Source organism: Myxine glutinosa, chromosome 10, assembly GCF_964187855.1.
Source record: "Myxine glutinosa chromosome 10, kmMyxGlut1.1, whole genome shotgun sequence".
In the NCBI taxonomy this organism is placed as follows: domain Eukaryota; kingdom Metazoa; phylum Chordata; class Myxini; order Myxiniformes; family Myxinidae; genus Myxine; species Myxine glutinosa.
Genome location: NC_136270.1, coordinates 33,918,252 through 34,062,430, shown reverse-complemented (window position 1 = coordinate 34,062,430; position 144,179 = coordinate 33,918,252). Strand labels below are relative to the sequence as shown.

The following is a 144,179-nucleotide window of genomic DNA, read 5'->3' as shown; positions in this document are numbered from 1 at the left end:
CATATTCGCAACATTGCACCCTTCTCTACCCTCGGGGCGTCCCGACCCGATAAATTTTTACCTACTTTAGTGTGGCACGCAATGTAGTTCCCTCTACTATTAACTCTACCCTGAGTGCGACAGTTTTACAGATATTCACAAATGAGTAAATATGTCCCCCTGCGACGTTGCACCCTTCTCCTCACAGAAACACACCCACAGGATAACCGAATCCGGAAAGAATTCTCAAACTAAACATACAGCCGGTAGGGAGCATTATTTACAAGACTACGCTGCTATTTACACTACGATCCAGGACCTGTTTTTGGAGGGACACATGCAGATGTTATGCATAGAGAGAGAGCGCGCTTGCCAACATCGATACACCAACCCACGAGTGCTCTGTGGCCGACGGCCTTTAATAACGTGCAGAGCACCCTTTCCCAGCATCAAAAGCACCACCCCACCACACAGTCAGCACCATCCGGTGCAGTCACCATTGTTCATTGGTATAAAAATAAATTCGACAACCCCTAACCCTGCAGGTGTCTCTTGCTCTTCTTGTGGTGCACTTGGTGGTAACTAAAAGTGGTTCACCTGTATGGCATAGGTGCCACGTTGACCCATAGGTCCATCCCCGGGTGGTGCTTGGCCGCAAACGAACTGCGGTCCATTGTGGGTGGCCACAAACATTGCGGTCCATATGGTGTATCGATCCCGGCAGCAAACAGCGAAAGTGCAGGCCCACAACTGCGCAGCCAGCACCTCTCTCTCCTCTCTCTCTACCCCAAAGCCAGATCCTCGGAGGTGGGAGACAAAAGAAGCAGACAAGTGAGTAAGGTGGTAAGGGCGCAAAAGTGCACGCAATACAAGATGATGCACACTGGGGGCACATGGGAACCAGGTGAGACAGGTACGTTCCTATCGTACGCCCCCCCCCCCCCCCACCAGGTAACCTACATGGCCCCTCCCTTACCCCTTACTGTATCCACAAAACACAACACTACCCATAAACATCTACTTTACAAATCGACAAACATCCCTACTGTCTTCCCCGTTCCTCCCATAAACCAAATTCGTCTTCTCTCCCTCCTAACCAATCAAATTTGCCATTTTCAACTCTCATCAAAATTTGCCATTTTCAACTCAACATCAAAATTTGCCATTACCAATTCATCATCAGTCCCTCCTAGGGAGGGAGAGATGGAATCACCCCAATGTCTCATCCACGTCGTGATGCGTCTCACAAATCCACAGCAATTTCATTTCCTGCACAAAACAAAGAAAACACAGGTGTGGAGTCATCATCATCACCACAGGCAAGTGGCTGCGTATGGTGCGACAGGTTCATCAATCCTAACTATCTCCTAAATGACTTTAACAACTTTACACTACCCGGGGTCTTTCTCCGGCCAAACCATTGGCCCTCTTACGCTATGGGTTCTAAAAACCAATTCCCATTGGCCAAACTGTGGTGCTCTTCAATTTGGGGTCTCACTCCCCCGATTCATCTCCCGGTGCCCTCGTACAATTTCTGGGCTGCGACGTGTACCTCTCCCAGTGGGTCTACCCACCTGCACACCTCCACCACTGCAGTTGCCTCCGAGCTTACCTGCTCCTTACCCTAACCTAACTACCAGGGGAAGGCCCTCTGGCTCTCTCCCCACTCCGTGCCCTCTCTGGCACTGGGCTGCCCGATCCACACCCGGGATCCTCAGGCACCCACTCACAACTACCGGCTCCCAGAGCCCACCTGCGGCCTCACCTGGCCGACATCCTCACAGTGGTGGAGTGCCCAACCAACTACACACACTAACAGGCTACACGCCCAGCCATTTCCACAACACTAATGCACCCATCCACAATACCATTCTGCAACCGCACCACAAATGCCAATATCCAACCACAATTTACCTATACCCTCTACCTAACACTTACACTATCCGCCCCGGGTACTCGTGAAAGGGGTCCACTCTTCCCCCATCCACACCTTCGCACCATGCACACCACTCCGTACCACTTACTCCAACTCTCTCCACACACCTGTACTTGCACACCTGTGCTCTCACACCTGGTGCCACCTGCACCCTTCTCTCCCCAAGCGCATTCGCGCTGATCCACACACTCATTACTCACACACTGTTCCACACACCTGTCCAGTTGCACAGCTGTGCAATCACACCTGTTCAATTCTCACACACACGGCATCATCTCAGCTAACTACTCCCTTCTGAAACTTGCGCTTCCCAGTCGTCCCTTTAAACTATTGCGCTCCCTCGTCATTATAATCCACACTAATCTACCTGCGTCCCCACTACAGGTATCAGTCACTAACTAAACTTAACGTCACCTAATGTCATCTTCTAGGGCCCTATCAATATAACCTAACCCACCCGGGCTAGTTTTCACTGCCATATACCCCATAATCTAGTGCTCCTTTGCCGTCATGGGAAGGGTGGCAGGGATGCCATCCCACCACATCGGGGGTCTCTCACTACCAATTTTGCACATCAAATTTCAACAAATTAAAAATTTGCCAATCACTACCCATCATCTGCCAATCACTACTGCCAATCCCTTGCCAATCATCAAATTTTGTTTTTCTCTAATTTTGGGTCCAAAACACTAACCTCATCACCCAGTCGACTCACTAATACCTCTCGGTGCGCCAATCCCTGTCCAAAGCCCGGCTTCGTAAAGCCAAGCAATGGATGCTGGTTGTTTTGTGCCAGCGGCTGGATGCGTCCGGCATTCGGGGCAGGGACGGGGGCTTACCCGGGCCGAGATCCCACGCACCACCTCGGCGTGGAGCCATCCAATGTCCCGATCTCGACCTGCCGGCACGTCTCAACAAAACGTGGTCGCCATAACGACCCTTCCTATCGGGCTGCCCGCTCCGTCTAGTGGAGCACGGACGCGGCCGTTCAAAGCGAGGCCCGGCACGCACCGAGGGCCTGCTTCGGCTAAAAGTCGCTCTAACCTCTAACCCGTTTAATGTCGATGCTTCACCTGCATGCTTACACCCCGAAGCCCGTTCCTTGCTCACACATCCAGCCGTGCTCATGCTCCTCGTACCTTTCCTTACACACCCAGGCACACCCATTCCACTCACAACCTTGGTCACACACCTGACCACCGAACACTTTGGCACACATTCGTTGCTCGCACACCTCACCAATACACCTCTTCGCGCCCCCTCCTCGGTCACCTCCTCTGTGACAATCACAGGTGTGTCCTCATTCGCACACCCAACCACGTGCCTCACCACCAACTCCAGCGTGCATTCCCACTCACGCTCCACCATTCCCGGTGTGCATCCTTCCATCCCAGGTGTACATCCTCGCTCACCTGTCACAACTAACTCACGCTCCATGTCACTCTCACTACTCTCACCACCATTCTTGACAGCGCACTCACCCTTACTCTTGACAGCGCACTCTTTCCCCATGCACCTGTCCATCACACACCTTTCTCGCGCACACTCTCCCGTTACACCCTCTGTAACACTCACCACAGGTGGACACTCTTCCTTACTTCTGACAGCGCACTCTTTCCTCATGCACCTGTCCGTCACACACCTTTCTCGCGCACACTCTCCCGTTACACCCTCTGTAACACTCACCACAGGTGGACACTCTTCCTTACTTCTGACAGCGCACTCTTTCCTCATGCACCTGTCCGTCACACACCTTTCTCGCGCACACTCTCCCGTTACACCCTCTGTAACACTCACCACAGGTGGACACTCTTCCTTACTTCTGACAGCGCACTCTTTCCTCATGCACCTGTCCGTCACACACCTTTCTCGCGCACACTCTTGCGCACACTCTCCCGTCACACCCTCTGTAACACTCACCACCCCGCGCTTCCACGTGCTCCCTCGCACACGCGCTACGACCGACTCACTCTCGCCAGCACACTCACTCCTTGGCACGCACTTTTTCCTCACACACCCCAGAGTCGGACTTTCTCGCACACCTCCTCTTTCGCACACCAGACCTGTCGCACACTTCACCAACGGCCTCTCACGAACACCCGGGTCCATCTCGACCCCCAAGCTCCTTAAATCCCCTGGCGCATCATACGCACGACCATATTGGTCACCACTTACACCGGGTCCTCTTCCTCTTCGCTTCTCCTCCATCACCTGCGAATCCCTCATCCGGTTAATGAGCACACCACGATCCAAACACAGACTTTGGACCAATTCTTTTATCTCCTCTTTTATCTCTTTGTTATCCCCTCTCCGTCGCTTTTTAATTTCGCTCACCCCTTCTTCCACTTCTTCTAATTTTTGCTTCATCTCCTTCATCTCTTCGTGCGCCCCTTTAAGTTCTTCCTCTAACTCCACTTTATTTTTTTCTATGTGCTCCCGCACCTCCCGCTCTTTAACCTCCATTACCTCTACCACCTTGTCCATTTTCCTCGTCAGGTCCTCATGTACCGTCTGGCACTCTTTTTTAATTACCCCTACGTCCTTTTTCATCTCCTTCTGTGTCGATTTTAAACCCTCTATTACCGCTGTGTTCTTCTTTACCTGGTCCCCCAACTCCTTTTGTCCCACTGTCAGTTGTTCTACTCCCAGCGTCAACTCCTCTATACCACCTTGCAATTTTACAGTCCCCTTTCTCACCTCTTTCTCCATGCGCTCCTTACAGTGCCTCACCTCCTCGCGCACTCCTCCGACCTCCTCACTCACTCCTCTTCTGATCTCCTCTCCCATCACTTGCATCTCCTGCCCAGATGCCACCCTCATCTGCTCCATTTCCTCCCTGTGAGCATCCAGTTTGGTTTCTACCCCCATTCTGACCCCCTCTATCTGCTGCTCCATTTGTTTAACTTCCCTTTCCGCTTGGTCCCTCATGTCCCTCAATTTGCCTTCCATACTGTTTTCTAACCCCTCTAACCCTTTTTGCATCCCTTCCATTTGATTCTCTTGAGCGGCCATTCTGTTTTCTACCCCCGTTAACCCATGTTTCACTCCCTCTATCTGATTCTCTTGAGCGGCCATTCTGTTTTCTACCCCCGTTAACCCATTCTTTACTTCTTTTATCCCGTTGTCTAACTCCTCAAAATTATTGTCTAACTTCTCACTGGTACCCCTCGCTTCGTCCCTCATTACCCCCATTTGGTTTCCCATTACCCCCATTTGGCCCTCCAATCGCTCACCCTGAGCATCCATCCGGTTCCCCATTCTGTTTGCCATTTCTTCATTATTCTGGGCCATAAGGGCCTTCATTTGTATAAAAAAAAGGCCCCAATCCATCGGGGGCGCTGCCACGGTCGCTGGCGCGGTGATCAGCGAGGCGCCATTTTGCGCGCCCGCTTCTTCGTGCGTGACGGCGCTATTTTGCGAACCTGCCGCCCTCACTGCTTCGCTCTCCTCCTGTCCCTCATTTTGGTCCTGGATCGACCCTACCTCACTCTCCTTTACCGGACCCCAGCTGTCTTGATCCGCCATAGCGCGACTTTCAAAATTCGGTTTTTTTTTTTTTTTTTTCGTAAAACAAATTGAAATTTCGCCGTTATAATTTCGCGCGGGAAACGCGCTCCGAATCGATTTTCCCTCCCAAAATTTGGGCCTAACTAATTTAGTCCCGGGTTCGAATTCCACTCCTCGACACCAATTGTTACAGACACGACTTTGATGTTAAGGTGGGCCGAGCGGAATGGCCGTCGTGTCCGCACAAATTACCCGATTGTACTCGAACGTCGACGAAGCCGCGCTACGCTGGCTCAATAGGAAAGAGAAGACACCCGGCTGGGTTATAATGACACAATACGACACCAGGGGTTCAGTTCTCAAGACCTCCGGAGGAGGTTATATTAAGGCGGAAGGTTAGATTACAACTACAAGAGGTACATCATAGGAAGACAGGCACTTAGACACAACCTTATATTATTCCCGACAGACCACAGAGAAACAGGACAAAAACTGACTCACACGGGGATTGATGGCTAGGAAAGCGGGTATTCGATGGCCAGCACAAGGTGCACCTTGTGCTCAGGGACAGGATGGCGCGGCCCAAAAGATGCAGGAGGTCTCTCAGCGCTCGAGGTGGCGTCTTGTCGTCTCAAGCTGGGGGCGCATCTGACGTCACGTCCGGCAAGCGGCTGCGTATATCCGGCGGGGAGTCACACGCCCTCGGCTCGTTAGCTCCGCCCAGATGGAATCGGTCCGCCCTTCTTATTGGGTGCGGGGGGGGTTTACCAGGCTCCGCCCTTGACGAGGAGCTGACAGCCAGCCCCTTCGTGGTAACCCCGTGGGGCGCATGGATAATGGCGGCTAACCGAGCCGGAGGGAGGACGCACACTCCCCGCGCGCGCCGTTGTTGTAGTTGTTGTTGTAGCTGTAGTTGTTGTTGTTGTTGTTGTAGCTGTAGTTGTTGTTGTTGTTGCTGTAGTTGTTGTTGTTGTTGTTGTAGCTGTAGTTGTTGTTGTTGTAGCTGTAGTTGTTGTTGTTGTTGTTGTTTGGGGAAGAAGATGGGAGGAGGTATGGGAAGGTCCTAAACTCACTACTGGTGCCATATAATCACATTCTGGTGCAACGAAGAGTCATAATTAATGGAAACGAGGCCTTAACTGACATAGATTAAGAATAACTAGGAAGATGTCCGAAAGTTGTCTACGTGTGGTGCGGTGGACCTGGGCACGACATTTAATGGGGGAATAAGGGGAAGGTCGGCTCTACTGATTGTTATTTACATGCAATGGGACTAGGGAATGGGGGACTGGGGAAAGTTGGGGAGTATTGGAGAAAATAGGGGAATATTTACAAGCGGATATGGAGGCCAAATTCCATATTCGCAACAATATGTTGTCTTTCTCAATGACATGTGCATACCTCTGCTTCTGGACACTGATGCCAAGGTCTCTCCTGAATTTTGAAACATACAGACGATATTTTTCCGACATGACCCTGCAACGCTCCTCTACCACCCTCACTGGTTACAGACATGCCAAAATTGAAGTAATGGGCACATTACAGCTGTCGGAACGTCATGGTGCCCAGTCTCTTTCTGAGTTTACATTCTACATTACAAAAAACGGTGCTAATTTAATGGGCCTCGACCTGTTTACTTCTCTTGGGTTTGCCTTGACAGATTGCAGTGGCACGGCCAAATTGCAAGTGTCCTCCCCCTGGCGGCAACAATGGCCTGCATGCTTAGATGGTTTGGGCGTCCTCTCTGCATTTGTTCACCAACCCAAAGTAAATCCTGCGGTGGCTCCAGTTATTCAGCCACTACACCGCATTCTCCTTGCCTTGCAGGAACAGGTAGCGACTAAATTGAAAGTCCTCTTGGAGACTGGCATAATAGAGCCTATCAATGCACCCTTCTGGATTTGCAACCTCGCTATAACAATGAAAACGTCCAGGGGACTTAGAGTTTGTGTTGGCTTGTGTGCGGTGAACAAAGCAATTATTCCCGCCAAATATCCGCTCCCAACAGTTGAAGAGCTTACTACCTGTTTCTACAGTTCTACGGTCTTTAGTAAGTTGGACATATGCCAAGATTATCTCCAAGTTCCCCTTGCTTCAGACAGCAGGAACCTTATGGCTTTCGTGACTCATACCGGAGTTTTTCGTTTCACCTGTATGCCGTTTGGCTTATGCTCCGCACCCAGTTGTTTTCAAAAAATGTCATCCATCTTCGTGGGCATCCCGGGTGTGTCCTTGTACTTCGATGACATAGTGGTGCATGGTCCCAACACCTCAGTAAATGATGAATGCTTGGTCCAAGTGCTCCAGAAACTTGCTCAGCACAACTTAACACTGAATGGCGACAAATGTGTTTTTGCGGTACCCGAAAGAGTTTGTGGCATTTAAGCCGTCACCTCATGGGATTTCCCTCTCCAGTCCAATGTGGAAGCGATTCACCACATCCCTGAGCCTCAGTCTGTTTCTCAACTGGCCTCCTTCCTGGGTATGGCGGCCTACTATATCCGGTTCTTGCCACAGTACTCAGCCATCACTGCACCATTGCATCAGCTTCTTCGGAAGGAAGCCTCCTGGAATTGGACCACAGCCTGTCAAGCAGCCATACACAGGTTGAAAGCTCAGCTCACTACAGCCCCTCTTCTAGTTCATTTTGACATCAACAGTGCCACATTGGTCACCTGTGATGCTTCGGCCACGGCGTTGGGGGCTATTTTGTCCCAGGTGCAGGATGGCGTGGAGAAACGCATAGCTTTTGCATCCCGTGCCTCGAGTCCCATGGAGCAAAAATATTCAGTGGGAGAGAGAGAAAGAGGCATTAGCCTGCGTATGGGCATGCGAACGCTGGCATCTGTACCTGTATGGTCGGCCGTTTACTCTCAGAACGGATCACCAGGCACTCACGGCTTTGATCTCCACATCAGGCACGAAACACAAGCCACTCCGATTGTACAGGTGGTTGGACCGACTCCAGCAGTACAACTTCCAGCTTCAGTTCACCCCTGGACGTCACAAAACCATGGTGGACCACTTATCCAGATCAGTTATGGATGCTCACACCTGTTCTGAACCAGACGATACAGAGCAGGACCTAATACAACTGTTGCATGGAGCCCTACATGATGTGGTGTCCCTTCCGGTGTTCATTGGCCCACAGTTCATTTCAGCTGAGTTCACCACGTATCTTTGCAGCAATGGAATTAAACATATCCACACCGCCGTGTACCACCCACAGGACAATGGAGGGGTGGAAAGGTTCAACCAAACCCTCAAGAATGGAATTTGAGCGCACTTCGCTTAAGGTTGTACGTTTCAAGCAGCCCTACTCCAGACCCTCATGCATGACAGGGCAATTAAGCACACCACCACAGGTGCCTCACCAGCAACGTTAATGACAGGACGTGAGCTATTGCTGCCGATGCACAGGATTCGACCCACGGGGTCTTGCTTCCCCTCACCAGCTGCCAGCATTGCCGAACAACTGAGACAGCAGCACATGAAGCAACGCTTTGACACAGGTGCCTCACCAGCAACGTTAATGACAGGACATGAGCTGTTGCTGCCGATGCACAGGCTTCGACCCACGGGGTCTTGCTTCCCCTCACCAGCTGCCAGCATTGCCGAACAATTGAGACAGCAGCACATGAAGCAACGCTTTGACAGAGTGCACAGATCAAGACCACCTGCGATACAGGTTCATTTTTGTGTCAGAGTTAAATATCCTCATCGGAAAAACAAGATGCAGTCATTCTGGTCTTCCCCACTTCGTGTGAGCCAACAGCTTGGACCAGTGACTTTCCAGCTTGAGGATGGGGCTCGGTGGCATGTCAGCAGACTACGGAAAGTGGCAGCCCCTGTTACCCAGCCTTTGAATACATCTAGCCAGCTGGGAGTTGGTATGTGCCCCACCAATACAGGTGATACGGCTGATATAGCAGAAGGCCTTGAACCTGTGGGGGCACTGCAATGGCCTCAGAGAGCCCCCCTACACCCCAGATGTTTTCAGGATTTTGTGACCTCATTGCATACCTGAACTTGGTGGGAGAAGGGAGAAAAACCTGAACTTGGTGGGAGAGGGGAGAAAAACCTGAACGTGCTGGGAGAGGGGAGAAAATGTTGTGTTCATTCTTATGTGCTTGATTATTTCCGAGTTTGCTGTTGTTGTTGGTGAATTGCTGGATGTTTAGGGATTGCTGGGAAGGGATGATTATGTAAGCAGAAGGGGATTGTGCGAGAGATTAGAGGGACGCCATCTTGACAGTGTCAGAGGTATGCTGGTGGATCCGTGCCTCGAATAAACGGTCTTGTTCATAACGGTCAGTGCCATTGTTTAGCATTTATTGAGCAACACAACAGTTACAAGTATACATACATACACACATAACCATATATGTTTGCTCCATTATAATACGATACAGTACATAACAAGCTATTCCTCTGAACATTTCATTGGTTGTAGTATCGTTTGGAATCCGACTATGGTCGAGAGATTGGTGTCTGGGAGAACGTTATGCCATTTTTGCTGACATAACTAAACACCCCTCTTGATCGCATTCTGCAATTGCTGAGTGGTTGACATGGAGCGACTGGCCAAGCAAGCTGTTTGTTAATGGAAGACTTCCTAAAAGTGATGAAACATTTCCCTTTTTTGTCCCTCAATTTAATACACACACGGGGAAGGGGTGGGGAGATGACACTCTCCATTCATCTGTAACAAGAATGACCACACTATGGTCACAATCTGCGACAAAATCCGGTAACGGGGCTATTGGGAAACACGGATTTAAAGTATAGTCTAGTAGGAAGACTAGGTCCCCCTGCACCCCCCGGAGATATACTTCTAATCAGTGTTTCTAGATTGGAAAAAATGTGTAGAAAATGACTAGCTATGGCCCCAAGCTGAAAAAATGTCCCACATACCATTTTTATGCAAATTACTGCTGCAAATTTTATGCAAAATTATGCAAATTTTATGCAAAATTTTGATGAGGAGTAGAGTTGAGGGGTCTTTGAGGGCTTCATCGAGGTGCTCTCGGTTGCAAGACTGGGTCATTCTGAGAAGCACAGCAGGGTCAGAGATCATGATGTTCTCCTCCTCAGTGAATCTCTCCATCAACAGCCTCTCCATTGCCTCACACACTGTTTTGAGGCAAAAGAGGGACTTTGCGTAGGCCTTTCCACTGAGAACACCTTTGAGAGATCCACTTGTTACTAGTTGTGCCTCAAAGAGAATCTCTGCATATCCAGAACCACGCATCTTGTGTCCAGTGAGCATCCCGATGTAGTTCATGGATGTGTGGAAGGGTCCAATCGTTACTACATGACTAGCAAATTCATTTGGCCAGCGCCAGATGATGGGAAGGGCTTTCATGCAGACACCCAGATCAAATGTATTCAGGACCCATCTCTGACCCACCTCAGCAGTTGCTGCCTCGGAACGCTTCAGTAGCTCACGAACAACTGCGTTGTCTGTGATCGGTTGGTGGATAGGCGTGCAGTAGTCGACTGTTGATTTGCTGGGTGGGGGAGAACCAGTTGCAGAGGTGAAACCCCCTAGCCCAGGCACAGGCTGCAGGCCATTGCCATGCCATGCAGGCACCAGGCACAGACCGATCACAGACAACGCAGTTGTTCGTGAGCTACTGAAGCGTTCCGAGGCAGCAACTGCTGAGGTGGGTCAGAGATGGGTCCTGAATACATTTGATCTGGGTGTCTGCATGAAAGCCCTTCCCATCATCTGGCGCTGGCCAAATGAATTTGCTAGTCATGTAGTAACGATTGGACCCTTCCACACATCCATGAACTACATCGGGATGCTCACTGGACACAAGATGCGTGGTTCTGGATATGCAGAGATTCTCTTTGAGGCACAACTAGTAACAAGTGGATCTCTCAAAGGTGTTCTCAGTGGAAAGGCCTACGCAAAGTCCCTCTTTTGCCTCAAAACAGTGTGTGAGGCAATGGAGAGGCTGTTGATGGAGAGATTCACTGAGGAGGAGAACATCATGATCTCTGACCCTGCTGTGCTTCTCAGAATGACCCAGTCTTGCAACCGAGAGCACCTCGATGAAGCCCTCAAAGACCCCTCAACTCTACTCCTCATCAAAAATTTGCATAAAATTTGCATAATTTTGCATAAAATTTGCAGCAGTAATTTGCATAAAAATGGTATGTGGGACATTTTTTCAGCTTGGGGCCATAGCTAGTCATTTTCTACACATTTTTTCCAATCTAGAAACACTGATTAGAAGTATATCTCCGGGGGGTGCAGGGGGACCTAGTCAGTCCTACTAGACTAGTAGGGGAGAGGCAGGTTAGTTGATACAGTAGGTTAGTTGATGCAACCTGCCTCCGAGCCCTCAGAAATGAAACTTGTGTAAATGCTGCCCTCTGTTGTTAACTAGTTGCATTACATACAATTGATAAGTAGGTCAAGAAGTTACAGACAAAGAAAGGGTGTGATTCTCCAAAAAACCTGATTTGTGTCCTCCTGAGTAAAAACGCCAACAAAATGTAAGATCATTTATTGTGATAATACTACATAGATTTCACAGGAGTTCTCATTGTTTGATTATACCTTGTGAAAGTGGCTTTTAGCCTACGCTGCTTTGATTGCCAGGATAATACACATAAGCATGTGGGCAACATGTGTTGCAAAAAACCCATGGATGGGTTAGATGATACAGTCTGAGTAGGTTAGTTCATACGCGTATCAACTAACCCTACCGACCTGTATCAACTAACCCATTCATTTTATTTTTTTTACAAGACAATGCTGTAGCCATTTGTAACTGGGCTTCATCTTACTATAATTCACCAAATGTCCGTCCGTCTGTCTGTCCGTCCGTCTGTCTGTCTGTCCGTTCGAAGGTACCGCAAAAACTGCTGAGCCGATCGCAACAATATTTTGGGTGGGTAATCCTGGAATCTCCAGGAGTAAAATAGGCTATTTAGTTTTTCCAATTTCAGCTGTGGCCTCCAGCATTCTCATGTTTGCACTCCCGCATAACATTCGCGTTCGCATAACGTTCATTGTGACGATGTTTTCATTGTGACGATGTTGTTTTCCCAGGTGCCGCACAAACGGCTGCACTGATCGCTGCACGGCTGCACCGATCGGACTCGGTGACCTTGGACAAAGACCTTTTATAAGGACACGGGTTGAATCCCTGCTTGAGAGAATTCCAACCCCCTCCCCACCATCACGGCCGTCTCTCCAACTCACAATCCCACAAGATATGCGGAAAGGACGACCCAAATATAAACATCATTAAACATCATTCATATACAGACTTGGCATTTAATATGGAATATTTTTTTTGTGGGGATGCACTTACTTTTCAAGATGTCTTAGAACCAAAAGTTCATTGGAATTATGTTGAAATTATTCTAGATTTTGTTAATGTGACCTTTAAAAGAAACAAAAACCACATTTGATATTTCGAAACAAATAAATTGATCCTTGAAAATGATGTAAACTGATATCGAACTCAATTCATGGACAGTACTGTGTTAAACTTCTGCATGTTTTCCAGAAGTATCTCTTTATTTTGCACATTAGCCAAAATTTTTTTTAACAAAAACAAAAGTTAAATTACGACTGGGATTACGGACAGTAAAATTACAGTTCAGTACTTCGTGTAACCCCCACGAGCACTCAGGAGAGCACGTACACGTTGAGGCATGCTGTTCACGAGATTTGCCAAGGTTTGGACAGGAATCGCTTGCCATGCAGTGACAATAGCCTGCTGCAATTCACGCACAGAGGTCGGCTGCTGGTCCAAGTGGTCCATTTGACGTGTTAATTCTGCCCACAAGTTCTCTATCGGATTCATGTCCGGGGACATGGCAGGCCACTCCATATGCTCTACACCACGGTCAGCAAGAAAGTGTTGGATCATGCGAGCACGATGAGGCCGTGCATTGTCATCTTGGAAGACAAAGTTTCCTCGAAAGGCTGCACGAGCAAATGGAAGCAATGTTTCTTCCAGAATGGCCCTGTACTTGAACTGGTTCAGGTTTCCATTCAGAACAACCAGGTCAGTTTTGCCCCCTGCATGAAAAGCAGCCCAAACAGTCACCCCACCACCTCCAGCTTGGACTCTTGGCACTATACAATCTTTGTTGTAGGCTTCATGCACTTGTCTGTGCACTCGGACACAGCCATCTTGACGACAGACCAGAAATCTAGACTCGTCACTGAAGATCACGTGATTCCAGTGTCCTGGCTGCCATTGACGGTGCTCTCTGGCCCACTACAATCGGCGCTGGCGGTGTTGTCTGGTCAGGCGTGGCTTTCTCATGGGACGCCTGGCACGATAGCCTGCTTGAACCAGTCGTTGGTTGACTAGCCTTCTGGATACAGGCACATTTGTCAGTTGCTGCCACTCAGCCCTAAGCCGATTAGCTGACTTGGTATGGCCATTGCGGACTAACCGGTGCACCTGGCGATCATCCCTCCTTGTGGTTCTGCGGGGACGTACTGGCCTCGGTATTGGAGTAGGGACACCCCTCTGAGCATTTCGTTTCAGGATCTTTGACACCTGACCTTGAGTGATGCCATACTGCCGAGCAATAGCACGCTGTTTCATGCCGTAATTTCGTAAAGCCACCACTCCATGACAAACAGCATTGTCGAGTTGACGGACTCACCAGCAACGCTTCCAGAGGAAGTGGCAATAGCTTTTGGAGACGTGCAGCAGTTGTTTTCCACTAATACAGAACGCAACAACCCTTGCATACCCGACTGTGAAGCAAATCATCAAATGCACCTGTCCGTACATTTTGCCACGCCACCTGTGATATAATCCTGTTGTTTACTTCTTGCTGCGACAGACAATCAGTGACACGGTTCTTTTAACAAACAAATCACCAAAGTGTAAAAGAAACTCGCCAGATTGATATACTGAGTTGAGAAAGTAAACCCAAGTTAAGAAAAAAAAAAAATTCCATATTAAATGCCAAGTCTGTATAAACATCATTAAAAGTAAATAATGACCTCGGCAAAAGTTCAAACGACGTTTAATCTCATGCATGAGAGAATTCCACATAGCTATTTGGGCGGTGAATACGCTAACAGATCGCTGTCTCCATCGATCTTGCCAAGGCCGTAACACCTATCGGCTCAAAATCCTTTTAACTGTTGATTTGATAGTTTTTACAATGAAGGAAACACGGGTCGGGAGTACATACGACATAGCGATTGTGAATGTGACAGCTCTGAGGCGTCTTTCGCTTCGCATCGCAGTGACGGCGAGCACCAATATGGCGGCTGTAAGATTAAAATCTGGCTTCAAGCCCCCTCACCACCCAAAGCCTTCAACCAGACATATTAACACGCTCCTCCCCCTTCATTCCCATTCTTCAAAGCAAAGCGGTAAAAATTGTTGTCTCGCCATTCCCTATATATGACGAACAACGTTGTACCTGCCCTAAGGATGGGGCTTCAATTTGGAGGCTCGATTTATATAAACATCCGTTAAATATCACACGCAAATCATCAAAATCTAAACAGTATTTTTAGAATTTCAATTTTAAAAACCACATCACTGTTCATATCGGTAAATATTATTCCATCGTGTTTAAAATCGTGATATCAACTGTACGCTTTTCTTTAGGGAAAAACGGAATGATTTTGTACCTCTTCTTCTTTAGAACTTCAGGATGGACGACATTGCTGATAAAAGTTCCTTTTCTCTCTTTGAAGTTCTTGGCAAACATTTTTATATTGTCACTGCTGCCAACACGACGCCATGGCATTATTCATAACGTTCCTTCATTCATTCATTTGTGGCGGACACAAAAGCCCACTGGCGTGGTGACATCATTCCACGCACCAAGTGGGCGGTGGCCACGCCCGAGGGGTAGGCGTGGCCTCAGGATATACACCGGGCGACCAGCCCGGAAGAGTTCAGTGTTACAGTGTAGTCTTACAATAAAGACGTTCATATGTTACCGCTTGTCCGCTTCCTCCTTGCTCACAAGCAGCGCGCGTAACGCCGCGCTTTACTGGTGACCCTCGACGTTGGATCTGCCGTAGCGATCCTTCCGAACACGACGCCATTGCAATGGCCAACGACAAGTCAATGGCGATTAAACTTCCCGAATTTTGGGAGGCCCAGGCCGAGGTCTGGTTCGTTCAAGCCGAAGCCCAATTTCAGCTTCGGCGCCTCACCAACGACGACCTGCGCTACTGCCATGCCGTCGCCTCCCTCGGGCCCGGCACGGCCGCTCGAGTTGTGTCCGTCCTTCGCCACCCACCGGACGGCCACAAGTACGAGGCACTCAAGCGGCTACTCCTAGCCACGTTCAGCCTCACGGACGACGCACGGGCCGACCGCCTCCTGGATCTCCCCGAGCTCGGTGAGACGTGCCCGTCGGTCCGAATGGACCATATGCTGTCACTGTTGGGCGACGAAGCCCCCGGTTCGCTATTCCGGGCGCTTTTCCGTCGCCAACTTCCAGCGCAGGTTCGCCTCGCGTTGGCCGGGACCGGGCTAACGGAACCCCGAGCATTGGCGGCCGAGGCGGACAAGTACTTCGCCGCTTCGGACACGCGGGCGAGCGTTGGCGTGGCCGTCACGGCCTTCGACGCTGCTGTTCCACAGCATCATCTTCTACAGCACGCTGAGTTTCAGCAGCATGCTGATACGCACCTCGTGAACGCCGCCACGCCCCGCCCACCGCCGCGGCGAAAACCGCCACCGCGGGGAAACCCGTCGACTCCACCGGCCTGGCGGAGCCAGCCGCGCTCCTCCAGCTCCACCACCTGGTGCTGGTTCCACGCCAAGTTCGGCCACGAAGCTCGGCGGTGTCATCCGCCGTGCTCCTTCAACGGGTCGGGAAACGCCCGGGCCGGCGCTCAATTGTGGCGATGAGCGCCGGCCGTTCGAGCAGCCTGCTGTTCATAACGGACACCTTCTCCGGGCGCCGTTACCTGTGCGACACGGGAGCACAGGTGAGTGTCATTCCCGCCGGCACGTCAGACAAGCACGCCGCGGGTGGGGGCCCCGCGCTGCTTGCCGCGAACGGGACGCCCATCCGTACGTACGGAAAACGCTGCCTCTCTCTGCGGTTTGGAGGGCAGGTTTTCCGATGGACGTTCGTCACCGCCGACGTGCCCATGGCACTGCTTGGCGCGGACTTCCTGTGCGCTAATGGGCTCCTGGTCGACGTCAAGCGCAGACAGCTTGTCCAGGCCGAGACGTTCAGCTCGCTCGCATGTGCGTTGCCCAGCTCAACGAGCGGCTTGCCAAGCGGCTTGCCGAACGATTCGGTTCCGGCCACGTTGGTCTGTACGCTTCCGGCAGCGGACGCATTCACCCGCCTCCTCGCCGGCTTCCCGGCCCTCACGCGGCCCACCTTCTCGGCGGGGGCCGTCAAGCACGGGGTGGCCCATCACATCCCCACCGTCGGGCCACCGGTCTACGCCCGGGCACGCCGCCTCGAGCCGACGAAGCTGGCGGTGGCAAAAGCGGAGTTCGCTACCCTGGAGCGACTCGGCATCGTTCGGCGCTCAGAGAGCGCTTGGGCGTCGCCGCTGCACATCGTGCCGAAGCCCGGCGGGGGATGGCGACCGTGCGGGGACTATCGCCGTCTCAATGACGCCACGACTCCCGACCGCTACCCCATCCCCCACATTCAGGACTTTTCCGCCCGTTTGGCGGGCAGGTCCTTCTTCTCGAAGGTGGACCTCATACGCGGCTACCATCAGGTCCCCGTCAGGCCGGAGGACGTCCCGAAGACGGCGGTCATCACGCCATTCGGACTCTTCGAGTTCCTGCGCATGCCCTTCGGTCTGAAGAATGCGGCTCAGGCGTTCCAGCGACTGATGGACAGCGTCCTGCGCGACTTGGATTTTGTCTACGTCTACCTGGACGATATCCTCGTCGCCAGCGCGTCCCGCGAAGAGCACCTACGCCACCTCCGCACGCTCTTCGAACGCCTGGGCCAGCATGGCCTGATTGTGAACCCCGCAAAGTGCCGGATCGGCGCCGCCACAATCGATTTTCTGGGGCACCGTGTCACCAGGCACGGAGCCGTCCCCCTGCCGGCCAAGGTGGAGGCGGTGAAGGGGTTTCCGCGCCCCCGCACGATCAGAGGGCTGCAGGAGTTCCTGGGCATGGTGAACTTTTACCATCGGTTCCTGCCCCGTATCGCCCAGCTCCTGCGCCCCCTGCACGAAGCTCTCCGAGGTAAGCCGGGCAAAGGCGACGTTACCTGGACCGAGCAGATGGACACGGCGTTCACGGGCGCGAAGCTCGCCTTGGCTAACGCCACCATGCTCGCGCACCCGGCGCCCGATGCACCGATCGCCCTCACCACCGATGCCTCGGACTACGCGGTGGGCGCGGTGCACGAGCAATGGGTGCGTGGAGCTTGGCAACCGCTGGCGTTCTTTAGCCGGCAGCTTCGCCCGCCCGAACGCCGTTACAGTACCTTCGACCGTGAGTTGCTCGGACTTCACTTGGCGGTCAGGCACTTCCGCCATCTGCTCGAGGGCCGGGCGTTCACTGCCTTCGTCGACCACAAGCCGCTGATCTTCGCGATGGGCAAGGTCACCGAGCCGTGGTCGGCCCGGCAGCAGCGTCACCTCTCGGCCGTGTCCGAGTACACGACGGACATCCAGCACGTCGCGGGGAAGGACAACCCGGTGGCGGATTGCCTTTCCCGGGCCGTCGCCCACGCAGTCCACCTCGGCATCGACTATGCCCGGATGGCAGCGGACCAGGCCGCTGACCCCGACGTCCAGGCCTTGCGGACCGCCGTCACGGGCCTCCGCGTCACCGAGGTGCCGTTCGACGGCGCGGGCGCGGCCCTCTTGTGCGACGTCTCCCTCGGGCGTCCTCGCCCCATTGTGCCCGCGGGCTGGCAGCGCCAGGTGTTTGACGCCATCCACGGCCTGTCCCACCCGGGCGCGAGGGCCTCCCAAAGGCTGATCGCCGACAAGTTCGTCTGGCATGGCCTCCGGAAGGCCGTCCGCGGCTGGGCCAGGACATGCCTCGCGTGCCAGCGCGCCAAGGTGCACCGGCACACCCAGGCCCCGTTGGCCCCGTTCACGGTGCCGGAACGCCGGTTTGACCACGTCCACGTGGACCTGGTGGGACCTCTGCCCCCCTCGCGGGGTTTCACCCACGTCCTCACCATGGTGGACCGCACCACCCGGTGGCCGGAGGCCGTGCCCTTGGCGTCGACAACGGCGGCCGATGTCGTGCAGGCTTTCATCGCCACCTGGGTCGCCCGGTTCGGTGCCCCCTCAGACATCTCATCCGACCGCGGCCCCCAGTTCACCTCGGAGCTCTGGGGGGCGGTTGCGCAGGGGCTCGGGGTCCGGCTGCACCGAACCACGGCCTACCACCCCCAGGCTAACGGCCTGTGTGAGCGATTTCACCGCTCATTGAAGGCCGCGCTCCGGGCCACCCTCCGCGACGGCGGCTGGGTCGACAGGCTCCCCTGGGTCCTGCTGGGCCTCCGGACGGCGCCCAAGGAGGACCTGCGCGCATCCGCGGCGGAGTTGGTCTTCGGGCAACCGCTGCGGGTGCCGGGCGAGTTCCTCCCCGACTCCACGGCACCATGGTCCGCGGCACAGCAGCGCTCCGCTCTGCAAGAGACCGCCCAGAGGTTCGCCCCGGTGCCAACGGCATGCCACGGGCACCCACCGACGCACGTCGCCCCGGAGCTTCGCACGGCGGAGTACGTCTTCGTCCGCCACGATGCCCATCGGACACCACTGCGGCCCCCGTACGACGGGCCTTTCCGCGTGCTGGAGACCGGGGCGAAGCACTTCACCCTGGACATCGGCGGTACTCCTGACCGCGTTTCGGTAGACCGCCTCAAGCCGGCCCACCTCGATGTGGACCATCCACCGCCAGTGGCCCGACCCCCACGTCGGGGCCGCCCTCCTGCGGGCGGACCCCCGGCACCGCCCAGCCCCGCCGCCACGGCGCCCCCCGGTCCTGCACCCATCCCAGGGGCAGCCAGGGGCATCCCACCTGGTATCCCTGCACCCCAGACGCCGCCGATCGCCAGGGGGCGCTTCGGCCGGGTCATTCGTCTGCCCCGCAAACTGGCCCTCCAGGTGCGCGGGAATTCTGGGGGGGTGCGTGTGGCGGACACAAAAGCCCACTGGCGTGGTGACATCATTCCACGCACCAAGTGGGCGGTGGCCACGCCCGAGGGGTAGGCGTGGCCTCAGGATATACACCGGGCGACCAGCCCGGAAGAGTTCAGTGTTAGTGTAGTCTTACAATAAAGACGTTCATATGTTACCGCTTGTCCGCTTCCTCCTTGCTCACAAGCAGCGCGCGTAACGCCGCGCTTTACATTTATTGATCATTAAACATTATTCTTACGCTCATTAAACGTTCATTAAACATTAAACGTTCATTAAACGATTACGAAAATAAAAACGAAAAACATTACGAAATTACGTTCACACCGTCACATCAAACACTACCGTGAACACAAACATCTGGGCTTTATGGTAGAGTGGCCAGACTGAAGCCAAACAGTTCAATCTTGGTTTCATCAGACCACAGAATCTTGTTTCTCACAGTCTGAGAGTCCTTTAGGTGCTTTTTTGCAAACTCCACGTGGGCTTTCATGTGTCTTTCACTGAGGAGAGGCTTCCGTCTGGCCACTCTGCCATAAAGCCCAGATCGGTGGAGTGTTGTTGCAGTGATGGTTGTCCTTCTGGAAGTTTCTCCCATCTCCACACAGGATCTCTGGAGCTCAGCCAGAGTGACCATCGGGTTCTTGGTCACCTCTCTTACCAAGGCCCTTCTCCCCGGATTGCTCAGTTTGGCCGAGCGGCAGCTCTAGGAAGAGTCCTGGTTGTTCCAAACTTCTTCCATTTAACAATCATGGAGGCCGCTCTGCTCTTGGGAACCTTCAATGCAGCAGAGATTTTTTTTTTTTGGCTTCCCCAGATCTGTGCCTCGACACAATCCTGTCTCTGAGCTCTGCAGGTAGTTCCTTCGACCTCATGGCTTGGTTTTTGCTCTGATGTGCATTGTCAGGTGTGAGACCGTATATAGACAGGTGTGTGCCTTTCCAAATCATGTCCAATCAATTGAATTTACCACAGGTGAACTCCAATCAAGGTGTAGAAACATCTCAAAGATGATCAAGAGAAATGGGAGGCACCTGAGCTAAATTTCAAGTGTCATAGCAAAGGGTATGAATACTTACGTCAATGTGATATTTCAGTTTTTTCTTTTTAATAAATTTGCAAAACTTTCTAAAATCCTGTTTCCTCTTCGTCATTATGGGGTATTGAGTGTAGATTGATGAGGGAAAAAATGAATTTAAACGATTTCAGCATAAGGCTGCAACATAACAAAACGTGAAAAAAGTGAAGGGGTCTGAATACTTTCTGAATGCACTGTAACAACAGTAGAGAACAGGGACGTAACAAACGTACATAAACAAAATACCGCTGTGGAGACTGGGCAGGCCTCGAGGCTAACCAGGCCCCAAACACGCATGAACAATCAGACTAATACACACAAATTTGCACGATTTACAAAACAATATCAAACTAGAAACACACAGTAAACACATCCACAGCAAAATAAACAGTGGAGGGATCATTTGACAAAAACGATCTGGAGAAAACTTCTCTTTGATGACGTGGAGGAGCTCCGACGGACAACAACCTCGCCCGAGGAACCGGAAGCGGAGGTGGTTTCATGGTTTTGGAGTTATGGTGGAGACACACACATTGAGGTTTTAATTGAGAGACACACACACTGACACACATTGCCTTTTATTATATATAATGAAGGGTGTCGACAAAATAAGTAAATAAGAGTTTTTTTTTCCAGCAGAATAGACAGTGTTAGGACTCAGGGACACGGCCTGAGAGTAAAGAAGAGGCGAGTTAAGGTACAGTAGGGATCTTTCACCTAGAGAGTAGTTAATGCATGGAATGGTCTCCCTGGAAAGGTAGTAACAGCAGAAATGGTAGATATGTTTAAATTGGAATTTCAAAGCTACCTGGAAGCTTTGGGAAGAGATGGGTACATGGATATTGGCAGGACTGATATGTAACTATGGTAAGGATGGGTGATTCTACACATGTGTAGTGATGGTGATGTCTGTGAGAGCTTCTCATCAAAAAGTGAATGTGCTGTCAGCATTTGTTATTCCCCACTCTACAACCCTTTCCCACCCCTGCCCCCTCAAAAAAACAAATAACACCACAGTGATCTCTGTGGCGCTACTCCACTGTTCTCCTCCCCAGTCCTTCATCCTTTCCCCTCCTTTACGCTCCTAGTCCTCCACCCCCATTCATCTACTTAAATGAAGTCGATAAATTAAATAAACATGACGTTTATAAGGCACAGACATGAAGGCCTAAATTGTCTTGTCCTGTGTCCAAGTTCCTTGTGCAGTGTTCCTTCTATTCCATAAATAGCATTGGCCAGTGAGTAAAGATACAGGTAGCGGTACCTAGCGGCCAAGCCTCATTTAAAATATTGATCAGTTCAAGCTACAGAGAAGTCTTTGTAAAGTGTTCCAGTTTACTCAGGTCATCTTGTGTAGACCGAGAAAGACTTGGCTAAAGATGGTGGAAGAAGAAATGGGGGCAAGGGGGTTAACAAGGGGAGATGCAGAAAATAGGGCAAAATGGAGAAGATCGTCACGGGGCCCGCAAGGCTAACCCCCGCTCTAGCAGGGAAAATGGCCTCAAAATGACTGTTGTTTGTTTGTATCTTGTGTAGACCAAAAGTTGTACAAAGCAAGAGACAGACTTTGCCGCTACAAGCAAATACTGACCGTTGCAAGCTCGCCGTTAACATTCACCGGTCATGGCACCAACTATTTTGCTGAGAGCTTGCTCAATTTCATTGTCTTTAACACATTGATCCTCACTTTCCATCTAGGAAGAGGGTACTTGTGTCAAGCAAACCTATTTAACCAAATATTTTCCTGTTGACGTGGTAAGGAGACTCAGACATTGGTTGTCCTAAAAGAGATCGTGCGTATAGCTGATGGAACTATGCCAAATACGGCATGGCATGCTTGGCAACAGTCGCAGGTTCTATCCATACCAATAGCCTCCTGTAAAGGAATAGGATGTTCTCAGTTACTGCTCGGTGTTCATTATGACACAGAACAGCTGGGAGATGCTGATAGCAGCACATGTGTACAGTGTGCACACCTTACTTTCCGCACTGCGCACACCCCAATATTGCAAGCAGCACATCGACTCGCCAGCTATGACAATGACCCAACAATCCGTCAAATTCATATAGCAGGATAGAACTCGCAACACTTAGAAACTTTCCTCGTATGCCAAGTTTCTGACTCGCTGAGTTTGCACACTCTTCCAGTAGGCCAAAGTACTGCAGGCGCATGTGCACAATTCCCCCCAAAATCCTTAATTTAGGCATTGCGTAAAATGAGCATGACATTATTATACCTTATAAGCAAACCATACATCAGGCATTGTAGGAGACAGGTGAGATTTTATATCTTTCATGAGCACATAGTCTCTACTTATTGACGTTTGTCTCTTTGTGAACAAGATATCTCAAAACGTTGAGGATGGATTCGGCCGAAAATTTGTGGAGAGGTTGGGTATGTGACAAGGATGGCTTGATTCAATTTTGGTGGAAATCCGGATCAGAACGTTTTTAAGTGATTCTTCACCATTGAGTGATTGTGGTAAAAACAATAAATAGTATATCTCAAAAAGTTATTGATGGATTTGGACGAAACTTCGTGGACAGGATGGTCATGTTACAACAACGAAACAATTCGATGTTGGTGAAGTTCTGAATCCAGATCTGGATGTGAGGATTTTAAAATTTTTTAAGTGATTCATTGAGTGATTGAGCCAAAAACGATATATAGCATGATATTTCAAAAAGTTGCTGATGACTTTAAACAAAACTAGGTGGATGCGTTTGCTTTGGTGACAAGAACAAACCGATTAGTATTGTTGCGGTTGTGCCATAAAGGCAAACCCCCGATAATTAATTGCACGACAACATGTAGCCTGCATTAGTCAGTTATGTCTTATTGAATGTAAAGATTAGCCCTTTCCTATTGAGTAGTAAAAAAGACCAAATATGCATTGAGTTAGGCAGAATGTCAAACCCTTGTGTGGTTAAGGGAAGCCATAACACCACATGTGCAGAAAGGCGTGGCCAGAAGCACAGGCCCACGTGACCAGTGAGGAGGCGGGAACCCGTCGCCATGATGCGACAAGCCTCAGCCAATGGGAGGCTGTGGAACATTTTGAGGGGCGTGGGCGGATCTGGTAAAAGCCCACGCGGCTCGCAATTTCATTCTTTTTTGCCTGGGATTTCGCCACGTCGACGACCTCCTGCTCTGTTCTCTCTTTGCCTCGTGGATGACACGATTCTCTTGCTTTTTGGACTTCTCGAGGACACACCTGAGCTCTTGCCCTTTTCGCCACGCCCACGACGAGACCTCGCTTGCCTTTTCATTTCTTCCACGACACGTGTTTGGCCTTTGTTCGATGCCCGACACCCATCGCGTCTGCGCCGATCTTTTGCACCATCCAGCTGACCCGCAAGCGTTGGCAATTTCTACACGACTCACCTGCGCTGAAGTTCATCTACCTGTGCTGAGTTCGTCCATGCCAACTTCGAGGCGGCGGTTCGTCCTCGGACCTGACGTCATCGAACTGTGAGCCGCGCACACCAGACCCAGTGGCCAATTGCGAGGAATCCCAGCACGTACATCGGTACGCCCTTTAACCATTGTTATTCCCTGAGTGTGTGTGTGTGTCAGAGAGTGAAGGCGCCAGTGGGGTTTATTATTATAGGTAAGCATTGTTAAGGTGTATCTTCGTCTCTGTTTCTCTGTGCCTTCTGAATAAAAGGCTGCACATTTGATTCCTTTCCAACCTGTTCGGTACGTCCTTTCACCAATTGGCCGAGCATCATCCGAGACCGAATTTGGCTAGACTCAGGTCCATAAATCTGGTGGGGGTAATGCCGCTTTCCACACCGTGCAAAACCGCTCGGCATCCAGAAGGTGTGGGAAAGTGAGGGTTCGATCGCCGTCTTCGGTGATCCGTGCACCTTGAAGGTATTCGTGATCCTCCGGTATTAACCGAGGGGAATCACGCAACAAAATTGTTGTGCAAGAAGGGGCTTTTGAACCCGGCCCCTGCAACAGTATATACTGTATATATATACAGTCATGTGAAAAAGTAAGTACACCCCATGTAAAGTTTTGATTTTTTCAACATATTTCAGCATACAGCTATTTGATCTTCATTTCAACAATATTGATAAATAAAGGTGATATAATATAACAAACATCATGAAACATTTACATTTTGTAGTCCATTGTATAATTTAAATAAACATAATGCAAATTTCGCATGTGGAAAAAGTAAGTACACCTTTGGTCTAATAGGTGGTATTGTCCCCTTTGGCAGAAAAAACCTCAAATAGGTGTTTCTTATAACTGTCTACCAGTCTCTGACATCGACTGGGAGAAATGTTTGCCCACTCCTCCATGCAGAATTCTTTCAGCTGTGCGATGTTTGAGGGGTTTCTTGCATGCACAGCTCGTTTCAAATCCCCCCACAACATCTCGATGAGATTTAGATGCGGGCTTTGACTTGGCCATTCCAGAACCCTCCATTTCTTTCTTTTCAGCCATTCCTTGGTGGATTTACTGGTATGTTTAGGGTCATTGTCATGTTGCAAGGTCCACCTTCGGTTGAGCTTCAACTTTCCGACAGATGGCCTTACATTATCCTCCAGCACCCTCTGGTACAATGAAGAATTCATAGTGGATTCTATGATTGTGAGCTGCCCAGGCCCTGATGCAGCAAAGCTGCCCCAAACCATAATATTTCCACCACCATGCTCTACAGTTGGTATCAGGTTCTTGTGGTCAAATGCTGTCTTTGGTTTTTGCCAAACATGTCTTCTGGTACTGTGGCCAAATAGCTCCACCTTTGACTCATCTGTGCAGAGCACATTGTTCCAGAAGTACTGGTCTTTGCCTAAGTGTTCATTGGCAAACTTTAGTCTTGCCCTGATGTTCTTTCTGGACAGCAAAGGTTTCCTCCTGGCACACCCTCCCATGTAGAACAAATTTGTGCAGCCTCTTTCTAATGGTAGATTCGTGCACTTTGACATCAATAGTGGCAAGATCTACCTGTAGGTCCCGTGATGACATTCTGGGGTTCTTAGAGACTTCTTTCAGCATCTTGCGGTCTGCTCTCGGGCTGAACTTGCTGGGGCGGCCTGGCCTGAACAAGTTGGCAGTTGCTTGGAATCTTCTCCACTTGTAGATGATCTTCCGGACAGTCGAATGATTGATTTCAAATTGTTTGGAGATCTTTTTAAATCCATTCACAGACTCGTAGGCATCTACAACCTTCTTTCTGAAGGCCTCAGAGAGCTCTTTTTGATCTAGGCATGGTGACGCCGCACACTTCAACAACAAAGAGCAAACCAAACTAAATGTCTGAGGTTTAAATAAGACAGGTTCCTCCAAGATCCTCTCTAAGGATGTTCTAATCATTTGCACCTGAGCTGGTACACCTGATTCTAATTTTAGGTATTTGAAGTAGTGATAAATGTCGGGGTGTACTTACTTTTTCCACATGTGAAATTTGCATTTATGTTTATTTAAATTATACAATGGACTACAAAATGTAAATGTTTCATGATATTTGTTATATTATATCACCTTTGTCTATCAATATTGTTGAAATGAAGATCAAATAGCTGTATGTTGAAATATGTTGAAAAAGTCAAAACTTTACATGGGGTGTACTTACTTTTTCAGGTGACTTTATATATGTATGTATATATATATATGTATGTATATATATATATATATATATATATATATATATATATATATATATATATATATATATTCTCAGTCAGTCTGTCTGCCCCTTTATTTATACCACTGTCTGTCCATCTGGTTGGGGATTCAAAATAAAATTGCCGCCATTTTGTTTGCTCTGTAAGCCTCTGCCTTTGGTGCACATGAACCATCGCAAGTTACCTGTGTCGGTGCAGCGGTTTGAGGGTAGAGGAGTTGCAGCTGAATCCCGAATCCTATCCAAGTTCCTCCTGATGATTCCATCTTTGCTCTTTACTTATTTTGGTTTCTTCTGATGACTCCAATGCAGTATTTGGTTTTCAATTTCTTTATGATTGTACCAAATCCTGATGCTGCGTGGACTGTGCTTTCCCACTGACGGACCGCTGGTAGCTTGTACCTGTTACTGCGTTTGAGCCTGGAAAGTAACTGCTGAAATCCATCTGCCTGGGTTCTTCCCAACATCTTTGATCTTTGTTTCTTTCACATTTCTTTCTACTTTTTACATTTCTCTTTATTCATTCTAATTCTTGCTTTATCTTTTGTTTAATTTTTTTTGTCTCTTTCACTCTATTTCTCTTTCTTTATCCATCTGGCTGGGAAGAAGTGAATCCTTGCAGAAATTTTTTTTTCCTGTAAGGCTCATTTGGCTGCGCCTAGGTGGGTTTGAGGGTTGTGGAGTACCGGCTGAAACTTGAATCCTATCCAAGTTCCTCCTGATGACTCCATCTTTGTTCTTTACTTATTCAGGTTCCTTCTGATTACTCCAATGAAGTATTTGGTCTTCAGTTTGATCATGTGAGTGGGTCTACCTGTGGATATATGGAGAGAAGAGTATTTCCTGAGAAGAACAAAGTAAGTGGCGTGTTTGTGGGGTCTCGGGTTTTGATTTTATGAATGTTTTTTGCATGGCTGGAGGCCTCAAGGTCACTCAGGATTTTCACAAATAAATGTCTAAATTAATGTTTTCCAGCAAATGATGCATTTCATTACATGGCTGACATTAAAAGCTCTTTGATTCTATGGAGATTAAAGACAGATGGTTTAAAAATTGCATTTAAATAGGGGAGAGGAGGGAAGAAAAGAAAGGGGCAAAGGGGGATGGGGGAAGTTGAGGTCTTGAAGTCACATTATACATTACATGGAATTTTCATGAGTCCCAGTTAGGGAATTAGTTAGTTATTATTACTTAGTAAAAGTACAAGGACTGGAAACTGACGTTAGGGATCGAACCGGAGTCTAATTATCTTTTTTCATACCTCCAAGGTACACTACATGACCAAAAGTATGCGGACACCCCTTCTAATTAGTGGATTCGGCTCTTTCAGCCACACCCATTGCTGACAGGTATATACAATCAAGCACACAGCCATGCAATCTCTATAGACAAACGTTGGCAGTAGAATGGGCCGTACTGAAGAGCTCTATGACTTTCAATGTGGTACCATCACAGGATGCCACCTTTCCAACAAGTCAGTTCGTCAAATTTCTGCCCTGCTATAGCTGCCCCAGTCAACTGAAAGTGCTGTTATTGTGACGTGGAAACGTCTAAGAGCAACAACAGCTCAGCCACGAAGTGGTAGGCCACACAAGCTCGCAGAACGAGACCGTCGAGTGCTGAAGGGCATAGTGTGTAAAAATCATCTGTCGTCAGTTACAACACTCACTACTAAGTTCCAAACTGCCTCTGGAAGCAATGCCAGCACAACAACTGTTCGTCGGGAGCTTCATGAAATGGGTTTCCATGGCCGAGCAGCCGCACACAAGCCTAAGATCACCATGCACAATGCCAAGCGTTGTCCGGAGTGGTGTAAAGCTCGCCGCCATTGGACTCTGGAGCAGTGGAAACGCGTTCTCTGGAGTGATGAATCACGCTTCACCATCTGGCAGTCTGACGGCCGAATCTGGGTTTGGCGGATGTCAGGAGAACGCTACCTGCCCGAATGCATCGTGCCAACTGTAAAGTTTGGTGGAGGAGGAATAATGGTCTGGGTCTGTTTTTCATGGTTCGGGCTAGGCACTTTAGTTCCTGTGAAGGGAAATCTTAATGCTACAGTATACAATGACATTCTAGATTATTGTGTGCTTCCAACTTTGTGGCAACAGTTTGGGGAAAGCCCTTTCCTGTTTCAGCATGACAATGGCCCCGTGCACAAAGCGAAGTCCATACAGAAATGGTTTGTCGAGATCGGTGTGGAAGAACCTGACTGGCAGCACATGCCCATGATTCCATGTTAATGCCCATGTTAATGACTCCATGTTAATGCCCATGATTTTGGAATGAGATGTTCGATGTTCGGGTGTCCACATCATTTTGGTCATGTAGTGTATATATTTTTCATACTCCCAGGGTATATATAAGGACTATTTAAGGCCAATTAACTCTTTTCCAACTATTAGGCTATGAGCCAGACCCCCCAAATTGACCGGTCGGTACCATACAGATGGAGTAAGGCTCATTGTGATTTTTAGCAAGATATATGTCCCTAGATATGAAAAAAAAGTGATAGCAGTGTATAACTCTCGGCCATCTCTGTGTTATCACCCGAAATATTATTATACGCCTGCTTCGCTTCGCCAAAAAATGTGATATTTGCTAAAATTGGAATAAATATGTTTTTAAGGACCACAGAGTGCCGAGATCGAGATCGAGATCGTATTTGTTCGAGAGATCATGAGTTGGAGCAAGTTTGCATGCATTGTGAAATATAATGTAGCTGATGTTACAAACCTACTTTAGGATACTAGCTAATACCAAAAATTACACTGAGATACCAAAAGTAGTAGACGAATAAACCTAAAATGTTCAAAAGCTATGTTTCGTTCCAAAATATCAAAATTAGGGGGTATGGTTGAACATATTTTGAACTTTGCCAAAATATGTGCCCCAAACAACCACCATATTACAAAGTAATGATATATTCCAATGCAGTGGTTCCTTGCGAAGATTTTGAGGGGTCAAATGTTACTCTGGGAGTTTTCATTTTTGAAATATTGACAAAAATGTACAATGTGAATTCTGAACTCGAAGCGATTTCGACCACTTTTTCACTAAATTTAACATTTTTTGTCATTATATCAATATTTTGATAAATAACCCCCACAAATGTTCTATATTTCTATTACTATATTAGTTGGCATCCAGTATGCAAATTATTGGCACTCTGTGGTCCTTAAAAACATATTTATTCCAATTTTAGCAAATATCACATTTTTTGGCGAAGCGAAGCAGGCGTATAATAATATTTCGGGTGATAACACAGAGATGGCCGAGAGTTATACACTGCTATCACTTTTTTTTCATATCTAGGGACATATATCTTGCTAAAAATCACAATGAGCCTTACTCCATCTGTATGGTACCGACCAACCCCCTTGGCTCATAGCCTATATGTGATTAAACAACGCTTTGGAGCGGAAAGAGGAGGGAGGGAGTAGGGGTGAAAGGGGAGAGAGAGGAAGGAGGGGAGGGTGAGGGTGGAGAGGGAAAGTGGGGGGTGGAATGGAGGGGGAGAATGAGGGTGCAGATTGAGAGATAGTGGGGGTTGGGTTGGGTGAAGAGATAGTGGGGGCAGGGAGAACGGGAGGGGTGCTGGTGGAAGGAGAGGGAGAGGGGGTGAGAGAGAGGGGGAGATGAGAAAGGGGGGGGAGGTGTGTAGAGTTGACATCTTGAAGTCACATTTTCCATTATGTGGAATTTACCTGGGTCCCTGCTAGTGACGTCACTGTAATGGACATGTCTGTCGGGTGGAGTATTTATTGCTTAGTATATTGTTATATAAAGTGATTTATGATTTAAGTTATTAGTTTGTGTTAATACTTTAAATAAAAGTAGTAATTAGATAAGTTTGAATAAGGATATTGCATTGCTGTGTTGACTAACTGTCTGGGCACAACTTTGAGGTTGTGGGTCCAATGATGTTGAGTAATCTACAGATGTGAACCTGCAGTCAGGGTTGTGGATCCGCCGTTTGGAGAGGTTGTGGGCTGAAAGGATCGAAACCTCGATGAAAAACGGCGCCCAGCTGATGATCCGGGCAGTTGGAAAACCAGTCATTTGCTTATAGGTTAAGGTTATAATTTCAAATGTAAAATAGCTTTTACATGTACTTACAAGTACATAATATATCTATGTACATGTGTTTGTATCGGTGTGTTTATATGTACATGTGTATGTATATGTTTGTATGTATGTATGTATGTATGTATATATGTGTTTATATAAATATACATACATGTATATATATTATGTGTGTGTGTGTGTGTGTGTGTGTGTGTGTGTGTGTGTGTGTGTGTGTGTGTGTGTGTGTGTGTGTACGTGTATGTATGTATTGTTAATGTCCAGCTTCCTTCATGCAACTACAGTGCAGTGACTAGTCTTTAATTTGAATATATATTTGTGTGAATGGCTACAGGGGGTAAAGGGAGTAAAGTAGACATGTAATTTCATTAACAAATGTCTAGCATAATCTCTGTGTAAAAAGAAAAAGAAAAAAAAAGTAGGACCTGTGTCGAAGCATGTTCAAAAGAGCTAGGAGTCTATCCCCGCCATTCTGCATTGTGTCTGGAAACCCATTATCTTTAATCTTCTAAACAGCCCCATTGGTAATCTGTCTATCTGTTATTTTTGAAGTATGCATGGGAAGCGGCTGCTATGCGAGCATGGAAAATCCCCCACCATCAGTCTTTTCCCATTTTAATCCTTTTCCCCATCCTTCTTAAACCTCTCCCCTGCACTTTCTCACAGCTTAAACCATACACACAATGCAACATGCCTTACAGTACAAACATTACGTTACAAAATACCCTCATTCAAAGCCATTTTAGCAATACCAACTACAGCAAAGGGGAAAAGTGTGACTCAATGAGGTAGCGACACACCAGGAGGCACAGTATTTTGCAACATTAGTCACAAGAATGCACAGAATTCTTTACATAAATGAGTAAATGGCCCAAAAAGTCGAAGCGATGATGTAGCAATGGGCATTTATAATTGCAGAAATTAACTAGAATGGCACTCTGCGGAGCGCATACCTCCACCTAGCTGAACACTTTCAATTTACATTTTCTATCCCACTGATAGGCCGGATCTGTATCCAGACCTGAAACAAAATGTAATCGGCTTCTTCTCATCACTTAACCAACAAATCCACCAAGTTTTATCACAACTCATCTGCAACTTTTTGAGATATCATGCTTTATATTGTTTTGGTCCTATCTCTCAGTGGTGAAGAATCACTTAAAAATTGAAAAATTCTCTGATCCAGACATTCAACAAAATCTAATCATTTCATCCTTGTCACATACCCAATCCCGTCCACCAAATTTAATCCCATCCAAATCCGTCCATAATTCTTTGAGATATCCTGCTCACAGAGAGACAAACAAACAAGAAAGATGCCGTACAGAGCACGATACTAACGGAATCCCGAAAACAAATTCGAGCTTGAAAATAATTGGTGGTTGAATTTAGTGACCTGATATGCAAATCCAGTTCAAATTCCAAGTGAATCGGATGAAAATTGAGGATTTTACAAATAATAGCCAAAGTTAGTAAAAGTTTATAAGTGCAAAAGCTCGACTGACGTGCTTTGCATCGATAAACCTTCACTGATTTAATTTGACTGCATGAATCATAACCACCTGTATCGATTAACACCCTAAGTTGTTGACCTTTTGCCTGTGTTGACCTCAAAACAATTGGTGGTTGAATTCAATGACCTGATATGCAAATCCTCTCCAAATTTCAAGTGAATCGGATGGAAAATTGAAGATTTTAGAAATTTGACCTAAGTTGTTGACCTTTGGCTTATGTTGACCTTTTGACCTCAAAATCAATAGGCTTCTTGCTTACGACAAATTCTACCGTTTGGTAAAGTTTCATGAAGATTGGTTTAAAATTGTGACCTGGAAGTGATTGACCTACAGACAAACAGACAGACAGACAGAATAACACGCTACCAATCAATATACTTGAAAAATATTCGATTTTTGCCAGTAACAAGACAGACAGACAGAGGTGAAAACATACCCTCCGTCCACCTTTGGTGGCGGGGGTAAATATGACTTACCTGAGTAATAATGGAGCTTTTGTGTGTCATACACAACAGGAAAATCTTGATTAACTATAGTCTGCATGTTCCTCAAACTCTCAATGCATGACGATAAACAGATAAACATTCACGAAGAACACCTGATCAATAAGAAATCTAACACTTACACGTAGTTCATTGCGATATATCATTCTTTATTCATTTATTTTGTAGGAAATGGAGAGATGGTTGAGCATTCCCACACTACTTGCGTCAGAACAAATTGTAATGTACAAGCAGATGTATTATACATCCAAATTTTTTTGCTTAAGAACCCAAAAACAAAGTTTATGAAATAATAAATTTCACATCTTCTTTTTTCACCTCTCCTCCTTCCCAACCAGCCCAAAACAAGTTTATATCTGGAAAATACAAGTAGTTGTAACATAAAGCCCTTCATTATAAACTCGACACTTTTGAAATCCCATTTGACATGTCCTAAGTGCGTTCCAAATAATGGAAATGTGTCGAGCCACTGTGCGGCCTTTGTCCTCTACTCTCGTGTTTCTTTGATACTCCGTGTTATCAGCCAAAAAAACCAGCACAAGACAGAGTGCAGGCTTGTACATAATAAAATGATGCACATGGACAATGACAGGCTGATTAATTGTGAAGATGACAATGCAAGTGAGGGGAGCCTCACTGATGGTTAGCACCAGCTTTCGACAATTATGTGACCAAGCCAAGATCCACCATTACCTGCTGTAAATCATTACTTCATGGAACCCAAGCTTGCTACCACGAGGCCATTTGACAACATTGATATCCCCGAGAAGAGCTCAACATGCAATGTATCAGAGAAATTAAGAAGAAAAAGCAGCACTTCATGTCGGGTATTTTTCGTTTTGCTTCTAATAATACATTTGTAAGCTTGACAAAAAAGACATCGACAGTAATCCTTTGGAAGGTTATCAGAACATGCTAGCAGCCACTTGGAATTTGGCCATTGACAACAGAGCTTCTCACCAAGTTACGTGTTCAATTAAAATATTAACCTCAACCACAAAGTTAAAAAAATACCTTTATGATCAGCTTTTAAAAATAAAAGAATAAACTACACAGTATTTGATGTTCACCAAGTACAGTATATTCGAAGTGCCGTAAATAAAATGGCTGTTTTGCACAGCTTTCAACAACCTGGCCGAGCAAAATGTACTTAGCAAATGCTGCATAAAATCCATCGAGTTTTGACCTTTTCAAAAGTTTGTGCAGAAGATCAAAACTTTACATGCAGTGCTCAATGGAGCATCCTTTTGCAGAGCTGTTCTGGTGGATGTAATGGACAGCAATGCACCGTCCCGCTGAATCCATCCGTTCCAAAATAAATCTTCACGTCATTCAACCACTGAAAAAAAAACAATTCCAATTTGCAGTGTTCATAATCATTTCAAGGGAAACTTCCTAAATTGTACAAAATATTTAGGATTAAAAAAAAAAGGTTTTGGATTTCAAGTCACATAAAATCTTACTTTTACATTGAGTTTAACTACTTAAAGTGAGCCCTTAGAATACCCTACTCAACAAAACGAGAGGGAATTTTAGCAGTATTTTTTTAGCAGAATTTTACCAGGGGGGCTCAATTATCTTTAAGGAGTTCTAATTACCCCCATCTTCTCCAATAGTCACATCAAGGCATGAGGTCATAGGTTTATCTTCATGTAATGTATTTAGAAAGGTGTGCAAATATCGTACCCTCTTCAGTGAAAAATATATTAAAATAGGCTAAGGATCATTGTTTACCACCCCTTCCCCTTCTTCATCCTAATCCCTATCATGTAATTTCTAACCTCCAGTCACTTCGTTTTTATTTACAAGCCAAACAAACAAAAATTCATAGCTGAGCATGCAACTCCAAAAGAACATGAAACAATAAAACATGGTCCAAGATAATAGAGTAAAAATGCAGAAATGGCCACTCTTGGAACCATTTTCACAGCATATAATAATAGAGCTAAATCCAATGAGTTAAAACACAATTGCATAAACAAGACAGTTCATACAACACCTTAGCCCACGCAGTCTTGAGAAACAAGAACATGGGCGAGATCTGCAAGCGGCAAATTTGATTGGGCGTGCTGACATAAAATGCCGTAATATTTTGTCCAAATACTGCAAAACGGAAGGTTTTTGAAAGTGTCATGAAGGCGATTTGTGTTCTACAATGGTCAAGTATATAATTCAATCAAAACAAGCATTCTGAGTATTGCGCTGCAATACATGTCCCCTACCAAAGTTCAAAGTGCCATAACTTTGTCAAAAATGATCGAATATGCAAATTTATGCACGGTTGATGCTGGTTTTGAAACTTGATCTCAGGTATGCTGAGACACGTGTGTCATGCCTCGCCTCGTTGATAAGCCCGCAAGGTCGCTCCGTGGAGCGGCCTGCACATATTGCACTGTGTGAATTATAAAAATTATTACTAACTCATGGTCTGAGGTACTAGCGATTCAAGAGATATCCATTTTTTAATGGCACATTGGAGAAGCCAATGCGAGGTTTCTTCTTCCTCAGCTTGTCACAACTCTGTCAAATGCGATCGAGTTTAAAAAAGTCAGAATTTGACCAAATCTGTTTTATTAGTTTGTTCATATACCTCAGCTATTGACAAATCTTAAATTAGAATTTTAGTTGAGGTTAAAATGACCGCGACAGGTCGTGTCCAACGATGCTTTCAGTCTGTACATGTGATAAATAACTAAATCCGCACACTTGACGCCTCTTCTTCTTCACGCAATAACAACTTCTAGCTTCCAGACCGTACATCCAATCATCTTGAAATTTTGAACACTTGTTAATCTTAATGACGTCTACTATAGTATGAAGATTCACATCGATCAATAAAGCGATTCAAGAGATATCCATTTTTAAAATATTTTCCTTTAATTAACGATATCTGCCAAACCACGTGAGCTATCGCAAATTCCAAAAGGACATTTTAGTAGACTGACAGATCTGTGAAGATCTGTGAAGAACAGATCTGTGAAGTTTCTGGAATTTTGGATTGGGGAAGATAAGAGATGGTGGTGAACAGCCGTTTTTGTTTGAATTTTTTGAATTTTGAATTTGGAAAAAAAACAAATTTTCTGAATCTGGAACAGATCTGTGAAGTTTCCCCTCGATTGGATTAAAAATGAGGGAGGGGCTCGGTTTTAAAGGTTCATGCTTAAAAACGTCATAACTCTGAAACCATGTGACGCATGACGTCATGCTCGCTGACCTTTTTGTTCGTCATGGGTTTGCGGACTGACAAAGTCCGCAAAAGGAGAAAGGGGACTAATTGTAAAGGTTTGAGTAAAAGGGGACTAATAAAAGAAAGATTGTAAAGGTTTGAGTAAAAAACGTTTTCTGACGTTTACCGTCCTTGCTGCACCATCGTATTAGTCCCCTACCGGTGTACACCCGAAGGGACTATAGGTTTGCACGCCGTCCCTCCGCCGTCAGTCCGTCAGTCCATCACGCAAAGAACAGTTTTCCAGACTTTTTGTCTAAACGCTTAATGCTAATGATTTCAAACTTGGCACATGGTTTCCTCATGATAAGTTACAGATCAAGTTCGAACTTCACGACGTTTCGATAATTTTTTAACAAAGTTATGGCACTTTGAACTTTGGTAATTTCTGATAATTCTGATGATCCTTAACTCAGTGTCATTTTAAGTTTTAATTTCCTTTAAAAACCAATTTCTCTGCAATAATAGGACCGATTGAGATAAGATTTTCACCATATGATGGACTCGGTCTGTAGAATATTTTAATGGTAATTATGACGTCACAGGTCACGTAGTTCGGCCGCCATATTGTTTTTCGTGAAAATACGAAAACCCCTTTTTCTCTGCAACGGCTGAACAGATCGACGCCAAACTTTGCAGGCAGAATCGCATACCCATGACGAACAAAAAAGTCAGCGAGCATGACGTCATGCGTCACATGGTTTCAGAGTTATGACGTTTTTAAGCATGAACCTTTAAAACCAAGCTCCTCCCTCATTTCTGATCCAATCGAGGGGAAACTTCACAGATCTGTTCAGCACTAAAATGTCCTTTTGGAATTTGCGTTAGGGCACGCGGTTTGGCAGATATCGATAATTAAACGAAAAAAAAATAAAAATGGATATCTCTTGTTTATTCTCGAGTTCTCCTCAAGCCGCACCGCGTGCCCTCAGCCTCTTCTCGCGAACGTCAACAGCGCGACACAGCGCGCGCTTTCCGGAGGGGCGAGCCAAGCCGAGCAACATATATATACACATCGATCATTGATCGTGAACTGGAAAATATAATAAATTACTGATGGTTTCAGAGTTATGACGTTTTTAAGCATGAACCTTTAAAACCGAGCTCCTCCCTCATTTTTGATCCAATCAAGGGGAAACTTCACAAGACTGTTCAGCATGTCAGTGCACTAAAATGTCCTTTTGGAATTTGCGATAGGGCACGTGGTTTGGCAGATATCGTTAATTAAAGGAAAAAAAAAATGGATATCTCTTGAATCGCTAGTACCTCAGACCGTGAGTTGGTAATAATTTATATAATTCACACAGTGCAATACATGCAGGCCACTCCATGGAGCGACCTTGCGGACTTATCAACGAGGCGAGGCGTGACACACGTGTGTCTCAGCATACCTCAGATCAAGTTTGAAAACCAGCATCAACCGTGCATAAATTTGCATATTCGATCATTTTTGACAAAGTTATGGCACTTTGAACTTTGGTAGGGGACATGTATTGCAGCGCAATACTCAGAATGCTTGTTTTACATGTTACATTGGTTCCTTGTGCCTGTTGTTTGTGTCCTTTATGACATCCTTAAAAACAGTAAGTTTGCTTTCAATTTTGTTGAACTGTCAGAAAGACTAAAAAAAATAATTTCGCTCCTCTGCGCATGCATAATCAGGACGATATTTCGTACAATTTACGAAATTCAGAGCTGAAGTACTGCTAAACTGCAGGTTTGTGTTCCAATTCGTGTTCAAAATATAACATTCAATAGGAATTAAGTTGTTCCTTGATCATAAACCAACGTTTGTAGACAGCCAGACAGACAAAGTGAGGCAACTGCTTAACCCTGCTTTTCGCTTCGCGTGTGTGGGGTAATGACCACCCTTCTCAACAGGTGGGGAGGCTTGTGAAAGTGAGCTGCAGTTAAAATTAGTTCAATCGTCATGTTTATATTTTTTTTGCCCATTTGAAATTCTTTTCAAGAGTACAAGAAGATTAAATTTTGAGGAATTGTGCACAGGGATAAAATATGGCAGCCTGAAGGTTTTTTGTTTGTTTTTGTTTTTGTATACAAGATCGAGGCTCGTGAAAGAGCTAACATTAATCACACAAAAAGTCAAACCGACACATAAATCACAAAATAAGGGGAGCGGTAGACAAGATGGGGAGAGAAAGGGAAGGACACAAACACAACATTTGAGAGCAGGGACATCGGGAGATCTGCGGGAGGAAGAGGGCTTGGAGTTTTATTGTTTGAATGCAGGAGTTGCATGCAAAAATGCAATGTAATAGTTTTCTCTGTCGAGGCAAGTGTCGGTCTGCATCGGAGGACAATATTAACAGTGGATTGTATCAACTAAAGGAATCTCCCGCGATGACGCTATCTCCGAGGGCCTTTCACTTACTCACCGCAGGCAGGTTGGTGGTCTTTCCGTCTTCTACCGACTCCTCTCCGGCCTTGCTCCCCCAGCTCTCTCTGGGCTCTGTCCCCCAAATATTCCTACAGGTCGCACAAGATCTGCCTGCAACCCTCTTATGGTTAAACTACCAAAATCAAGACTCTCTGCTCACCTTCACTCCTTCATTCCTCTTTTCTCCCGCCTCTGGAACAAACTCCCTCACTCTCTTCAATCCCACTCCTCCCTCCAGGTCTTTAAAACGGCTGTTCACCACCATCTCTTATCTTCCCCAATCCAAAACCTTGAGCTTTTCTACCCCCGCTAATTTCACCCCAAATCCACTTTTTTGAGGTGACATTTGTCTTCTTTCCTGGAAGTCCTTGGTGTCCTTGCGTTTTATACCTATCCTGCCTCCCCCCAGGCCCTCTCCCTCCCACACATCTCCCGATGTCCCTGCTCTCAAATGTTGTGTTTGTGTGCTTCCTCCCCTTCTCTCCCCATCTTGTCGACCGCTCCCCTTTTTATATACTTTGTTTGCTTGTTTGTTTGATTTGTTTGTTTGATAAATGTTAGCTCTTTCACGAGCCTCGACTCTGTATACAAAAAAAGAAAAAAGAAAAAAGGTATATAAGAGTATACTTAGTATACTTAGTATTAAAAAAAGAGTATACTTAGCACTGTTGGAAATGAGGGGCAGTTGACATTGTTAGCGTTCGCCCTTCGTCAAGTCCGATTCCTGCTCACTCATACCTTCTTTCACTCTGGCGAAGGCCTAACACTCAAAACTTCAGCCGTCACTCAATAGCCACTGCATAAAGCATTGAGTTAATAAAAATCCATTGTCAGTTTGCAAAAAGCCCAATAAAAACAACCTGCTTTCGTATAAAAAGGCCGAACTCTCCTTTCTGATTTCTGGTTAAACAAGCTACCCTGCTACGGATTTTTTTATCTGGCAAAATTGAGCAAATCATTGGCACAGCTCTAGCTTTATATACGCAGAGACAAACATGGCATGGCCAGCAAATTATGGATCGCAAAACATGTACAATTCAACTTACTACCTTATGTCAGGAACAGAGTCGCAGGAATAGGATGACCAATCCCATGTTCAACAAAATCACCATTGCTGCCAATATGGCCTTTTGCTTCTGTGAGTGAAAAGGAAAACTAAGTAAGCAAGGCATGCATGAAACAACATTGTGATATATTGTACACTTCTTTTAAAAATAACGAGCAAAAGTACCTGTTGCTTTGCTGATGGATTTAATCACAAGACAACATGTTGTACTTCACAAACATTCTGCTCTACTAACTCTATCATTTGCCCGAGGTCATCTTCTATCTGCTTGTAAGGCAGCTAACATCACCTTCGTCAATCATCCTTGCTGCTTATACGTGGCACGAACAAAAATCACTCCCACTTTGCTGCGAAGCTCAGTGTGGCCATGTTGTTTTGGCTCAGTTTTGGCCATGTTGTCTTGTGTAAGATGCTTCTTTTTTTTTTTTTTTTTTTTTTTTTTTACAAGATCTAAGGCTCGTAATGGAGCACACACACACACACATACACACACACACACACACACGCACACACACACACGGTTACACTTGGCCTGGGGAAAGTGCCATCACTGCCTTGGTTTGAACCTCCACTTAAAATGAGCGAAATGAAACATTTTAAAAATCAAATTATTCTCACTCAGATTTCAACATCACCATAATGCATATCATCAAGTTCTTTAAACTTTATTTATATATATAAGAAGATGTCTTGTAATACCGGATACCACCGGGTGGCGTTATACGATGCACATTTACATACAGAGAAATGGGGTCGTCCCCTCATCCCCCGAACCCAGCCCACCCACCAGATATGCTACCAAGACAGAAACCATACTTGGGGGTAGGTACCCTTTAGGCAACTTGCAAAATTTCAAAATTTGGTTGGATTTCGTTCAATAGTTTTTGAAGCATGTATGAACAAACAAACAAATATATATACAAATTCACTTTTATTAGAAAAAAACCCCCCAAATATACACTAAAATGGCAAGTTTGGTCCATCATGCCTGCTTCATAACGCCATTTCAGCATCATGGAGAAGCGGAGATCAAGGTTGAGATAGACTTTTTATTCGAGAAAATTAAAACTAACAGCAAAGTTAAGGGTGTAGTGCTGGTGAACAGGCGATTTTTTTTTTTTTTTTTTTTTTTTAGCTGAACAGTTTCCTTATAGTCTTATAAACAAGAATCATGCTATTAGAGGTCATAGAAGTACCCCTAATTATTGAAAAATTCAAATTTCAATTCAATTCAATATAATATTTTGCATGAAATTTGTTATAACTTTAATTTGCATCATTCTTTTGGGCTGAAATTTGGACAGGATATTCAGAATATCACTTCCTTTAAAATGATGAAGGCTTTTGTTTATAGGAGTAGCCATTGTGGATTTATTGAACGACAACCAAGTTTTATCTGGTAATTGGCATAATTAGCTCATTGGTGAACATTTGACATAATTTCACAAAATCCTCTCATCAGGTAGTAGAGTAACACATGTATAATACATGTACCAAGTTTTGTGTGAAAAGAATGATAGGTGACATAGAAGATAGAAGTAGAAATGTGTTCTTTGTTTTTCCTTGTTTTTTATTGACGGTCTAATTTATGCAAATTATATGCATGTAATATGACAAAGAAGCGTTGAAACTGGTCTGAGTTAAAGCCAAGATTATATCTTTCAAGAAAAACTGAAAATTTGATATTAACTTGACTTTGTTTTTGTGTAAAGGCCTCTCAAAGGTACCTATGTAGTTTTCTCAATTTTTCACCAGCACTACACCCTTAATGAAAACGTCAGCTTTTTCTGGGTTGCATCATTTTCATTTTCTGGAGGTGCAGCTGCTGCTGATGCAGTGCCCCCCATTTCCAGTCATCTGGTACTCATTTTGCCGACCTCAGAAGGATGACAGGCTGAGTCAACCCACTTGGTGTTAATTCAAAATTCAATGGCATGATGGGCTCAAACTCAGGACCCCTAAGATCTCAAGCTAGCCATGTTAACTGTTGAACCAACACCATGCTTACACAATCATATAAATGTTTCGTACTTTCTAAGTGGGCTAGAAAGTTTAAATTTTGCTTACTGATGTAACTAGAAGCACAATTTGAGGGTGAAGAAAAAAATCACAAAACTGTCTGGAAACGAGACTATCCATAAACGAAAGTCGGCCATTGGAGCTACACTCCCACTAAGGGAGGGTCACATGACCAAAGACAACAGCACGTCACGTGATCTTGAATGGGCACGATCGCTCGCGGGTGTTTCTTGATTTTATGGAAGTATGATTCGAAAAATGTCTGTGGGTTTTTGTCACTTACAGACTACAGTGATAGGAAGTCGGTAACATTTATTGATTATAGACGGTATACAGTGATAAGTGTTAAAGTGCATACTTTAAGTCTTGCATGTTTACACACAGTTGCAGTAGGATCTCTATATAAGGCACCCTGGTTACAACAAACATTCAGAACGTGTTTTAGTCAATGCATATCGACCCTGTATTCACAATACACATTGCTGGAAACCCTGGATATAAAGATCGCTTTGTTTCGGCAAGTTCAATGCAAACACAAGGCCCTATGCAAGAAAACGATTGAAATAGAGATCTATGAGATTGTCAAAAATAATCAAAAACATCAAAACAAGCAATCATTTTATTATTCCCTGTGCTTTTGCGTTGCCCTGGTGGCGAAATACACCACCCAGAAACACCATCGAGGATGACGGACGGGAACATTAAACTGGGCGAGGCTTGCTTGGACCCGCCCACTTTGAACAGTCAGGGAAAAAGGCTCGGAGAGAACACAAAACAAAATTTAATTTCTCAAATAGGTGCCTGCGGAACTACGTAACTTCCGGTTAGTGCACCCTTCGCGACAACAGTCACGTGATTGGATACGTTGAAAACAAACCACAAAAGGGCACGTGTTACAGCTTACTTCCGGTAGTCTCGCCCTCACCTATGGAACTTGGGTTTTTGCAAGCAGAAAATCACTGACTACAATTCACAATGTTTTAACAGCATACTGCATGCTACACACAGAAAAAACAGATGCAGAAAGGACAGTAGGATGATGATGATGATGATGAGGAACAACATGATCTGAAAGAGGAGCTGGCTCATTAAATACAGGTGAGAATGACACCGACTGAACAAAGACCACGACTAATTCTGCTACATAATAATAACCGCCCAAAACACGAATCAATAGAACAAGCAAATCTTTAAAGAAAAACAAGACCAAAATCGGCCTGCCTAAAATAAATAAACATAGTGAGTTTTTCAGCAGTACTGAATCCCCCCACCCCCCCCCCCCCCCCTTCCGCAAGAACAGAACAGGTTCCACAAATAAAAACCAAGCACCACTATGAAAGCAATGACTCGCAAGACAGAGGGAGCTGCTCAGAAAGGAGACAGGACAGATTCAGCAATTCCAAAGAGGAAATGAAAGCCCAACACTAAAGTAGAGAATCCAAAAAAATAACATAAAAAACAAATATAAAATTGAAGACGTATCCCTTCGGTTAATAGTTGTTGAAAACAAACTCAAAATAGAAATGATAGCAATGGAACAAAATAACTTCAACGAGGTGGACTGAAGGAGAAAACAAGGCCAGATGTATGAAAACAACTCAAAAAGATTATACCGTGAACTAGGGAAACTGAAGCAGCATGTACATGTCATCCCATCCTGAAAAAGATGAACTGGAATAATTCTGGAAAGGGATTTATGGAGATTGAAAATACTTAGGCAGTTAAGACCGAAAAATAGGGCGCATCGTTCATTTTTTCAGGAAAGCACCAAATTTGGCACAGATGTAGTAAGGACCTATACAATTGTTTTCCTGAGGGGCGCCCAAAAATTCAGAACCCCTGGTGGCCGCCATATTGAATTTCAACATGACCGCCCTCTGTGACCTATTTCTCTCAATAACTTCTATACTATGAGCGATAACACCACAGTTCCAGTGTCTTACCCCATGTTTTCATGGTCTCTGAATCCAACGGCATCAATTGCATAAAGATTGGCATCCATCATCTTTAATTTCAAGATGGCCGCCATGGTGTTTCCATTTTCCTTGAATCTCTCATAGTATTTTAGGTAAAATTTCAATTCCAAGTGATACACATTGTTTTACTGCTCTCTGATAACAATGGAATGGTATTAATTAATCAAAGTTACACACAGTTGCAGTTTTAACTTAAAATATTGTGTGCACTTGAAAGGTGGAGGCCCTCGCACAGATGTGTAGTACTACAAGCACTGTCCATCGCAGTCACACAGTGATGTGCAGGGCAGATTTGCCCTGGAGCATTTACAGTTGCCTTTACAGGCCGACTTACAATGGCAGCTTGTAAGCTCTGAACATGCCTCCTGTATCAGTGGTATTGTGGTCCAAATTGGTGTCCAAGAAGTCCCTGTTTTCATCCAGCCCCAATCAGCTGTTGATGGAAGTTCTGGGTAGGGCACAAGTGCCTGACTCCATACGTGTCCAGCCTGAAAACATGCACGTTTTAGGTGTTGTTCGAAGGCGTCTGCTGTTGGGGGAATGTGATCAATTGTTCTTGCCTTCTTCGTGAACAAGTGTCGGCGCATGTCATTCACTGTCTTTATCTCGGTAGTCCGGTCATAGAGGATGGCAACATATCTTTCTATGCTCTGTAGTTCCATAGTAATAGCGTCCACAGATGGCCTATAAGCGAGAGCATGAAAGGTCTGCGTGATGCTGGGGTATGCCTCCCAAGCCTTCCAGGCTGTCTTTTTCCCAATTTGGGCAAAAAATGACACTGTGTCGCAGCCAGTGAAGGCATGAAATAATGGCAAAGACTCAGACTTCCTGCGGCCAAGGCCGGTGGCCATTTTATGGATGGCAAGGTAGCGGTAGCTTTTACCAGTGCCAATGGCAATCCAGGGTTCCTCCACACCGTGACTGGTAGATAAAGTAGTGTGCTATTGCCAAGACCACAATATCAGAATCTACAGTTCGAATCAATACCCATTTTCTCCCCTTTTTCACGGCATCCAGGACATTTTTTTGGATTTTTTGAATTTTCTGAATTTTTGGGTGCCCCTCAGGAAAACAATTGTATAGCTCCATACTACATCTGTGCCAAATTTGGTGCTTTCCTGAAAAAATGAACGATGCTTCCTCTTAACTGCCTAACTAAAATAACACAATAAAGAGGCGGAATGGATCCGAAACCTTGAAGAGAATAAGCAACATCTCGAGGAAAGGCCCTCAGTAATAATTGATGCAGAAAAGATAAGTAACAACTTGCAAAATGACAAACTTCAAAAGCGCTGGCCCAGATGGGATCCCAAACTTCTGGCTGAAGTTATTTGATGCTCTCCACGTTCACCACGCTTGAGAGCATTTAATGAACTTATCCAAGAGGATCAGGAATAGGATGAATGGCTCACAGAAGATAACACCTTCCTCATCCCAGAATCTGAAGAAACCCAACTACTGCACACATACCGGCCAATAACCCATCTACCAACAACATACAAACTTTGAACAGGAATCAACACAGAAACGATGTACAACCACCTAAGACAACTACAAAAAGCTTTTGACAGTGTCCCACATTCATGGATGATAAAAGGCATGCAAATGTACAAGATCAATCCCCAAATAATCAAGCTGATTGGCAAAGCAATGAATCTATGGAATACCACACTAATCCTGTAGCTCTCAGAAGGACAGATTGAAATACCAAGAGTGAAGATACGATGCAGGATATTCCAAGGAGACGGCCTTCCCATCTCCTGTTTTGCCTAGCTCCCGTTCTACTAAGTAACCTCATCAATGAGCAAGGACACAGACACACCCTAACATCCAATAAAATAATGTCCAAATAAACCAGAAAGGTAACATCTACTGTACATGGATTATTCAAAACTCTTTGCACTGAACGACACGAAATTGGCAGAACAACTGAAATTAGTGAAACAGTTCTCCAACAACATCCAAAGGAAATTTGGCCTCGAGAAGTATGCCAAGTGCACATTCCTGCAAGGTAGACCAACAAAAACGTGCAACATAAAAATCGACCAAGATACAACAATACAGGAGCGAGACAACAAAGCATTTTATAAATACCTTGGAGTACAAGAGGACCACAAAATATATCACAAACAATGTCGAAAACAATTACGAAAGAATGCCTGCACAGAACAAGGATGATCCTGAAAACATACCTCTCCCCAAGGAACAAAATCAAAGCCATAATCCAACTCAATACCAGTATAGCTGCAGAATACTCGCTCTGTACCCACCGTACCCAGTCGTACCCAGCTGCTCCTGGACTCTGTGTCCTTTCCTCCTGACAAGGTGGAAAAGTTTCTGTCAACCCTCGACTCTGATTCTGCAAATGGACCTGACGGCATAAGCCCACGGGTCCTAAAATCCTGTTCTGCCGCTCTTTCACTCCCTCTCTCTGTTCTCTTCGCCCTCTCTTTTGCTCAAGGTCATCTGCCATCAGCTTGGAAATCAGCCAACATCACCGCTTTACACAAAAAGGTGAAAAACAGATCCTCGCAACTAGAGACCAATCAGCCTTCTCCCAATTAACAGCAAAGTCATGGAATCTGTCATTGCTTCGGATATGAAATCTTTCCTCTTCTCCAATGGCTTGATCTCTGATCATCAATTTGGTTTCACTCTACTCTGGACATGCTGCTTCTGCTGTCTCAACAATGGATGGAGGTCGTCAATGCCAAACAGGAAATTAGAGCTGTCTCCTTTGACATATCACATGCCTTCGATACGGTCTGGCACCCCGCTCTGCTCACCAAACTCTCCTCATATGGTATCCATGGAAATCTCCAAAAATTGCTGGCGGACTTCCTCTCTAGTCATAGTCAACGTGTGGCCGTGAATGGGTTTCTCTCATCTCCCCTTCCTGTTCAGGCTGGAGTTCCCCAAGGCAGTGTTCTGGGCCCTGTGCTTTTTCTGGTCTTCATCAATGATCGCTCTGACTCTCTTGAATATCCTCTCCATCTCTTTGCTGACGACTCCACTCTCTGCTGCTCCATTCCTCATCCCTCAGATCGGCAGTCTGCAGCCTCCTCACTCACTGCAGACCTGGACAAAATCACAGACTGGTCAAACAAGTGGAACATGTCTTTCAATCCTGACAAATCTCACACTCTTACTATGTCTCTCAGAAAAGACCGACTGGACAACCCTCCCATCCACTTTCTGAATAATCCTCTCCAAGAAGTTCTGTCACTCAAGCTTTTGGGTCTCACTATCTGCCATGATCTTTCTTGGGAAAACCACATTTCAAATCTGGCCTCCAAAGCCAGTCGCTGACTGGGCATCCTCCGTCGTGCGAAGTCCTTCCTTGGCACACCTGAGCTCCTCACCACATACAAGGCTTTCATCCGCAGCTCAATGGAATACTGTTCTCCCCTCTGGGCCGGTGCTCCTGCCTCTCACCTAGCTCAGCTTCATGCTGTTGAAACCAAAGCTTTCAGAATCATCGGAATCTCCCGTGATGAAGCTAACTCCGAAGGCCTTTCACTTACTCACCGCAGGCAGGTTGGTGGTCTTTCTGTCTTCAACCAACTCCTCTCCAGCCTTGCTCCCCCAGCTCTCTCTGGGCTCTGTCCCCCAAATATTCCTACAGGTCGCACAAGATCTGCCTGCAATCCTCTTATGGTTAAACTGCCAAAATCAAGACTCTCTGCTCACCTTCACTCCTTCATTCCTCTTTTCTCCCGCCTCTGGAACAAACTCCCTCACTCTCTTCAATCCCACTCCTCCCTCCAGGTCTTTAAAACAGCTGTTCACCACCATCTCTTATCTTCCCCATCCAAAACCTTGATCTTTTCTACCCCTGCTAATTTCACCCCAGATCCACTTTTTTGAAATACCAACTTCTTTCCTGGAAGTCCATGCAGTGTCCTTGTGTTTCATACTTCTCCCACCCCCATCCCCCCCCCTTCCCACGCCTCCTCCCCCCAAGCCCTCTCCCTCCCATAGATCTCCCGATGTCCCTGCTCTCAAATGTTGTGCTTGTGTGCTTCCCCTTCTCTCCCCATCTTGTCTACCGCTCCACTTATTATATACTTTGTTTGTCTGTTTGATATTTTTTGTGTGATAAATGTTAGCTCTTTCACGAGCCTCGATTCTGTATACAAAAAAATAAATAAAAATAAATAGTAAACTGACCATAAGCGGATTTCAAAAATCTAGATATCAAAACGAGGAAACTCCTCACTATCCACAAAATGTTCTATAATAATCAGTGCATCCCAAGAATATACCTTCTGAGGATAGGAAGAGGTAGCAGCCTGATGGAGGTCAATAAAGTGAACAGAGTGATGACTGTAGGATTAGCAGATTATGTAAAAAGTTCAGCAAACCACCTAATGCAAATTGTATACAAGCATGAACACAACAAACTAGAAAAGGTATTTCTCACTCACCTTGCAAAAAACTTCGAAAAACAGGTGCAAATAGAAGATGTCACACACCAAACCGACAAAGCAATAAATACAGTCCCAATAATTGCAAAAAGACAAAAGAAAAATACAAGATGAAATATCAACAGATAAATAGTGACAACTGGGAGAAAGACAAAAGAGCAGGGAAGTAAAAAAAAAAGAAGAGTTGGACAGAATGGGGATAGATAAAGAAGGATGATTGGAATGGCTAAGAAGAGGTCAACTCAATTGGGACAGAGAACGAATCATTAATAATGCCCAAGACCAAGGACACTACACGATTGGCTTGAAGAAAATGGCAGGACTGAGTGAATCGGACAAGTTTAGGTTCTGCAAGGTAGAAACAGAAAGCATGAGTCACCTCCAGGTCATTCTTGATAGCCTTTTCCCCCTCACTTACATATGTATTAAGTATCCACTCGACCATAGTAGCAACAGTTAACTTAGTTTTTCTCTGATCCCTGCTGAAACTCCTTGCAGTGTGCTTTGCTGTTAGTTTGCAACATTTGATTGTGTGCATTGTTCATAGTTTCAGTTAAGTGTGTGAGGATGTCAGCGTTTTCCAGGAATGAATGGTTGAATCAATCTGGTTGATTCTTTCTTGTGCGACCTATTGCATGTTGGGCTGCTGCTGCTACATGCATGCCTTACGGTGTCCCAATTCTGCTCTAAGGAGCTCAAAAATTTGAATGGCATTTCCTCTAGCCATTGTGGCAAGTTTTCTCAGAAAGCTTATTCTCAATCTGGAATGCATAGCTGGTGGAATGTAAATGGAACTGACACACTTCCTCTCTTGGGTCGTGAGTGAAGAGCTTTCACTAGCATTTTGGCTCGTACCAATCGGTAGCCTGACCAGCAGTGTGCTATCCTGTCATGACCTGTACATCAGTACAGAACATTCGCTGACTGGCATGCATCACAACATAGTCAATCATGTGGTATCTCTTTGTAGCAAGGTGCATCTGTATGACCAGATGGATTTCTTCCTTTTCAAACCAAGTGGTTCTTAGCGTAGAATTACTCTTACCCAGCCGTTGCATTGCAGATGTTCCTTACCATAAGTCATTTGCTGGATACCTTTTGCCAAACCTTGCATTGAAGTCCTGAAGCACAATAAGAACATCTGACTGTGGCACTCTGTCCGGCGTATCTTGGAAGTAAGTGGAAAACATCTGTTTTACTTTAAGGGATGCCTTGGCTGTGGATGCAAATACCAACATCACTGTCATGAAAGTGTTGGATGTCTCCATAGAGGCACAAGATCATCTCTGTGCTGAATCTGCGAGATTCAGCCAGGCTGTAACAATTTGTGAGTTCACTGCTTCCCACACCTCAACAACAACAACAACAACATGCATTTTAAGGCCATTTTCCCTGCTAGAGCGGGGGTTAGCCTTGCGGTCCCCATGACAATCTTCTCCATTTTTCCCTATTTTCTGCATCTCTCCTTGTTAACCCCCTTGCCCGCATTTCTTCTTCCACCATCTTTAGCCAAGTCTTTCTCGGTCTTCCCCGTCCTCTACTTCCTTCTACATTCATTTCCATCACTCTTCTCAACCAGTCACTTTCATCCTTCCTCAACACATGACCAAACCATCTCAACCTGTTCCTCTTCACAGCATCAATCACAGGCAATATTCCCATCATCTTTCGCAATTCATCTTTTGTCTTCCTCTCTCTCAACGATACTCCGCACATCCATCAAACCATTCGCATTTCCACCCTTCCAGCCTTCGTTGCTGCTCTACGTTCATTACCCATGTCTCGCTCCCATAAATCATAACACTTCTCACACATGCAGCATACACCTTTCCCTTCAGCTTCAGCGACACTCTCCTCCTCATCAGCCTCCTCCTCATCGACACTCCACTCAGTTGCCGAAACTTCTTCCATGCACATCTCACTCGAGCAACCGTTGCCGAGTCTGATCCACCTTCTCCATTCAGCATGTCTCCGAGGTAGCAAAATGTTTTCACACCTTCCAGCTTCACGCCGTCTCCAAGATCCAACTCAACATTTCCTCCATCTGCAGCTCCCTCTGTGCACACCTTACATTTGAATGTAGCTGCCACACTGGTAAATGACCCTCTCAGACCACTACATTTTTTATGAACCCACTCAGCGCACATTGTACATTGAATGGAGTTCACGCCGACACCCTTCCTGCACACAGCACACAGCACACGGCCACTTCCCAGTTCTTTCCACCTCACCACATGCTTTACCACTTGCCATCACCTTCGTCTTTCGGATATTCACCTTCAGACCTTTTGTCTCCATACATTCCTTCCACTTGTTCATCTTTTCCTTCAGTCCATCCATACTTTCCGCAATCAACACCAGATCATCTGCATACAACAACTCCCACGGGAAACCCTCCTTTACGTTCTGAGCCAGCACCTCCATCACAGCTACAAATAGTAGTGGACTTAGTACCGACCCCTGATGCACTCCCACCTTCACCTCAAACTCACCACTGTTCCCGTCCTTCGTCCTTACAGCTGTGCGCGCTCTTTTGTACATTGCCATCACTACTCTGATCAACCATTCCTCCACTCCTAACTTCCTCAATGCCCATGTCAATACTTTGCGTGGAACCCTATCGAATGCTTTCTCCAGATCAACAAACCCAAAGAACAACTTCTTCCTCTTCTCCATGGACTTCTCCTGCAACTGCCTCACAATGAAAAGCGCGTCTGTCATTCCTCTTCCTGGCATAAATCCAAACTGCATTTCGTCGATCTGCACTTTCTTCCTCATCCTCCTCTCCAACACCCTTTCCAATACCTTCATTCCATGCTCCAATAACTTTATCGCTCGGTACGAGCCACACTCCAGAGGGTCACCTTTCCCCTTGTATAGAGGGACGAGGGTACTCAGTTCCCAATCCACTGGAATGCGGCCTTCTTTCACCACCAGATTACAGATCTCTGTCATTCTCTTCACACCCCAACTTCCTGCTGCCTTCAACATATCTCCCACAACTCCCGTCGGCCCTCCCGCTTTTCCACTCTTCATTGCTTTTATCGCATCCTCAACTTCCTTCTCAGTTATCTTCTCTGCCGGTCCTAAAACTGGATTACTCTCTATGTTGCCATCCCATTCATTCTCTGTATTCAACAGCATTTCCATATATCTTTTCCATCTTCCTTTAATTCCATCTGGGTCGACAACGATTTGTCCCACTTCATCCTTCAAGCAACTCACCCCCATCACATCACACCTCTCTTTCGCTATGTGCTTTGCAATCCTGAATACTGCTTTCTGACCCTCTTCCGAATCCAAGCGTTCTCCAAACATTTTCCTACATGCCTCCTGCGCCTTTGCTACCTCTTTCTTTGCAGCCTTCCTGGCTGCCTTATAACTTTCATGCTCTGCTGTTTCTGCTCCCGTACCCTTCGCCTTCTGCCACTCCTTGAACTTCTTCCTCTTCTCGTCAATCCTCTTTCCAACTTCATCATCCCACCACCATGTTTCCGAGTGCCTCGGTGGTCCTTTTGTCCATCCACATACCTCACCAACGGCTCCCAACAGACTAGCTTTCATTGACATCCAACCACTTTCAAGCTCAACCACATCATCCTCTACCCTACTCAGCCTCTCTTTTAATGCCTCCCTTACTGTCACCTCTTTCAACCTCCACACCTTCATTCTTGGTTGGTACTTCACCCGCCGAGCTCTCCTCGCACCTTTCACCCTTATGTCGCAGACAACCAAGTGGTGCTGTGAAACAGCCTCCTCCCCCGGGATCACCTTTGTGTCCCGGAGGTGCCCCCTATCTCGCCTACGCAGCATCAGGTAGTCAACGGTTGTCGTCGACCCACCTGACGTGTATGTAACAAGCTTATTATCCTCTTTCTGGAACTGAGTATTACAAATCAACAAATCAGCTCCATCAGCAAACTCCAAAATCCTTTCACCTTCTCCATTTCTCACACCATATCCGTAACCCCCATGAGCTCCCTCAAAACCATCCATACTCCTTCCCACATGTCCATTCAGGTCTCCTCCCACCACAACAACTTCCTCATCTTTCACGTTTTCCATCAGCTTCTCTATCGCACACCAGAACTTGTCCTTCTCTTCATCGCTTCGACCAACCTGCGGAGCATATCCAGAGGTGACGTTCACCAAGAGCTTTCCAATCATCATTTTCACCATCATCAACCTATCACTCACTCTCGTCACACTCACCACACTGTCTACAAACTCCTCAGAAAACAGGACACCAACACCATTCACGTCCTCCGGGCACCCTTGCCACACAAACTTGTATTTCTGTCCCTGCCTACCCTTCACCATTCTCACACCACTTCCCTTCCATCTCGTCTCTTGCACACAACATATGTCCACTCTTCTTCTGACCAATACTTCCACCACTTCTCCTGATCTCCCTGTCATTGTCCCTACATTCCATGTCCCAAACCTCAGAAACCGATCTCCACTTCGGGCTGCACCCTGCCCATATGTAGTTGTAATTGTCATGGTTCTCTTTTTGAGGCAATGTTTTCATGGCCGGATGCCCTTGCTGATGCCAATCCTCTTAGTCATCTCTTACGACACGCAGGGATACGGTGTACCTATTCTGACCCGGGTACACACTGGGAAACATTTAAAACATGGAAATTCGGGGGGGGGGGGGGCGTCAGCATCACGGCTGCGGTTTAAACATATTCCAACAATATCCAAACAGAACCATGAAAACCATGAAAAACAATCTGGGAAAAGTCTCCAAGCGAGAACGTGGATTTGAGAAAGAAGGAGCAAAGGCGGAAGAAAAACGAGATACAGGGGGCGGGGCACAAGTCGAGACGCGGAGGAGAGCGAACAAGCACGTGTCCGGGAGGAGAGAAATAATCAATATAGAATTCTTTGTCTAGGGAGGTTTGGTGAGGGGGAGAAAATAAAATAAAAGAAACAAGCAATACAGCGAAGGAAAGAACCCAAATCGACAAAACACCGACGGGGGGAGGGAAGCCCCAAGTTACCAGGCCGCGCACGAGGTACGACCCAGAAAACGATTAACTACACACAAGTTTGTACGAATTACAAACCAATACCAACCAGAAACACACAATAACACGTACACAGCAAAATAACCAGTGGAAATTTGACAAAGACAAGAATGGGAAAACACTTAAACTTCGATGCCGTGGAGAGCTCGAAGTACGCTTCACTCGCCCGAGGAACCGGAAGCCCGAGCCCCACACCTCATCAGCCTCTTTCCATGCTGCTGTAGCTTTCTCATGCAATGCAATCCAAACAACAAAAAACAGATCCACTATCAACCACAGCTTGTCTGAGCCAAGCAAGTAGTCAAGTTAGCTTCAATATTGCGATACTGCTTTTTGATATATAATGATGCACAGCTACCACTAACAGAAACTTCTACCTGGCTTGATTTAAGGCAAATTGATGCCACTAGCATAGGCATAAATTTTTTTTCAATAGATTGCTAAATAGAGAAGGTTGTGTACCTTTGTACCCTGCTATGCCAAGTGACCTGTGCTTGATATTATGAATATCCCTGATTATATCATGCTATAATTTGAGAAGTGTCTGTTTGACTCATATGCTCTCCTGAACAGCTGGACAGAATTGGTTGAAAAATGGTGCTTGTACTCAAGTGTTAACGGGATGGTTTTCCGAGGTAAAAAAATAATAATCATAATCCCAGCGGTTCAGGGATGCAGGAGGACCCCACTTATCTCTATATGTAGAGACAATCCTGTTTCAATCTTGACAAATCTCACACTGTTTCGATGTCTCTCCGAAAAGACCGACTGGACAACCCTCCCATCCATTTTCTGAATAATCCTCTCCAAGAAGTTCTGTCACTCAAGCTTTTGGGTCTCACTATCTGCCATGATCTTTCCTGGGAAAACCACATTTCAAATCTGGCCTCCAAAGCCAGTTGCCGACTGGGCATCCTCCGTCGTGCGAAGTCCTTCTTTGGCACACCTGAGTTCCTCACCACATACAAGGCTTTCATCCGCAGCTCAATGGAATACTGCTCTCCCCTCTGGGCTGGTGCTCCTGCCTCACACCTAGCTCGTCTTCACGGTGTTGAAACCACAGCGTTCAGAATCATTGGAATCTCCCGCGATGAAGCTAACTCCAAGGGCCTTTCATTCACTCACCGCAGGCAGGTTGGTGGTCTTTCTGTCTTCTACCAACTCCTCTCCGGCCTTGTTCCCCCAGCTCTCTCCGGGCTCTGTCCCCCAAATATTCCTACAGGTCGCACAAGATCTGCCAGCAACCCTCTTATGGTTAAACTGCCAAAATCAAGACTCTCTGCTCACCTTCACTCCTTCATTCCCCTTTTCTCCCACCTCTGGAACAAACTGCCTCACTCTCTTCAATCCCACTCCTCCCTCCAGGTCTTTAAAACAGCTGTTCACCACCATCTCTTGTCTTCCCCATCCAAAACCTTGATCTTTTCTACCCCCGCTAATCTCACCCCAGATCCACTTTTTTGAAATACCAACTTCTTTCCTGGAAGTCCATGCAGTGTCCTTGTGTTTCATACTTCTCCCACCCCCCACCCCCCTTCCCACGCCTCCTCCCCCCAAGCCCTCTCCCTCCCATAGATCTCCCGATGTCCCTGCTCTCAAATGTTGTGTTGTGTGCTTCCCCTTCTCTCCCCATCTTGTCTACCGCTCCCTCTTTTTATATATTTTGTTTGTCTGTTTGATTTATTTTTTTTGTGATAAATGTTAGCTCTTTGACGAGCCTCGATTCTGTCGCAAAGTCAAGACTTTTTACCTGATAATGTCTTGATGACGTAATGTGTCAACTCAAGGCCAAGAGATCTCCAATTAAATTAGTAACGTTACCTCATTTTGTCATTATAGCGACGTCACAATAGTTTGAAATGTTTGGAATGAAATGCAAAAATCAACTTAATCATGAAGTTACCTTGTTTTTCCTAATGTTGTTCTTCAAATTTGTGCTTTCATTGCATGAATTCCTTTACGGTATATTTGATCCATGCTAAGTCAGATCACAAAACCCGCTGCTGAAATGCAGTTAAACTCAGACTTAGACAAAATTATAGGCACAAAATCCAAAGGCAGCAACCAATAAACTAAAACATTGTAGTTTTCCTGGTCAGAGAAACCAGCTACCCCACCATTAAAAAACACTTAAACAGGAAGTTGTATTGCAAACATATGATTTGATTGAATTTGATATTTTTTATCAAGGGTGCTTAAAACTACGTATGAAAGATTCAAACACGACCTGAACTCCAAATATAAATGGATCTCGTAAATAAGGTGACAAACATACAGAAGATTAGATGAATGCTGCAATTAGTTGAAGCCTCTGTGGGTGGAAATTTAAATTTCCCATCTAGAAATAACTGGCTCATGGCAATTTATATTTTCCATGGGAGGAAAAGAATACCTCTTTAAAAAAGAAAAAAGAAAGCAAAGACAAGACGCCTTGGAAAATTGTATGCATTGTCAGCTTGTGTCCTACACTTATGATCAGAATTACGACGTTCGTTGAACCCCAAACACGTCATGTGCAGCAGTTATTGTGTGAAACAATGCATAGTCAGAGAGTGTGATTCATTGTTATGCAGCAGAGGTACCCAAGAGAAGATCACGTTCTCCTCTTTCCATACATCCATCCTCACCCCACCCTCTCATTGTTTCCCGCTCCCTCTCAAACCTCCCCCGCATCCCACACACTTAATCTGCCCACACCCCTCATACACACAAACCTTACCCCACACCTCCCTCTACCTCCACACACACTCAAACTTTTCCCCAGATCCCCACACTCAAACCTTCACCTGCACCAAACACACTCAAGCTTTCACCCACACCCCACACTCAAACCTTTACCTGCCCTCCACACATACAAACCTTCACCTGCACCCCCCACACACAAACCTTCTCCAGCACCCCCCACACACAAACCTTCTCCAGCACCCCCCACAGACAAACCTTCTCCAGCACCCCCCACACGCAAACCTTCTCCAGCACCCCACACACACAAACCTTCACCTGCACCTTCACCCCCCACACACAAACCTTCTCCAGCACCCCCCACAGACAAACCTTCTCCAGCACCCCCCACACGCAAACCTTCTCCAGCACACCACACACACAAACCTTCACCTGCACCCCACACACAAACAGTCACCTGCACCCCACACACAAACCCTTACCCACACCCCACAAACAAACCTTCATCCACAGTCCAGACACAAACCTTCACCTGCACCCCACACACAAACCTTCACCTGCACCCCACACACAAACCTTCACCTGCACCCCACACACAAACCTTCACCTGCACCCAACACACAAACCCTTACCCACACCCCACACACAAACCTTCTCCAGCACCCCCCACACACAAACCTTCTCCAGCACCCCAAACACACAAACCTTCTCCAGAACCCCACACACACAAACCTTCTCCAGCACCCCACACGCACACAAACCTTCTCCAGCACCCCACACGCACACAAACCTTTACCCACACCCCGCACACACACACAAACCCTTACCCACACCCCACACACAAACCTTCATCCACACTCCAGACACAAACCTTCACCTGCACCCCACACACAAACCTTCACCTGCACCCCACACACAAACCCTTAGCCACACCCCACACACAAACCTTCATCCACACTCCAGACACAAACCTTCACCTGCACCCCACACACAAACGTTCACCTGCACCCCACACACAAACCCTTACCCACACCCCACACACAAACCTTCATCCACACTCCAGACACAAACCTTCACTGCACCCCACACACAAACCTTCTCCAGCACCCCAAATGCAAATGCACACAAACCTTTACATGCACCCCACACACAAACAAACCTTCACCCACACCCTACACACAAACCTTTACCCACACCCTACACACAAACCTTCAACCGCAACCCACACACAAACCTTCACCCACATGCCACACACAAACCTGCCACAGAACCCCAAATGCACACAAACCTTCACCTGCACCCCACACACAAACCTTCATCCGCATCCCACACACACAAATCTTTCCAAGCACCCCTCACACTCAGACCTTTTAGCCACTCATCCCAAGTGGCTCTTCCTCATATGTGGCGATTTCAATTGTCACTATGCAAATTGGCTGGGTGTTGGTACCTCTCTAACCAGCCATGGCACTTCAGCAAAGGACTTCTGTGACACCATGAGACTGACTCAATCTGTGAACTTTCCCACCTGGATTTCTTCCAATGATAAATCCTCCATTCTGGACTTGGTGACGACTAACTTTAGAACATCTTACCCCACACAGTCTTGAGAAAAAGGACATAGAAAGGTTATTACCTCCGCCACCAAAGGTCGATGGAGGTTATGCTTTCACCCCTGTCTGTCCGTTTGTTTGTTTGTGAACAAAATATCTCAAAAGGTTGTGGATGGATTCAGACTAAATTTGGCAGAGATGTAGCGTATGTGAAAACGACGAAATGATTAGATTTTGGTGAAGATCCAGATTCAGATCCGGCTACTGGAATTTTAAAAGTGATTCTTCACCATTGGGAGAAAGGGCCAAAAACGATACATGGCAGGATATCTCAAAAGGTTGTGGACGGATTTGGACGAAATTTGTTGGACAGGTTATGTGTGTGACGAGGAAGAAGCGATTCCATTTTGGTGAAGATCCAGATCTGGATCCAGGTAGTAGAATTTTTAGCCGCGTCGCAGACGCTGCTAATAGAGTGCCCTCTGCTGTTGTTGTTGTTCTTCTTGTTCTTCTTCTTGTTCTTCTTGTTCTTGCAGAGAAGACAAAACCTCAAAGCTCCACCCATTCTGGGAACCATAGCTCCACCCATTTTGGGAGAGGCTTCATATAAACAAATATCCACCATTTTATTAACTCGCATAGCTTTGAGGCCTGTTTTGTAGGCCCGTGGTGTCTTCCTCTCTCACACAGTTTTATTTCAAATCAAATTCGATATATCATTTCATTTTTCACAGTCGCTAACATAGTTTTAGACTCGGTTGAAAAAAAACGGGAAGAAAATCCGATGAAAGTTGCCCTTTATAGAACGAAATGAATTCTCAAAGTTCTGTAACTTCAAGTCCATTGAGATATATATTTTTTAAATCGCGGCATGGTCAGTCATACACCGCCCGAAATAACAGACGGGAAAATGCCGAGATATATATATATTTTGTTTAAATCGCGGCATGGTCAGTCATACACCGCCCGAAATAACAGATGGGAAAATGCCGAGATATATTAAAAATTCGTCCATTTGATGACAATCGTCACGATGAAATATTTAATTTATACGTCGTCACAATAATGTGGAGAGAGGAGCATAGCTTCGTTCACGTGTCGCCACATACGGGAAATTGCCGAGATATATTTTTTAAATCGCGGCATGGTCAGTCATACACCGCCTGAAATAACAGACGGGAAAATGCCGAGATATATTAAAAATTCGTCCATTTGATGACAATCGTCACGATGAAATATTTAATTTATACGTCGTCACAATAATGTGGAGAGAGGAGCATAGCTTCGTTCACGTGTCGCCACACACGGGAAATTGCCGAGATATATATTTTTTTAAATCGCGGCATGGTCAGTCATACACCGCCTGAAATAACAGACGGGAAAATGCCGAGATATATTAAAAATTCGTCGCCACACACGGGAAATTGCCGAGATATATTTTCACTTTGCACAAAAATAACATCAAGTAATCGAATCAATAGGAATGTCCTGTGCCTATAACATCGACGTTATAGGCACAGCTGCATCTAGGCATTGTGTAACATCGACGCGGCTTTTGTTTTAATTAAAACTTTTTGTACTTGTTAAAGTGATTCTTCACCATTGAGTGATATTTCCAACCAGGCGGAGGTATGCTCTCTACTAAATGCCGTTCTAGTTTTAAACTCTTGCTTTGTATTTCCAAGCACAATCTATATTTCCTACGAGCCGCCATTTTGTCTGAATCTCGATATTACACGCCATTATATGTTAATGTGATTACTGTTTGTGACGCAGGCATATGCATCATCGCTTTTTGCGCATGCGCGTCCCAGCGGTTCTGGTGTCTTGTTCATCTTGGTGTGCTGTAGACCTGTAGTGTGGTGATTAAATGCTGATGTTATAACAAAGCCTGAACGTGTTTTGGTTGGGCATTCGCTCTGAAGGAAGGAGAGGCGTTTACCATTTACTGGCGACCCAACGCTGAGGGCGCGAGCAGGCAATTTGATTGGTCGAGATGGCGTAAAAGGGTGCCAGGTAATAATGTAGAAAATACAACTAATTTGTCAATGTGGAGGTGTCTCGATGACTAAAGATAAGGGCCAATGTTTGACACAGACATTCAGGGCAGATTCAGGTACTACTGTATTCAAATGTACGTTGTTACCTCGGCCACCGAAGGTGTTTTTACCCGTCTGTCTGTTGGTGCGCAGGACATTTCAAAAAGATATGTGGTGGACGGGTTTTGTGTGTGTGACAAGGCCGAATTGATTAGATTTTGGTGAACATCTGGATCCAGATACTATAATTTTAAAAGTGATTCTTCACTTTTGACATTTCGGGGCAAAAACGATATAAGCCTATATCACGATAGCTCAAAGAGTTATTGACGGATTCGGATGAAACTTGTTGGACATGTTGGGTTTGTGACACGGACAGATTGATTCGATTTTGGTTAAGATCCAGATCCGAGAATTTTAAAGTGATTGTTCAGCATTGACTAACCGCAAGGCTAACCCCCACTCTAGCAGGGGAAATGGCCTTCAAATGCCTGTTGTTCAGCATTGAGAGATGGGGCCAAAAACGATATTTAGCACGATATTTCAAAAGGTTGTGGACGGATTATGACAAAACTTGGTGGATGAGTTGGGTAGGTGACAAGAACAAGGGATTCGATTTTGGACAAGGTCCAGATGCAGATCTAACCTATCAATGAGATACAAAGCAACTGTTCAGCCTGGTTTATGCTGCTTTAATAGGACGGCAAGATGGATTACACAAGGAGTGTTGTAAATCCTCCATCTTCAATTTCATCATAATGTCACCACTGTTGGGTATTGTACAACCATTTCGTTCCCATGACCAATGCTCAAGAGAGCATTTTTCACTCATTTAACCGACTGCCTTTGAACTTGCTGGTTCCAAGCCAAGTGCTTGCTGCTCTCAGCCAGAGCCACACTAGGACTCATGCGTCGAGACAACTGCCATATAAGGTATAAAGACTGCTGCACAGAGACCCATAGCTCAGCACAGCAAGGCCTTAGGTTTGGTACACAATTACTGAAGGTTTGGCACAGCTGTGCAGGAAATCCTTCACGTTTGGCCTGGGGCAAAAAATTGTGCAAATGCAGCCACTAACTGACAGCATGAACGACAGATGGGCAGCCTTATACGCTCATAGCTTCCCATAGTAATCTACAGTTTATGCAATGACAACTTTCAAACCATTGATAACCGACAGTAGATAAATAAAAATGTAAAAAAAAAAAGGAGGAACGTCAAGGAACACATCCACATTATTTTATCTAAGGAAATAAATTTGCTCTAATCTAAATAAAACACAAAATATTTGACAGCAAGTACAGAGTTATCCATTTGGTTACTTAGCTTTATTACCTCTGCCAGCAAAGGTGAACGTAGGTTATGTTTTCACCTCTGTGTTTGTTTTTCTGTGAGCAGGATTATCTCAAAGGTTTTGGCCGGATTTGGACGAAATTTGTTGGACAGGTTGGAGTGTGACAAGGACGAAGTTATTCGATTTTGGTGTAGATCGAAATCTGGATCCGGCTACTAGATTTTTTTAAAGTTATTCTTCACCATTGATTGATAGATACAAAAACGATAAACGATATCGACGAGTTATGACAAAACTAGGTGGATGAGTTGGTTAGGTGACAAGACCAAGCTGATTACATTTTGTTTCAGGTCACAATCCAGATCCGGTCCTTCAGTGGAATCCAAAACTGAAACTGTTCAGCCTGGTGAGGTATGCACTCTACTGAGGGTCGTTATAGTTTGAACTTCCAATTAAATTATTAATGGTATTATTTTAAAATATGTTGCGAAATGCGAAAGATGATGGGAATAGAGCCTGTGATTGATGCTGTGAAGAGGAACAGGTTGAGATGGTTTGGTCATGTGTTGAGGAAGGATGAAAGTGACTGGTTGGGAAGTGATGGAAATGAAGGTAGGAGGAAGTAGAGGACGGGGAAGACCGAGAAAGACTTGGCTAAAGATGGTGGAAGAAGAAATGCGGGCAAGGGGGTTAACAAGGAGAGACGCAGAAAATAGGGCAAAATGGAGAAGATCGTCATGGGGACCGCAAGGCTAACCCCCGCTCTAGCAGGGAAAATGGCCTTAAAATGCATGTTGTTGTTGTTTGTTGTTGTATTTTAAAATATGTAAAATATAAATCATAATACCAAACAAGAATGCACTCGTGGGAGGTGCTGACCCTCACAGTTATGTTTCTCTTCTAAGAAGTCAGGGTTGTTTTGTGATTAGATGTAGGCCTACTAATAATAAAAAATGCGCAATTGAAATCACTCTGTATACATGTTCCCAGTATATAGAGATAGAAAATTTCTTCCATTCTATTAATTGTCTTGGAATAACTTGCAGTTTTACTTTATAAGCGTGGGAGGCGGTGGGGGGGGGTTGGGGGGGTGGGAGGTAGGAGGAGTGACGGGAGGGGGAGGAGTGAGGGGAGGGTTGAGGGGAGAGGGTAGGTACTAGTATTAGAATTTGTTGCTTTGAGTGTCTTTTTCAGGCAGGTCATGGATGCAAAGTAATTTGACACCCGACCCTGCAGCTCCACCGCACCACGACATGCGAGAGGCGACACCCGCATTAGGGTGTATGTTCATATTTGTGCAGCTTTGCTGGTACCTTTATTAAAACCATCACTTATTACTCTACAGTTGTTTCATTTACTCTGGATCCTGATTTTCTAACCCTGTTTAGCGTCAGCTGTTCCTGCTCCTTGGTCACAGCTGCTGTTGATATGAATAGAGATCGCTCGCCTAACCTGTGAAAGTCACCTCTCCCCTCCACTCCAGTCTTTTGATCTCTTAGTGCCTGCTTACTGTTTCAATGAGCTCCTTGTCTCTGCTCAGCGCATGAGTATTGTGATAAACACGTCTGTATATTGTTTGTCCACAGAATAACTCGACAATATGAGCAGCTAGAAATTGCCAAATATAGCACAGAGTTCCATATTGTACCCACAGTCGTGATTATCCAATACACACACGATGCCCTTTAGCCACAGCATGAGTAAATATAGTCCTGTACTAAATTTAATTTTCTATTTTTCCTTCTGAGCTCAAAGTTGAACCCATCGAGACATTCACAATAAGAAGCTCTGTGCCAAGTTTACGGATCCTAGCTGCCTTCGTCGTACTGTTCAATTATCATGCCAAAAAACAGACAAACAAACACAGACAGGATCATTGCAATACTCACGCATCTAGTCGATTGCCGCAGCATGGTAACTACTTTAAAAGTATCGTAGTCAAACAAAGAATAATTAATTTTATTGTGCAAAACTGAAACATATCCAGGAAAAGCATTTAAGGGCACTACACAAAGAAAAATATCGATAAAAGGTATGCAAGTGAAGATGCAAATCAAACAATAATATAAAAAGAAAGCACATGAAAGACTCAGAATTTAAACTGGACTTGGCAATTCATAAAATAGCTCAAATTCGTTTGATTTTGAATAAGAGGGGTGGGGGGTTTTGGGGGTAATCAAACCTTTCAGGTGTGACAATAATTTGGTGGGTCATCTTTATTATGGGGACCATCACTTTTTTATCTCCACTACCAAAGGTGTACGGAGGTTACAGTGTCTTTAGAAAGTATTCACACTGCTTGACTTTTTCACATTTTGTTGTGTTACAGCCTGAATTTAAAATGGATTAAATTGAGATTTTTTTTTGTCAATGATCTACACATAATGCCCCATAATGTTAAAATGGAATTTTGATTTTAGAATTTTTTACAAACTAATTAAAAATGAAAGGCAGAAATGTTTTGCGTCAATAAGTATTCAACCCCTTTGCTATGACACTCCAAATTGAGCTCAAGTGCATCCAATTTCCTTTGATCATCCTTGACATTCTCTACAACTTCAATGGAGTCCACCCGGGGCCAATTCAATTGATTGGACATGATGTAGAAAGAATCAACTTTCTATATAAGGTCCGACAATTGACGATGCATGTCAAGGCAGAAACTCTACCATGAAGTCCAAGGAACTGTCCGTAGACCTCCGAGATAGAATTGTGAAGAGGCATCGATCTGGGGAAGGTTATAAAACAATTTCTAGAGTGTTTAAAGTTCCCAAGAGCACAGTGAGCTCCATCATTAGGAAATTGAAAGAATATGCAATTACCCAGACTCTTCCTAGAGCTGACCATCCAACCAAACAGAGCAACTGGGCAAGAAGGACGTTGGTCATGGAGGTGACCAAGAACCCAATGACCACTCTTACAAAACGACAGAGTTCCTTGGCTGAGATGGGAAAACATGCTGGGAGGACAACGGTTTCTGCAGCACTTCACAAATATAGGCTTTATGGGAGAGTGGCCAGAAGGAGGCCACTCCTGAGATAAAGCACAAGAGAGTATGCATTGAGTTGGAAAAAAGTCGATCTGGTCTGATCAGACGAAAATTGAATTCTTTGGCCTGGATGTAAAGTGCTATGTCTGGCAGAAACCGAACACAGTTCATCACCCATCTAACACCATCCCTACATTGAAGCATGGTGCTGGCAGCATCATGTTTTGGAGATTGTTTTCAGCGACAGGGACTAGGAGACTTGTAAGGATAGAGGGAGCAATGAATGGAACCAACCACAGGTAAATCCTTGAGGAGAACCTGCTTCCGAGTACAAAAGACCTTAGACTGTGACGAAGATTTACATTCCAACAGGACAATGACCCCAAGTATACAGCCAAAGCAGCACAACACTGGAAAGACGTGTGGTCAAGGGGCATGTCCAAGGCTGTTTAAATGTTTGATTTTTTAAACCTTTTTTATTATAAAAAAGGCGGCCCCATAAGGACCAAAACAAGGGCGAAATCTAGATCGACATCTCTGCCTTTGTCTATTTGTGACCATAGAGCTTTAATCTCAGTCTGCAAAGACTTGAGTACCACGCGGATGCCTCCTAGTTTGGAGGTGATGTGTTGGTATAATTTATGTGCATGACTTCAGTGTCATGTCATAGGGTTAGTGTGCTTCCTTAGTCAAATTTAATGTTCCTGACTGCAAACCTAGTAATTGTCGAGGAGCAGGGCAGAGACAATGTGTCAGCATTGCAGGCTACACTTGTTGCTAACAGGTTGTGCAGCAATTGCTGGGGTGAGACTCAATCTGTGCCTTGCTTCCCAGTCAAGTTAGGGGGTTCAACCTGTATGTATGTTATATATATATATATTGTTATGTTTTTGGGCTATGGATGATATACCTTAATGAAGTTTAGAATGTGTAGATTAGCATGCTCCGAGGGCCGTGAAAAAGAAGAACCCACTTCAATGTAAATTAAGTTAGGCCGACTGTCCGGGTAAGAGCGTTTATGTGTCTCCACACGGAGGAGTGGAGTTGTGTTATTTAGGCAGGGCTTATGGTTAATAATTTCCCTGTGTGTAAAGGCCTCTTGTAATTTGCTGTTCGTTTTTATATTAATCAAAAAGCCATGCCACGAATGCTCCATTCACCCACAACACCGGCAGGGCTAGCAAAAACCCCACAGCTGCCCGATAGGACTAAACCCCACCTCTCCTCCAACCGACGTCACGCGAACCTTCTCGATGAAGGACTAGGCTCTGCCTCAATGACGCGTTTAAAAGGAAACCATGCCACGAGCTTTGTCAGTGGTTGAGGAACGATGGGGTGATTGAATCGCGTTCGGCGATTGGTGATGTGACGTCGAGCAGCTTGGGCTGAAAAGGATAAGGAGTAAGATTCCGCCTGAATCACTCTCTTCTGGTCCTGACTTTTATAGTGGGCAGTCGCATTTCCTCCTTGTTCCAGCTTGGTCGTGGGCGTGTGGTCTTTGGTTCATGTGCGCTCTTGGGAAAAGGCTGGTGAGAAACAGTGGTTTGGGACAGTCGGAAGTACAAGGCACAGGTTGGACGTCGACATCGGCGGTGGACTGGGTCCGCGTCGTGTTTCCTCTGGACGTCAAGGAGCGCGACTCCGTGCCATTTTGTGCGTTTCCCGCGCGGTGGTTTGGAGGCGACAAGCGACCAGCAAGCCTTACCAGCCATTTGGGGATGCAAAGCTGAGTGCCGGCCGATTACTAAAGCATTATTTATTTTCTTTTACTTTCGTTTTCCCCTGTTTGTGTACTAGTCTGAGTAGAGGGTCCCTCATTTAGTAATTTTAGTTTTTACCTCACCTTTCGTTGTTATTTGCATTTATTTTCATTAAATCATTATTGGTCAAATCTTACTTTTCTTGTATTTTGGATTTTGCTGTTCCGTCTTTGTGCTTGTGGGTTCGGATAACCCCTGCGTGTGTGCCCGATCAGGTAAGACTTTGAATCTTCCCACGCGTGTCACTACTGCCAAGTTGGGTAGACGCCTCGGAGTAAAGCTCGTTTTGGTCATTCGTCCTCTTGGGGTCTTAACCCCGGGGACACGCTAATATACACATATATATGTGTGTGTGTGTATGTGTGTGTGTGTGTGTGTGTGTGTGTGTGTGTGTGTGTGTGTGTGTGTGTGTGTGTGTGTGTGTGTGTGTGTGTGTGTGTGTGTGTGTGTGTGTGTGTGTGTGTGTGTGTGTGTGGATCAGTGACAAAACAAATCTCAATTTAATCCATTTTTAATTCAGGCTGTAACACAACAAAATTTGAAAAAAGTCAAGGTATGTGAATATTTTCTGAAAGCACTGTATGTCTGTCTCTCACCCCTGTTTGTCTGTCTGCCTGTCTATCAACAGCATATCTCACAAAGTTGTGGACGCATTCAGACAAAATTTGGTGGACAGATTGGGCGTTTGACAAAGATGAATAGATTAAATTTTGGTTAAGATCCAGATCTCTATACTATAATTTGTTTCGTGATTCTTCACCATTGAAAGATGGGGCTAAAACGACATGTAGCATGATATTTCAAAAGGTTATGGATGGATTCGTACAAAACTAGGTGATGAGTTGGTTCGATGACAAGAACAAGCCGGATCCGATTTTGTTAAGGTCTGGGTGCAGCTCCGGCCTCTCAGTGGGATACAAATCATAGTGTTCAGCCTGGCTTAGTTATGTGCCCTACCGAGTGCCTTTCTAGTTAACCCCTGATTTTACTCCCATCTATTTCCAAACTTTTTCCCTTCTCTCCCCAATCCTCCCACATTTCCCTGCACTCTTTTCCATCTCCTATTATCCTTCCTTTTATTCCCTTGCTCAATTTTAATCAAACCCATTTCAACAAAGCTCCACCCACTCCCCACGACCACATGCGATATAATAATGACCCATTGGCAAACTGTGTGTGAAATGAGGCAACCTACAATTTATAAATGAGTGTGAATCATGTTTAGAGTGCACACAAGTAATAGCAATGCATTTATGTAGATCGTTCGGACGAATTAATGATTCACATCACGCATTATGTCAAAACTGTCAAAGCTCAATGGGTGTCAAACATGATATGCAATTCAGCAATTCATTTGCAAGGATTTACAAGGAACTTTGATGCAAGAAGGGGCCATGAGACCCATAAACCCTGCGCAATCATGCCAACATACAGTATTATTTACCCTTCTCCTCCTCTCTCCCGAAACCCAAATCCAAACTATTGCAGATACCTATCCAAGTTAATTTTTAAAACTATCTACTGACTCTACTATCACTCTCCATCCATGCAAGGAGACCATTTCATGCATTCATTGCTCTGAGTAAAAGATCCCTGACTTACTACCATCCTCCTCTCCTTTACTCTTAAGCTGTGGCCTCAGGTCCTGTCAGTGTCCATTTTGCTGAAAAATTATATTGCACATATTTTGTCTGTACAATTGATTAATTATCTTAAACATCGCTATTATATCGACTCGTACTCACCTCCTTTCTAAAGTTATAATTGTAATAATTAATTTGGACAAAGACATTTTCATTCTCACCTTGAATGAAGATCCAAAAGGAAAGGTGTTGAACATCCATAAACTTAGATTTTAAATGTCTGTCTGTCTCTGTATCTGTCCCATCAAGTTCCTGTATCTTCCCACAACCCCGCACTCAGCCTCGACTCATCATTGTATATAAATGTATGTATTTAGATGCATGGTTTTCCCTCTTTTTGAAGTAATTCCATACATTGATGAAGCATAGAGACATTGCCAACAACAAAGGAGGTCAGAGGGTGGGGTGATAGGACATTCGCATGGCCGGGACCAAGTTGATGAGAGAGGGTAGTAGATTTCTCAAATTTTAATAAGCAGCCAATCATATAAGAAGACAATGTGACCCAAGTACGCTGACAAAAATAATAATAAATAACCCTAATACACCCAAAAACAAAATACATGCATCTGGGAAATACATGCAAGTGCATTTCACAAACATCTTACCGGTGTATTTTGTCGACATCGAACCACCTGCTGGATGACCTCGTATTTTGTCCCAGTCGGTTGAGCTTTGGGCATCCCCTGTGGCACAATGCCTTTGTCGCTCTGCTGTTTCACAGTCCGCAACACCACCCCAGATGGCTGTTGCTCCATTGCTGGAGCAGCCACCCTGGCAAGTCCTTCGTCATAGAGTAGCATTCCTGGATTGTTCTTAACTACTTCCATTCTATTTTTCTCGTCTAGTTCTGATTTTCCTTTCTTTCGACAAACATTCAAGTCCACTTCTTCATTTACATGATGCAGGTCCTTCATGATCTGCTCCTCAAATCCTTGCTGCATCATGTTCCTTGTTGTGTCTTCCTCACTCTTTTCCAGTCCATTTTGTTCCATTATAACCCGACCATTTTTCTCCTCCTTCTTCAAGGTAACCTCTCCCATGACCCCAAGATACCCCTCTTTTTCCATCACGATGTCAATACCCAATTTATTAAGCATCTCCTCTGATGATTCTCTCTCAATGGGGTCGTCTCTCATAACCATGATGTCTCTTGAAATCTCAGTTGTCTCATTAGGCCCCTGCAAGGTAATCTCTCGTTCTACCAACTCTTTGCCTTCTTCTTCTTCTTCATCCTCTTCAATAGTTTTCTGGAAAGCATCGGGGATTGGTTCAATGTACTCTTCAAACTCTTCCGACACTATTGAAACATGGCTGTGGATGGTGTAGTCTCGATAGTCGCTAATGTAATCTACAATCTCCAAGCCTCCAGTCTCCATTTCTTCCTGAGGCCCAGATTCTTCCACATTTGTGTCCTCACCTTTTGGCTGAAGAGGGCACATTTGAAGCTCATAACTGCTCATTGTACCCATCCTTGCCAAATCTCTCTCATCCTCTTTCACTATTCTCTCTTCTATAAGTGGGTCCTCGAGGTCTTCATTTGCACCCTCTGCTTCATCCACCGCCTCGCCAAAAGCAGCATACATGTGCTCTCCAACTATATCCAAGCCACTAGCTGGTGTTTCCTGAGTCTCATGTATCTGTTCCCCATTTATAAGAATCTCAGCTATGCCATCATCTCCAGTCTCATGCTCAGGTTCATATCTTTCGTGGTCATCAGGTTCAGGAAAAACTGTGGAATCTTCTATAGACAACTCAATGCTATGCTCATGTTGAAGTTGTGGTCTTTCTCCTGTACTGGGTAGTACAACTAGCTCCCTCGGGCTGGGTGGAAGACTCGGTTTCTTGTAGGGCTGGATAGCATCATCATCATCTCGACTCACAGCAGGACTGTAACGGTCTGCAGGCAAATCCATGTCCTCGAACTTCTGCTGTTCACCTGCCTCCCGGCGAAGCCGCTTTTGTCGTTGATATTCTGGACCTAAAGGATTTTCAACACCCCATTACATCAAATCTCATTTTTATTCGTAAACAAATATTACTAATATTCCCAATGTGTTTAAAAGAGAAAGTTATCAATATCTTATGCTCCAAAGCACAAGTCTCTGGCTATCTGAGGCTACAGTTACAAAGGTATTTTCTATGCTGGGAACTCCATTTGAACAAATTTATTATTATTTCAGACAGCATTTGAAAGTTGTCAACCAGGAATCCATTTAAGCAACCATGACACATGTTCATTTGCCTCTTCCTCACCTGGCTGGTAGAAAGAAGGTGACAGGGTTGAAGCAACATTCCGGGCTTGTTCAGCCTCCTGCTGGGCGACCTGGGCTGCAGATTCAGCTGCTTCAGCCTTGGAGGCAGCATGCGAGGATCTGTCAGAAGACAAAACAACCAATGTTCCATAGTTAGATGTTGTTGGATACTTATTTCACAGTTATCTCAGCAATTGCATTTCTAGTTTCTTGCAGCAAAAATAAACATTTACAATATCAATATCGTAAAAAGACAAAAGTACTAAGAAAGATAACAGATGCCTTTTTGCATCTGACACTCACCGGGATTCAGCAATGTCGGCCTTCTGCTTGGCAATGGCTGAGGCCCGATTCGCCCCTTCTACAGCCCTCTCCACCTTTTCGCGCACCTTCCTGACACGTACTGGGAGGAAGCCTCGCTTCTTGCTGCCCACAAAAACGTTGTGCTTGTATTTCCCTTCCTCACAGCGTCCGTCAGAAAACGTGGTGCAGCCATAGCCATGCCGCACGTCTCCGACCCACTCACCCTCGTAGCGGAGACCATCTGAGCGCTCACTCACTCCAAAACCACTCCTATGGTCATTCTTCCACTCGCCTGAATATGTCTCTGTTGTAGTGGCATCCACCTTTTCTTCTGTTGCTTCATCACCCTCCCCAGGATCTCCAAAGCTGATCTGCACTCAGAATAAATGTTAAAATTAATATAGAACGTTACCCAAAATTAAAATAGAAAAATACTGTTATGAATTTTGGTAGAGCAACATCTAGAGCGAGGTAGATCTGATAGGTAGGTATTCGACTGTCGTGACAGGGACTCTACATGTAATAGGTTCTTGATGTTTAGGCGTTTGTCGGGGTAATATGTATGATTGTGGATCTACCTGGAGATTCGGGTGTTAAATAGTGAGGGATTAAAGGTAACGCCCCTGTGAGTTTCGCCTAGTAGTCAAACCTTTGTCCATTATGGCACTCCAAACCACATAAACATTAGTTAGGTCCTTAGCGCAACATTAAATAATTCCTTTCCCTGACAATGACTTCGGAACAAACGGACAGGAAACCAGGCCAAAACCACCGCCACAATTGGCCGCCACCGTTTACACCTCCAAGGCCTACAAACCTCGCCTGGGACGTGTTATAACACAAGGACCGCGGGGGTCGGGGACGGGAGAGTGGAGTGATGCCGCAGAGGGCGTGACCTGGGCGAGCCGGCGAGTTGGGAGGCTTTTTATTGGCTGAGGAGTGCGCCAATGTGACGTGATCGGCCAGAGATATTAGCGACGGTCGGACGCCATTTTAGGGCAGTTCGTTGGCAGTTGGCACGGAGAGTTGGCACGGAGAGTTGGCACTGAGAGTTGGCACTGGGAGTTGGCACTGAGAGTTGGCACTGAGGAGTTGGCAGCTGGCACTTGGCACTTGGCAGTTGGCTGCCAGCACTCCCGCGCCAGCACTCCCGCAGAGAGTCGAGTCAAGTGGAGTCGTTTGCTTTGTGCAGCCCTGCGTGGGACCTTTGGAGCAAGGGAGCTCGTGGTGTGGGTGTGCCGTTGAACCGACGAGGCCTGGTGGTGCTCGGGGCCGTGGAACTTGGAGCGAGGCGTGCCGCGGGACGAAAGGAGCCGGGTGTTGGACGGCGGCCACCAAGACGACAAGGACGAGATAAGGCCGTACCCGCGAATACACTTTGCATAAAACTAAAAGACGTGTTATTTTCGTATTCATCTCCCTCGTATCGTGTTTGATATCTGTTGTGCGTGGGATCCCAATTTAGGCTTATTAGAGTTACTAGGGCATTGCCCGTACTATATCTATATCTAAAATTATATCCCCCCCCTCTATTTACATGAAATGGTTTGGTCCAAAGCGAACGGCTTGCGAGTACGGTGACAATCCCCCCCCCTCTATTTACATGCAATGGTTTGGTCCAAAGCGAACGGCTTCCGGAGTTTGGTAAAGAAATCGCCATCGCGTGCACAAACGCGCAGGAAAGCGAATGAATCGCAAATTCGGTTTTATTAGTTTTAAAACATAGTTTAACGCCAACATAGTTTGCAAACGTGAAATAAATGAATACGCTGTCAAATGTGCCATCCGAGGCAGAGTGTGTCCTCCACGTTCGGCACACGCGATCGTTCGCTGCTCTCTGATTGGTTGAATCGTTTTTTGGACATAGCTCGGTAAGTAATTGTCCGATTAATATGAAACCTTGAAAAGGCACATCCTCGGGTCCCCAGCAATATACCTGGCAAGTTAAAAGTATATCGGACCCGTGGTTGTCGAGAAACAGCGGTCACAGACAAACAAACGTACAGACGTACAGAGATTACTGGAATTATAGATAGATTAGTACTAGGGCGTGCCCGTACGTGGGTGCAAAAAAACATGCGTGCAAACAACAACAACAAAAAAAAACTTTGAAACCACGTGGCAGTAACGACCACAGAACCCCCCCCCCTCTATTTACATGAAATGGTTTGGTCCATTCGCAAAGCCAAAGCGAACGGCTTGCGAGTACGGTAGAACCCCCCCCTCTATTTACATGAAATGGTTTGGTCCATTCGCAAAGCCAAAGCGAACGGTTGGTAAATAAATCGCCATAGCTCGGTAACTACTTCTCCGATTAATATGAAACCTTGAAAAGGCACATCCTCAGGACCCCAGCAATATACCTGGCAAGTTTCAAGTATATCGGACCCGTGGTTGTCGAGAAACAGCGGTCACAGACAAACACACAGACAAACACACAGACAAACACACAGACACACACACATACAGAGATTACTGGAATTATAGATAGATTACCGGCGCGTGCTTTTTTCACTGTTATTACTTTTCAATAATAAATCCTTATATTATTTTCTGTATATATCTGAACGCAGTTTCCTGGGTGTTTCATTTTAATAGATAAGGCTGCGGAGCTTGCTGTGTCCGCCATTCCGCGCGTTTAACTTTGTGTTGATTTGGAATCCGCCATTGAGTTTTCGCCTCGGGAGTGTAAAGCCTCGCAATCGGCCATCCGCAACTGTGGTGTTAATCGTGGTTGCGTAACAATACTCTTACATCTGCTTTCTCATTCAGAGGGATAGAAATGTCATCAATCATGAGTTCCATTTGTACTGTGCGTTCTCAAGGTATTTGACAGTCATTCTGTGCCACGTGTATCACAATATTTCACACCACAGGAATAATGCTCCCTCAGTGTAGCCAGTGCGGAGATGCTTCCTGTTATTTGTAAACCCGAAGCTGCTTGCCGAAACTGTCAGTGTATTATTTTCTATGAGTTAGATTAGCAAACGAGAGTTAGTTAGAGTTAGTTAGAGCGAGACATGGGTAATGAACGTAGAGCAGCAACGAAGGCTGGAAAGGGTGGAAATGCGAATGGTTCGGTGGATGTGTGGAGTATCGTTGAGAGAGAGGAAGACAAATGATGAATTGTGAAAGATGATGGGAATAGAGCCTGTGATTGATGCTGCGAAGAGGAACAGGTTGAGATGGTCTGGTCATGTGTTGAGGAAGGATGAAAGTGACTGGTTGAGAAGAGTGATGGAAATGAATGTAGAAGGAAGTAGAGGACAGGGAAGACCGAGAAAGACTTGGCTAAAGGTGGTGGAAGAAGAAATGGGGGCAAGGGGGTTAACAAGGGGAGATGTAAAAAATAGGGCAAAATGGAGAAGATTGTCATGGGGACCGCAAGGCTAACCCCCGCTCTAGCAGGGAAAATGGCCTGAAAATGCCTGTTGTTTGTTGTTGTAGTTAGATTAGCAAACGTATTTGTTCGGGGAGACAACCCACGTTTTGTAGCATTCTTTTTCTGAAGTCATTCTGAGCTTGTTCTGAAATGTTATTAGTTTTATTTTATTTTATAAACCGGAAGCTGTATGCTGAGCAGCACGTGGCTTTGAGAGGTTCGCGCTGCTCTCAATTCATGGTGAGTATTGTACTCTTTATCACCTATTGCTGTCACACATTTCTTGCTAAATGTGAAATTAGTGTTTCATGAATATATGAGTGTTGTGTTTGTCATGAATGTTAGTCGCTGTTAATGAGGTTGAATGATGCTTTGTTTCGTTTTCTTTGGTGCAACAACCTCATTGTAAAAAGGTAACGGGCCTTGCGGCCTGCTCAATAAATGTACGTTGTGAGAGAACTCTGTGACTATTGAGATATGTTGATTTAAACATATTTTAAACATGTTCCGACTTAAATGCTGATGTCTAACTGTCATTTTAGGGGATAATTACAGAAGTAAGGGTAATCTGTTCACAATGGTGGAAACACGTGGTAATGGTGGCAGGCATAGATATGGCTCTTGGTTGTGCTCACACATGCCATATTAGTGGCTGAGATATATATATTTACATCCCCCTTATTAGTGAATTGAAAAATAACCCTAGAATGTTATTGTTGTGAAGTCCTTGGAGTAAACTGCGTTGAAGTTTTTTATGCTCACTTGCTGTGTGTTATCTCCCATAAATCTCTCGAGCACATTGTAATGTTAAACCAATGTTACAGCATTATCAGGTAGCTCATGCATGGCATATTGCACCTTTTGGCTTTAATAGTTAACATTACTAGTTAACTTCCTATTGTCTTAACTATCTGAAATATGTATTTTTTCTGTGTACTATTGTGGATATGGGAATTGTGTTGTTTTTTTTTGTTGTTGTAAAATATCACCCTCCTTCCTCCATTTGGTGTATAAAGGTCAAAGGTCATGCCCGTAGTTATTCCATATACAATCACGTAGCAAATCATAGATTTCCTCCTTGTTCAGTAGTTATCTCCTTATTATGTGTATTAGATTAAGGCTTTGTCTTCCATTAATTAACACTCCATTGCACCGAATTCAAACAAGGTAGATTCCCTTCACATTCCCCTTTTGTCATGCCAACTGCATTGGGAGGTTTTCTGCATTCCGCTGCTGCTTTGGGGTTGTGGTTTTTCGCTGCAAGACTCCATTACGCATGAGGTCATCTCGGAGCAAAAGGTGGGAGGAGTCAGCCCAGCGCCAGTAACAAGGCGTGGCCTTGCAAACGCCTCCTCTAGGGGCGGGATCGGTGAGCCCTCGCGACCAATCAAGGCCGAGGCGAGCTCACCGATGGGCGTGTCATGGAGGCCGGCGGCTTGATCGCCCCAGGGGCAATAAAAGCGCATGCGGAAGCCCTTTGAGAGAGAGAGCTGCGGGATCAGAGAGAGAGAACCCGTCACGCAACGCCCCCACGTCAGATGCGGCACACCACAGCAGCTTGAACCAAAGGAGCTTTGAAACCACCGCAGTTTTTGACCACGGCAGCTTTGAGCGGTGACGGCAGTTGCAGCCTCGAAGCAACGTCGCCGTACGAGAGACGGTTGAGGAGAGCCGGCGGCTGCCCAACTCGAGCCGCGATCATCCCAACCACCCGGATCCTTCCCGCCATTCGTTCCTGCCATCGTCCCCCGTGTAAGTCTGATTGTTCGTCCGTCTTCTGTGTTGTCCTGGGGTTTAAGTAAGACTGTTAATAGGTAAGCTAGCGTTGCACTATGTCCTTCTGGTCCGTCCCTCTTTCTGTCTTTATTTTCTTATTCTTCCTTCTCCCTTGGTTTCTTTAATTGTGTACATAATAGATACAAATAAATCATATTCGTATTTCCTACCTTTTGCCTTCTTCTTCTTCACATCCGTTCGTCTTTGAGGTTTCCACATTGAATACCTGTGGCACGATTTGGCCAACGTTCAGGAATCGGGTCTAGTAATTGTTAATAGTTTGTGCCGCGGTTGCTAAAAACCGCTCGGCAATTAACATCTGTCCGCGGTACGAACGGGGCTGTGCACCTGCCTTTCCGGGGGTAGCTGGGCAGTGTCAGGGACCACGTCGGTCGGTTATAGAAGAGGGGATTAATCCCCCCTCTAAGGGGAACAGAGGCCGACGTTGGGTTCCGTAACAGTACTTTGCAGATGGACATTCTTTGAGACCGGCCAGTCACCGTTTTTCATTCCGTATTAAAGAAATACAAACCTGTTTACTACCTGACGGGTTCTGTGTCATTTGATACTCTTTGCCATCGGTTACATCAGCAAGGAGCCTCCGTGTTGTTTTCCCCTAAATGATTAGTGCCGATCATTATGCATAGTTGGGATAAGAAAGGCTATAAACATAGTGGCCAATGGTGAAGTTGGGAATGCTATGATTTCAACAAACAAGGAGAAAAACGGATTTTGCTATACTGTGTTAAAGGCTGATAGTCGGCCATCTTTGCTCAGATTGCAAAACAAAATTGGCTGCTGCATTGCGCTGCAGCAATGCTCTTCTGCAGAAGATTTTGTTGCAGGAAGGCTGCGGGTATGATCATTCGGTGGAGGCACTTTTGTGCCACTGATGCAGTGCCCCATGTATTTTAATGCAATCATTTGGAATTTGGCCATGGTGCTGGCGACAGCTTGCCTACTCTTCGCGAAGGACAGCTTGGGATTTTTAATAACCACCAACTAATGCTGGCAGACAAGACGTCCAGTTTAATGTCAATCTGAGAGAGGGCATACACATTGATGCTTCGTCCTGCCTGCGCAACACCAGAATGACAGTTTAGGGCTGGGCGGAGATTCTAAGGCAGGCTAGACAGATTACAGGTGATTTGGCATACCTCTAGGCTATCCTGCCATCCGCAGCAATACTCTGAAACACGGAGGATGAGGAGGAAGGATAGCCCTCACAATAAACTTCAATATCCAATGAGCACTTGATTGAATTGCAATAATCATTTATTTCATCAGACCTGTACCTTGCAGACTTATGAAGAAAGTAATTAATTGATCAAGCAAAGTTTTCTAAAAGTACTTATCAATAAAAGAGTTGATGGATTTTCAAGAAGTGTTATCTCAGTAATGTATGGCTGAATTATAACCAGAATTCATTGCTATTGTTGCTTTCATGATCCAAGTACAAGGAGGTATGTGCTTATTTGATAGTGGAAACAGTGAGAAAGTCGTGCGGTCTGTGGTGCAGAATCCTAAAACAGAATTTTCAATCTCCTCCATTGTAATAAATGAATAAAATATCCAAAAGTTTTGATATGCAAGCCGCATCCCATATTACATAGCAACCAAATCAAGCCAAATCAAGTTCTTGTGTTTCAAGTAATTTTCCTTCAGATGACAATATTTCATCACGACTCAACATTTAATACGTCCCATTTCATAAAACTTATGGAAACTCAGTCACCATGTGAAAATAAACTAAAGCAATATGACTGTGTCGCCAATATGCCTTCGCATAGTCCCACAACGGGTAGATGACCTCGTTCACTCTCCTAAAAACAAACAAGTTTGATTTAAATCCCTTCAGTTGTTTTCAAGTATCACATTTTCACCAGCCATAACAGGTTGCGCATCGATCGTTGAAGCAGTTTCAGAGAAGGGATTTTTTTTTTGTTTACAGAATTGAGGCTCGTATAAGAGCGAACACATTGAACATGAAAAACATGCACAGACACACAAAACATGCAATGAAGGGAGCGGGAGACAAGAGGGGGAGAGAGGGAAGCACACAAGTACAACAACAGAAGATAACAGGGATGCCGGTAGATCTGTGGAAGGGGTGGGCTGGGGGAGGAGGGAGGGGAACACGGTACAAAGCAAATTAACACTTCTAGGAACCCCAGGAAAGAAGCTGGGGATTCAAAGAGGTGGATTTGGGGCATTTTAACGGGGGTAGAAAAGATCAAGGTTTTGGATGGGGGAAGATAAGAGATGGTGGTGAGCTTTATATCAGCTTTCAGCTTTATATCAGCTTTTTTTCAGCTTTCAACCATATCAGCTTTCAACCATATATGGCTGTCACACCACGTGACATATGACCTTAAAAATGGACACTCTGCATATGTATGGGTAGGGGATCACGTTTGTGAAGTTTCGTGTTGATCGGATAAAGTTCGTTTTTCTATCTAAGATGGCTGCCAAACCACATGACCTATGACATCATAATTTTCAAACTATATGCAACAATGGTGTTAGATGATATTTGTAAAATTTCGCATCGATAGGGTAAGTGGTTTCAGATATATAATTATTTAATATTTTCCTTCAATTCAATATGGCTGCCACACCATGTGACCAATGATGTTTTCGTGATCATCTTTTAATCGCCATGCCTAGTCAATGACACACGTAAAGTTTTGAGTCAATCGATTTGGTGTTTTGGGAGAAGATATTTTTAAAGGTTTTAGGTTAAATCCAATATGGCTGCCAAACCATGTGATCTATGAACCACCTTTAGAGGCCATTTTTCCCCACAGAGCAGGGGTTGGCCTTTTTCGGGCACCATGGTCCCCTTTTTGAAGCAATGTTTTATGGCAGGGTGCCCTTCCTGCCACCAACCCTGTTAGTCACCTCTTGCGACACACAGGGAATTACCAGTGAACTGGTATTCAATTTGCCGACCTCGGAAGGATGACAGGCTGAGTCAACCCCCCCGGCGTTAATTCAGCGATCGACCGGGATTCAAACCCAGGATCCTTGGATCCCAAGCTAGCACCCTAACCGCTAAGCCAACACCAGGCTTAAACCATGAGATCTATGATGTCATAAATTTAATATTTCAATACAAATGGGTCATATATCACGTGCATGTAATTTAGAAGATTTTTGGCTGGTATACCACTTCACCTATGATGTCATCATTATCATTCTTTTGTTCCCCATCGGGAGTACTTGACAATGTGCGAAGCTTCAATTTTTTCCATTCAGCGGTTTCCAAGAAATATTTTTTTTAATTTGCGTTTAATCCAAGATGGCTGCCATACCATGTGACCTATGACATCAAAATTTTCATAAAAACAATGCATGGGTTTCACTCCTACCCTGAAAGTTTTGTCTCAATCGGACATATGGTTGCTGAGAAAAACGAGGTTTAGCCCGTACGGACGGACAACCCGAAAACATAATGCCCCGGCCACCTTCGGGGGCGGAGGCATAAAAAAATTAAAGATTCAAGAATTTGTCGTTATTCAGCAATAAAATTGTGCCACATATCTACCAAGTATTCTTGGGTTTGACTCTTCTTTGATAGTTGTTTGAGAAAATTATGGGCCCCATTCATTTATATTATAAATGCATGCACGCATAGATTACGTGCAAATATTCATTCAAAGGAGCATGCAGCGAAATGTATCTGTTTGGCTTAATAGAGTGCGCCAAGTTACCACTGATTTTATTATATTTTGCCCAAGACCACATGATAAACAGACCAAACAAAAACAAGAAAGAGGAAGAGTAGTCAGAGATTGTTCGTCACCTGATTCAGTCAAAAAGACATTAATCAGAGAGAGAAAAAAAATCTAATAAATTTTGAAGAAAATGAGAACATTACAGAAATATCAGCCTGTACAGTGATGGAGTGAATTCACCCAACTTTGTTATCAAATGTTTCACGAACATCGACAAACAGACAACAAAATAAACCAAAAACAAACAAAGATGAGCACGAGGCTGACCTCACTTGCTTCTGAGCCAGCAATTGAATCGCCAGCTTCGCTGCGGAATGAGCTGTGTTTGCTCAGCTGGCTCGATAGGGAACTTCTCGATGAAGACTTGCGTAGCCTCAGGTTTCCAAGGAAACTACCACGACGAAAAAGGCCTTTCTTTTTGACTCCTGCACGCTGGCTTGCCGTTGGCATGAGCAGGGCAAAACCACTATGGGTAGTTACTAGCCCTCCAGCCTCACCATCACCTGTAAGGACATAAACATTCCAGGATCCATTTTGATATTCAAGAGGCTACTGGCAAATACTTATATTTCCTTGCTGGCTAAATCATACTCTTTATTGACTGATCTTAAAGGGGAACCCAAATGTTCAGACCACCTCGACGCTAATCTAGCCCTTGATACCCTACAAAAAAGATAGGATGTGTCTTTTTCCGATTTCCGATTTATAAAGTAGGTAATTTTGCAATTAAAAGAAACCTTCTTCTTCACGATTAGCTGTGACGTAATGTAGTGAAAGCGACCACCACTTCCATATTGTCTACAGGTCACATCAAGGAACGATTGAACTCAAACGGCGAATAATTTTCAAATTTCTACATACTGTATATACTAGGTCATTGCGTCCTTGGTGGTTGTACGAATACAAACCGAGATGGTTTCATGCTACACGATTGGCCGAAAGATCCAAAGGTTGTCAGAAATTGGACGAGGTTTGTCCGAAATACCAAAGTGTGGATTGGGCCTACAAAATATTTGGTTTAGTGTTCAGAACATTTTACATCGTTATGAAACAGCAGAGAAGGCTATCTTGGGGTTTTCCCCCACGATTAAGGTGAAGAAACAACTATTACACAAATCTGTAACACGATCTCTACTGAGCTACCAGCATATGGACACAGGCAATTTGAGTGGTGAATCGAACACTTGTGTTGGCCTGCCAGTGAAGTATCTCACCTTGCTAGATGTGCTAGCTAACATTGCCGCCACCTTGCCCTATGCAACACCATCTCTGCCGAGGTAAACCTAAACTATACGACAGTCCGTTGAGGCTGTGAAGCAGCCGAACTTGAAGGCTAAGCAGTAGCGGCACATTCGCAGGCCGATCCTGCAGGATCTGTTGGCTGTTGCCATGTTGCGTGCCAGTTTGTGAAGAACAATAACATTTATATGGAAGACTGTGTGGTGCAGGATCTCAGCCTCGCTCCTGCGAGATCGCTCAGCTAACATATGAGAATGCAAACTACCATCGGGGCATATGACAAACGAAGCCATAATTCAGCCACCGGCCAATATAATAGACCTGAGGGCACTTCAATAAACTGATGTAATATTCCTATATGCTGGTCGAGTTATCATGATCTACGGACTCAATACACACGAAGTGAACCAATATAGCATTTTTTGGCAAACAGGATGGATAATTGGTCTATCAGCGAAGCAACAGGTAGGCTCTACTAGTATTCTAGTAATATAGATAACTACTTGAGAAATAACTCTGAGCTTGGCTCACATGGGCATGACTTCAAATCAACACGCAACTCTTGCCCGGTAAGTGTCGGTATGGCATCGTGTTTCAGCAATTTCCAATGCTTGTTTCCCAGGTAGTGAGCCTGTTGATCAAATGATGGCTCACAGTGGTCTTCGCAAACAACATGATGTTTTGATGATAAATTTGGTTTTCCCGAGGTTCCACACCACAAAGCACACAATCGTTGACGGTCTATGGACACTACTATAGTCTTTAATTAATAGATGTGGTAAAGGATGCAAAAAAAACGACTTCTGAGTAGTATGGGCAAATTCCTCGACGATTGGAACGCTTGGCACATCGGCATCTTCACCACTGGAATAACTTGTAATGAAATGCAGACGTACACGTCCGTCAATGAGTTGTGCGCCCGTGACGTCATGTGAATCAACAGAAGTAGCTCATTCGCGTAGAGGAAGTGAAAATAGTCTGACTTTAAAACATGATTATCCGGGTTATTATTCTACCCCCCCCAAAAAATATTTTTGTGCTAACAAGTCAGGGTGAAGCCTCAGTCAACCAATGTGAGTAGGTCTATTAATTACTTACTATTTGCACGTGAGTTGGACCATTAGCACATATATTAACAAGAAAGAGCAATCAGAGATTGCAGACCCTCGCCGGGATGTGTATTCAGTGTTTTTTTTTTACCACGGCTTTTGTGGTAAAAACAAATATGGCGGCCGAACCACGTGACCGATGACGTCATTTTTTTTTTCTCCACCAATTTATCCCTCGAGGGCACTCAATAAATTTCATCTTCATCGGATGAAGTTTTGTACTTGTGAATTATGACGTCATAATGGAGGCACCTATGACATCATCATTAACATATTTTATTCCCCATGGAGAGTCATTTACAATGAGCCATGTCTCCATTCTTTCTATTCAGCACTTTCAGAGATATAGAGGTGCAAAGTTTTCCGTTTTTTCCAAGATGGCGGCCGAACCACGTGACCAATGACGTCATCATTATTTTTTTTCTAAACTAATTTATTCCTCGATTATGCTCAATAAATTTCATCTTGATTGGATGAAGTTTTGTACTTGTCGAATTATCAAATTATGAGGTCATAATGGAGGCCTTGGGCCGAGAGAGTTAAAAATTGGGCACAGTCTATTCCAGGGCAAGACAAATATGTGTGTAAAGTTTGGCAATTCTACGTGCAACGGTGTAGACGTAGTGCTGCGCACAGACAGACATACAGACAGACAGACAAACCAACCGAGCAACATACTTGCCGGAATATTTTCCGGCAAGTAACAAACAAACAAAGACAAACGGACCCAAATGCAATACCCTCTCCTCCTGCGAGGGTAATTACTTATTATTGGACCTTGACTATGTCTATTCACTATGTCTATTAATTACAGACTATTGAAATATACAGTGCCTTCAGAAAGTATTCACACCCCTTGACTTTTCACAACATTTTGTTGTTTTACAGCCTGAATTTAAAATTGACTAAGTGAGGATTTTTTGTCACTGATCGACACAAAATACCCCATAATATCACAAAGTTGATTTTTAAAAAAAAATTGACATTCTGACAAAATAATTAACAGTAAAATACAGAAATATCTAATTTACATACGTATTCAACCCCATGAGTCAATATTTCATGGAAGTGACTGGAAGCGATTACAGCTTCAAGTCTTCTTGGGTATGTCTGTTTCAGGTTTGCACATCTGGATTTGGGGAGTTTCTCCCATTCTTCCTTGCTGATTTGTTGAAGCTCTGTCAAGTTGGATGGGGAGCGTCGGTCAAAGTCTCATTTCTTGCGAGAGGTCTGAGTTTGATTCCCCAACAATTTATTGAACTACTGTGTAATTGTAATTACGTGCGTCATCCCTTCGTGCTGCAAAGCCAAATTTGGCATAATAGCCAAATTATAATGGTGCGTAATTGCTTGCTGCAAGAAACTAGAAAGAGATGTATGCTTTGATTGCCTTCTTTATCAAACTATTTCTCTACCCATTCCTACAACACAAGAATGCAGATTATTAGTTCCATAAAGAAGGCAATCAAAGCATACATCTCTTTCTAGTTTCTTGCAGCAAGCAATTGCACACCTGTTAATCTCAGCAGTCTTCAGCGCTGGGGATACTGAATGGCACACGATCGCGCACTGAATGGACACAGTTTATATAAGCTCCTTCAAGGTCGTCCCTTCACGCGGATTGTCTCTTCACTCAGCTCGAGACATTACAACATATTTCACCATATTCTCCCTCCGTTAAAAAAACCAAGCAAGTTATAAAGCAATACCAAGAAATATGGAGCAGTCTAATAACGCACGATTCCTACCAACCGAGGCGATTCGGTGGCTGGCACAGACGGCCTGAAACGGGTGCGATATATCCCTTCCCGGTCACATTCCTTCACTACCCGTAGTGGGAAGTCCAACCTCGCCCTCCTGTAGGTGGTCATATTGGGAAAGAGCTCTCAGACACCATATGTCAACGGTTCCCGAACTCTTGGACATGCAAAAGTTAACCATTCTACAATGTAATGTGTCGAACACAGTCTATGATTATTTCACTCACTGTGAGACATATGAGGCGGCCATATCAACTTTGCGCACACTCTATGTGAAACCGAAGAGTCTGATATATGCCCGGCATCTTCTTGCTACCCGGCGACAGGAGACAACGGAGTCCCTGGATCAATATGTACAGGCTCTACGACAGCTCGGCAAAGACTGGGCTGCCTGCGCGAATGGCAGAAGAACGACCGACGGGGAGATTAGACCAGATGCAACTCGCCTGCAACCGTTGCTCAAGATGGCCCCTCTCCCTGATCGGGCTGCGCTGCGCCGGGCACTCGGTCTGTTCGCGCCTTACTCAAAATGGATCACACTGTACTCAGAGAAGATCAGACCACGAGTGGAATGTAAATTATTCCCGTTGACCTTGTCGGCTAAAGCTGCTTTTCAACAACTCAAAACCAAAATAGCGGAGGCTGTAGTAGCCTCGATAGATGAAGTGGTACCTTTCATGATCGAGACGGATGCCAGCGACTGCGCGATTGCCGCTACGCTCAATCAGGCGGGACGGCCCGTCGCGTTCTTTTCAAGGACTTTGACTGATAGCGAACGACGCCATTCTGTGATAGACGAGAGGACGCTGGCGTTGCATATTCGCCGCTTCTCCGACTGGATGGATGTACAGGGTCTGCTTCTACCTTTCTGACCTGACATCTCACACCTGTCCTGCCTTTTCACACCCGCACGTGCCGCGTGTCCTCCGGCTGGATAACGGAATCTGCTTTTGATGGTACGGAATACGGAATTTGAAAGGCCCGCTCCCGTTGATTGTGGCCGTGGCCTTGTTTGCCGGTGGCCTTGTGGCCTTGTTTGCCGCTGTGGTCTTGATTAGCGGCTGCAGTCGTTTGCCGCTGCGTTTGCCGCTGCGTTTGCCGCTTTGCCTCCTCGACCTTGGCCTCGTACTCGTCCCTTCGCTCCTGCCTGGCATGGCTCTGAAGTACTCCGCCGCAAGGCTTCTTCTGCTCAATACCCGCTCCACCCCATCATGCATCTCTGCCATCAAATCAAATGGACTCCTCCGACGACCCAGGTACATTCACCGTGGCTCCGGTCGCAAGTTTGTTTATTTGCAATCAGGTCACTCCATCCCCGTCCTCTGGTCGGCTCAGCGCACTCTCACTCTTCGTCCCAGCGCACCTGGTCACAGCAACCCACACGATCGCACCTCTTGCCTACGAACCCTGGCTAAATCACCTGAATTCATCCCTGCTGTTCAAAACAACATCAAGCTCACCCTGTTCAACACCCGGTCCCTCAACAATAAATGCCTCATCCTGAACGAATACATCCTGGATAACAAACTGGACTTTCTCTGTCTCACCGAAACCTGGCAACAACCTCTGGACTACTACACACTCAACCTCACCACACCCAATGGATATTCCTACGTCAATAAACCACGCTCGGAGGGCCGAGGTGGTGGAATTGCCGTTATCCACCGTCAAGACATCAAGACCAACCTCATCTCCATCTCATCTGCTCCATCATTTGAACACCTGGCTTTAAAACTCTCTGGTCACACGCAGTCAGTCATGGCTGTCGTCTACCGCCCTCCCAAACCACACCCATCATTCCTGTCTGACTTCTCCTACTTTCTGACCCAGCTATGTTCCCTCTCCCCCTCAATCCTCCTCCTTGGTGATTTCAATATCCACATGGACTCCACTGACTCCACAATAACCACTGACTTCACTGATTTACTCACCTGCTTTAACCTCACTCAACATGTCGACTTTCCTACCCATATCCGTGGTCACATTTTGGACCTTGTCTGCTCCACTGGATTAAATTTGCACCATCTCTATGGCTCCGACCTCACCCTCTCTGACCACTTAGCCATCACTCTGACCATCAACATCCCCGCCCCAACACCAAGGCATTATCGCACAATCAACTTCCGTAAGCTAAACGCTCTTTCACCTACCTCATTCTCATCCACCCTCTCTGAAAAAATGTCCACTTCTCCCTTCATTGACCTCCACACCCCTTCCGACCTCACTGACTACTACAACCACACTCTCTCCTCCTGCCTTGACCAGCTTGCGCCTGTAAAAACCAAAACAGTTTCTTTCACCCATTCTGCTCCCTGGTTTACCCCTGAACTCCACCTGATGAAAACTCGTGCTCGCCAACTTGAAAGACTCCGCAATAAAACGGGTCTCACAGTTCACTCCCAAGCCTACAAGGACCACATACAACACTACAAAGATGCCCTCTCCCGCGCCCGCTCTGCCTACTACTCTCAAATTATCCACTCTGGCTCCGGAAACCCAAAAGCACTCTTCTCGACAATAAACAAACTCCTCCGCCCCCTGAACTCCACCACCCAGTCATTCACAGTAGACAACTGCATCTCCTTCCTCTCTTTCTTCCAACGCAAAATTGACAACATCTACAACAGCTTGACCACCGCCGCACCCGCTCCCCCTCCAACCACCTGCCCCCCCTTGTCCTGCCATCCCCTGTCTCGGTTCTCCCCAATCTCTCCTACTGACCTCTCTGAACTCCTCATAGGAATGAAAACTGCCACCTGCACTCTTGACCCCATCCCCTCCAGCTTTGTCAAAGCCTCCCTCCCTGCTCTCTCTCCACTTATCATTGCAACAATAAACTCCTCCCTGTCTACAGGCATCGTCCCACCTTCCCTCAAAATTGCTGCTGTTACCCCCATTCTAAAAAAACCTGGTCTAAACCCTGACACCCTAAACAACTTCAGACCCATCTCCAACCTACCCTTTCTGTCAAAAGTTTTGGAACGCGCTGTAGCCACTCAACTCAAACATCATCTCTCTGCCAATAACTTGTATGAAACATTCCAATCCGGATTCCGCTCCAACCACAGTACTGAAACTGCTCTCCTCAAAATCACCAACGACCTTCTCCTCTCCTCTGACGCTGGCAACCTCAACATTCTCGTCCTCCTCGACCTCAGCGCTGCCTTTGACACCATCGATCACACTATCCTCCTCACCCGACTTGAATCCACCTTTAACGTCACCGGCACTGCCCTCTCTTGGATTAAATCATACCTCTCTGACAGATGCCAGTTCATCTCCATCAATAACTGCAAATCCCCCACTGCTCCCCTCCCCCAAGGTGTCCCCCAAGGTTCAGTTCTTGGCCCCCTCCTCTTCATCCTTTACCTGTCCCCGCTCGGTCACTTAATCCGCCGTCATGGTCTCCAATTCCACTGCTTCGCCGATGACATCCAGCTTTTCATCTCCACCAAGTCCGTCTCCACCGACACCCACTCTATCCTGACAAACTGCATCACTGAAATAAAATCCTGGCTTCAAATCAACTTCCTCAAGCTTAACTGTGATAAATCTGAAATAATCATCATTGGCCCAAAAACGCTCACAAAATCCACCCATAACTTTGCCCTCAACATCGACGGTATCCCAGTATCCACCTCCCCTCACATCCGGAATCTTGGCGTCATCTTTGACCAAACCCTTTCCTTCGACAAATACACTAAACAGATCACAAAGACAGCCTTCTTTCACCTGAAAAACATTGCCCGTCTCCGCTCATCCCTCTCCTCCACGGCTGCAGAAACCCTCATCCACGCCTTCATCACCTCCCGTCTGGACTACTGCAATAGCCTCCTCTATGGTTCACCCTCAAAAATCACCAATAAACTCCAATACATTCAGAACTCCGCTGCCCGTCTACTCACTCATTCCCGGACCCGTGACCACATCACCCCCGTCCTTTACAAGCTTCACTGGCTCCCCATCCCCCAGAGAATCCAGTACAAAATCCTCCTCTTGACATACAAAGCCCTCCATAACCTGGCCCCATCCTACCTGGCTGACCTCCTCTCCAGACACACTCCCACCCGCAACCTCCGCTCTGCTGGTACCAACCTCCTGACCCCCTCCATCCGGACCAAATTCAGATCCTGGGGGGACAGGGCCTTCTCCATCGCTGCTCCCACCCTCTGGAACTCACTACCTCACACCATCAGAGACTCCTCCTCACTCACCACATTCAAAACATCACTAAAGACCCACCTGTTCAACGCTGCATTCAACATTCAACCCACAGCATTTAACCCCTGACTATCTCTTCTCCTTCTCCCTCCTTTTGCTTTAAATATTTCCCTATTGATTCTTGTCTTGTCTTTTTGATTCTTGTCTTATATATATGCCGTATATCGCTGCTGTTTGTTTTCTTGATTCTTGTCTTTTTGCAATTGTTGTTTTCATGTATTGTTATGCATTATGTTTTCCACTCTGTCAAAGCGCCTTTGGGCTTCTGGAAAAGCGCTATACAAAATAAATGAATTATTATTATTATTATTATAGAAAAGGAGGCGTACGTTGTCGTAGAGGCAGTCAGATGGTGGCATCACTTTCTCATGGGAAAACATTTTCAACTAATTACCGACCAACAGTCAGTGGCTTTCATGTAAAACGCACGGCATTCTCAAAAGATTAAGAATGACAAAATAGCTCGCTGGCGCATAGAGTTGGCCGACTTCAGTTTCAAGATCGTGTATAGACCTGGGTGGGATAATGTGGCGGCCGATGCGCTATCTCGGCCTGTCGGTGCTCGCATGACGTCAGAAGATTTACGTGGAATCCACGAATCATTGTGTCATCCAGGCATCACCCGGTTAGCCCACATTGTACAATGTAGGAATCTGCCGTTTTCCATCGAAGATGTCCGGTGACTTTGTCGGTCGTGTCCTGTGTGCGCCGAAGTCAAGCCAAGATTCTATAGACCTCCCATGGGGACTTTGGTCCACGCTCGACGACTGTGGGAGCGACTACATGTGGATTTTAAGGGGCCGTTGCCAGGGCTTGGCCCGCGACGATACATTCTTACAATTGTCGACGAGTACTCGAGTTTCCTGTTCGCATACCCATGCGCTGATATGTCATCCGCAACTGTAATACGCTGTCTTCAGCACCTGTTTCTCACATTTGGTTACCCCGCTTATGTGCACTCAGACCGGGGAACCGCATTTCTATCCAGGGAAGTTAATCAATTCCTCCAGGAACGGGGAGTAGCCTCCAGCCGTACTACCGTGTATAACCCCCAAGACAACGGCCAGGTGTAACGTTACAATGGAATTGTATGGAGAGCAGTTACGATTAGCTTGAAGACGCACGGGTTACCTGTGTAATCATGGGAGCAAGTGTTACCTGAGGCGTTGCACGCCATCCGAGCATTACTCTGTACTGTGATGAACGAAACCCCCCACTAGCGGTTATTACGCTACCAGCGACGCAGCGCCAGTGGGCAATCGCTAGCCTCGTGGCTGGCGGAGCCCGGTCCTGCTCTGCTGAAGCGAGCGGTTAGGCAAAGCAAGTACGAGCCATTGGTAGACCGCGTACAAATTTTAGAGGCCAACCCGGATACGCTCATGTCAGATTACAGGACGGGCGAGAGACTACGGTATCGGTCCTTCGGGAGCGATCCTAAAGGAGAGGGACCCTAAGGCTAATGGTATCGCAGAGATCCCCAATCAATTGAAGTCGTATGATTCGCCAGAGGATCAGGACGGGATGATCGGAGATAATACATCGTTACCTAGTTCGCCAATCCGAACGGTGGCGGTTAGTCCGCAAAGAATCCTATCAGGCAAGGACGGACTTCCCGCTACGGGTAGTGAAGGAATGTGACCAGGAAGGGATATATCGCACCCGTTTCGGGCCGTCTGTGCCAGCCACCGAATCGCCTCGTTTGGTAGGAATCGTGCGTGTTATTAGACTGCTCCATATTTTTTGCTATTGCTTTATGGCTTGCTTGATTTTTTTAACAGAGGGAGAATGTGGTGAAATATGTTGTAATGTCTCGAGCTGAGTGAAGAGACAATCCGCTTGAAGGGACGACCTTGAGGGAGCTTATATAAACTGTGTCCATTCTGTATCCCCAGCGCTGTAGACTGCTGAGATTAACAGGTGCGTAATTGCTTGCTGCAAGAAACTAGAAAGAGATGTATGCTTTGATTGCCTTCTTTATGGAACTAATAATCTGCATTCTTGTGTTGTAGGAATGGGTAGAGAAATAGTTCAATGAAGCCTCATTTATTGCGAGAGATTTGAGTTTCATTCCACAACAACCATTTAGACCTATTAGACCCCTTTAGACCCCAACTACTATTGGAAAATACCCTTTAGATTTTTAGACCCCTAACAATCCTTATGGACCAATGGACCATTATAGACGTTTTGACCACTTAGACCACTTAGACCTTTGTTTTATTTATTATAACCATACCTCACAATTTTTCAAGATATAAAAATGAAAATTACACAACTTATTTGTACATATGCATAGTATATGTTAGCAAAGTTTAGTTAAATTTAATCAAAGGCCAGAGGCATCCAAAACATGTAAAACACCTATTAGGTCACAATTATAATGGATGCATCAACCAAAACCAAAATGTATCAACCAAATTTGTTCTGCAGAACATTCAATCATCTAAAAGACTTGATAAGTCAAATTTCTTAAATTATGAAATGGCTGTTTCCATGGCAACTATTGTTTATTTAGGTTTCACAAGTAGCGTGCTATGCACAACAACCTTTTTTGGTTGTCTGTGCACAGGATATCTTAACACCTTGTGGATGGATTCAGATTAAACTTGGTGGATAGTTTGGGTGTTTAACAAGGACTAATTGATTAGATTTTGGTGGAGATCCAGATGTGAATCCAGCTACTAGAAGCTGTGGATCTGGCTATTTTTAAGCGATTCTTCACCATTGGGAGATAGGGCCAAAAACGATACATCTCCAAAGGTTGTGGATGGATTCGGACAATACATGGTGGATGAGTTGGTAAGGTGACAAGAACAAGTCGATTCGATTTTGGTTACGGTCCAGATGCAGATCCGGCCTATCAGTGGGATACAAAACAAACTTTTCAGCCTGGCAGTGGGATGGGCTCTACCGAACGCTTTTTAATTTTGAGGTTTCGTTAAAAGGAAAAGTAAAGAAATGGAGAAGAAGATCTAAAAACAGACAATTAAATCTGCCAAGAAAACATCAATGGTGCCAGTTATACTTTAGATGGCTCACCAGCAGGATCTCTCTCAGGCCCAACACCGTTCCCTTGTTCATTACGCAGTGAGAACACCGAGGAACGAAATGGGGATCGGTGCACAGATGCCAAGCCGTACGGAACGCTCTGCCGCACACCATAGCCATGCCGCATCCCACTGATCCACTGACCCTGGTAGGTACCTGAAAGGTGCAGTTGTAAAAACCAAAGTTTCACATTAGTAAGAAAGTGTAAATAGATAAATGCAGCATTTCTTAAAGCTACGGTCACAACAATTATATACTACCTTTCAGCAAAATTGGTGAGAAATTGGGAAAGAGAAGCATTTGTTGCCAAATGATCCACATCAAATGACAGAACATTGGTGTAGATGTGCTGTTAAACAAGGAGAAATGCCCCTCCAACTCAAACCTCAATATATATAACAACATAAGTGCGACTGGCTTTCTACCCATAGGACAAATGGCATATGAAAATGAAAAGAGAGGGCCATTTGGGTGTTACCATGGGACAAATTTCTAATTGTTGCTTCCTTGTATGCAGTGGCAACTCATTTCTGATGATTGCAGTACTTATATGCAATCAGGATATTTTGAGGGTTGCTGCAAGAGCAATTTCTATATTTGGCAATTTCAAGACGACTTAAATCATATCGATTAACGGTGGAGCACCTTCTGTCATAATATATTTAAAACTATGCTGCCAGAGTGACCAAAACATTATTACCTCCACGACCGAAGGTGGACGGAGGTTATGTTTTCACCCTGTCTGTCTGTCTGTTAACAGGACATCTCAAAAAGTTATGGACGGATACGGACGAACCTTGGTAGGCAGGCTGTGGGTGTGTCAGTGAAGAATTGATTAGATTTTGGTAAAGATTTGGATCTGGATATGAGAATTTCTAAAGTGATTCTTTACCATTGAGAGATTGGGCCAAAAAACGATATATAGTACGATATCTCAAAATGTTGTGGATGGATTTCGATGTAGCTTGCTGGGTACGTGAAATGAACAAGCCAATTCGATTTTTTGATGAGGCCCAGATGCAGATCCGGCCTATCAGTGAGATACAAAACGTAAAATATTCAGCCTGGCGAAGGTATGCACTCTACCGAGTGCCGTTCTAGTTTTTCAATTTGGTTTTCTCAAGAAGGATTCTGCATGACACTCAAAATTCCGTCTGCTAAAATACAATATTTTTGATTCATTATGTTTTATTTGAGCGAAGCCATTTTGTGCTGCGACTCGCATCATAAATGCCTACATTCAAGATTGCCCTCGTCTATCACAATCCACCTGTGTTCATAACAATTTCATTGAGAAAATATAGTACTGTACAAGCATCGACGGTGATAATTCGGTTTATTCTGAGTTCAAATTCCCCACCGCAGAGTTGATAACAATTCTAAACCAAACAAACCGGTGTATATAAAGTGGGGAAGGCAATGCAATAAAAGGCAGAGAGTAGGGCATCGATGTACATCTCAATTTACTCATCAAATGTTCTTCAGAAAACAATAGTTTTATTTGAAGCCATCACTGCGAGACATATGATGTACTTGTCCACTGTCGAAACCAACACACACACACACTGCTCAACAATGTTCCACAAGCTCCCATGCCCAATCTCACCAGAGCAGACCATGTCAGCATATTCCACAACAATCCAGCAATTGAGCCAATTTTCCAAAAGGGGCCAAGAGTCCAATGTTACACAACAGGTGCACGACATCAGACCAAGCCAGTCGTGAGAGGAGACATCTCACCTGCAAACTACAAGTGCTACAATCTAATTTTCTCCTTTCAATTTGTGCAACAGCGTGCGTAATACAATAACCATACACGGTGTGTGCACGACGACCCCATGGGGAAAAGTACTCAGGAGAAAACCTTGCAAATGGAATCAAGTGCCATCACACCCCATACCATGTATTGTCACAACATCGCACAATTGCAGGTTGGATTCAACCATTCAATGTATAGCAATCAAAAATTTTGTTGTTGTTATTGTTAAATAGAGAACTGTTTGGACCAAAAAAAGAAAATCATATTTGACTCAAAATTACAGCAAATTGGGTGATGGAACATCCTGCACATTCCACTTGCCGGCAAAGAGGGGAATGTGTGTGGTCTCGGTGTACATACTCAGCCACCATTGATATAAAAGAGCACAGCTCAGTGCGGAAAGAAATCATCACTTGCGTTTACCAGTGTGGAAGGGATATTTTCATTTTGGGTGGTACCATGGAAAATGAAAACCAACAGAAACCAACAGAAATCTGTGAAAAACCACAGAAAAAAAAAAGCAAACATTTTGACAAGATACATGACCGAAATAACCTTGTTGCCCCTGCAGTACTTTACAATTGTTCACAATGACTGGCATAATAGATTGTTAAATTACAGATTGTTAATATTGCGCGACCAATGCACAATGCCTTTCTAGAGGAAATCTGAAACGCGAGTGCAAAAACTGCTCTCTATGGGCTTGACTCTGACAGCACAAAATAATCTCAGTGAACCAATGAACCATACATCCTTCCTGAAAAAATGAAAAGAGGAGAATTGCAAGCATACAACGGCCCAGATAACCCGTATTGTTACCCCATGTGCACGAAGCGCTAAGTGGGGTAAAGCAATTGATTCACTCTGTCTGTCTGTTTGTCTGTCTGCCTACAGACGACAATCTATGATCGAGCAACTACTTAATTCCAATTGAATTTTATATTTTGAACACTGTAAAACACTGATCTTGGAGACGGCGTGAAGCTGGAAGGTGTGAAAACATTTTGCTACCTCGGAGACATGCTGAATGGAGAAGGTGGATCAGACTCGGCAACGGTTGCTAGAGTGAGATGTGCATGGAAGAAGTTTCGGGAACTGAGTGGCTCACACTCAGTTCAAACATGACTGTGATCAAACATGACAAACAGGCCTCCGCCTGTGTTAAATTATAGTGATTCTGATTAATTCAGAATTTTCAGAAGTTTCGGGAACTGAGTGGGTCACACTCAGTTCAAACATGACTGTTCAAACATGACAAACAGGCCTCCGCCTGTGTTAAATTATAGTGATTCTGATTAATTCTGAATAAAATCAACTGTTCCTGCAGGTTTTCTCTGCTGGGTAGTGCATTTCACAGAAAAGACTCAACCATGAGCACCAAGGAGCTCTCAAAAGATCTCTGGGATAAAGTTGTGGAAAGACAGATCAGGGGATAGGTATAAAAATATTTCATAGTCAAGACAATCATTAAGAAGTGGAAGGCATATGGTACCACCAAGACCCTGCCAAGATCAGGCCGTCCCTCCAAACTGGATGACCAAGCAAGGAGGAGACTGATCAGAGAGGCCACCAAGAGGCCAATGGCAACTTTGAAAGATTTGCAGGCCTTTATGGCAAAGAATGGTCACTGTGTGCATGTGACAACAATATCCAAAGCACTCCACAACTCCGGCCTGTACAGTAGGGTGGCAAGAAGGAAGCCATTACTCAAAAAAGTCCACCTTGAGTCATGTTTGAGATATGCAAAAAAACATTCCGGAGATTCTGAAGCCATGTGGCAAAACCGGTGTTGTGGAAAAACTGAGGGCCTTTCTCTCTCTCACCGCAGGTAGGTTGGTGGTCTTTCTGTCTTCTACCGACTCCTCTCCAGCCTTGTTCCCTCTGCTCTGTCCATGCTCTGTCCCCCAAATATTCCTGCAGGACCCACAAGATCTTCCAGAAACCTGTTGAAACTGCCAAAATCAAGACTCTCTGCTCACCTTCAATCTTTTATTCCTCTTTTCTCCCACCTCTTTTATTTTCTCCCACATCTGGAACAAACTCCCACACTTTCTTCAATCCCACTCCTCCCTCCAGGTTTTTAAAACAGCTGTTCAACACGATCTCTTATCTTTCCCCATCCAAAACCTTGATCTTTTCTACCCCAATTAAAACACCCCAAATCCGCCTCTTTGAATCCCCAACTTATTTCCTGAAATTCCGAGTAGTGTTTATTTGCTTTATAACGTGTACGCCTCCCTCCTCCCCAGCCCTCTCCCTTCCACAGATCTACCAACGTCCCTGTTCTCCACTGTTGTTGCGCTTCCATCTCTCTCCCAATCTTGTCGCCCGCTCCCTTCATTGCATGTTTTATGTGTCTGTGCATGTTTTCATGTTCAATGTGTTAGCTCTTACATGAGCCTCGATTATGTATACAAAAAAAATAAATTGGACGGCATCTGGTCCTCATCGCATGGAAAAGGTATTTGTTTTAGTCTGTGTCTGTCTCGCGGTCAAACAAAATTAACAAGTACAAAAAGTTTTAATTAAAACAAAAGCCGCGTCGATGTTACACAATGCCTAGATGCAGCTATGCCTATAACGTCGATGTTATAGGCACAGGACATTCCTATTGATTCGATTACTTGATGTTATTTTTGTGCAAAGTGAAAATATATCTCGGCAATTTCCCGTGTGTGGCGACGAATTTTTAATATATCTCGGCATTTTCCCGTCTGTTATTTCAGGCGGTGTATGACTGACCATGCCGCGATTTAAAAAATATATATCTCGGCAATTTCCCGTGTGTGGCGACATGTGAACGAAGCTATGCTCCTCTCTCCACATTATTGTGACGACGTATAAATTAAATATTTCATCGTGACGATTGTCATCAAATGGACGAATTTTTAATATATCTCGGCATTTTCCCGTCTGTTATTTCAGGCGGTGTATGACTGACCATGCCGAGATTGTAAAAAAAAAAATCTCGGCAATTTCTCATGTGTAGCGACACGTGAACGAAGCTATGCTCCTCTCTCCACATTATTGTGACGACGTATAAATTAAATATTTCATCGTGACGATTGTCATCAAATGGACGAATTTTTTATATATCTCGGCATTTTCCCGTCTGTTATTTCGGGCGGTGTATGACTGAGCATGCCGCGATTTAAAAAATATATATCTCAATGGACTTGAAGTTACAGGCCTTTGAGAATTCATTTCGTTCTATAAAGGGCAACTTTCATCGGATTTTCTTCCCGTTTTTTTTCAACCGAGTCTAAAACTATGTTAGCGACTGTGAAAAATGAAATGATATATCGAATTTGATTTGAAATAAAACTGTGTGAGAGAGGAAGACACCACGGGCCTACAAAACAGGCCTCAAAGCTATGCGAGTTAATAAAATGGTGGATATTTGTTTATATGAAGCCTCTCCCAAAATGGGTGGAGCTATGGTTCCCAGAATGGGTGGAGCTTTGAGGTTTTGTCTTCTCTGCAAGAACAAGAAGAAGAAGAACAACAACAACAACAATAGCAGAGGGCACTCTATTAGCAGCGTCTGCGACGCGGCTAATATAAATCATTTCAAAAAGTAAACCTACTGGTTTATGGACAGCATAAAAGGCACAAGCAACATGCATGAATAACAAATGTAACATGTTGTTGTTGTATAGGCCCAGACAGTTCTCTCGAACAAACCCGTGGCACGGACACAGCCGATCGATCTCCCAGGAGCGACCCAGAGATCCTCCACATCCAAGATGGTGTACCTTCACAAAGACAGGGCCACGACAGAGTTACAGAGGGAGAGAGAGGAGAGAGAGGAGAGAGAGATAAGAGCCAGACAAGAGGAAAGGGTCGGACCATGGAGACCAATTGTCACTTTGACCATGACCACACTGCCCTGACGAATCTGTGCAGCAGGGAAGAATGGAGATGATTTGGCCCACCGACTTGCGGTGGGGTTACAACCACGGCGAAGAGGCATCCCAATAATTGTAATGTAATGTGCTAAATATGGTGGTGTAAAAGACAGCGCTTCAACAGTGGTAAACTTATGAAAAAGTTTTGTTTTGTTTTGTTTTGTTCTACAGCCTTTAAAACATTTATTTTATTTCAAATATGCAACTTATAAATTGACGTATTCACCACAGAATACTCGGCGTGAATGTGCAGAAACCGCAGGGAATGTCAGCATTCAGGAATGAAAGAGAGAGAAATGGCCTGAGAGAAATGACTGTGTGTCTGCACAATGAAAGACTTGTATGTGGATCGGTGCAAGGTCCGAGTGGACGGGCATTTGCTACACAAACCGCTGATGGAGCCCTAGCAGTAAATGGACTTTATCTGGATTAGGTGGTTCTGAACACTGATGGGAAGGACATAACTCCTTTATGAGTTTATGAGACATAACTCCTTGGCATCCGTAAATGCCAAGTCTGTATATATATATATATATATACAGACTTGGCATTTAATATGGAATTTTTTTTTTTTCTTGACTTGGGTTTACTTTCTGAACTCGGTATATCAATCTGGTGAGTTTCTTTTACGCTTCGGTGAAGGACATAGTCCAGATTCAGGCGAAACTTGGTGGACTAGTTGGGTGTGTGACAAGGATGAATTGATTCGATTTTGGTGAGTATCTGGATCTGGATACGAGAATTTTTAAAGCGATACGTCACCATTGAGAGATAGGGTCAAAAACGATATATAGCATATCTCAAAAAGTTGTGGACCAGTTTTGACAAAACTTTGTGAATGAGTTGTGTAGGCGACAAGTACAAGCCGATTCGATTTTGGTTTAGGTCTGGATGCAGCTCTGGCCTATCAGCGGGATACTAAATGTAAACCGTTCAGCCTGGCAGAAGTATGCGCACCGTCTTTGTTTTGCATTTCCCACCACAAGGATGCTTTGTCACCGTCTGGATAAATATGAGATGAATAAGTGATGGAGTGTTTTTTGCTGTGTTCAGCATGTTTCCCATCATGATCAAAGAGCTGTGGGATTTGTAGTATAGTCCATTAAAGCTGAATGTTTCAAGGACAGCAAGTTCAACGTTGGTGCAACATCTATCGTTGGTTCAACATCTATCGTGTTGGTCTTTCATGGTTGCGAAACACATCAACATATTTTTTGCTGTGCAGGAATGATTCAACAATTATATTGAAGTATATGAAGCAGAAAACTAGAACGACACTTTTCGATGTCACAACATCAACCGATATGCTCCGCCCACATGATAACATCATTATACATACTTGTACTAAATTTGGTCAAAATCCCATCACTGGTTCACAAGTTAGCGCAGTAATATAATTGTGTGGATGACAGTTTGAATATTTGAATGGCAGTTTGAGTCGATGGGTGGATGGAGGTGCTGTGTAATGGACATGTCTGTCGTGTGGATTTATTGCTGAGTATATTGTTATATTAAGTGATTTATTATTTAAGTTATTGGTTTGTGTTAATACTTAAAATAAAAGCAGTAATTATATAAGTTTGAATAAGGATAATGCATTGCTCTGTTGACTAACTGTCTGGACACAACTTTGAGGTTGTGGGTCCATTGATGTTGAGTAATCTACAGATGTGAACGTGCAGTCAGGGTTGTGGATCCGCCATTTGGAGAGGTTCTGGGCTGAAAGGATCGAAACCTCAATGAAAAACGGTGCCCAGCTGATGATCCGGGCAGTTGGAAAACCAGTCATTTGCTTATAGGTTAAGGTTATAATTTCAAATGTAAAATAGCTTTTACAAGCTTTTAGCTTTTACTTACAAGTACATAATATATCTATGTACATGTGTTTGTACAGTTGCATTTAAATGTACATGTGTATGTATATGTATGTGTTTATACATATACAGACTTGGCATTTAATATGGAATTTTTTTTTTTCTTGACTTGGGTTTACTTTCTTAACTCAGTATATCAATCTGGTCAGTTTCTTTTACACTTTGGTGATTTATTTGTTAAAAGAACCATGTCACTGATTGTCGCAGCAAGAAGTCAACAACAGGATTATATCACAGGTGGCGGGGCAAAATGTACGGACAGGTGCATTTGATGATTGGCTTCACAGTCGGGTATACAAGGGTTGTTGCGTTCTGTATTAGTGGAAAACAACTGCTGCACGTCTCCAAAAGTTATTGCCGCTTCCTCTGGAAATCGTCCGTCAACTCGACAATGCTGTTTGTCATGGAGTGGTGGCTTTACGAAATTACGGCATGGAACAGCGTGCTATTGCTCGGCAGTATGGCATCACTCAAGGTCAGGTGTCAAAGATCCTGAAACGAAATGCTCAGAGGGGTGTCCCTACTCCAATACCGAGGCTAGGACGTCCCCGCAGAACCACAAGGAGGGATGATCGCCAGCTGCACCGACCGGTTAGTCCGCAATGGCTGTACCAAGTCAGCTAATCGGCTTAGGGCTGAGTGGCAGCAACTGACAAATGTGCCTGTATCCAGAAGGCTAGTCAACCAACGACTGGTTCAAGCAGGCTATCGTGCCAGGCGTCCCCTGAGAAAGCCACGCCTGACCAGACAACACCGCCAGTGCCGATTGCAGTGGGCCAGAGAGCACCGTCAATGGCAGCCAGGACACTGGAATCACGTGATCTTCAGTGACGAGTCTAGATTTCTGGTCTATCGTCAAGATGGCCGCGTCCGAGTGCGCAGACAAGTGCATGAAGCCCACAACGAAGATTGTATAGTGCCAAGAGTCCAAGCTGGAGGTGGTGGGTTGACCGTTTGGGCTGCTTTTCATGCAGGGGGCCAAAACTGACCTGGTTGTTCTGAATGGAAACCTGAACCAGTTCAAGTACAGGGCCATTCTGGAAGAAACATTGCTTCCATTTATAGTGGGGTGGCTAAAGTCCAAATTTAAGTGATATCGTGACACACTGGCCCAAAGGACCAAATTTGGCACAGTTCTACTTTAGGACCATACAAAACTTTTGAGGGGGCTGCCCGATTTTAGAGGCTCAGGTCAAGGTCAGGTCTAGGTCAAAGGTCAAATTATGTGTCTGTCATGTTTTTGCAATATCCAGCTTATATATAACCTAAAAAACTTGGTCTTAGTCACATAACCAACATATTTAGTCAATGAATCCATTACTATTATGGGAAGTTCCACCAGGTGACGGCCATATAGGCAGTGGCGACGCCAGGCTGTCCCCGACCGGGGGGGGGGGGGGGTGGGGGCTAACATCCCCGACGAGAGGGCTAAAATCGCTAGAATCAGTGGAATTAATCCATATTCATTCACAAAACAGTGAAGGGATCAGGTGGAGCCATCGGTCTCACTGAAAATCCAGCTGCGCTGAAACGATGGATGGTGGCAGGTCCTGAGCAAGCCAGAATCCTCACAGAGTTTCACGAATTATATCACTCGTCAGAGCAACCCTCCCAAAGTCACATCCAGGGACATTCGATTCAGAAAACGTTCCAGAAACAGGTTAACGATATGTGCGATGCCATAGTGACAATGGGGAATCCATTCATGGAGACATCAAAGGAACTCATGACCCTGGACAAACATGATTGTGTGGATGATATGGTTGTCCAAGCACTGCACACGATGGAAACTTTGGGTAATGACCAGTAGTCCAAGTACGTCAAGGCAGTACTGGTTGAAAGACATGAATCAATTTACGTGGACATCAAGAAAAACCAACTTCCTCTATTTAAACGTCCACATTCCACTACCATGAAATCAAAAGCGAAAAAGCAATTCGAGGAAATAAAGAGTGACTGCAATCTGTTCAGTCAGCTGTTCGTCGCTGCCCAAGTCCGTAATACCAAACTGGAGGTGTTCTTTAAACATGAAAACCACCCGTGGCCGCCAGCACTGTCTTAGCATGGGAGACTCCGACTACCAAGCAATAAATCAGAGCTATTGCATTGCATTGATGCAAGTGTCCAGCCAGAAACACCCACTTATTTTGACGCCAAAGTGGTTGATGGTGCTGCCATTGTACATGCCCTGCCACAAGAAAACTTCTACGTTCGGCGAATACAGTGACAATATCTTCATCCCCTGGATAGAAAGGCAACTTCAAGGCTGTTCCAGGATGGACATCGTTTGGGACACTTACCGACCCGACAGCCTCAAAGCCACAACTCGAGAGAAACGAGGGAAAGGATTACGTAGAAAGGTATCCCGCAATACGAAGTTACCAAGTAACTTCGCTGGCTTTCTAAAGGGTCCTACCAACAAGGAGGAGCTTTTCGCACTGCTGACGGAGGACGTAGTCAAACACGACTATCCGCTTACCAAACAGGTTTACATTACATCTGGTCCACGAGTCCAATCGAATCAGGCTAACATCACAATGGGAGAGAGTGATCACGAAGAAGCAGACAGTAGAATATGTCTTCATGTAAACGATGCCATAATACAAATGGATTCCTTGTCCTTAAAAATGATTATTTAGACACTGAGATAATGTTTCTATGACAGCTATGAGCTGGATATGGCAAAAACGTGACAAACACATAATTTGACCTTTGACCTTGACCTGACCTTGACCTGGGCCTCGAAAATCGGGCAGCCCCCTCTCAAAAGTTTTGTATGGTCCTAAAGTATAACTGTGCCAAATTTAGTGCTTTGGGCCAGCGTGTCACGATCATTTCCATAAGCCACCCCACTATTACTCGTGCAGCCTTTCGAGGAAACTTTGTCTTCCAAGATGACAATGCACGGCCTCATCGTGCTCGCATGATCCAACACTTTCTTGCTGACCGTGGTGTAGAGCATATGGAGTGGCCTGCCATGTCCCCGGATATGAATCCGATAGAGAACTTGTGGGCAGAATTAACGCGTCAAATCGACCAATTGGACCAGCAGCCGACCTCTGTGCGTGAATTGCAGCAGGCTATTGTCACTGCATGGCAAGCGATTCCTGTCCAAACCTTGGCAAATCTTGTGAACAGCATGCCTCAACGTGTACGTGCCCTCCTGAATGCTCGTGGGGGTTACACAAAGTACTGAACTGTAATTTTACTGTCCGTAATCCCAGTCGTAATTTAACTTTTGTTTTTGTTAAAAAAAAATTTGGCTAATGTGCAAAATAAAGAGATACTTCTGGAAAACGTACAGAAGTTTAACACAGTACTGTCCATGAATTGAGTTTGATATCAGTTTACATCACTTTCAAGGATCACTTTATTTGTTTCGAAATATCAAATGTGGTTTTTGTTTCTTTTAAAGGTCACATTAACAAAATCTAGAATAATTTCAACATAATTCCAATGAACTTTTGGTAATAAGACATCTTGAAAAGTAAGTTCACCCCCACAAAAATAATATTCCATATTAAATGCCATGTATGTATAATGTATGTATGTATGTATGTATATATATATATATATATATATATATATATATATATATATATATATATATATATATATATATATATATATATATATATCTGTAAGAAATAGTAGAAACTCCAAAGTACGAGCAGGGCGTCTCATTTGTATTGAATAAATAATCGTTAGATTAAATAAGACGCGGACATAGCTTCAGGACGTCGATCTTTAATTGTCGACAAGCTTTCGACCAACAAAGGTCTTCTTCTGAGTCTACAAAAACAGCAGGCATGTATATCAGTCAAGTATGTATGGTGATATGTGTGTGAGATGTGTGATGTGTGTAGAAAATGCATACAGAAGGAAGAGCCACGCCAAAGTTCACTCACCAGCCCCAAGTTCAACGGAAGTGACCGTTTGCGTTACAGTTAGGGTGCACGTGCATATACAAATATAGAGATATACATACATAAACACACAAGCATATATTCATATCCCATTTATATTCATATAATATATTTATATAAATGACATATAAAGGTAGAATGAATGAATGATGAATGAATGAATGAATGAATGAATGGGTTACGGTTAACAATTTGATTGGGTTGATGTGGGAACATGCTTTAGTCATCAAAATTTATGCCATGAAGGACTTTTGTCCGAAGTTTGTGTATCCAAAAGGACTCACGTTTCAGAATTGTGGTGTGTGATCGATTTGTGATTGATTCAATGGCAGAGATCTGAATGTCATTTATAGAGTGATCCGGTTGATTAAAGTGTATCGTGTAAGGTAGAGATTTGCCCTGACTGGTGTGGAAGTTATTGATTTCTGACCGGGTGTTATTAAATCGTGTGTAGAGTGTATTTTCAGTTTTTCCAACATATTGTTTGGTGCACTTTTGGCAAGTGATTAGGTATATGACCCATGTAGATTTGCAGTTCATATAGGAGGTGATGGGGAATTTTTGTCCAGTGCTAGAACTACAGAATTTGTTTCCTTCTAGTAAATGCTTGTGAATAATGCATTTGTTTGCTGTGCATTTATAGAAGCCAGGGATCCTAGTTTCTTTGTTGTGGGGCTGTGGGTGCTTTGCTTTTACCAAGAGGTCCCTGAGTGTCCGACCACGTCGAAATGATGTTAGTGGAGGTTGAGGAAATGTGGTGCCGAGTGTTTCTGATTGATGGAGGAGAGGAAGGGCCTTTCATTACAAGAAACTATGACCCTCACTCTGTGCAAGAAGCAATAACCCGAGCAAAACACATACCGAGAGCAGACCTTCTGACTTACAAACCCAAACCTGCAACTAACCGTGTCCCACTGGTAACCACCTACTCTGCTACCTCATCCCAATTGCCAAGTATTCTGAATAAGGCCCTTCCTCTCCTCCATCAATCAGAAACACTCGGCACCACATTTCCTCAACCTCCACGAACATCATTTCGACGTGGTCGGACACTCAGGGACCTCTTGGTAAAAGCAAAGCACCCACAGCCCCACAACAAAGAAACTAGGATCCCTGGCTTCTATAAATGCACAGCAAACAAATGCATTATTCACAAGCATTTACTAGAAGGAAACAAATTCTGTAGTTCGAGCACTGGACAAAAATTCCCCATCACCTCCTATATGAACTGCAAATCTACATGGGTCATATACCTAATCACTTGCCAAAAGTGCACCAAACAATATGTTGGAAAAACTGAAAATACACTCTACACACGATTTAATAACACCCGGTCAGAAATCAATAACTTCCACACCAGTCAGGGCAAATCTCTACCTTACACGATACACTTTAATCAACCGGATCACTCTATAAATGACATTCAGATCTCTGCCATTGAATCAATCACAAATCGATCACACACCACGATTCTGAAACGTGAGTCCTTTTGGATACACAAACTTCGGACCCTCATGGCATAAATTTTGATGACTAAAGCATGTTCCCACATCAACCCAATCAAATTGTTAACCGTAACCCATTCATTCATTCATTCATTCATTCATTCATTCTACCTTTATATGTCATTTATATAAATATATAAATATATTATATGAATATAAATGGGATATGAATATATGCTTGTGTGTTTATGTATGTATATCTCGATATTTGTATATGCACGTGCACCCTAACTGTAACGCAAACGGTCACTTCCGTTGAACTTGGGGCTGGTGAGTGAACTTTGGCGTGGCTCTTCCTTCTGTATGCATTTTCTACACACATCACACATCTCACACACATATCACCATACATACTTGACTGATATACATGCCTGCTGTTTTTGTAGACTCAGAGGAAGACCTTTGTTGGTCGAAAGCTTGTCGACAATTAAAGATCGACGTCCTGAAGCTACGTCCGCGTCTTATTTAATCTAACGATTATATATATATATATATATATATATATATATATATATATATATATATATATATATATACTGAAACGCAAAAGAAACTTACCACCTTTGAAACCTTTAAATATCAACAATAACACTGCGTGTAATAAATGCGTGAACTTATTTGTGGACAATAGTGTCCTCACTGTCAGACAAAACGGTCACGGATGGTCACTTGAACCTTCAATGGTCACTTCATAGCACAGCTGTTGAACAGCCGTTTTGACTGTCAGTGATTAGCCAAGAGGTACGGGATGATTTTAATGAGCTGCACGTGATGTCTTGATATTGGCATTAAAAAGGCCAGTGCAAAATGGGCATTTTGACCGAAAAATTTGACCATTTTGACCAACTTCAAAAAGACCGAAAACACAAAAGAAACTTACCACCTTTGAAACCTTTAAATATCAACAATAACACTGCGTATAGTAAATGTGTGAACTTATTTGTGGACAATGGTGTCCTCACTGTCAGACAAAATGGTCACGGATGGTCACTTGAACCTTCAATGGTCACTTCATAGCACAGCTGTTGAACAGCCGTTTTGACTGTCAGTGATTAGCCAAGGGGTACGGGATGATTTTAATGAGCTGCACGTGATGTCTTGATATTGGCTTTTAAAAGGCCAGTGCAAAATGGGCATTTTGACCGAAAAATTTGACCATTTTGACCATTTTGACCAACTTCAAAAAGACCGAAAACGCAAAAGAAATTTACCACTTGTTTGAAATGTAATAAAATTGTAACAGTTCAAAATAAAACAAACCAACAATTGCTAATTGAAACATTGGCATTTTATTGATGACATGTCAAGTTTTTGACCAAGATACACCATCTCATCAGTTTGTTCTACAGTACAGAACAGCACAGGGTGCAATGTCAGTCCCCTTTCAATAGCGTGTATGGCCACCATTGTTTTGGATACAGGCAGTGCATCGTCGGCGTATACTGCCTACCAGTCTTTGGATGGATTGCTGCTGGATTCTGTCCCACTCAGTCCTCAATGTCTGAAGCAGCTCTGCCCGTGTCCTGGCCCTGCCAACTACGCGTCTCCCAAGCTCATCCCACAGGTGCTCTATGGGATTCAGGTCAGGGGAGAGCGCAGGCCACTGCATGGTGTTGATGTTCTCGCCTTGGAGAAATGCAGTGGTAAAGCGAGCAGCATGGGGACGAGCGTTGTCATGCTGAAAGGTTCTCAGTTCTGGGTGGTCTAGCAGGAATGGCAGCAGATGAGGTCGCAGGATGTTATCCACATACCGCTGGGCATTAAGATTCCCATCCACAACCACCAGTGGCGTCCTGTACCGGCCTGATATGGCTGCCCACACCATCACACTTGGGCCACCCCACCTGTTGGCTTGACGCACGCAACAATCGGCATATCGCTCGCCAGTTCTTCTCCAGACACACTCACGCCCATCAGGACTGTCCACACAGAACCTTGACTCATTGCTGAAAGCGACCTCGTTCCACTGCGCCAAGGTCCACCGCTGATGCTGCTGGCACCATCTCTAACGGTTGCGGCGATGGGCAACCGTCATCACGGGGCCTCTGTATGGTCTTCTGGCAGTCAGACCATAGTCATGCAGTCGTCTTCGTGCAGTATCATTGGAGATCCATGGGTTTGCATGCCCCGGCGTTTCTGCCGCAGTGCGGGATGCTGGACGGAATCGATCCCGCAGGTGACTTCGGACCATCTGCCTGTCCTGCCTTGCAGTGGTGACTCTTGGCCTCCCTGATCGAGGTCTGTCATCTGCAGAGTTGTGGAGGGTGTCTCTGTCCACCAGGGCCGATATTGTCTGATGTGAACAGCCAAGGCGACGTGCCACCTCACGGTAGCTCAGTCCGCCTTGCAGCATGCCCAGGGCACGCTGCCGTTGATCCCTTGACAATCGTGGCATGTTGATTGAAATGCCCATTTTGCACTGGCCTTTTCAAAGCCAATATCAAGACATCACGTGCAGCTCATTAAAATCATCCCGTACCCCTTGGCTAATCACTGACAGTCAAAACGGCTGTTCAACAGCTGTGCTATGAAGTGACCATTGAAGGTTCAAGTGACCATCCGTGACCGTTTTGTCTGACAGTGAGGACACTATTGTCCACAAATAAGTTCACACATTTACTATACGCAGTGTTATTGTTGATATTTAAAGGTTTCAAAGGTGGTAAGTTTCTTTTGTGTTTTCGGTCTTTTTGAAGTTGGTCAAAATGGTCACATTTTTCGGTCAAAATGCCCATTTTGCACTGGCCTTTTTAATGCCAATATCAAGACATCACGTGCAGCTCATTAAAATCATCCCGTACCTCTTGGCTAATCACTGACAGTCAAAACAGCTGTTCAACAGCTGTGCTATGAAGTGACCATTGAAGGTTCAAGTGACCATCCGTGACCGTTTTGTCTGACAGTGAGGACACTATTGTCCACAAATAAGTTCACACATTTACTACACGCAGTGTTATTGTTGATATTTAAAGGTTTCAAAGGTGGTAAGTTTCTTTTGCGTTTCAGTATATATATATATAGTGATGAATTTGGGTAGAGGAATATCTAAAGCCAGATAGATCTGTGTAGGTAGGTATTCCACTGTCACGATAAGGAATCAACTTGTAATAAGTTCTGTGTTTTTAGGCAGTTTGTCGGGATAAGAGTATACCTGTGAACATACCAGGATGTTCGGGTGTTAAATAGTGTAGGGAATAAGATAACACCCCTTGTGTGTCAGACCTGGTAATCATTCCTTTGTCCCTTATGGCAATGCACTCCTATAAACACTTAGATAGGCCCTTTAGTGCACACAGTAATTAATTCCCTTCCCTTACAATGACTTTGGAAGAAGACAGGCAGGAAGCCAGATCGGGGCACCGCCGGGTGGCTGCCGCCGGCCGCACCATCAGCTGGCCTGGTAACATCGCGTAAAGACGAGCTATAACCACGTTACAGGGAATGTGTGATTGGTTGGCGCAGAAGGCGCGAACCTCCAGCCAATCAGGGCGGGAGGCGCGAAGACGCAAAGGAGGAAGAGGTGGTTCATTGGAGGGAAGGCGCTGAAAGGTTCGGTGAACGGCGGGAAGCTGGAAGGGACTGGTTGGTGGCACGCCAAGGCTGACGTCACCGCCGAAGGTTATATAAAGGCGCGCTGCATGACATTTTTAGCAGCTCTTAGCTAGCAGCTCTCTCCTGGCTCCCTCGCGCTCGTGGTTTCCTCTTCGCTCTGGGCTTCTTCGCTGGTCACTTGTCTCTGCGCTTCCCTTCTTGGTCTTGAGAGGTCCTGGTGGCCGTAGGTTCACCATCTGCATGGTGCGGAAGCGAGGCTCGGTGCTGTGAACGGGCGGGATCTCGTATGCGAACAGCGAGGGGATTGGAGCGAGGGCGTTGGCTCGGGCCTAGCAGAGCGTGGGCGAAGCGGACGAAGGGTTCCTTCGCGCCGGAGCTCGGAGCCGTGTTGGACGATACACTGCAACCGATGGACAGATAAGGCAGCACACCACATCACCATTACACAACGATTTCCTTTATTTATTCATTCCTGTGTGCGTATTCGAAGTGAGGTGTGTGGGATCCCCATATAGGATTTAGTTTATTTGATTACCGTCGCGTTTCTTGTTATCGGGTTCCGTGGAATAAATCTCTATTTTTGTACATTAAATCTTGTTTGTTCGAGTTCATTAATTCCCTGCAGGATCGGAGCTGCCGTCGGTTCGCTCAAGGTAAGCGCTTTTTCCGCATCTTCCTCTTCCCTTCCTCTTCCCGCGAGTCAAAGCAAAATCCGTGTTTGGTCGTCGCCTCCAGTAAATCCGTTTGGTCCATCCGCGGTCCCTGGTGTTAACCGGAGGGATTCGCACGGCAATATATATATATTGCCGCGTTCGGCTTTGGCTTCATGATCGACGCTGGCTGGCGTCGGGTCTACACGGGTGGCTCGAGCGCCCCCTCTGGACGACTCGATGACTGCAGGGCCGCCTGGACTGTCCAGCGCTGTTATCCCACTTATGATTGAAGGGTAGAACGCCAATGCCTTAATCGACACGGGTTCTACGGATAGCTATGTCGATTTACGACTCGTTCAGAAGCATGGCTGGCTGATTCTCGGGACAACACGCAGTATCAGTATCATCCAGCTATACCAGTTACTATGCGATTTCATACCATCAGTGGCGAACCGCCATTAAGGTATCCCATCCAGCTATAGTGTACCTTAATGGGAGCGATAAGTACCATCTGCCACATGGCACATTATCTCTGGTATCCACTCGTTATATGGAATCGCCTGGATGCAGCCGGGAGCAACCATTCCAAATATATCTTCAGTTCTCCAGCTTTCAATGAGCGCACGTAATGACGTCACTGCCATGTACATACGCTCTGCCTGTCAAGCTCTCAAGAGAACCATCCGACAGAGCAGAATTTTGATCTTAGTTCAGATACTGTCATAAGTGTATGTAAAACTCACAGTTACCGACCTGGTTTCGCCCTTTTGGGGCTCATCAGGGCAACGCAGTGAGTCCTGCATACACTTATGACTCTGAAAACCTTTCGGTTATATACCAGTTACTATGCGATTTCATACCATCAGTGGTGAACCGCCATTAAGGTATCCCATCCAGCTATGCTGTACCTTAATGGGAGCGATAAGTACCATCTGCCACATGGCACATTATCTCTGGTATCCACTCATTTAGTAAGGGAAACATATGAAAATCTGTTAACTAAATTGTTACCAAAAAATTTCTTCACCAATATGTTTGTAAAGGTGTGTAATAACATGTGTTAAAATGTTGAAGGTCAACTCCCGTGGGAAACCCAGAAAAAAAGCTGTTGAATTCGGGTACCGAAAAATTATTTTCGAGAATTTTTATTTTTTTTTATCGGCCCTTAAGTAACTTATGAGGGGTCAAATAAGGGTTTTTCATGATTCTGAGTTGATTGTTAACATTTATATTTCACCACAGACACTCCTTTGTGGAAAAATAATTTCTAAATATATCTCATTTTCTACTTTGCAGGACATGGAGTCTAGCAATATGGATGAAGACGTTACTCCACCTGTGCTCAATTGCTTCATCTGTGCATGCTCAGATACACCAGCTGAAAGGCTCATACAGGCAACTCCAAAGGGATACTCAACTTTATTGAAACAAGCAGAAACTGTCGAAAATGTTACTGTTGTGGAACGTATGAAGGAGGCTCAAAAGGAAGGAAAACTGAGGTACCACCAGAAGTGTAAAAATGATCTGTACAACAACTTTGTTGCAACCACCAAGAAGTCAGCTCAAGCATCAAAGGCAGAGAAAGAGTCATCAAAGTTGAAGAGAAGACGCACTACTTGTGAGTTCAGTTCATCAACTGGCTGCAGTTCTAGAAGATCACAGTCAGTTGACCTCCTGTATAAGGATGTATGCATTCTTTGCAACCAACCAGCCCAGCTCTACAAAAATAATCCAGCACAAGCTAGAAAGAAATACAGAGTGCCAGATAATTTGACTGCAGATACACTGAAGGCAAGCTTGCTGAAGACAGCACGGAGTCGCGGGGATGACTGGGGCACTGAAGTCACTGGACGCCTGGAAGGGATCAACGACTTGGTAGCAGAAGAAACACTGTACCATTTGCGATGCAAACTTATGTTTGCGAGAGGTGACAGTTTGTCCAAGACAGAGGAGTATTGATGAGGAGCGAGAGGCAGTTTTTATTGAATTCTGCGAATGGTTAGACTCAGAATTAGAGCATGGGGTAATGAACATGGACCAAGTCCATGAAAAGCTGCAGGAGTTTGATCAGTCACCAGAGAAGAGCCTTTCTTATTCAAAGCATTGGCTAAAGATAAAACTTCTAGAGAAATACGAAGACACCTTGTATTTCACAACACAGGAAAGAAGGGCAGATGTACTCTGTCTCAAAGATGGCACCGACAATATTCTGCGAGGGCATCATGCTAATCTTGACCATGGAGGTGAGAAGACTCAGATCATAAAGACGGCACTCAAGTTCATATCCAATGATATTGCCTTGATTGATTTAGGTCCAAAGTCATACCCCACCACACACAGTATGACTGACATCGATAGTCAGCTGACACTTGTTCCTGCAAGCCTTCAGATGTTCTTGAGACCGATTGTCAAGACAGACGAAAGAGTTGCCGTTTGGGGGCAGAATTTTATTAAGGCCTGTCGACCTCGGTCTGGAGTATTGCCACACCAAATGGGGCTTGCCATACAACTTGATCATAGATTTGGGTCAAAATGGATGCTCAACAAGTTCCACCGGCTGGGATACACTGAGTCTTACACGGAGACACAAAACTACAAATACTGCTTCCTTAATAGTAGGAGTGGAGATGATGTTCCAGATACTTCTGGCACTCTTGACACCATTGTGGAGGAAACCGATGAACAGATCAATGATGAGGTTGCGGTTGATGCTGCGCTTGAGGATCAATCAGTGATGACAGCCAACGTGCCAGCCAGTGAAAGTGAATTGTCAAGTAATGATCAGGTGGTCTTTATGGAGGTTGGGGAAACAAACAATGCAGTCACTCAGTTTGTTGGAGACAATATAGATTTAAACATTGTCTCTATTCACGGAAACACTCCCTTTCACTCAATGGGTTGGATCGAAGTCACCTCTCCGGCACCACCTTTGCCAGATCCACAGACAACAGCAGCTTTCCCCCGGGTGAAGTTGAAGGCACTCGACAAAGCTAAGATCCTGAGAGGAACTGAAGTAAAGATTATTCCATTTACGAACAGGAAACAGATAGGAACGAACGCGATCATGTTTCTCCCCCTCGCTGAGCTTTCCTCCTCCCTGGCTCATGATCAGCCACTCCTCACTCCAGGTGACACACTCTGGGCAGCGGGGTGGGTGATCAAAGCCAACGATCCTGAGTTCCCACACTCCAACTGGAATGGCTGGATGAAGAGAATCCATGCTAATGATGCAAAGCAGAGCACACAGATCGAGTTCCTCCCAGTTATTGAAGGAATGAGAAATAACTCTTGAGTATTATATATGTATGTGAAATAAAAGCTACTTTGTGTGTAAATGTAAAAGTGAAAATATAAATGTTAACAATCAACTCAGAATCATGAAAAACCCTTATTTGACCCCTCATAAGTTACTTAAGGGCCGATTAAAAAAAAAAAAAATTCTCGAAAATAATTTTTCGGTACCCGAGTTCAACAGCTTTTTTTCTGGGTTTCCCACGGGAGTTGAACTTCAACATTTTAACACATGTTATTACACACCTTTACAAACATATTGGTGAAGAAATCTTTTGGTAACAATTTAGTTAACAGATTTGTGAAATATCTCATAAAATGCCCTTACTAATTGTATGGAATCGCCTGGATGCAGCCGGGAGCAACCAATCCAAATATATCTTCAGTTCTCCAGCTTTCAATGAGCGCACGTAATGACGTCACTGCCATGTACATACGCTCTGCCTGTCAAGCTCTCAAGAGAACCATCCGACAGAGCAGAATAGTACCATCTTAGTTCAGATAAGATGGCACTGTAGCTGCTTAGAAGAAGGGAGCTGGAAGGGACTGGTTGGTGGAAGGGACAATAATATTGTCCGGGATTTTAGGATTTCTGTGTGGAATAAGCTCAGATTTAGTAATTTTTTCAGCTTTTTTGTTTTGTCCCACTGCTAACCAAAGAAATACATATGTGGATATGAAAATATTTTTTTTAATTTCAACAATTTTCTGGAAGAAATGGTGCATTGTTTGAAAAAAGTGTAAGGGTGCCAATATTTTTGGCCATGACATATAATACAGGTATGCAGTATTATATGTATTAAGACTTGTGGCAAAGTGGAACATCCAAAGATATTTTGGTTGTGTTCCTTTGCGTACAAAATTGAAGCTCATGGAAGTGCAAATTGACAAGGGGTAAAATGGCAATGTATTGATATTGCAGCCACGGTTGGAGACAACAAACAAGAGAATGAGCTTACAATAGAGGTTGGTTGGAGCAACGTGAAAGTAAGACACATTGATTAACCACAGCTAATAGGGGAAGAAAGGGTTGCTTATATAGATAGAGGTTGATCAGAGATGGTGGTGGACCAGCTGAAGGGGAGAGTGTTGATGAACAATCTCCGGAAGGTAGAAACACAAGCAGGAGAGAAGAGGAACAAAAGAGTGGATGTGGGCAGAAAGCCTGGATTTTTCGGAGTTTAAGCATGAGGGGCTTACTGGAAGAACACGTGTATCCTAAAGGAGCTCGGGAGGGTCAGAGGACTGGTCAGAGTAGAGAGAGCTAGACCGGAGAAGCCTGAAATGACTGAAATGGGTCTTTGCTTCGGCCTCATTTAACGTAAATTTAAAAGGTAAATCAATATTTTAATATTTATATCACCATTGTGTTTGATATTTTGATTAAGTCTTATGAACAAAAATACAAAGACATGTGCAACAACAACTAAACCAAATGAATGCATGCCGTTAGATTTCAAATAAGCTTGAGTTTGATGCGCCGTGTTTTGTTTTACCTTCTGGCTCCACATATACACTGTACAGTATATTAAAGCACAAGCCGCCATGCCAAGCAAGCCTTGCTGAACGACATGGACAAATGTGGCCACAGTCGCTAAGCAGCTGAATCCCAAAAGCACAAATGTGGATTCCTGCAAGTGCAACTTGGGAGCTTGATATGATCTGTTTTTAAGATTATCAGGGTCGTTTCAATATCTTAACAAACTACACCATATCACCATACTTTTGGTGCTGTTCTGTCAAAAAGTAATGCATTTAAAAGAACACAAATTACAATAATAATGTATGCATTATTTAATTATTTTCCCAATACAATCCAACTGAAACGTTTTTCATGTGCCCGTAGTCTGGCCATCCCCTAGATAACCATCACATCACAACAAAGTCCTTCTTAACACTCATCAGTACTGTATTCGAGTTTCAAAAGTTTTTTTATAGTTTGCCATTCAGCAATACATAATAGGAAAGTTATGATTGTGGAGGTTAATGGCTTTGAAAAGCATCAGCTCATTGACGCATTAACCTCTGGACCCCTTCATTAGAAATTCATTATTCATTCATTATCCCCATTCATTCATTCGGGCCTCACAAGTTTTTTTTTTAGTTTTTTTTTGTATACAGATTCGAGGCTCGTGAAAGAGCTAACATCTATCACACAAAAAAAAAAAATCAAACAGACACACAACGTATATAATAAGGGGAGTGGTAGACAAGATGGGGAGAGAAGGGGATTACACAAACACAACATTTGAGAGCAGGGACATCGGGAGATCTGTGGGAGGGAGAGGGCTTGGGGGGAGGAGGCGTGGGAAGGGGGGGGAGGGGTGGGAGAAGTATAAAACACAAGGACACTGCAAGGACTTCCAGGAAAGAAGTTGGTATTTCAAAAAAGTGGATCTGGGGTGAAATTAGCGGGGGTAGAAAAGATCAAGGTTTTGGATGGGGGAAGATAAGAGACGGTGGTGAACAGCTGTTTTAAAGACCTGTGTTTTACCACTATCCATCAGAAAATAAACTTGCAACAGATTTTGCCATATCAATTACAGTATATTATGCATACTATTGGAATTTCCACGATGAAGGTCAATCGATGGGCCTATCACTTTCCCATTTCAGACAGTTTGGTCTTTTCCCATTTCAGACAGACAGTTTGGTCTTTTACCACCTCCTTCCTGGTCTTGCACCTTCTCTCTCCGTGCCTTGTGCCCCCCCCCCCCCCCACAACCTTCCAGGTTTCTGCAGGGCACACGATACACTATCAACCCCCTCCTGGTGAAACTACCTAAATCCAGGATCACGCTGCTCAACTCCACTCATTTGTTCCTCTTTTTCCCCACCTGTGGAACGAACTTCCACATTCTCTTCAACCTCATTCTTCCTTCCAAGTCTTCAAAGCAGCTGTTCACCACCATCTGAGATCATCACCCATCCAAAACCATGATCTTTCTACCACAGTTAAACCATACTCACCTCCCCCCACCTAACTCCTACCTTCCTTCCAAATTTCCAATTTTTCCTTCCTGAGAGTTTGCTTCTGCATCCATCTTGTCCACCCCATGCAACCTCCGTCACCCACCACCCCTCCCAACACCCAGTTTGTCCAAGTCTCCCTCTATTTTATCCTTCAACCCTGCTGTTGGCGTTTCCCCCCTCTCTTTACTGTTCCTTTTGTTCTGCAGTGTCCTGATCGATTCAGTATTCTACCTCTTCCACGAGCACAGACTTTATATACAAAAAAAAAAGGATTTGCCTTCTTACACTCGTAATCTGTTGTTAGGTGTTACACCTCCAAATGTTTGCCAAGAAATGCACCTAGTTCTGACTAATTATTGATGTGAGCTCATGTTTTAAAGTTTAACGTAAATACTTCCGTCATTCTTAGTGAAATGTTTGAATACATTTAACAAACAAGGGAACCATCAAAAGAGAAGACAGGCATACGTTCCAGAATATAATCGTTACCTGGCAATGACGTTAGTGTTATGGTGACACATGTGACTTTAATAGTTAATGCATGACCGCACGAAGATGCCTCTGGCTCCGGCGACCCAGACAGCCTCTGGCTCTGCATATACATCTCATTGTTACGATACACTGCACGCACAGCGTATGTTTACAGTGTGGCTACAGTTTGACATTTTAGTGCTTTGGCGTTGCCGGCTACATCCTGTTTGCTGCAAGAGGGAGGATTCAGCTACGGACTCGACGTGCATGCCCCCATTGCTGGCTTATCATTGGAAGCGCTGTCTTTGCAGTCTGAACACACCCTCAGCAGCTCAGGCTATGGGGGAAGCTGCGGAGATAAATGTTTGCATTCATTGTGAAACACACGCGCCATCACCGTCATACGACCTCACAGTATGCAGAGACAAACACTCCGCGAAAACAGGTCACAGACCACAATGTCTCTGTTGTCATTTGTCAAGTGTCAAACATACATTACATTTATAAACATACAGCTTCAAGTTTACTGGCAATTCAAAAGCATTTAAACTAGTTTATGTGCATGGAGAAAGACCGCTGTTACTGTGAACATAATAATGGACATACAAAAGGCTAAATCGCCTCTCCATTTGGAAAATGCACTCAAATCTGGGTCTTGTAAATCCTCAATACCACAAATTCTATCTCGCATGCCAGAATTATATCTCCCCCCCCCCCCCCTTCCCGTGCATCCTCCCCCCAAGCCCTCTCCCTCCCACAGATCTCCCGATGTCCCTGCTCTCAAATGTTGCACTTGTGTGCTTCCCTCTCTCTCCCCATCTTGTCTCCCGCTCCCTTCATCTTATGTTTTATGTGTCAGTTTGTCTTTTTGTGATTAATGTTAGCTCTTACCACGAGCCTCGATCTTGTATACAATATATACAGTCACGTGAAAAAGTAAGTACACCCCATGTAAAGTTTTGACTTTTTCAACATATTTCAACATACAGCTATTTAATCTTCATTTCAACAATATTGATAGATAAAGATGATATAATATAACAAATATCATGAAACATTTACATTTTGTAGTCCATTGTATAATTTAAATAAACATCAATGCAAATTTCGCATGTGGAAAAAGTAAGTACACCCCTACATTTATCACTACTTCAAATACCTAAAATTAGAATCAGGTGCACCAGCTCAGGTGCAAATGATTAGAACATCGTCAGAGAGGATCTTGGAGGAACCTGTCTTATTTAAACCTCAGACATTTAGTTTGGTTTGCTCTTTGTTGTTGAAGTGTGCGGCGTCACCATGCCTGGATCAACAGAGCTCTCTGGGGCCTTCAGAAAGAAGGTTATAGATGCCTACGAGTCTGGGAAGGGATTTAAAAAGATCTCCAAACAATTTGAAATCAATCATTCGACTGTCCGGAAGATCATCTACAAGTGGAGAAGATTCCAAACAACTGCCAACTTGTTCAGGCCAGGCCGCCCCAGCAAGTTCAGCCCGAGAGCAGACCGCAAGATGCTGAAAGAAGTCTCTAAGAACCCCAGAATGTCATCACTGGACCGACATGTAGCTCTTGCCACTGTTGATGTCAAAGTGCACGAGTCTACCATTAGAAAGAGGCTGCACAAATTTGATCTACATGGGAGGGGTGCCAGGAGGAAACCTTTGCTGTCCAGAAAGAACATCAGGGCAAGACTAAAGTTTGCCAATGAACACCTAGGCAAAGACCAGCACTTCTGGAACAATGTGCTCTGGGCAGATGAGTCAAAGGTAGAGCAATTTGGCCACAGTACCAGAAGACATGTTTGGCGAAAACCAAAGACAGCATTTGACCACAAGAACCTGATACCAACTGTAAAGCATGGTGGTGGAAATATTATGGTTTGGGGCAGCTTTGCTGCATCAGGTCCTGGGCAGCTCACCATCATAGAATCCACTATGAATTCTTCATTGTACCAGAGGTGCTTGAGGATAATGTGAGGCCATCTGTCGGAAAGTTGAAGCTCAACCGAAGGTGGACCTTGCAACATGACAATGACCCTAAACATACCAGTAAATCCACCAAGGAATGGCTGAAAAGAAAGAAATGGAGGGTTCTGGATTGGCCAAGTCAAAGCCCGGATCTAAATCCCATCGAGATGTTGTGGGGGGATTTGAAACGAGCTGTGCATGCAAGAAACCCCTCAAACATCGCACAGCTGAAAGAATTCTGCATGGAGCAGTGGGCAAAAATTTCTCCCAGTCGATGTCAGAAACTGGTAGACAGTTATAAGAAACACCTACTTGAGGTTGTTTCTGCCAAAGGGGGAAATACCACCTATTGGAGCCAAGGGTCTACTTACTTTTTCCACTTGCGAAATTTGCATTTATGTTTATTTAAATTATACAATGGACTACAAAATGTAAATGTTTCATGTTATTTGTTATATTATATCATCTTTATCTATCAATATTGTTGAAATGAAGATCAAATAGCTGTATGTTGAAATATGTTGAAGAAGTCAAAACTTTACATGGGGCGTACTTACTTTTTCACGTGACTGTATATATATAAACAAGTACAAAAAGTTTTAATTAAAACAAAAGCCGCGTCGATGTTACACAATGCCTAGATGCAGCTGTGCCTATAACGTCGATGTTATAGGCACAGGACATTCCTATTGATTCGATTACTTGATGTTATTTTTGTGCAAATTGAAAATATATCTCGGCAATTTCCCGTGTGTGGCGACGAATTTTTAATATACCTCGGCATTTTCCTGTCTGTTATTTCAGGCGGTGTATGACTGACCATGCCGCGATTTAAAATACTAGGGCATGCCCGTACTATATATAAGCTAGGACGTGCCCGTACGTGGGTGCCCGTTCCTTGCCAAAAAAAAAAAAAAAAAAAAATTTGTGTAGGGGTGTGTGTGTGTAAACATCCTAGGGCGTGCCCGTACGTGGGTGCAAAAAAACATGCGTGCAAACAACAACAACAAAAAAAAACTTTGAAACCACGTGGCAGTAACGACCACAGAACCCCCCCCCCCCCTCTATTTACATGAATGGTTTGGTCCATTCGCAACGACCACAGAACCCCCCCCTCTATTTACATGCAATGGTTTGGTCCAAAGCGAACGGCTTGCAGTGTTTGGTAAAGAAATCGCCATAGCTCGGTAACTACTTCTCCGATTAATATGAAACCTTGAAAAGGCACATCCTCGGGTCCCCAGCAATATACCTGGCAAGTTTAAAGTATATCGGACCGGTAGTTGTCGAGAAACAGCGGTCACAGACAAACATACACACATACATACACACAGAGATTAATGGAATCTCGGCAATTTCCCGTGTGTGGCGACACGTGAACGAAGCTATGCTCCTCTCTCCACATTATTGTGACGACGTATAAATTAAATATTTCATCGTGACGATTGTCATCAAATGGACGAATTTTTAATATATCTCGGCATTTTCCCGTCTGTTATTTCGGGCGGTGTATGACTGACCATGCCGCGATTTAAACAAAATATATATATCTCGGCATTTTCCCGTCTCTTATTTCGGGCGGTGTATGACTGACCATGCCGCGATTTTAAAAAAAAAACTCAATGGACTTGAAGTTACAGGCCTTTGAGAATTCATTTCGTTCTATAAAGGGCAACTTTCATCGGATTTTCTTCCCGTTTTTTTTCAACCGAGTCTAAAACTATGTTAGCGACTGTGAAAAATGAAATGATATATCGAATTTGATTTGAAAGAAAACTATGTGAGAGAGCAAGACACCACGTGCCTACAAAACAGGCCTCAAAGCTATGCGAGTTAATAAAATGGTGGATATTTGTTTATATGAAGCCTCTCCCACAATGGGTGGAGCTATGGTTCCCAGAATGGGTGGAGCTTTGAGGTTTTGTCTTCTCTGCAAGAACAACAAGAACAAGAACAAGAAGAAGAAGAAGAAGAACAACAACAACAACAACAGAGGGCACTCTATGACCAGCGTCTGCGACGCGGCTAAAAATACAACACTCACAGCCCGTAACACCATCCCCCCCCCCCCCCCCCTCCTCCCACATTCCCTCCTGCCCCATTTATAAATTAAGGCTGCAGAACTCTTTCCTTAAGGCAAATGGTGGCATTACTCTTACATATTAATTGACATGAGAACAGATTCCAAATTCGATTCCCTGCCTGGTGATAACACGGCATAAACAAGAAATGCTCCAGAGATAAAGCTCTATCTACGTGGTCGAAAAACTTTCCCATATAGTCAACAGTTCCTCAACAATTACAAGATCTCCGGTCAGCAAGTGATATTCGGAACTCTAAGGTAAAGCCCGACGAGTACATGCAGAAGGTATCACACTGTATTCAGTGCTTTTAACAATGAGTAATCCTATTACATATTGTATCCACAGAGAGGGCCAATTATAAAAGTGCTGGTTTGTGAGCCCTCAGTTTTGATCATAATTTAGTTTGTCACATCCTACTTTTCTCTCAAAGGATAACTGTGGTGTATGTGGGAAAGTCAGCCAATCTCACTGGTAGACCAAATAATCCACACTTTTTGTTATTATAAAGAGTCCACTTCTTGAGCAGGGTAAAGAGTCATGCGATTACCTTTGCCACCGAATGTGGACAGAGGTTATGTTTTCACCTCTGTCTGTTTGTCTGGCTGTGAACATGATATCTCAAAAAGTTGTGGACAGGTTTGGTAGGTGACAAGAACAAGCCGATTTGATTTTGTTTAAGATCCGGATGTAGATGAGGCCTATCAGTGGGATACAAAATGTAAACTGTTCAGCCTGGTGGAGGTATGCGCACTACCGTTCTAGTTAGACACATCTTTTTCTGTTTCAAATAAGCTCAAATAAGAAAAACAAACAAGGAAGAGGACTACGAAGAGGATGCACGATAAAAACATGATAGTGAGGAACAGACGAACGTGAGACATTCATAAAAATAAATGAGTTGAAAAGCTGAAGGTGGAAAGGAGAGGGGGTGTTGGGGCTGGATAATTGGGTTATAGCAGCTAGAGAAAAAATAACATGGACATGAAAGAAAACTCGAGATAGTCGTGGATTATTATCTTGAAGCACTGGAGGGAAGAGTGTGATTGGCCTGAAGCAGGGATACAAATCAAAGGGATACACACCCTCAACAATCCCACAGGAAAGAAATAAAGGAGGTCAAATAAGTGAGGGTGATCATTCAACTTGTATTTTGAAGGGTTAACAAGGATAGGGTTTGCAGGATGAACATGCACACCTTAGGCTTTAGGGGAACTTGAGGTGAGTGGAGTGCTAAAAAAAAATATCTGGAGATCCAAGACCGAGAGATGGTAGAAGACCAAGAGAGTCCGACAGGATGGTGCAGTGGTAGTGCACCTACCTTTGAGTTGTCTAGTTTCGATTTGATTCTCAGTCCGACTATAAGTTATAACTACAACTTATATAAGTTATACTATAACTGTCAGATAGGGCAGTGCATCACAAAGTATGCCATAACCTCAAACATAACCTTAAACTGGGTGTCCTATATGCAAGCTATCGTTGGATGTTAAGGATTCCATTATGTGTTCAACGAAGAGGAAGCGAGTTATTGCTGGCACCCTGGACAAATTGCCAATTACTGCCACCTTCAATTGCAAATAAGGTCTGGCCAGCTCGTTCGTGAAAGACTTAGCCCAAAAACCTCAGCCGGCTGCCCCCACAAGAAGGTGGGAAGAATTGAGGCCGTAAAAAGGTAGAAGGAAATGACCAAGCAACCACCAAGCTACTCCTGATAAGAAAGAAGCAGACTGTGTGATTTAGCCTCTTTTTAGGTCATGATGGTGGTGTTCAGGGCCTTTGGCCTAACAGTATCTAAGAATAGTGAGATGTGGGGTGCAGGAACCTGATCCACAAGAGCACGAAATAATCCATTCTACAACTTGTAAATGCATTGTCGGACATGAGCTGTTCAGTGAAACAGAAGAGGGACTTGTTACGCCGAACAATTCTCAGTGTGTAGGTAGCTTTGGACACCAGCATAGACATGCAGTCGCCGTCGAGTTCAAAGGATAAGGAGATATTTCACATAATGTCACATGACAAAAACAGGTTTTCAGTGGAAAAGGGGAAGTCAGTAATGCCATAAGCAGTGTTTGACGAGTTTCGCAGATGCCACAAGGTGTCGAATACACTGACAGGATATATCCAGAGGGACAGCCCAACTTCCTGCTTCCAGTTATGGATCATTCAATTATCATGATAGAAGAAACAGTACACCCAAATCTGACTGTTTAAACTGTCAGTTTAAACTGACTGACTAAACTGTCAGTGACTGTTTAGTTTAAACAGATGGTTCCCAAGGTGAGATCTGACCTTTGACGCAACCACATGTTTTTCTTTTCTTGTTTTGTACTATTTCAATGCAATGGCTTTCCCCTCATTCAAGTTCAAAAAACATTTTGTTTAAAATACAATTTTTAAACGTGTAACCATTTTTTTTTTTTTAAATGGAGTCAATTATAACCTAACCGAAAAAGTGAAAATCATATCCATGCCCTAATCTTGGACATCTGCCTTAGTCTAAACCATGTTAACCCAAACACACAATCCATGGCATTGTTCATTCACCAACTTTTGGCCTCAATCAGCAGGGCTTTGGATGTCACATGATAACGTTTATTAGACCATCAACGGTTTTGGCCAACACGAGCTCAGTAGCCAAGCAAGCCCAATAATCCACCCAATATCAAGCGCAGTAATACTTTCAAACAACAAGGGAAAACATACAAGCTTAAAATTTAGCTTAAATTGTAAATCCAGTCCAATCTCGACTTGCATATGAACGTCATAACGGACCGGTCAATTTGCAATAATTGCAAAATGTTAATAATCTCCGATCATTTTATCAATTTTAATACCAACCCCTGCAGCATTTCCATGAGCCTCGACCTATATATAAAGAAAAGGCTGGCTCGAGGTCTCTCCCAAAGTGCAACACACTCCATCGCAAAGCGTCTTCTGCGAGTACCCCACAATATATTACTTATTGGTGAATGACATTTCATCGGCAAAAAAAACCCAGAACTGGAAATTCCAGAAATGAGTCTACGACCGGCTCAGCCCACCTGCTGCTATTACACTGTGCAGTAAGATGAGGAATATAAACATCACGTGTATGATCATGTTCACATTTGTCATACTTTGCGAGAACAACTTCACCCACAAATGTGAACATTCCTCATTTCATACCGACGTGGTCATAACTACCACCAAGGACCGCAATTACTCAAAACTCTTCAAACTCATACACCTTCAGGTTTTCTTCAGCTTGGCCTTCACTGAACAAAACCTCAACGGCTGAAGGTCTGTGGGAGGACGCGAATTCATGTGCTGGTGAAGCCACCTGGGTTTTGTTCGCAAAGTGGAGAAATCTTTTCAAGGTTACGTGTGCAGTAGTTCATTGTGCGCTCCGCACGTGTTCCACTGGACGTGACGACTAACAGTGGCTCTTGCAACTACATCTTCGAGCAGAGTCATGATTTGATCAGACGTGTGGAATGTCCAATATACATTGCCAACGCAAGTCAAAAGTGCAAGTGCATGCAGGTATATAGAGTGTCCGCTTTGCTGAAGCAGTTACTTGCCAAAGGTGACGAGGCTGAACGGGTCACCACTCCGACAGAATATACTCGACCGAGGGTGCAATCATTTGGAAAATGGCTCGCCTATTCTTCACAAAACAAAGTACCACGTTTGGCATCCACCAACTAACGCCGGTAGAAGGGACACCGAGTTTAAGATCCATTTGAGGGATGACACACACATTGATGAACCACCCTGCCTGTGAAGCACCAGGATAACAGTTTATGGATAGGGGGAGATTCGAACCCAGGCTGGGTATCTTAGAGGTGAGTGTGCGTACCACTAGGCCATCCGTCAGCCGCATACAAGTCAAACGGCAGAGCGTACTTTACCATGCACAAAAAATGATTACGGATAGTCGAAAGTATTGTTTAGGCTTGCCTGACAAATCTAAATTGGTGTAAAGATAACGCCTCCCTCAGGATAACGAGCTGCTCCTTCACCTCAAGGAAGGTGGCACATGATGCTGATGTTCACGACAGACGTTTACACGTTTTTGGGATGGTTACATGTGTAAATCTGTGATGTTGTAAAGTGAAACGAGTCGTGTTTCAAATGACGATTAGTCCACATATAAACAAAATCCCCACTACACGCTTCCCACCTAAAGCATCGGTGAAACATGGCAAAAAGGTTCACCAGGAATGACCCAATATCAGATTTTGAGCTTTAAAAGTCTTCAGTTTTGACCCTTGTGACCCAAAGTCCCCACCCCCATGTAAAGCACATGAACAGGGGTCAACTGTAAAACAAAATCGTTACATATTTCATGTGTCAAGCAATTTTAATTGCACATACAGTTTCATTTTTATGATGAAACTTGGATTTTTTTTTTTGTATAAAAACTTTGTAATTTTAAACATTTTTAAAAATGAAACTGTATAAATAAAAAAAACTGAAAAGGTTTTTTTTTTTTTTTTAATACAGTTTCATTTTTAAAAATGTTTAAAATTGTGCCCATAATTGCACGTTTTGGTATTTGGCCTTTTGACCCCACCGCAAGGCCCCGGGGGGCGGAACGAAAATGATACTGCTGTCACACCTTCGTGAAATGTGCTGATCATAACTACCAAGGTTGGTGAATTTCTGCACAACCGTTCAGGTGATAGCATTACGGACAGACATCCAGACAGACAGAGATGATAATCCCCTGGTTTTTTTTTTCCTTAAAATTGTGGAGGTAACAAAAAAAATCACCCGTTTATCATAAATAACCTGTCCAAGAATTGGTATAACTGTAATATTTTGTATTGTGCAAAAGCATCATGAATCTTAGCAATGTGCGAGCCTTCAATTGAGAGGCATTTCATAACATGAAAATGTTGTTTTTTTAAATAAATAGCAATGCAACAAGGTGAAAGCACACAGACATTTGAAAAGCCTTGAAAGGGTACTTTTCTGCTTTTGGAGCAAGGAATAACCATCATGTGGGGCAGAGCTGCTGAAAACGTTTAGTAGTAAAATGTGTTTTCAGTCTGGCTGGAGTCAACTAGCACAATCAACTCCCAAATCAGCAGATTGCGCTGTCTTTATACTGTATACGTTTCGGCCAATTACGGAAAAGACATGGCTGTATCGAACAGAAATTCGCTGAAGTTTCATCTCCTGCTAAATCACTCACTCACACACACACACACACACACACACACACACACACACACACACACACACACACACACACACACACACACACACACACACACACAAACGAACACACACACACACAAACGAACACACACACACACACAACACACACACAAACGAACACACACATACACATACACATGCAAACACACACGCAAACACATACACACACACACAAACGAACACACACACACACACACACACACACACGCAAACACATTCAAACACACACACACACACACACACACACACACACACTTAATACACTTAATTTTGCTTGATTTTAATTGTGTAATTACAAGAGTATCAGATTGGTAATAATTTCAGGCAAATTAAAAACGTGATTATTGAGAAATAATTGAATGAATCGGCTCAATGTGGCTCAATGTCGCAGGCCAGACAGAATGTCTGCTTCCTGGGAAAATATCTGGAAAGCCACCAAGATCAAATTGTTATATTGTGAATTTCCATATGAGCATCTGTATTTGAGGAAGGATATAGCCGTCATCGAATGGGGTTCATCGTAGGGCTACCAGATTCATATCAGGGTGAGATAGACCAAGCTACAAGGGGCGCCTGATGGATGCTGGAGTCTTTACCTTGTGAAGGATGTGATTAGGAGTTGATATCAAAGAAATGATTCATGAAGGAAGATAATAAAAGACATGCAAGAAAGCTTTTTTTAACCAGAATACCCAGCAACATAAACAGGAGGCACAAGAGGAAAGTGAAGAATAACAAGGCAGGGGTAACTCACATTCACACAGGGAGTCCTTAATGTGCGGAATTATCTTTCTGGGAATGGGAAGGGGTAGCAGCAAGGACAGATTGGGTTTAAAATGGAATTGGACCCTAATTGAATTCACATGATCTGTGGGCATTGTGTGCATGTTGTGGGGCCTAAGTATCTCGAAATATTGATTCTCTGAGTTGTGGGTGTTGGTCGCCATGTGTTCAAGAAACCCTCACCAAACTGCCCACCAAACATCACGCTGCTTCTTCCCATCGAGTGGATGTCGGGCTCGATTGGGTTTGCGGTGAGGGTGCGGTTGGTGTCGGGGAGGGAGTGTGGTCACGGATTGGATGATCGGGCTGGGTTTGGGGTTGTGGATGTGACACAGGCTCGGGAGCATCTGACAATAAAGAGAAAAACAATGCCACCTCTGTTGGAGCACACAGCACAATTTCATTACAGCACAGCATGAGCGAAGGGAGATCGATTTCACGAGATCGAAAGACCTTTGTTCCAGTGGATAATGTCACCATGTTGGCACCTTTTCAAATCACCATCTTCCATTAAAAGTACCTCTTGTATTTCACGTGATTACAGAGAGGACTCGAGTGGTAGAATGATTCCATCAAAGGCAGGGCATCAAAAGGAAACATTTGCAGCACAGTGTTTTCCGATGAATGTCATCATCATCCTTGGTTAGCACGATGGCCCGATTGCTGTGCTGTGTTATTTCCAAAATGAAATGCAATACAGCACATTCCGGTTCAGGAAATGATATGCTGGACCAACAGCTGGTAGATGTGCACCTTTGAGAATGAGAACTCAATGTTGCATGAAATATTTCCCATGGTCAGAGACAGTGACGAGGTTGCGTATTCCAGCAAGTTAGTGCTCATTCACATTTTGCGGCCACTGCAAGTCTGGATGCGTAAACAGCCTCATTGTTTTCATATTTTAAATGTGTGGGCAGTAGTACAATTGTGCCAACAAATTAGAGGTTGCTCCATCATTCTACATTAAGGACAGTGCCATCTCACTAAAGAAAGGCACAATTTCCTGGAGGACTTCTTACAAGTAACCTTTTTTGTATACAAGGTCAAGACTTGTGGAAGAGCTGGAACACAGAATGGATCAGGAAGCAATAGAACAAAAGAAAAAGGTGGAAAGAGAGGGAAAACACCAACAGCAGGGGTGAGGGACAACAGAGAGAGAGAGACCTGAACAAATAAGGGGAGGACATGATGGACACAGAAGCAAACTCTCAGGAATGAAAAATTGCAAATTTGGAAAGAGGTGGACTAGGGGTGGGGTTAACGGGGGTAGAAGGATCATTGTTTTGGATGGGGGATGACCTGAGATGGTGGTTAACATCTGTCTTAAAAACCTGGAGGGAGGAGTGGGATTGAAGAGAATGTGGAAAGTGGTTCCACAGGTGGGAAAAAAGAGGAAAGAATGAGTGGGGGTTAGCTGTGATTCTGGATTTTGGGAGGTTCACTGGAAGAGGGTTCATGGTGGAGCGCATGCGCCCCACAAAAACCTGGGGTGGGCGGGAAAACACGGAGGAGCAGAGGGTGCAAGACCAGAAGAGGCGGAAAAAGACAGAGAGACCAGCGATAAAAAGAAAGTGATAGACCCATAGACTCAGCTATTGCAAAATCCAATAAGTACTGAAGCCTCTTTGTTTTCATGTATTTCATTTTTTTTTTCATATATTAATTTTTATATTTCAGATATTTTCTATATTTTCTATTTCATATATTTCTCACAGTACCCATGTACATATATTTTTCATATATTGTTTTCATATCCCGATATTTTGTAGAACTGTGAACACCAAGCACCACCATAGCCACAAAATTGTAATCAAGGGGTGGCAGGATAGTTCATTTGGTAATATACTCACCAATGAGTGGTCTATTTTGAGTTCAAGGTTCAAATTAATGAAACTTTACAAAAACGACTTTTCTGATGGAGTGGAGCAGGGAACACCACATTTCAGCAGGAGCCTAACCCTAGCCCACCACCCTGTGGGTGGAGACCAGCCAAGTCTCGGTCGGCCAGGTAGGCATAGCGAAGTGTGGTTAGGGTTAGGGTTAGAGAGAGGGGGAGGGGGATGAGAGATCAAGAGAGAAAGTGGAAGGGGGGAGAGATAGAGAGGGTTGGGGCGGGGGGGGGGGGGGGGGAGAGAGAGAGTCAGAGACAGAGACAGAGAGGAAATTCCACACTCTGTCCGGTTTCCACACTGGAAATTCCACACTCTGTCCAAGTAGTACAGACAGACAGACATAGACAGGTACAAGAGGGAAAGGGCCGGTCCATGGGGATTATGCGGCACTCTGACCGTGACCATGCTTCCCTGACAAATCCGGGCAGCAGGGAAAAATGGGGAAGATGTGGCCCCCGACTTGCATTGGGGGGGGGGGGGGTGGGGTGGGGGTGTACAGCCACCATGAAGAGGAGTCCCCGATACTTGTGGCTGTGGTTGTTTTTGATGATGATGTGTTCCTTTCGTGTATTGTACTTTTATATGTTTTCCTATTGCTTGGAGAAGTAAAACTACATAATTTTGTGTGCTCCTCCGTGTCTGTCACACTTTATTCAAAGGGTTCCTGCTGTCGTACCGATAGAACCGCTTACATTAAAGCTCCAAATCCTGCTTCTTCCTCTTCCAGAAAGACAGGCTTTTAAAACAGTCATTTTTATGATTAAAAAACACACATTTTTGTTCCATGTATGTGTATATATATTCTTATTAGCTTATGCAATTTTATTACAACCAAGTAATTTAATTATTAGCTTTCCAATGGTACCATTTGTATTATTGTACAACAGCAGGTCAACAACAGCGTGACGGACACAAACACATACGTGGATGGACGCTTCTCCTTTCAGTAATAGATGTGTAGTGATGTCTCTACGTGTATTTTTGGTTTAAGTAATACATGCAGTGTAAAATATCCTCGATGAGCCGAAGGTATTGTGAAAAAGACCTACTCTGTAAAGGTAGGTATTGTGAGTATGGCAATTTCGATGTTGTGGAGAGTACATCGGATAGCATTAGGAAGGTGCATGTCTCACGCTCGGCTTGTGAAATATAAATTACGAACCTCATTGTAACTTGTAGTTTTGGTTTAGCAACTCCACCCCAAAACTGATGTGCTTCTGGCTCCGGCAAAAACAGCAGAGCAGCAAAGCTGCTGTTCATCGCCTCCCACGTGAGAAGCAATTTATTCATGTTTTATGGATGACATGTGAAATGATTATGCCGACGAGCAAGGATGTGACAAGGGGATCCATGGAACACGCGATCATGTTTCAGGCCAATGTTCTGCAGTGTTTTGCTTCATGGTCTGATGAGTACACAGGTGTACAGTGGAACTCAACAATGCGATATAGCACCTCAGTCTCCCATAAGACAGACACAAAAGCTCTCTCTTTTTGATAGAATACACAGCGATATCACAAACGTCAAACAGCCACATTACAAATTCATAATACTCATTCCAACTATTTGCTCACAAACATTGAAAAAGTTTTTTGTTTTTTTTCAAAAAAGGCAAACCTTTGGGCTGCCATAATGACCAAATTCCTTGTGGTCTACAATGTTATACTACCTCTGTCATCAGGAAATGGGTCTCCAAACAACAACCAGGAATATACACAAGGCCACGATGAACTCGGAAAACCCAAGATGGATGCAATTAGGCTATGTATGGTGCGCCAAAATTGATGGATGTTCTGCAAAGGCATACACATACTTGGCCTCATTTCTAGGTTGTCCAAGTAGTAGTAATGACCACATACTTTACTTGGTCCGTCTGCCAGGTCTGCACCTTTACATCACTGCCCTTCAACGCAACGCATCCCCCCGCCCTCCCCAAGCCCTCTCCCTCCCACAGATCTCCCGATGTCCCTATTCTCTGCTGTTGTACTTGTGTGCTTCCCTCTCTCTCCCCTCCCGATTTTGCCTCCCGCTCCCTTTATTGTATGTTTTGTGCGTCCGGTTTTTTTATTTTTTATTATTGATGTTAGCTCTTACACGAGCCTGGATGTTGTACACAAAAAATATAAAATATGACGAAACTTTTGGCGAATATGAAGACGCTCGATCAGCAGGATCTGTGGCCCAATTTTGAACAGTTACATCATAGTACGAGTACAGTGCCATCCACAAGCCGATACGCAACAGCCTCCATGTTCTCCAAATCTTTCAACATTTATGAGACGCCTGGTGTTGGATTAGCGGTTAAGTTGGCTGGCTTAAGATCTTAGCGTCTTAAGTTTGAGCCCCTGTCGTGGCATTTGATCGCATCAGGTGGGTTGACTCAGCCGGTCATCCTTCCGAGGTTGGCAAAACGAGTGCCAGCTTACTGGAAACAGGAGGCACTGCATCAGCAGCACAATTGCGGTCCCAGGAATGATGCGACCAGCAGCCACTGGCTGCATGCAGAATAATCATACAGACTTGCTGGTGGATACCAACGAGGTACGAGAGCAATTCAAGGTCGTCTTGGACTTTCTATTTCAGAGACTCAAAAAAGTATCTCGGGAAGTTGGTGAAGGTTAAAATACCTGGTGTTGACCTAATGGTTAGGGCGTTGGGCTTGGGATCCCAAGGTCCTGAGTTTGAATCCCGTTGAATTAACGCCAGGTGGGATTGACTCAACCTGTCATCCTTCCGAGGTCGGCAAAATGAGTACCAGGTAACTGGTTATAGTTGGAGTGTTTTGGTATCCACCTTGTACTAATAGGATTGAATTTCAAGTGAGTGCGACTTGTATCTACATTTCTAACACTCGCATCCAATTCTGCAATTTCAGGTCCAGCAATTCTCCATAATTAGCTGTTCAACACGTTCAATGTTTGCTTTAGCAATGGGGCCGTTGGACACAGATGAGAATGTTCAAGGTCTCTCACCAAAGTGGGAATTCATCCGATACCTCTCACTCCCACCAATTAATAGCTGGTACAAAATTTGTGTATTTTTACATCGTGAGGATGTCCTTTGTCGAATAATTGTTAACCATAACTTTGTTGGTGATGAAGCCAGCGATCGTTGAGGGTTTGGGTAACACGTGCCCGCCCACAGTTCTTCGAGCCTCGCATCGGTCCACGTCGCCGGGAATCTGCGGTACGGGCGACCGCGAGACCTCGGCCCTGTCGGCATTCTGAGAATGCTCTCGGGCTCTTTAATTGTGCAGATTGTGCAGAGGAGCACCCAGTTATCTCATGTACGTTTCCAAGTATTCTCAACTTCCTTTGGAAGCTTTGTGAGCCGTTTTAGTCAACAATCCTTGTCTCGTATGCGTGCAGAGCATTCTGGGGTGCATTTTGCCATTTCAAAAGTCTCGTATTCATGGCCATTTTTTGAACGAGCCACATGATTCAATTTTTTTCTTTTTTCACACGACGACCTGAAAGGTATCAATCAACAAACTGTGCAGACCGTCTCCTGTGTGTTTCAGCTGACTTAATGCTACTCCTCTGTTCCACATCATGTTATTGCTGGTCGCCATCTTGGTTTTCCCAGAATGCTTTGCTGTTTCCTATGTGTCAGCTGGTAGCAACATTTTCTGGAAGCACGGCTGTGCCACTGCTGCAGTGCCCCTGTTACCAGCGAGCTGGCACTCATTTTGCCGACCTCGGAAGGATGGCAGGCCGAGTCAACCCACCTGGTGTTATTTCAACGGCGCCACACGGGCTCCAACTGAAGACCCTAAGATCTTAAGCCAGCCACTTCAACCCAACAACAGGCTTCCAGATTGCTTTGACCAGCATTGATATTACCGGGATAACTTCATCAGGATCGACGACTATACCGTACTGCATTTACACTGCTGTACGATTAACACAAAATCCACGCCATCCTTGAACTACCCTCGTACACCAACGGGCCCGTTCCTGCGGGAGGGGGCTCCACTTGCTGTTTGTGATTTTGAAGTATCTCGGGGTATTATACAAGTATTATAGCACCATCTCTTATCTTCCCCCATCAAAAACCTTGATCTTTTCTACCCCTGTTAATTCACCCCAGATCCACTTTTCTGAAATACCGACTTCTTTCCTGGAAGTCCTAGCAGTGTCCATGTGTTTTTTTTCCTCTCCCACCCCCCACCCCCTTCCCACGCCTCTTCCCCCAAGCCTTCTACTTCCCACAGATCTCCCGATGTCCCTGCTCTCAAATGTTGTACTTGTGTGCTTCCCCCTCTCTCCCCATCTTGTCTCCCGCTCCCTTTATTTCGTCTTATGTGGCCGTTTTTTTTTTGGCATTAATGTTAGCTCTTACACAGTTACATGAGCATCGATCTTGTATCCAAAAAAAAAAAGAAGTAATTAATTCACGTGTATCCGGGTGTCGATCGATCGTCCACAGTGTAAAATGAACGCCACGGTACGTGCACGTGACTATGGAAAACGTGCGCCGCGTGCGACCTCCGACAGATGGGAATTCCTCGTGGCGGTACGAACGGGTCCCCGTGGGCTAGACCGACCTTGGACGGGGTATCAAGAGGTCCCCGTTATGTTATAACGAGCAAAAATAAATAAATAAGTGCATCGGAGAACTTAGAGGGCGAAACATGGCGAGGGTGTTAAAGAGCTCAATGAGAGGCGTCACACGCTGCGCGCACGTCCGTGCATGGTCGTACCTGCGTCGGCGTACGTCTCGGTGCCGTAGCCGTCCTGCAGACCGTTGTTCCAGGTGCCTTCGTAGCGCGAGTCTCCTGGAAGACCGCGGCGCCGCCCGTACCGACCGCGTGCTCCGTACGTCCACTCTCCGCAGTAGCTCCATCTCTGCTTGCTTTCCACACCCAGTCCGTGCCGTTTGCCCTGAGACCATTGGCCGGCGAACGTGTTTCCGCTGGGCCACGTATACGTACCGGACACCTCGAACCCGCGACGCCACGAACCCGTGAACTCGCCCTGGCCGTGCGGGCCCGTGCACACGCCGTGTCCGTGCGCCTTCCCGCCCTCCCAGCCGCCGCAGTACGCGCCTCCATCGTCGAAATCAAAGCGGCCGCCCGTCATCCGAGGGGCACCCGGAGCGACCCCCTGCGCGGGTCGCGCTTCTCCCGACGACCTTAGCGGCTCTCGGCCCTGAGGGTGTCTCGGCACCGAAGATCGACCCGTCCTCACCGAGCCGCTCTCCCTCCTTCCCCGAGCTCACTGCGCCGCTCACGTCAGCTCTTCTCATCCCCGGAGAGCGGCCCCTCATCCCCCCCACCCTAACTCCTCCGACCTCACCACTCCTCTAGACCATTACCTCAATCCTCCCCTCACGACTCGTATCCCCAACGCGCTCGTCATTCCATTTCGCTGGAGCATCTCCCGTTTCTCCACACGAGATTCTCACCACCACTCCCCCACCCCCTCCCCACACTCTCTTTCCAAACTCCCCCGCTCAAAAAAGGCTCTGACCGTAGAAGGCGACCAGTGAGGTTGCTACCCCGGCCCGAAATAAACGCGCAACAGGGGAACGGATGGCACGAGTGGGGCACGTAAACCGGGCAGACCGAGTCTGAAGCGCGGCGGTGGTTTCCCGCCTTCCCAGGGCGCGAACGTAAGCACGAGGGGAGGGTCGCCTCAGTACCCATGTACTCGAACCTACAGCTCGCACGCACCGTACAGTAGCGCACGTCCGGCAGGTGGGCAAGCCATTTATTTTCCCGCCATATCAGTGAGGAACGCCACGCACAGCAATTACCGCGCATTCAGAAATAAACAATAACATTTCATCGTTTAAGATTTATCCATTCACGACACAATCAGAGATAAGTCCTTAATCTAAATTCTAAAGTTTCGAACCAAACTGTGTCGAGTAGTTGGGTTGTATTTTATATTGTTTACCTCATGCTAGAAGTAGCAGCCTGGTGCCGCCTTAACGGTTAAAATGGCTCCGTTGAGATCTTCGGGTCTTGAGTTCAAGCCCCAGTGGTGCCGTTGAATCAACACCAGGTGGGTTGACTCAGCGTGTCAAAATGTGTAACAGCTTACTGGAAGGCAGCCCCAGCCGCACTCGCAGCACCCTGCGGCCATGTACTGCATTCGAAAGAAGAAGATTCTGAAGAGAAACAATGTTTAAATTGGAAGAGCCTCAGGAGCCCCGAGTCCCCAAAGAGGCCGAGCTCCTCGAACCGCAATGAACCACAGTCCTGGGAAAAAGAGCATTTTGGAATTTCTTGGACGACCAGTCGTAGATGTTTAAATGAGACCTTCACAAGATCCATGTTGAATAGGAGATTTAAATATATATATATACAAGACCATAAGTTTCACAGGGGATGGATAAGGTAGACAACGATGACACCAAGGTGGTGACATTCCATCCGTCCGTCAAAAATGAAGAATATCCTTTCTAAACCACTGAGTTTAATTCTAAAAGGTAATTCTAGAGGATAATGCTAAAGGGTTCTAAAGGGTAATTCTAAAGGGTTCCAAAGAGTAATTCTAATGGGTTGCAGATGTTAATTCAAAAGGATTCTGAAGGGTAATTCTAAAGGGTTCTGAAGAGTAATTCTAAAGGGTTCCAAAGAGTAATTCTAATGGGTTGCAGATGTTAATTCTAAAGGATTCTGAAGGGTAATTCTAAAGGGTTCTGAAGAGTAATTCTAAAGGGTTCCAAAGGGTAATTCTAATGGGTTGCAGATGTTAATTCTAAAGGATTCTGAAGGGTAATTCTAAAGGGTTCCAAAGGGTAATTCTAAAAGGTTGCAAATGTTAATTCTAAAGGATTCTGAAGAGTAATTCTAAAGGGTTCTGAAGAGTAATTCTAAAGGGTTCCAAAGAGTAATTCTAATGGGTTGCAGATGTTAATTCTAAAGGATTCTGAAGGGTAATTCTAAAGGGTTCTGAAGAGTAATTCTAAAGGGTTCCAAAGAGTAATTCTAATGGGTTGCAGATGTTAATTCTAAAGGATTCTGAAGAGTAATTCTAAAGGATTCTGAAGAGTAATTCTAAAGCGTTCTGAAGGGTAATTCTAAAGGGTTCTGAAGAGTAATTCTAAAGGGTTCCAAAGAGTAATTCTAATGGGTTGCAGATGTTAATTCTAAAGGGTTCTGAAGGGTAATTCTAAAGGGTTCCAAAGGGTAATTCTAAAGGGTTGCAGATGTTATTTCTAAAGGATTCTGAAGGGTAATTCTAAAGGGTTCCAAAGGGTAATTCTAAAAGGTTGCAGATGTTATTTCTAAAGGATTCTGAAGGGTAATTCTAAAGGGTTCCAAAGGGTAATTCTAAAGGGTTGCAGATGTTATTTCTAAAGGATTCTGAAGGGTAATTCTAAAGGGTTCCAAAGGGTAATTCTAAAGGGTTGCAGATGTTATTTCTAAAGGATTCTGAAGGGTAATTCTAAAGGGTTCCAAAGGGTAATTCTAAAGGGTTGCAGATGTTATTTCTAAAGGATTCTGAAGGGTAATTCTAAAGGGTTCCAAAGGGTAATTCTAAAGGGTTGCAGATGTTATTTCTAAAGGATTCTGAAGAGTAATTCTAAAGGGTTCCAAAGGGTAATTCTAAAAGGTTGCAGATGTTATTTCTAAAGGATTCTGAAGGGTAATTCTAAAGGGTTCCAAAGGGTAATTCTAAAGGGTTGCAGATGTTATTTCTAAAGGATTCTGAAGGGTAATTCTAAAGGGTTCCAAAGGGTAATTCTAAAGGGTTGCAGATGTTATTTCTAAAGGATTCTGAAGGGTAATTCTAAAGGGTTCCAAAGGGTAATTCTAAAGGGTTGCAGATGTTAATTCTAAAGGATTCTGAAGAGTAATTCTAAAGGGTTCTGAAGAGTAATTCTAAAGGGTTCCAAAGAGTAATTCTAAAAGGTTGCAGATGTTATTTCGAAAGGATTCTGAAGGGTAATTCTTAAGGGTTCCAAAGGGTAATTCTAAAGGGTTGCAGATGTTAATTCTAAAGGATTCTGAAGAGTAATTCTAAAGGGTTCTGAAGAGTAATTCTAAAGGGTTCCAAAGAGTAATTCTAATGGGTTGCAGATGTTAATTCTAATGGATTCTGAAGGGTAATTCTAAAGGGTTCTGAAGGGTAATTCTAAAGGGTTCCAAAGAGTAATTCTAAAGGGTTGCAGATGTTAATTCTAAAGCGTTCTGAAGGGTAATTCTAAAGGGTTCCAAAGGGTAATTCTAAAGGGTTGCAGATGTTATTTCTAAAGGGTTCTGAAGGGTAATTCTAAAGGGTTCTGAAGAGTAATTCTAAAGGGTTCCAAAGAGTAATTCTAATGGGTTGCAGATGTTAATTCTAAAGGGTTCTGAAGGGTAATTCTAAAGGGTTCCAAAGGGTAATTCTAATGGGTTGCAGATGTTAATTCTAAAGGATTCTGAAGGGTAATTCTAAAGGGTTCCAAAGGGTAATTCTAAAAGGTTGCAGATGTTAATTCTAAAGGATTCTGAAGAGTAATTCTAAAGGGTTCTGAAGAGTAATTCTAAAGGGTTCCAAAGAGTAATTCTAATGGGTTGCAGATGTTAATTCTAAAGGATTCTGAAGGGTAATTCTAAAGGGTTCTGAAGAGTAATTCTAAAGGGTTCCAAAGAGTAATTCTAATGGGTTGCAGATGTTAATTCTAAAGGATTCTGAAGAGTAATTCTAAAGCGTTCTGAAGGGTAATTCTAAAGGGTTCTGAAGAGTAATTCTAAAGGGTTCCAAAGAGTAATTCTAATGGGTTGCAGATGTTAATTCTAAAGGGTTCTGAAGGGTAATTCTAAAGGGTTCCAAAGGGTAATTCTAAAGGGTTGCAGATGTTATTTCTAAAGGATTCTGAAGGGTAATTCTAAAGGGTTCCAAAGGGTAATTCTAAAAGGTTGCAGATGTTAATTCTAAAGGATTCTGAAGAGTAATTCTAAAGGGTTCTGAAGAGTAATTCTAAAGGGTTCCAAAGAGTAATTCTAATGGGTTGCAGATGTTAATTCTAATGGATTCTGAAGGGTAATTCTAAAGGGTTCTGAAGGGTAATTCTAAAGGGTTCCAAAGAGTAATTCTAAAGGGTTGCAGATGTTAATTCTAATGGATTCTGAAGGGTAATTCTAAAGGGTTCTGAAGGGTAATTCTAAAGGGTTCCAAAGAGTAATTCTAAAGGGTTGCAGATGTTAATTCTAAAGCGTTCTGAAGGGTAATTCTAAAGGGTTCCAAAGGGTAATTCTAAAGGGTTGCAGATGTTATTTCTAAAGGGTTCTGAAGGGTAATTCTAAAGGGTTCTGAAGAGTAATTCTAAAGGGTTCCAAAGAGTAATTCTAATGGGTTGCAGATGTTAATTCTAAAGGATTCTGAAGGGTAATTCTAAAGGGTTCCAAAGAGTAATTCTAAAGGGTTCCAAAGAGTAATTCTAATGGGTTGCAGATGTTAATTCTAATGGATTCTGAAGGGTAATTCTAAAGGGTTCTGAAGGGTAATTCTAAAGGGTTCCAAAGAGTAATTCTAAAGGGTTGCAGATGTTAATTCTAAAGCGTTCTGAAGGGTAATTCTAAAGGGTTCCAAAGGGTAATTCTAAAGGGTTGCAGATGTTATTTCTAAAGGGTTCTGAAGGGTAATTCTAAAGGGTTCTGAAGAGTAATTCTAAAGGGTTCCAAAGAGTAATTCTAATGGGTTGCAGATGTTAATTCTAAAGGATTCTGAAGGGTAATTCTAAAGGGTTCTGAAGGGTAATTCTAAAGGGTTCTGAAGGGTAATTCTAAAGGGTTCCAAAGAGTAATTCTAAAGGGTTGCAGATGTTAATTCTAAAGCGTTCTGAAGGGTAATTCTAAAGGGTTCCAAAGGGTAATTCTAAAGGGTTGCAGATGTTATTTCTAAAGGGTTCTGAAGGGTAATTCTAAAGGGTTCTGAAGAGTAATTCTAAAGGGTTCCAAAGGGTAATTCTAATGGGTTGCAGATGTTAATTCTAAAGGATTCTGAAGGGTAATTCTAAAGGGTTCTGAAGGGTAATTCTAAAGGGTTCCAAAGAGTAATTCTAAAGGGTTGCAGATGTTAATTCTAAAGCGTTCTGAAGGGTAATTCTAAAGGGTTCCAAAGAGTAATTCTAATGGGTTGCAGATGTTAATTCTAAAGGGTTCTGAAGGGTAATTCTAAAGGGTTCCAAAGGGTAATTCTAAAGGGTTGCAGATGTTATTTCTAAAGGGTTGCAGATGTTAATTCTAAAGGGTTCCAAAGAGTAATTCTAAAGGGTTCCAAAGAGTAATTCTAATGGGTTGCAGATGTTAATTCTAAAGCGTTCTGAAGGGTAATTCTAAAGGGTTCCAAAGAGTAATTCTAAAGGGTTGCAGATGTTAATTCTAAAGGATTCTGAATGGTAATTCTAAAGGGTTCTGAAGGGTAATTCTAAAGGGTTCCAAAGAGTAATTCTAATGGGTTGCAGATGTTAATTCTAAAGGGTTCTGAAGGGTAATTCTAAAGGGTTCCAAAGAGTAATTCTAAAGGATTCTGAAGGGTAATTCTAAAGGATTCTGAAGGGTAATTCTAAAGGGTTCTGAAGGGTAATTCTAAAGGGTTCTGAAGGGTAATCCTAAAGGATTCTGAAGGGTAATTCTAAAGGGTTCTGAAGGGTAATTCTAAAGGATTCTGAAGGGTAATTCTAAAGGGTTCTGAAGTGTAATTCGAAAGGATTCTGAAGGGTATTTCTAAAGGATTCTGAAGGGTAATTCTAAAGGGTTCTGAAGGGTAATTCTAAAGGGTTATTTTAAAGCTGGGGTTCTTAACCTGGGGTATCCATACCCCTTGGGGGTATGGGGACCAAAATATGGGGGTGTGGGACTCGTAATAAATAATAATAATAAATTGTAATAAATTCAAATTCAATGGCAATTAAAGTAAAAACACCCCTCAGAATGCACCACAGAGCACCTGTGGTGCATTCTGAGGGGTGTTTTTACTTTAATTGCCATTGAATTTGAATTTATTACAATTTATTATTATTATTTATTACGAGTCCCACACCCCCCCACTATTCTTGGTCCCCACTACCCCCCAAGGGGCTATGGATCACCCCAGGTTAAGAACCCCTGCTTTAAAGGGTCCGTCTCAGGGGTAATTTTAAAGGGTAATTCTGAAGGGTTCCAAAAAACTGAAGCTTTCCCAACCATCTCCTCACAAACCAACTCACCAAAACTTGCATTCGCACTGACATTTTCAGAACAATATTACAGTATGCCATTCAACTTTCAGACAGATGTTTATAAACCGGTGAACGTGTACAATTTGGGTTTTACAACAAACTTCCGCCAATGGGTTCTAGGCGTGAAGGAGAGGGAGGACCAGCACATTACTTAGCCGGCTCAGCTGTTCCACTGAAACATGGTAACATGGCAAATAACCTGGCATCTAGGCTGCCTGACAACTGTGTGTGTGTGTGTGTGTGTGTGTGTGTGTGTGTGTGTGTGTGTGTGTGTGTGTGTGTGTGTGTGTGTGTGTGTGTGTGTGTTTTTTTTTAAATGATTTCCATCCACGTCCGGGACATTTGTGATCTTATTAGAGAATCCTTTCTCGATTTAATTGGAACTGGGTCACATTTACCCCCTTTATGGGGTGCACATCTGGATGGGGAGCACAACACAACCCCATACCTATCTCCCCCCCCCCCACCCCCCACCAGATCCCCTCCATCCCCAGCAATATCTATTCAGAATTTGGGGTGCGCATTATCCATGAGAACTAAAGTTTGAAATATATATATTTCTCCAGATTTCTCACACCAACACAGGTTCAATCTTCGTTACTGGGTGCCGCCATTTAAAAATGCAGTGCATTGTGGGATATCTTATGCAACATTGAACAGATCTTTTTTTGTTTTGAATAACAATTTACTGTGCTAATCTGATCGATGTCTGTCATGTGTCACTCAGTAAAAGATGTTAGGAACATTGAACATGTCACGTCATTCATCATATTGTGTTTCATACATGTTAGCAGTGATCCGTTAATGTTGGATTAAACACCATCTAAAATGGCTCTCTCGATACGGTACTTAACAACAATATTGTGTATTCTACACAATGGCAGACTATATATATATATATACCAAGTTTTAAATCATGAGCATTAAGAGTTCAGAAAAAGTCCGGAAAACTGTTCTTTGCGTGACGGACGGACAGACAGACAGACGGAGGGAGGGAGGGACGGAGTGCAAACCTATAGTCCCCTCCGGTATACACCGGTTGGGGACTAATAACTAGAACAATGCGACTGTGTCGCCAATATGCCTCCGCGTAGTCCCACAACGGGTAGATGCCATCACTCTGCATAATATGTATGAGTAGGGGATCACGTTTGTGAAGTTTCGTGTTGATCGGATAAGGTTCCTTTTTCTATCCAAGATGGCTGCCAAACCACGTGACATATGACATCATCATTTACAAACTATATGCAACAGTGCTGTTAGATATTTGTAAAATTTCGCATCGATAGGGTGAGCGGTTTCAGAGATATAATTATTTAATATTTTCCTTCAATCCAATATGGCTGCCAAACCATGTGACCTATGATGTCATAAATTTAATATTTCAATACAAATAGGTCATAGATCATGTGCATGCAATTTCAGATTTTTCGGATACGGAATTCGATTAAAACATTTTTTGCTGGTAACATTTCACCTATGATGTCATCATTATGCTTTTGTTCCCCATTGGGGGTACTTGACAATGTGCCAAGTTTAAAATGCTTCCATTCAGCGGTTTCCGAGAAATATATATTTAATTATTTGCTTTTAATCCAAGATGGCTGCCATACCACATGACCTATGACGTCACAATTATCATAAAAACATTCTGCATGGGTGTCACTCCTACCCTGAAAGTTTCGTCTCAATCGGATATATGGTTGCTGAGAAAAACGAGGTTTAGCCCGGACGGATGGACGGACGGACAACCCAAAAACATAAAGCCCCCAGCGACTTCGTCGGCGGAGGCATCAAAAAGCGATGGAGGAAACTGCACTCCACTCTGGGCTGCGGACAAATGCTGATATTAAGTGAGCTGTCACCGACAAATCCAATTGCCTTACACTGTGCTCAATCAATGGTACACGGCAAAGACGGAGGAGCTGTGTCCCAAATGTGCGAGCAGTATTCCATCACGAGGCAAACTTGACATTTATAAAGTCAACAATAGTTGGGAAGAGGTAAAGTATTTTTAGGCTTGGAAAAGAAATCACAATTTACGGGAAGGCTTTCTGGCGATGGTTGCAATATGGGTCTTCCAGGAGAGGCCAGAAGAAAGTTCAACTCCCAGAATGTTGATAGTGCAAGTTTATGTAAGAGTAGGTGTTCGACTTGAAAAGCGAGGAAATGTTGGATTTGATTATAAATGAGACTGGATTGGGTCTTCATGTGGTCGAATGTAATGGGGATGTTTGAGCCAAATTCCATTTTAAAGTCCTGATCAAGCTTAATATGCAAAATATTTTTTTTCCACACAAGAGTAAACACGAGACAATGTTCTGTACATTTCATAAAGTCTGTGTTCTATCGACACATTAAGTTGCTTAGGTACAAAGTACAATCAATAGAATCAATATCAGCAATGCTAAGGTGAGTCAAACTGACCATCTTGGCAAGTAATATATCCTACTCGTATAAAGCCCGTCAAAAATGACGGTTTGGAACAGTTTTTGACGGTACAACCACGTGAGCATGCCAAAGTCTGAAGTCTGGGCCTTGTGTCAGGGGTGCTTATATCATCTTTATTTGTTAGACATTCTACAGATGTAAATGAACACTTGTTTTACTCTGCGCGCATTGCACATCACGTGCAGCAAATTTCACCTCCCTGTGCCTTGTATTCATTGTGATGAAAAAAATACCGCTTCTGTACATCCACCTCGATGCTCAGTTTGCAAGCCACCGTCTACAATTCCAATGCAAGAGGCATAATTACCCTTCTTTTGGGTCTTCGGAGTCCTTGGGGTCTTTTGTGTCCTCTGGGTCATTTGGGTCCTTGGGGTCTTTTGGGTCTTCAGTGTCTTCAGCATCTTTTGTGTCTTTTGGTTCATCGGTGTCTTTTGGTGTCCTCGATCTGGATCTTTGGGGTATTTAAGGATCTTCGGGGTATTTTGTGTCTTAGGGGTAATTTGGGGTCCACTGGGTCCTCAGGGTCTTTAAGGGGCTCCAGTGTCTTTTTCATCTTTTGGATTGTTTGGGTCTTTAAGGGTCTACGGGGTATTTTGGGTCTACGGGGTACTTTGAGTCTTCGGGGTCTTTTCGATCTTTTCGGTGTTTTTTGGGGTATTCTTGGTCTTTAAGGGTCTTTTGGATATTTTGGGTCTTGGGGTCTTTTCGGTCTTCGGGGTCTTTTCGATCTTTTCGGTCTTCGGGGTATTTAAAGTTATTTGGAGTATTTTGGGTCTTCGTGGTCGTTTGGGTCTTTAAGTCTTCAGAGTATTTTGAGTCATCAGGGTCTTTGTGGTCTTTAAGGGTATTGGGATATTTTGGGTATTTGGGGTCTTCATAGTCTTTTGTAGTCGTTTGGATCTTTAAGGGTCTTGGTTTCTTTGGGGTATTTTGTATTTTCAGGGACTTGTCGGTCTTTTAAGTCCTCCGCGTCATTTGGGTCTTCAGGGTCTTTGTATTTTGGGTATTCATGGTATTTAAGGGTCTTTGGGGTATTTTGGGTCTTCAGGTGTATTTAAGAGTCTTTGGGGTATTTTGGGCGTTCGAGGTGTTTATGGGTTTTTGACGTCCTTAAGGGTCTTTAGAGTCTTTGTTGTCATTTGGGTCTTTAAGGATCTTCGGGCCTTTTGGGTCTTTAACAGTCTTCAGTGTCTTTTGGGGTCTTCAGGGTATTTTTGGTGTTTGGGGCCCATTGGGTATTCAGTTTCTTTTGTGTATTTTGGGTCTTCTGGGTCTTGTGGTCTTCTGCGTCCTTTGGGTATATTGGGTCCTCTGTCATTTGGGTCCTTGGGGTTGTTTGGGTCTTTTGGATCCTCAGGGATTTTGGGTCTACAGAGTCCTTGGGGTCTTCATGGTCTTTTGTGTATTTAACAGTCTACAGGGTATTTTGGGGTCCATTGGGTCTTCTGGGTCCTTGGGTCCTCAGTCTTTTAACCGGTTGACACACAGTCGTATTCAAAGTTTGCCCCTTAAACCCCCCGCTCCCCCACTCAAATCCCTCCAAAAGCACGACTCACAGCCTTTAAAACGGATATTGTGACCTCCGATCATATGGTTACACCCGAAGACCCTCCGATTGTGACCTCCGAGATTTTCAGTAAATGGTGTGCAACGCTGTGCCCACAAGTCATACAATGGAGGATGGTGGAATATATATATAATATAATATATATATATATATATATATATATACATATATATATATATATATACATATATATACATATATATATATATATATATACATATATACATATATATATATACATATACATATATACATATATATATATATATATATATACATATATACATATATATATATACATATATATATATATATATATATATATATATATATATGCATATATATATGTATATATGCATATATATATATATATATATATGTATATATGTATATGTATATATATATATGTATATATGTATATATATATATATATATATGTATATATGTATATATATATATATATATACATATATATACATATACATATATATACATATATATATATATATATATATATATATATATACATATACATATATATACATATACATATATATACATATATATATATATATATATATATATATATATATATATATATATACATATATATATATATACATATATATATATATATACATATATATATATATACATATATATACATATATACATATATATATATATACATATATATACATATATACATATATATATATATACATATATATACATATATATATATATATATATATACATATATATACATATATATATATATATATATATATATATACATATATATATATATACATATATATATGTATATATATATATATATATATATATATATATATATATATATATATATACATATATATATACATATATACATATATACATACATATATACATATATACATATATATATACATATATATATACATATATATATACATATATACATATATACATACATATATACATATATACATATATATATACATATATATATATATATATATATATATATATATATATATATATATATATATATATATATATATATATATATATATATATATATATATATTTCAACAAGCTTTTGACTAACAGGTCTTCTTAGTCTACGAGAACAGCAGGCATGCATATAAGACATTGGTATGTATGATGTTGATATATGAATAAAATACATACAAAAAGAAGAGTATCGTTAATGCTCACTCACCTCTCAAGAGTTCAACGAAAGTGAGCTACAGCTTACAGTTTTACTTCAGTTTGTGCACATGTACATATATAAACACATACAAGCACATATTCATGTACTATTTATATTTATATAAGTACACTGCCTACATTTGTTATACAAGCATTTGTAAACATTTGATATTTGTTATTTACATTTTTATATAAATATAAACAGTATATGAATATGTGCTTGTATGTGTTTATATACAGTCACGTGAAAAAGTAAGTACACCCCATGTAAAGTTTTGACTTTTTCAACATATTTAAACATTCAGCTATTTGATCTTCATTTCAACAATATTGACAGATAAAGGTGATATAATATAACAAATATCATGAAACATTTACATTTTGTAGTCCATTGTATAATTTAAATAAACATAAATGCAAATTTCGCATGTGGAAAAAGTAAGTACACCCCTACATTTATCACTATTTCAAATACCTAAAATTAGAATCAGGTGCACCAGCTCAGGTGCAAATGATTAGAACATCGTTAGAGAGGATCTTGGAGGAACCTGTCTTATTTAAACCTCAAGACATTTAGTTTGGTTTGCTCTTTGTTGTTGAAGTGTGCGGCGTCACCATGCCTAGATCAAAAGAGCTCTCTGAGGCCTTCAGAAAGAAGGTTATAGATGCCTAAGAGTCTGGGAAGGGATTTAAAAAGATCTACAAACAATTTGAAATCAACCATTCGACTGTCCGGAAGATCATCTATAAGTGGAGAAGATTCCAAACAACTGCCAACTTGTTCAGGCCAGGCCGCCCCAGCAAGTTCAGCCAGAGAGTAGACCACAAAATGCTGAACGAAGTCTCTAAGAACCCCAGAATGTCATCACGGGACCTACAGGTAGCTCTTGCCACTGTTGATGTCAAAGTGCACGAGTCTACCATTAGAAAGAGGCTGCACAAATTTGATCTACATGGGAGGTGTGCCAGGAGGAAACCTTTGCTGTCCAGAAAGAACATCAGGGTAAGACTAAAGTTTGCCAATGAACACCTCGGCAAAGACCAGCACTTCTGGAACAATGTGCTCTGGACAGATGAGTCAAAGGTAGAGCTATTTGGCCACAGTACCAGAAGACATGTTTGGCGAAAACCAAAGACACGAAAACCAAAGCATTTGACCACAAGAACCTGATACCAACTGTAAAGCATCGTGGTGGAAATATTATGGTTTGGGGCAGCTTTGCTGCATCAGGGCCTGGGCAGCTCAGCATCATATAATCCACTATTAATTCTTCATTGTACCAGAGGGTGCTTGAGGATAATGTGAGGCCATCTGTCGGAAAGTTGAAGCTCAACCGAAGGTGGACCTTGCAACATGACAATGACCCTAAACATACAAGTAAATCCACCAAGGAATGGCTGGAAAGAAAGAAATGGAGGGTTCTGGAATGGCCAAGTCAAAGCCCGGATCTAAATCCCATCTAGATGTTGTGGGGGGGATTTGAAATGAGCTGTGCATGCAAGAAACCCCTCAAACATCGCACAGCTGAAAGAATTCTGCATGGAGTGGGCAAAAATTTCTCCCAGTCGATGTCAGAGACTGGTAGACAGTTATAAGAAACGTTTACATGAGGTTGTTTCTGCCAAAGGGGGCAATACCACCTATTAGAGCCAAGGGTGTACTTACTTTTTCCACATGCAAAATTTGCATTTATGTTTATTTAAATTATACAATGGACTACAAAATGTAAATGTTTCATGATATTTGTTATATTATATCACCTTTATCTATCAATATTTTTGAAATGAAGATCAAATAGCTGTATGTTGACATATGTTGAAAAAGTCAAAACTTTGTTTGGAGTAAATGAGGAGGTGGAAGAAGGGGGAGAATCAACCCAGGACCCCAGGGAGGAAGTGGGAGTAATGGAAGAGGGGATTGAAGAAGGTGCGGTAGCGGGGGTTGCAGGCGCACAAAATGGCGGCGCCTCGCACATGGCGGCGAGAGCCGAGCCCACGGTACCAGCGGGTTGGGACCTGTATTTACTCATCGAGCAACTACGAGCATCTATAGAAATGCAGAGGGACGAAGCAAGGCGTGATGGGGACAAATCCAGCAGGGAAATGAATAAATTGGGAAGCCAAATTGGGGGGTTGAGAAAGGAATTGGGGAGTCAAATTGGGGGTGAGAAGGTAAATTGGGGGGATTAGACAGCAAAATTGGGGGGGCTAGAAAGCAAATTGGGAGGATTAGAGGGCAAATTAGGGGGCCAATTGGAGGACGTGGGTAGCCAAATTGGGTAAATGAAGGACGGGTTAACGGGATTGGAAAATAGAATGGCCACCCAGGAGAACCAAATGGAAGGGGTGAAGAGTGGGTTAACGGGGTTAGAAAACAAGATGGGAGGCAAATTGAGGGAAAAGGAGGATCAATCCGCCCGGGAAATCAAACGAATGGGGGATCAGATAGAGGAGGTCAAAAACGGGCTGGAAAGTAAATTGGACGCTCAAAAGAATGATTTGGAACAGATGAGGGCGGCATCTACCAGGGAAATGGGAGAGATGGGGGAGGATATAAGGCGCGGAGTGAGGGAAGAGGTCGGAGGGGTACGCGACGAGGTAAAGCAGTGTGAGGAGCGAGTGGAGAAAGAGGTGAGAAAGAGTACGGCGAGGTTACA

The 144,179-nt window shown here is 44.2% G+C and overlaps 1 protein-coding gene across 6 annotated transcripts; it reads right to left on the bottom strand.

Annotated features, from left to right (window-relative positions):
• Nucleotides 1-32,474: 32,474 nt before the first annotated feature.
• Nucleotides 32,475-131,147, bottom strand: LOC137434448 (junctophilin-2). 6 transcript variants are annotated; one of them, XM_068127447.2, is made up of 8 exons: nucleotides 131,030-131,147; nucleotides 89,274-89,438; nucleotides 78,173-78,408; nucleotides 69,011-69,381; nucleotides 68,709-68,827; nucleotides 67,061-68,433; nucleotides 39,020-39,106; nucleotides 32,475-33,685 (listed from the first exon to the last, which is right to left on the bottom strand). In XM_068127447.2, the coding sequence occupies exons 2-7, from the start codon at nucleotides 89,407-89,409 to the stop codon at nucleotides 39,026-39,028; spliced, it is 2,316 nt and encodes a 771-aa protein (XP_067983548.1). In that variant the 5' UTR covers nucleotides 89,410-89,438; nucleotides 131,030-131,147; the 3' UTR covers nucleotides 32,475-33,685; nucleotides 39,020-39,025. The 6 variants fall into 6 exon arrangements, with proteins under 6 accessions (XP_067983548.1, XP_067983545.1, XP_067983544.1 ...); XM_068127444.2 differs by lacking the exon at nucleotides 131,030-131,147 and adding an exon at nucleotides 129,832-130,526 and having other exon boundaries at nucleotides 39,017-39,106; XM_068127443.2 differs by lacking the exon at nucleotides 131,030-131,147 and adding an exon at nucleotides 129,832-130,526.
• Nucleotides 131,148-144,179: the final 13,032 nt, after the last annotated feature.

Excerpts from the sequence above, each read along its gene's own strand:
- LOC137434448 (XM_068127444.2), bottom strand. The coding sequence starts at position 130,210 with ATGACGGGCGGCCGCTTTGATTTCGACGATGGAGGCGCGTACTGCGGC. Across the intron at positions 78,409-89,273 it reads GCCTGAGAGAGATCCTGCTG|GTGATGGTGAGGCTGGAGGG; the intron begins GTGAGCCATCTA and ends ATGTCCTTACAG. Across the intron at positions 39,107-67,060 it reads GATGTCGACAAAATACACCG|AAGCAAAAGGCCATATTGGC; the intron begins GTAAGATGTTTG and ends TTTCACTCACAG.